The 129,540-nt window shown below is 35.9% G+C and overlaps 7 protein-coding genes across 17 annotated transcripts in view; 4 read left to right on the top strand and 3 right to left on the bottom strand.

Annotated features, from left to right (window-relative positions):
- Positions 1 to 1,942, bottom strand: part of LOC121418826 (twitchin-like) — a 130,214-nt gene extending 128,272 nt beyond the window's left edge. For all 4 annotated transcript variants that reach the window (XM_041613001.1, XM_041613016.1, XM_041613008.1 and 1 more), the window contains exon 1: positions 1,681 to 1,942. The gene's annotated coding sequence lies outside the window, so the exon portion shown is untranslated. The remainder of the gene's footprint in view (positions 1 to 1,680) is intronic.
- A 13,501-nt stretch (positions 1,943 to 15,443) lies between these two features.
- LOC121418817 (putative thiamine transporter SLC35F3) lies at positions 15,444 to 25,853 on the top strand. Its single transcript, XM_041612989.1, has 8 exons — positions 15,444 to 15,596; positions 19,287 to 19,817; positions 20,162 to 20,462; positions 21,074 to 21,299; positions 21,715 to 21,840; positions 23,267 to 23,456; positions 24,020 to 24,109; positions 24,868 to 25,853. Exons 2-8 carry the CDS (start codon positions 19,457 to 19,459, stop codon positions 25,077 to 25,079), a joined length of 1,506 nt encoding a protein of 501 aa, XP_041468923.1. The 5' UTR covers positions 15,444 to 15,596; positions 19,287 to 19,456; the 3' UTR covers positions 25,080 to 25,853.
- A 9,998-nt stretch (positions 25,854 to 35,851) lies between these two features.
- LOC121418787 lies at positions 35,852 to 66,544 on the bottom strand. 7 transcript variants are annotated; one of them, XR_005970512.1, is made up of 12 exons: positions 66,449 to 66,544; positions 66,063 to 66,267; positions 62,764 to 62,822; positions 61,243 to 61,352; positions 56,206 to 56,348; positions 55,593 to 55,767; positions 54,746 to 54,864; positions 53,437 to 53,445; positions 49,126 to 49,173; positions 45,068 to 45,118; positions 41,776 to 41,835; positions 36,258 to 36,311 (listed from the first exon to the last, which is right to left on the bottom strand). XR_005970512.1 is itself a non-coding variant. In XM_041612940.1 (11 exons), exons 2-10 carry the CDS (start codon positions 66,154 to 66,156, stop codon positions 45,105 to 45,107), a joined length of 771 nt encoding a protein of 256 aa, XP_041468874.1. In that variant the 5' UTR covers positions 66,157 to 66,267; positions 66,449 to 66,544; the 3' UTR covers positions 36,258 to 36,311; positions 45,060 to 45,104. The 7 variants fall into 7 exon arrangements, 5 of the variants coding, with proteins under 5 accessions (XP_041468839.1, XP_041468851.1, XP_041468874.1 ...); XR_005970514.1 differs by lacking the exon at positions 53,437 to 53,445; XM_041612940.1 differs by lacking the exon at positions 41,776 to 41,835 and having other exon boundaries at positions 45,060 to 45,118.
- Positions 66,545 to 66,723: 179 nt separating this feature from the next.
- Positions 66,724 to 74,814, top strand: LOC121418810 (enoyl-CoA hydratase domain-containing protein 3, mitochondrial-like). Of its 2 annotated transcripts, none has more exons than XM_041612977.1 (9): positions 66,724 to 66,851; positions 68,229 to 68,341; positions 69,164 to 69,299; positions 70,331 to 70,436; positions 70,996 to 71,080; positions 71,761 to 71,870; positions 72,899 to 72,957; positions 73,552 to 73,658; positions 74,455 to 74,814. In XM_041612977.1, exons 1-9 carry the CDS (start codon positions 66,738 to 66,740, stop codon positions 74,573 to 74,575), a joined length of 951 nt encoding a protein of 316 aa, XP_041468911.1. In that variant the 5' UTR covers positions 66,724 to 66,737; the 3' UTR covers positions 74,576 to 74,814. The 2 variants fall into 2 exon arrangements, with proteins under 2 accessions (XP_041468911.1, XP_041468901.1); XM_041612967.1 differs by having other exon boundaries at positions 66,725 to 66,851; positions 68,199 to 68,341.
- A 2,374-nt stretch (positions 74,815 to 77,188) lies between these two features.
- On the bottom strand, positions 77,189 to 89,107 carry LOC121418782 (leucine zipper putative tumor suppressor 2 homolog). The gene is made up of 12 exons (XM_041612891.1): positions 88,989 to 89,107; positions 88,151 to 88,283; positions 87,727 to 87,825; positions 87,371 to 87,449; positions 86,491 to 86,605; positions 85,682 to 85,866; positions 84,575 to 84,730; positions 83,817 to 83,894; positions 83,120 to 83,203; positions 82,288 to 82,446; positions 81,107 to 81,274; positions 77,189 to 80,427 (listed from the first exon to the last, which is right to left on the bottom strand). The coding sequence occupies exons 1-12, from the start codon at positions 89,041 to 89,043 to the stop codon at positions 80,224 to 80,226; spliced, it is 1,515 nt and encodes a 504-aa protein (XP_041468825.1). The 5' UTR covers positions 89,044 to 89,107; the 3' UTR covers positions 77,189 to 80,223.
- Positions 89,108 to 89,186: 79 nt separating this feature from the next.
- On the top strand, positions 89,187 to 116,874 carry LOC121418775 (vacuolar protein sorting-associated protein 11 homolog). Its single transcript, XM_041612878.1, has 26 exons — positions 89,187 to 89,250; positions 90,308 to 90,382; positions 91,538 to 91,711; positions 92,380 to 92,430; positions 93,724 to 93,893; positions 94,338 to 94,485; positions 95,087 to 95,176; positions 95,539 to 95,675; positions 96,628 to 96,689; positions 97,171 to 97,250; positions 97,789 to 97,868; positions 98,723 to 98,876; positions 99,405 to 99,551; positions 100,302 to 100,346; positions 100,927 to 101,073; positions 101,936 to 102,041; positions 104,056 to 104,189; positions 104,711 to 104,845; positions 105,998 to 106,086; positions 106,485 to 106,559; positions 107,529 to 107,706; positions 108,370 to 108,491; positions 109,111 to 109,206; positions 109,898 to 110,024; positions 111,212 to 111,277; positions 114,761 to 116,874. Exons 1-26 carry the CDS (start codon positions 89,236 to 89,238, stop codon positions 115,535 to 115,537), a joined length of 3,480 nt encoding a protein of 1,159 aa, XP_041468812.1. The 5' UTR covers positions 89,187 to 89,235; the 3' UTR covers positions 115,538 to 116,874.
- A 2,416-nt stretch (positions 116,875 to 119,290) lies between these two features.
- On the top strand, positions 119,291 to 127,484 carry LOC121418765 (cytochrome P450 2U1-like). The gene is made up of 8 exons (XM_041612867.1): positions 119,291 to 119,543; positions 120,304 to 120,477; positions 121,029 to 121,188; positions 121,818 to 121,951; positions 123,045 to 123,280; positions 123,819 to 123,935; positions 125,674 to 126,001; positions 127,141 to 127,484. The coding sequence occupies exons 1-8, from the start codon at positions 119,351 to 119,353 to the stop codon at positions 127,362 to 127,364; spliced, it is 1,566 nt and encodes a 521-aa protein (XP_041468801.1). The 5' UTR covers positions 119,291 to 119,350; the 3' UTR covers positions 127,365 to 127,484.
- Positions 127,485 to 129,540: the final 2,056 nt, after the last annotated feature.

Raw genomic sequence — 129,540 nt, 5'->3', positions numbered from 1 at the left:
AAATCATACCTATATTATTTTCAGTTATAGATAATAATTAAGTTTAGAAATATAGTATATTACATTGATTTTATAAAGTCTAAGGTGGAAATATATAAGTTGCAAGACGAGAGTCCCATAGCAAGAAAGCAATAATTTCTATCTCATGCTGTGACAGACAAAAGTCAAAAATAGTTGTGGAATGCATGCATGCATACATACGTCAAAGCGATTAGATTGACTGTAACGAGCTATGTTGCACCCGGGGGCACGGTTTCCTTCCCTAACAAATCGGTTTGTGATCATAACAGCTCCCTTGGGGAGTGAATGTCAGTCTTATATAGGAGTGATTGAAAATCGGTGGATCATCCTTACGATATTCTCATTATCTGTCTTCTTTCTCAAGCTACATATAGTTTAGTGATTTCTGTCGCCTGTCTTCGAATAAAAGTAGGCGCGGCGCCGCAAGTGAAGGGGGGGCAGTGGGCACCCCCTCATATAATTCAAGTATCAAAACAGAATAGTCAAATATTGGAAAGGGAGGAAAAATAGGACAAAGTGAAGGAAAGATTATTCTTGACCGCGTCTATACCCCTATTAATCAAATTAAAAGATGACGGCACTTTTAGATCGTCTCGATCCCTCCCTATGAACATTATTATAGGCCTTATTATTACGCCATTCATGTCGAGTACATAGGTATCTACTTTTCGATGCACATTGTCAAATCATAATTAAAAAGAATAATTGCACCTTTAAATGCCGTCAATGAGTACAGACTAAATGGGAAAAAACTAGTATCAATCATTCGTACATTTTGTATAGGATCTCGATATAACTTTATATCTTTTTATTAATAGATAATGTATATTTGCAAGTCTTATTTATTTTCCATATACACGGATAAATGATGTAAAAAGAAAATTGAACTTAAGAATGTTTTTTGTTTATGATAGCCCGAACTCAACAATCTATGATCATGAAACAAAACCATCCACAAACTGATGAAATTTATATTCCCCTTCAATAACGAGGAAATGGAAGTAAAAACTTTTCTCGACAGTTCATACAGTATTTTTTTTTTCGACAGGACAAGGTTTATTGTTATAGGCCTACTTACTCTTCCACCTATAATGTGGAAGTTAGATTGATGCATGCCTTCCGCCCCAATACTTTCCTGCACTTGTCGGGCCAATAATGATTCTAATTCTGTGCTAAATTGAATTTGTACTGTCAACTTTGGCGCTGAAGGACCGGTGAAACGCCTGTTAAGTCACGAAGAACAATCGAAAGTCACTTTTGGAGTTTTATCCGATCTCATGGCTTGACTTCTTCCGGGTACAGTAAATCATGGACTTTCTTTAGATGTATTTATTGTGCGAAACATGAATGAAATTGATAAAACAATAACTTCGTTTTGCGTCATGCACTTTCGCAGATGTGATTCCAAGAAGCATCGTTAAAAAATGTTATAGAATCAACATTATCCTTGTTTATTCGAAGGGTGACTCTTCAAGAAGTATCTGCTCCATCCATATTTCGCTGTCAGGAATAACTTTCCATTATTTTCCAGGGTAGCTAATTAACATTTATGATAATGAAGTTGGAAGAAAATGAAGTTTAAAACATGAATCAAAATGGGTTAAACATTGCATGAAAAGTGTGATAAATAAATTTCAAATTGAAAAGGCAAGTTCCTACCTTTTTTAAAAGCACTTGTCATGAAACTCCAGAGAAGAGAGATTAGAATGAGCTCAATTTTTGAATCGGCCCAGGGATGAGATAGAACGTAGAGAACACACGATCAAAAGTATCCGTGCTTCAGCGAGGATAGGTTATAGAAAACCGCCGTATTTCACTGGGAGGGTGGCAGCCAAGTTAGCTCGGGAGCTGCGGGCGCAGGCTGACGGGAAGGCACGGGCGACCCCGACCAGACGATACGGGGTGAAAATTCCTGCCACATTCCATCGCCCTGAACGGAGAGATGCTCCGGTCAGTGCTACTAGGCTGTGCTACCAAATATGGAAGACGGGGGTCTGCGAAAAGATGTATCATGTACGGAGAACCTTGTGTGTGATTACATTGTATGTATTGCTGCTACAAGCAGCTATGTATTGCCACGTTAGATTCTGATATGATGGGTGTGTAGCCATTTTGGCGGGCTTTTGTATACACATTTCTACTAGCTAACGTAGATGTAGACTTGGTGTACTTAACAAAAACTTTCTTGTACACTCCCTGCGGGTCTATTTCTCTGAATTTACCGACAGCCCGTTTTCTCTAGGTTCCTTTTGATGGCCTTTGGCAAGGTTTCTCTGATGAACAATTTCATTCACTGAAGGCGAAGCCAAACTTTGATGAATGGAGTGTTGGTCAGTTGTAGCTTTCATTTACACATTGGAATTAGTCACTTGGACTTTCATTTCTTCTCGCGTTTGGGAAACTGAGGGCAAAATAAAGTTCTCAATTAATATTTTCATTGAAAATCTCGCATAGTATGTCTACTCAAACGTTTGATAGAATTTGGTACTGAGCAACAGTGAAATAATTATCATCCATAAGAACATTCACAAATTACATTCACTATGTGTTCTTAAACTCAAACGGGGCCATGCCGGTGGCCGTGATAATGTTTGGGGGTTCATGGGTGCATGTTTAGGTGTTATATGAAAAGTGTTTATTTTTCATTAAACAATGTAGAAGAAAAATGTCTGCCGAAACAGTTAAGCCCAGCCCATAGAGATGTATACTAATTATCTCTATGGCCCAGCCCTTGTAGTCATATCAATGCACTACATTAATGTCAATGAAATTTCGCTCCGTGAAATCGAAGCTTCGTAATGGTGGATATAATTCAGGGCATATGTCAATTAATGCGTAAAGAAACATTCTGCCCAGGCCAGTCAAAGGAGTTGCTTATTGAAGAAAAGGTCAGAGGTTAATTAAGCATGGTTGTGTCGCCTCTTCGTCGAGTTCGTCCATGATAGGCCATTTAAGTAATGGCAAATCCACGTTTCGTTTCGTGTGATGTGTTTAAGCCCGTAACAAGTTGATCATCTTCCATAGATTTTTTGCTCATGCTTATCGAAAAGCGTCCAGAGAGCCTCCATGTAGGTCTATCCGATGTCAGACTCATTAAATCAGAACTCGTATACATGCAGGCGTAATAAATAGCAGGGTTTTAAATCAAATCCATACTAACGTCACGACACTTTAGGCCTATATTTCCATAAATTTAAAAATATATAAATTTACTAAATAGATTAATGAAATGCATACTACTTTATTATACATGTTGTTGATAAACGTAAACGTCCTAATTGTTATGTTTGCTAATAATCGTGAAGGGGCTAGCGGGGTGGTTAAAATTCATAGGATCGATTAGTAATAGGGTAATTATAGGATTCTAAAATGCCATTGAAATATTTTTGATTTGTTAATGATATTAATTTAAGAATTATTGCAAAGATTGCACAAGCAAGAACGATAGCGGGGTGAAACATGGTTACGGTATACTTAGATTTAGATTTATTTATTTCCGTTCAAACAAATAACAAAATCCAGTGTAAATACATGTTCAAAATAATACATACTCAAAATAATGCATCCAGTTCTATAACATTTTATAACAAATATTGAAGTTATCTGAACGGAGGGACTTGCCAAGAAAAGCAGAGCTTGTAAAAAAGGCAAGTCCCTAACTTAGTTCCAATACTAATTAACATAACCTATATACAAGAGACTGGCGGAAAATGAAATTAAAATACATAATCTACAAAATACCAAAATAGAGCGAATAAGCGACAACAAAAAGTGGAAAGTAATTTGGATAATAACTTTAATGATAACGATAATAATGATGAAATTTTAAATGGAAATTATAAGAGTGGAAAAGGGGAGGCAAAGGAAGAGAGAGGGAGAAAAGAGTGGTGGAAATAATAACTGAAAGTGAAAAGAGGAACATGGCAGGTACACAGGTCAAAGGGCACTGTAGTGACATTATTTAGAATATACAATATTAGACAAATATTTGTCATATAGACAAGCAATATTTAAGTAACTGTCATGTATTTTGGTATTTTTTCTTTTCGGTTATTTCTTTATTTTGTTCATAATAACTTTTTTATGATTTAAACTATTTTCTAACCGCATCTACACTACTCTCAATTCTTGATCAGGACGTGGGCAATTTCATTTACTTTCATTCCATTTATTTCCACAATAAAAGCAAAGTAAATACAGTTGGCTCATCTCGATATCATTGGAAAAATAAACAATTTGAATTACATTGAGATATAACAATACAATACATTCTTGAAATCAATTGAATAATATTGTTGATAGTCATGTAACTTAAAAGCTGCCATGTGGAGAAAACCTTGTGAAAGTAAAACTTGTGAAACAGGGTATGCATAATGGTATCAATTAAGATATTGGTTAATGTACATATCAATTAACCAATTAATCAATGGTATCAATTAACGAAGTAGAGTAAGCAAAATGGGGATCAGACGTACGAAGAGGTTGATTATTTATAAATTTACCGGAAAAGACCTACATATATAATTTCGCCTCGAAAATATAGAACTGCAATATTATTAGTCTTTCTATATATTGCGCTGAGTTGTGAAACGTCACCTTCTCTGTTCCAGAGATGGTGGCTACGTTACAGTGGAAAACACTGCGTCCCTCTGATAAGATGCTAAATGGTGAAGGGGAACCCCCTGTGTCTTAGTGGTCCACCAGTGGTCCCAATATCGGGAGGAGAGACCTTCGTGTCACGGTGATTAAGATCGCTTTTCGCCTCCCGGGCACAGGTTTCTGTTTGTTTCTGTTTGTGTTAACTCCCGTAGGAACTCGGCAGGACAGCATTTTGCTGGCAAACGCCAAGCTGCATATAAGCAGTTACATTGGAAACATTTTACGTCTAGGTTAATCAGTCACAGTGGCTGACGTAATAGACGACAGTTATAACTCTCGGGCCTTTTTATCAGAGTGGAGACAATGGCAGAGTTCACAACCTTGCGATTATGAGTCCGATGCTCTAACCACTGGACCACACGACCCACAGGTGACGACAAACAGATATGTTATTGTAAATAATGGTAAATATAATAACAATATAATCATCGCTTAACGCCTGGTAGACAAAATAATGCTAAGACCAAGTATGATAATTAGAGTGGAAGAAATCAACACAATATTCACCCTTATAGTTCAATTAATTTTATTGTTTTGAAGAAAAAAATGCTTGCTTTTCGCAGTTCTAAAGAAATAATTGTACCTAATCATCAAATAATTATTATTATCATCATCATTAGTAGTAGTATAGAAGTAGAAGTAGTAGTAGTAGTAGTAGTAGTAGTAGTAGTAGTAGTAGTAGTAGTAGTAGTAGTAGTAGTAGTAGTAGTAGTAGTAGTAGTAGTAGTAGTAGTAGTAGTAGTAGTAGTAGTAGTAGTATAGTAGTAGTAGTAGTAGTAGTAGTAGTAGTAGTAGTATACAGTGCGTCCCCCAAAACAAGTATACACCTTTGAAATGGCTGCCAAATAAAAAAATATGGCACTTAACACTTACATAATATGGAAGCCAACTAAGTCAACTTTCAAATGACACCAAAAAGTTGGAAAACTATTTATGCTTGAGCACTGCCCACTGAAACAAAGGGTATGAAAATTAGGGTGGGCTGGAATTACCCTTCCAATTTATTTCAGTTTTTGAGAGGCAAAACCTTTGGAACTTGCAAAGTTAAGGGCGTTGTGATAATTAAAATGATCGACCGTGACCAGTTTTTGTTGTTTAAGCATGCAGGTTAAATTTAACTTTAATGCATGAGTGAACACGAATGGGGCAGCATTTCAACTTTATCATTTGGATCTCTTTTTGGGCAGCATTTCAACTTTATCATGTGGATCTCAGCACTGTGTTCATGGGAGTCGGGAGAATAGGGGTGAGATATGACTTAAGTGGGAGAAGTAGGTTGACGGAATAAGGGTCAACAGAACATTCTGCCCCCGCCCCCCCCCCCATTTCCTGCCCTCCCCTCCTGTAGAGAGACCGATGGCTGTTGTCATATACGCGTGAAGTCCAGAGCATAACGTTGATTTAATGATAAATTCTGAATTGGGGCATTAAATTTTTCCTATCAATCATTCTAATCAACAATTTTTCAGTAAATCAACTCATTCAATGTGCAATGTGATCAATCAAACATTCAATGTTTTGTCATTAAATCATTTCATTAATCAGTAAATTTCTTGGTAATCATTCAATAAAAAAATCTGACCATCAGCCACCGGTCACTTGGCAGTTAAGTTGTGAATAGGCTACAATCCAGGAAGTGAGACTGTGAGAGAGAGGGGGGGCTGGGAAATTGAGGTGGAGGAGGGGTACATTTGATATTTAATTTGTAAAAGGACAAAAAGAAGAGGAATGCCCTTTTAACCAAGTCTTAGCATATCTCACCCTCTTGCTTGTAGCAGGTACCATCACATTACTCTGACTCTCACGAACACACTTCTGAGGTCCACAAGATTAATATGCTACACTAAAATTACAATTCCTGTTCACTCATGAATTAAATTTCAACTTAGTAACTCAAGAAATTTGCCTAAGAAACCAGAACTTATCTCACCCATTAATTTAGCTTGACACCCTTAGCTTTGCAAGTTCCAAAGGACTAACCACTAAAAAAAAAAACTGTAAGGCTAATTCCTGCCCAGCCTAGCTGAGCTTAGTCTCTCAGGAGGGGAGAAGGGGAGGGTAGAGATGGAGGGAGGGGCTGCTAAATGTTCTGTTGACCTTTATCCCATCAACGTACTTTCCTACCTACCTAAGTCATATTACCCCTATTCTCCTGACTGTCATGAACACATTACTGAGATCCACATGATAATCAGGGGCCGCGGAATGGTTTTCAAAGTTGGGGGGGGGGGGCTGACCATACAAAAAATCACAATCGTATGGTCATTTTTGCGTTTTTGTACATGGTTTTGGAAAAAAGTGGGGGGCTGAAGCCCCCCAGTCCCCCCCCCCCCCCCCCCCGGTTCCGCTTCCCCTGATAATGTCAAAATGCTGCACTAAAAATTGCAGTTCGTGATCACTCATGCATTAAATTTTAATTCAATAACGCATGAAATTTTCACAAACAACAAACTGACCACAACTGGGGGGGGGGGGCGTTTCATGAAAGGACTTGTCGGACGTTTTATCCGACAAGTCCCATTTTATCCGACAGTTACCATTGAACCGGTGCCTCTCAGCCAATCAAAATCATGGAAAGATGTCAGATCTGACAACTTGTCGGATGAAAATATTGATGAAACGCTCCCCTGATCATTAATTCACCAAATAACCCTCAACTTTGCAAGTACCAAAAAAAAATGAAAGAAATTGGAAGGCTAATTCCGGCCCCCCTAATTTTCATACCCTTTGTTTCAGTGGGCAGTGCTCGCTCAAGCATGAATAGTTTTCCAACTTTTTGGTGTCATTTGAAAGTTGACTATATTTGCTTTCCATATACATAAATCTTTTCTCCCTAAATGATGCATTTATTATTTGGCAGCCATTTCAAAAGTGTATAGTTTTTTGGGACACACTGTAGTAATTGAATATGATGGCGCTCTTCTGAAAGCAACTGGCGCATGAGAGCACAGAGATACTGGGACTTGGGCAATTAAAGGAAAACCCATGTGACGTCAGACCATTATTTGGCGACGGTTATGCGAATTAGGTCCTATACAAAATTCATATTTCATCATAATGGGGACACATCATTTACACATGTATGAAGAAATGAATATGATTTCATGTAATAACATAAGAAAAGGAAAATGGAGATGTGACATCATCAGCCCACTTAATGAATATTCATGACGATGTGCATATAACCTTTTCACAAAATATTGATAAACTTTTCAATAAAGTTCAATAACTTCGTTATTTGTTATCCGATTCTGATGAAATCTTTCTTTGTGAATTTTACTCTATTTATTTGGATATATAAATATTTTCAGCCCGGACCGTCCCTTTAACAATAATTTTTATAAACGTAATGCATCTCTCTTTTTCATATTTTGAACAAAAATAAAATTCAATGTTCAATAGCTTTAAAAAAATGTCCATATCTCACAGAGGCCTGATGATTGATGTTTATTTTGAAACTTATAGTTTAATCCTGGGGGCACTTTCATTGACGACTGGATACCATCCGCGACGATGCATGGGGTCTCGAAAAGCACTATAACAAGTATTTTCCATATTCTGAAAATGCACCCCTTAACAAGAATTGGTGTGTGGAACCTACCCTTAATTAGTATTGGAAGCAAAACGATACACTTGGCAAGTATTCCCTGAATTGAGCCCCTAAACGAGTACAGCGATATTTTTGTTATGTCACGGCCTTCAGACGTCGGTTTTTTACCTTTATCTACATCATTGGGTTTGCCCCACCTCCCATCACACCTCGCGAAAAACGTAATCTAATTAATACGTATAGTGTTGACTTTTGGGGCAAAAAGAACATCCTTAATAAAACATTCAGTCTTAACTTTTCATACCCTCGCAAATCTGACTTTGCTAGCGAAATTAATAGATACCCTTTTTTTCATTTTTTACACCCTTATAACGTTACGTACGTAACGTGCCCTATCCTGAAAAAGGCATCCTTTTTACGTATTTTTTTTGGGGTCGCTCATGGTATCCACTCGTCATTGCAAGTTCTCCCCCCCCCCCCTCCTCCGGAGTTTAATTTAAACATTGTTTTCAATTTCTGATGTAAGGACCCCATTGAAAATAAGCCATCTCGGCTTTCATGGGCAATCCTGTCAAGGTATACACTACTGTTCATATTTTTTTGTACTTGTTATTACCTGACAAATAAAATAAATCAATCAAACTTGTATAACCTACTCATAATTTGTAGCTTATGGCCGTCAAAAGATGGCGCTATAAAGCTGTCATTTGCGGTTCGATTCTTATAAAAATCAGTACATGGACGAGTAAGTACTTGGCAAGTCGGCTCAAGCCGAGAAATGGAGAGAGATAGGGATACAGATGGAGGGAGGGGGATAGAAAATAAAGAGGGCCTACGTCTTTCTGTCAAGCAAGGAAAGTGAGAGCCCGGCATTTACCTCTCGTCATCAGCCTCCTTTTCCGCCTGTCCAGTTATTTACAATGCACGTGGTGAAAGAAAATTAAGTTTGATGATGCAAAATAACCACCACCACCACAATAGTTAGATTTTGTGAAGGTTTCCAGATGTCAGTACAGTCAGTTACATCCAAGACAGAATTTATAAGTGGATTCCCATTACTCAAGAAGGGCCAAGGAACGGGAAGAGGCGGGACCCCCCCCCCCCCCCTCCCCCGGCACCTAGCTGAATACATTTTTCCCTTTTTTATTCTCATTTTTGCGTTTTATTGCCCCATATAGTCCGCATGTGATATTACACCTATTGTTTCCCTCCTGAAGGAAGTGATCTGAAAGAATTCTTGGCAAGTACTTCCGGCCTAAAAAGTGAAAGTCATTTTGGTCTAGGGCAGAATTCGTGGTCAAACTGTGTTACCAAGTGAGTGTATTCCAATATTTATCCAAATAATGATTTGCAGTTACATTATCCAGTTGAGAAAAATGGAAGAAGTACATACAACTGGAATCATTGTCAAGTATTCGAAACACTTTTTTGAAGGGTGGGTGATTGAAATATTGGAAGGGTTCATTATTTTAAGCGTATTCATGCCTACAGTTTAAGATATTTTTCATTACTTTCATCGAAATGAACATTTGTTTTCTTCAATTTTTCATCATATTCACAATCATTTACAATAAAAGAATATGAATAGGCCTATATAAAGGGAAGACGCAATTCCCCTATGAAGCAATAAAGCTTGTGGAGGAATATGCCCGTCAAAACATATACATTACATTATATACATTTTTCCTATATTTGAGGTTTTCCCCCACATTCTATCACCTCTGTCCCCTTCTTGGTGTGTGTGTGTAGGGGGGGGGGGGCGGGTGCCCATAACCAAATTGTCCTCCTTTTCCAACAATATATTTGTATAGTGCATTAGTGGAAGGAGAGATATTCTCGCACAGTATTTAGTAATCTCAAACGAAAGGTACACTTTAGAACCCTGAACCATGGAGAGGGGCGGTGTCACGAACCCTTGTCACCCACATATTGCTTTTCCTATTCAATTCGGTCTGCGCTCTCCACAGTCATTTCCACATTGCACCTGCAACATGTGCAAACGGGGTCATTTGAAGATAAAACACTCTGGTTTATGGAAGTATCGATGCATGGGTACTTGACTGAGAGCGTAAGAATATATCGTGAAAAGGATTTATCTATTGCTAACAATATTCTGTGAAGGATTCTGCTAGAACTACATGCGATGCAGAGTTATGTGAGTATTTAGTCATGATTTAAAAAAAAAACCTTTGTTGCCCGTTGAGGTTGGTTTGTTCCCGTGAATTTTGCATTAATTTTGTTTGCAGGCTTTATTGCCTGAATTCAATTGACTTTTTCGCTATGCAAATAGTTTGCTGCTCAAAGTCAATATCTTTACAGGATCTTCTTCATCAGCCAGTGGGGTTTGGAAACAAACCCCACACTGTCATCTCAGATTTAAAAAAAAAAGCCGCTGAACACAAAGTCGGTTTAGAAATGAGTCGGCAATCTGCTGGTTAAAAAAATCAATGCTCGATAGATCATAATAAAAAGCGAGACAACTCATATATACGTTAGATGTATGTATAGTATATATCATAAAGCTAATCACTTGATTAAAAATTATTGCAGTATATATACATTCCTTTCCAGGTACCACTTTCAAACTTTATTTGATATGTCAAATTGATTCAGTTTCCATTAAAGATATATACCATGAAATTTCTTGCCGGTAAAATGTCCCCCCACTCGCGCCGAGACCTATCCATAAAACAGCTAAACTGCACTCAATATCTGCATGCAGAATTAATTTGCATTTTTTGTAATCGTCGGTTGTAACAGACGCGTATATTCACTTTTATTTTTTTAACAAACTATAACCCCCCCCCCCCCGAAAAAGAAGAAGAAGAGATATAGGAAGACGATTTTGATGAGATTTTGGTCCATCTAGGGAGAACGAGACTGCCTTTCCTCAGGACTGATATTGTAAACAAAATATGAACATCGAAAGTTGACAAGTACCCCCCCCCCCGAACGCCACCAATGTCTACCCATGGACCTATATATACTACAACTGCAAAAAGGGTAGAATTGTATACAATGGTATCTAAACCACTTCATCACATCCTGGATTGGGGATAATCTGTAGTATCACCTTCCGGTTGCCCGCCCAATCATTGTATATTTTGCAAGCAATAGTCGGCGTATATAGGCGGGCGGTTGAAGGCAGGGGGGGGGGTCTCTCTGATATGTATTATTTTGTTTACTTATGGGGAAAATATCACATACAGTATACCTATCTCGATTTATATCAGTATATTGTTTGTACAAGCTTTATTTGCAATTGCCAATGTAATTACTGGGTATTTTATTTTCTTCTGTTGAAATAAGCATTTGAATTAAATTTGAAATAAAATTGTCGATGCCACACAGACACTTACAATGCTTGCTAATCTCACTCAGTTTCGTAGATTTATAGGCCCTTTACATTCAAGTCTAATGAAAATTCATCATTATGTCGATGCATGTACTGGTATGATTCAAGCATATATGCTGCGGGCTCGTGAAATTGAAATAAACGTAATAATGTTCGTTCATAAACCAAAAAAAAAAAGACATTCATGATATGCTGGTATTATGACAAATTCTGCCCCTACCCGTACAATGATCTTAAATAACATCTAATGTTTAATTTATTCATTCATTTATTCATCTATCTTTATTTTATTCGTCTTTTATTTATGTAGTTATATCTATTCATTTACGGGCCGTGTGCCAGGGGCCCATGCATGGTTAGAAGTACAAGCATGGAGGTAGTCTACCTCCATGGAATATAGACGATGGCTAATATAGCATTACCAATAGTCTTCAACCTATATGACCCAGCAACATTCTTAGCATTGTTGCCTTGTAATAAAGAGAAGTTACAATCCCAACTCCCTGATTGAACACACCTATTCCCTACAATAAATCTACCGCCAGAAGCGCCATAAGCCAAAGTTTCCGAGGGCCGGAAGTGGCGTATGGGGCAAAATCTATAAAATTAGTTAACCATTTTTATACACTGACACCCCTCCCTTTCTTTGATGGTTTTTACGTAATATCCAGAAAAATATATTGCATTCACCCCTTTTCCTTTCATGTCTATTTTCTTGGTCGTGAAACATTTTTTTTCCGGGAGGCATGGCCCCAATCGATCGCCTCCATTTGCACGCCATATACCGAGATGATTATGGCAAATCAAGTGCTTTTCCATTCAAACCATTTTAGCTTCTCTTAACAGATCAAAAAATATGGGCTAATTCATTTTCTGTATGATCACTTAATTTTCATCTCAAAGGATTAAGAATATTAGCTATAGAGTCAATGAGAGACACAGTTTTGATCACTTATAATACATGTATATTATTACAGCAATAGCTATGGCAGATTCAGGGAGGGGGCACATCCGGCCCATGCCTCCCGCTTGGGATCCACTCATATTCAAAATGTTTGATATAAGTATGCCGTTTTTACACAAGTGAGCCCCCCTCCCCTTGAAAATTACAGCATAGATTTTTTAATGGGAATATGTCGATCAAACACAAGTGAGGGCCTTTTTCTTCTTTTTTTCTTAAAAAATTTCCTCGGAAAAATGTGCTCCCCCTTTGGAAAATCCTGGATCCGCCCCCAAGTGGTAGGTGAGAGCATCAATAAGGTTAGCATGGCGATCTACATGTATATCTTCATGGTAAGTGTAGGCTGGCATAATGTCATATAAACCCAAAGTGCAACTGAGGGTATACAGGCTAACAATTCCCTATTGTATTCAGATTAGAACGCGCGTGATGGCCGCATGGAAAACGATGAGATTTCACAAATTATGAATACTCCCCCCCCCCCCGCCGCCCCTTATTTCGAATTAATCTATACCGAATTAGTGATTCAAGAAAAGTAGCTTAACTATACTCGAGGGGGCGGGGATATTTGGAAGCGGCATGGGGTTCTTCCCCCACTATGTCGCTGTCCGGGAAAGCCGGGGGGGGGGGAGTGGGTGGGCGAAGTTGGGAAAAAATACTGAAACATAATTTGCAACGAGTCTAATTAACTCCCTGTATGTCTAACCAAAAGACAATTAGTCCTACCCTCTGAAAATTAGTATTGATAAGACAACTACCCCCTGAACTATACCCCTTCCCGAGGACACCGTCATAAATCAATCAGACAAAGCTGTTGTAAAAACTTGTCAATCACTCTACCCATGGAGACTTCAAATCAATTGGACTCATTGGTGATATAAAGCACTGCTCCGTTACACGAATGTCTAAAATGTCATTTTTATTTACAAAAAAAAGTTTTGCTTGATATTAGAGTTTTCTTGCATGCGGACATAAAACAATATACTCATTGGTTTATTTTTATTATTGCCCCAGGGGAATTAGATGCGTTTTAGGAGAAACTATCCCCGGATAATTGGGACTTGTCTATGGGAAAATTGCCCATACACTTGTGATAATTCAATTATTCAGTTGCCAATTTGAAATTGACATAGGGATCTTAAATTCAGAACAACCATATCTTTCCTGTCTAGTTTCTCTCAAAATCTTACCATTCTCTTTTACTTATTTTAAATAAGTCTCAAAATTTTTGTTGGTGCATTAGAGATTGGTTTCTCCCAGGGGCGAATCCAGGATTTTCCAAATGGAGGGGGGGGGTCATATTTTCCCTAGGAAAATTTGACCCCCCCAAAAAAATCACTTAAAAATGAATGTCATTGAATGTGCATGCCCACTCCCTGCCCCCCCCCCTCTTCTGGTTTCACCGACACGAGTGATGCTGGTTTATTTCGCACAGGGGCAGGGCAATGGATCGAGTTAATATTATAATTTCCAGAAACCAGGGGCAGATATGATCTTAAGGCCTAATCTGCCCTTAACTTTCTGGAAATAATAAGAGGAGTACGGGCCCCGGGACTATATTGTGCGTCTCGCCGTTGGCTACTGGGGGTAATTGTCCAGGTACTTTACCTTATTGTCCTGGAGGGGGGGGGGTGATATTCCCGGTGTTCTCGGTGACATCATTGTGCATTCTTCTATCGAATGTAACACGATAAAGTCATATATGGTTTTATGAAATTTTTGAAGTCAGTTATTATTCACTGGAAAATGCAATAAAAGAATGCTGCAAAAACAGGGCCAGCGATCGGGGGTGGGCACAGTAATTGTTTTTGAAGCACTAAAAAGTGCCATTTTTATTAAGAAAAGTGTCTTTTTTACGCAAGAAAATGCCCCCACACGAACGTGTACTGCGCCAATTAATCTAACCTGAGAAGGACTCGTTTTAGGTGATACCAAGTGCCTTATATAGCTTTCTCGTATATTAGTGCCCATTTAAGCCCCCTCTCGAAAGTGGTCTGTGCCCGCTCTCGCCTAGGTCAGAGTGAGAATTATGTGTGAGCAAGTGCCCGGCCCCCTGCCTTCTTGTAAGTGCCTTTTCTCAACCAGTGCTCCCTTTCACGCACGAAATTAAGTGCCCCTTACGAACGTGTTCTGTGTCCCTTTCACCTGAGGATCCAGTGCCCCTATTTGAAACAAGAAACATGCATTTTCATATGTTACGACTTATGAAGGATAAAAAACTTGTAAGAATAATCTTATGTGCCTTGAGTTTCATGAGTCATTGTGAGTGGGGTAGATAAGCAGTGGCATCGGCCTACATTTTGAGGGGGGGGGGGGCCTTGGGAGCTAAATTGCATATGCCCCCCCCCCCGGCCCCCCAATAAAAAACATTTCAAGAACAAAAAAAAGGAGGAAAAGAAAAGGAAACAGAAAAGGGTGAAATGTGATATCATTTTCAGAATAAATCATGTCAAAATCTATCACAAAATTTTATTTTCTTTATGAAAATGCCAAAGTCGATCTGTGCTTGCTTGCAAGCTTCTTCTAAAATTAAATTAACTTAAGCTCACTCCTCGATTAACATTTTAGCTTATTTGTTCCCCTTTGTTTTAAGATTGTGCCCTTTTCGAAAGAAATTGTGCCCTATTTATCCCTATACACCCCCCCCCCCCCCAACTTCGCTCCGCCCCGGCCCCCGGGGCACCGCCGCCCCTGCGGCAAAAACAAAAACAGAGCTGTCGAGTAAAATGTAAATATTTTTTCTCTTTCGCTTCACGGCGCGGCGGCCGTACGTACGCCAGCGCCTCTGCCTCGCGCGCGGCGCGATCGCCGCTATCATTTTGCGTGCAGCAGCAGCTGATGAAATAATCTCATTCAAGTTGCGTTGCCAGAATAGAACCGGCCAGTCTTATCTTAGCAGGGCAATCGAAAGGGTACGTCGGGAAATTGGAGCCGTAAATGTTCCGCTTTGGGAATAGGAGAATCAAACGCTTGACTGTAATTCAAATGAAGTGGAATATCAGAAGTGATAGAGCATAGAATTGCCTGTTTTTAAGTACGGTATAGACATGGTAGGTCTACTGAAATAGATTTTTACATGACAAAGCCAAGGCCGATACATTGCACGTGCTGTATGCAAGAATCGGTACCCGGTACCGGTGCGTTGCGCAATATTACTGGTAATGCGCTAAAATTATCAGTGGACATGCAGGGGATATTCCTCTGCGCTGCACAGTGCAATGACACTAGAGTAGGCATGCCAGCGCCAGGTAACGTTTAGTATCAAGGACAATCAGCCAAGAGGCTCCTAGAGAATAAAAATTATTCACTAACGTTTGGCGGAGTACAGCAAGACTGCACATGCCGACTTAACCAAAGAAAGACCAAGACATGTGATGTGCTAATTGTGCTTACTAGTCAGACTACAGTTACACTTACACTTGTTCATTAAATCAAAATGAGTGTCTCCATGGAGCCTCGGCCAGGGATAGCCAGGACGAGGCTCTAGGTCTAGGCTTAGTCAGACTGTCTTTACTCCCCATGGAGCCAGGGTCAGGGATTGTGTCTCATTCATGATGTGCATGTAATGTTAGAACCTACCACGAGCCCGGGGGGGGCCACTTCCATTCACGAGTGGATACCATGCGCGACCACGGGGTCTCGAAAAGCACCCTAAACACGTAATTTCCATATTCTGAAAATGCACCCCTTAACAAGTATTGGCGTGTGAAACCCTACCCTTAACAAGCATTGGAAACAAAACGATACTCTTGGCAAATATTCCCTGAAATGAACCCCTAAACAAGTACAGGAATGTTTTCCTTCGGTCGTCGGCTTTACCTTATTTGGTTTAGTGGCGACCCCACATTCTACACCTCGCGCAAATCGGACTCTAAACACGAAGTTTTGGGGCAAAAAGGACATCCTTTATAAAACATATTAATTTTGTTTTATCATCCCCGCAAATTCGACCCTAAACACGTAATTTTCCTAGTGAAATAGATACCCTTTTTTCATTATTTTTGTGTTTTTGACACCCTTATCACGTTACGTACGTAACGTGCCCTATCGTGAAAAAGACATCCTTTTTACGTGTTTTTTTGGTCGCGCATGGTATCCACTCGCCAATGTAAGTGGCCCCCCCGGGACCACGAGAAAAAAAAACAAATTTTTAACCCTGGCTGAGATTTCAACTTTCTAAAAAGATTTAGCCCTAAATCCTGTGAATGGGAATATGGGATACAACTTAATTTCCGAAATTTATACGATATTGATTCAATTTAAAAAAAACGAAAAAAATCTTGAAAAGATGGGGAAGACTTGCAGTGTTTACGTCGCCATCTTCATGATCTTGTTCTCTTTTGTCTTTCAAGACGCACGTCTGTGTGCGTCTTGTAATTTGGCGAAAGACAAGAAGATGGCGACGTAAACATCGCATCAAATCTTCCATCTTTCCAAGATATTTTCTCGTGTTTTAAAATGAATTCCTTGTTTAAAAATGGAATTGATATCGTATAATTGTCAGAAATAAAGTTTCCCATTTTCATGATTTAGGGCTAAATCTTTTAAAAGGAAAGTAGAAATCTCGGCGGCAAAAATTTCAGGTTTTTTTGCGGTACATGCACATGAATGGGATGCAATCCCTGGAGAGTAAGCACACGTTAGTGAATGATTTTTGCTCTCTAGGAGCCTCCTGGGATTGCATCCCATTCATGTGCTTGTACCGTGAATAAAAAATGAAACTTTTGCCCCCGAGATTCCTACTTCTAAAAGATCTCGCCCTAGTTCATGATGTAAATAGGATGAAACTTCATTTCTGACATTTCTACAATATTGATTTCATTTTTAAACAATTCATTTTATAAAAATGAGAATAATATGAAAAGACGGGGGAAAATTGCTGTATCGTTTATGTCACCATCTTGTTCTTTGTTTTTTGCCAAGCTACAAGACGCATATTGAAAAATTTACCATGTATTGTGGGCCTGGGGCGGTATTCTGAAAGCTCAATTAGCGGTCAATTAGCGCTCAGTTAGCATTTTGGTATTCTGAAAAGTCACTTAAGTGCCCCTTTCCTTATTTGGCAGGGTTGCGTTGCGCGCAACTACGCGTTATGACCGCGCGAAGACTTAATTGAGTAGTTACGAGACTTTTGGTATTCTGAAAAGTCTCATAGCGCTCAATTAGCGGACTTTCCAGTGGGGAAAGATAATGGTGATAAGAGGTCCATTAAGTCTCACCATATCTTGCTAAATGTTGCTTTCATTTCGTATAAATATCATCAAATCGGTTTAATACTAGGAGGAAGGAAGAGAATAAAGGAGAGAGCTAAAAAGGGAATAAAATAAAGGGGGGAAAGGTGGTGTACAGAAACAAGTAAAATAAGGAATAGGGCCTAGGGACTATATTTGGTAATAAATAAATTAGAAAAGGGGAAAAGGGAGACAGAAATATTTGTGTACTTATAGGGAAAACATGACTATTATTTTTCTATATTTTCTTTTATTATTAGCATCATAAACTATTTTGTTTTTTTGACAATAATGAAATTGCCAAATCACGGCAGATGCAGCAATGTGCAGGAGTGAATTAAACCTTGTTTCTGACAATGAAGTGAAGTGATGCCATCGTTTTCGCCACCTATAAAAACCTATGTCATAACGTTTGTACATCAAATTTCAATAAAATTTCGGCTTTTTTAAAATCATGCTTGTTTGTTGAAGATTTCTCATATAAATGAAAAGTATGTAGTTTTTAGAATAAGTAGGAATTAAGTTAAAGAAGACCCCTCCCCCCTTTCATGGCCCCGAGACAGAGGCAAATAAAATATTGTAAAAAAAAGAAAAAGAAAGAAAGCTACAAATGGATTCAATGGATAGGGGGTTGTGAAAATCAGAACGCGTTCGAAAAAAAGAGAAAAGCACAAAGGTACAATAAATGAGAGAGAAAGGGAAAAGACAACAGTTAATTTCAACAACACAACGAACCTCTAATCTCCGATGCAAATGTGCTTAAGCATTATTTTCAGCAAAAATTCTTTTATCAAGATCGTGGTGCAGTGCACCTGCAGCAGCCGGGCGCTGCGCTGCAAGGCAGCAAAGTGAAGAGACACTGCGCGCTAGGAGAAAAAGTTACGTTGTAAGAGCGCATTTGATTGGTTAATTCGGCTCAGTAGGGGAGTGGCCTAAAGGGACTTAATTGAGCGCTAATAGAGTTTTCAGAATACGAATTTGGAGGTACATTAGCGCTCCATTAAATGGGTAACTTAAAAGGATATTTAAGTGGAAACTTACGAGACTTTTCAGAATACGGCCCCTGACTTGTATCAAATTGAGCTCATCTAGGAGAGTTTTTTTTTTGAGGAGCTCAATTGAAAAATTAAGGAGAGCGATTTATTGAGCTCCATGAAATAATAAATGTGAAGGATGGTAACATGAAAAATTATTTAATCCTAAATTTTATGCCCCCCCCCCCCTTAGTTAATATTTGTTGAAACTACGTGCATTGATATATTTTTTTGCCAAATGCATGTTTATGTACAGTTATGTACTGTGTAATGAAGTAAGGTCTACTCACTCGAGCGAGAATAATTTGTATTGTAATCGCTCACAAAATATTCTGTATCTTTTCCTTATCAGTCAATTCCCCAGCAGCAACTAGAGCCACCTCAACTCTGATCAGTGATTGAAGTAATGTTACTCGAGCGAGAATAATTTGCATTGTAATTGCTCACAAAATATTCTGTTTATTTTCATTACCAGTTGAATCCCCAGCATCAACTAAAGTTGCCTCAACTCTGATCTGGCCAGTGACTAGACCAGTCTTTTTTTTATGTTGAAGCAAGTTTGAGTGGAAGTGTTTTCCATTGGACATTGCATGAGTCACATTTTTTGGGTGGTAGCAGGGCATTGCTGACTTGCACTAGTGTACAATGGAATCGGATAAAGACAATAACCAGCAAAACAATGGCCAGCAAGACCCATCAGCCGCAGAGGCTCCGGTGAGTGAAATGGACAGTACTCCGGTAGAAGGTGCTCCAGCAGAAGGTGTTCCAGAAGGAGAGGCTCCTCCAGCAAAAGAGGCTCCAGCAGATGAGAAAGTAGAGATTGAGGATGAGGTAAAGCCAACAAAAGGGGAGGCAGAACAGCCAGGGATTGAGGAAGCAACAGAAAAGGAACCTATGCTTCTCCCGAACTCTGAGTCTGAAGGTCATCAAGGGGACGGTGATCAGGCTGCAGAAGTGCAGAAAAAAGTAATACCGGAGCAAAAGCAAAATGGAGCCCATCCTACAGGTAATTATTTTCATGAGAATGAAATGCTGATAGAAAGAGAAAATTTATATTGGTTTATTTTCATAGTTCTCTATTTTCATTACTTTTTATATTCATTTAGTAAAAATAAAGTAATTATTAGCTTTTGAGCTTTGTACATTGTTGAATCATACAGATATGCTGTTGAAAAGAGAAAAGAAAGAACTTTTATAATGATTCATTTTCTCCCTTGCTACCTTTATTTGGTAAATATAAATTAAATGTTTGGGTCGAAGCCTTCTCCATGTGAAACCATACATGTACATGGGAAGAAATAGTAGGAATGGAATTTTCATTCTTTTCAATGTCTGTGTTTCCTTTTTCAGCTGATCAAGTACCAGTTGAAGTGACAATCGAAAAATGCACCAAACCGCCCTCTTCCTCCTATAGCACTGTCCGCAAGATTCTTATAGGTCTGTCCATTGGCCTTGGTGTTGCAATTTCGTGGGTGGCGGCTACTCAGTTCATGAAGGCAATGTACGATGAGAACTTTGATGCTCCGTTCTTTATCATCTGGTTCTCAACAATTTGGATGTTGGTGTGCTATCCAATCTACATCATTGGCTCCTTGGTGATCTTTAAGGATCAGAGGAGTGCCGGCTGGGCTGGTATCAAAGAGTTATATAAGTAAGTCCATTTTAACGCCTCTACCAACCGAAGGTGGTAGCTGGCAGCAGTGTCTGTTTGGGGTCATCCGCCTGTCTTTCCATACTTTTAATGCTTTTCGCAACAGTTTAAAAAAACGTTTGATGGATCAACTTTAAACATGCTTGATGTTTATCCGAGGGATTATAATTGTATTAATCTTGGGCGGTTTTGAGGGCAAAGACAGGACCGATTAATTGATCGACTTCACACCTGGTTTATTTGTGGGAGGAAAGATGATCTGATTGGATATCGAAGTCACATACATGTAGAGCTTGTGGCATGGATCAAATTAGAATTTGATTAATGTGGCGGAACGGGAGTGACAATAAGATTAGATGAAGAAAATCCTTGACAATGATACATGTATCTAAGGGTATGATATATTCTGATCTGGAGGAGGGCTGATATCTTGACTGCACATAGTTGAAAATCCATCTACATGTAGCTTCTTTATTATAACTATGTAACCTGATTCACTAAGAACTGAAGAGAATGAATACCAACCCAGAGACTTTCTATAGACATCCCTCTAAAATTTCCTATGTCTTTGTTGGTTTGGTGGAATGATGTGGTATTTTTCTTCTCATCAGGGCTGATCAGCAGATATATGGAGAGAGAGGCATGACTCTCTGGAACTGCCTAAAACTGACAGGTCCATTCTGTGCCCTGTGGATAATCACAAACTACATGTACGCTGCGGCTCTCAAGTTCAAGTCGCCGACGGATGTCACAGCACTCTTTGTCACCAATACTGCATTTATCTATGTATTCTCTTGGATTTGGTTGGAGGAACTGCTCATCCTTCTTCCTGCCAGGGTGAGTTTCCTTTTCTCTTCCTCCTCATCCCTTCTCGCTCTGTTCTTTTTCTCTTTCAACTGCTCCCTTAAAAATAACTTGGAAAAAAAAAATTATTAAAAAAAATTGTGTGATAATGACTTAGTTGTTCATTATCTTTTCATACTCTAGTCAAATCTCTCTATTAGGGCCTTCCGAGGGAAATGGAAAAAACAGCCACAGGCGGCAGACCTGTGACTCTGTATAGACAGGTTCTTTAACACATTTTCCTTTCAAATGGGAGACAGTTTTGGTGGCCACTAAATACAAAATTTCATTATCTACTGGTGGCCAATGAGACAGGTTTCACCGTACTTGTTTGATGTATTTGGTATTTTGGGGATGATGTTTATTTGATCATATAATTTCTCCCTTATTTGTCCCACTTTGTCCTCAGTTATGCTCAGTGCTTCTGTCCATAGTGGGTACTGTCTTGATGATGGCAGCTGACGGCTTTGGAGGCGGGAGTGTCATAGGAGTACTCTTGGCTTTGGGTGCTGCAATAGGAGCTGCCCTTTACAAGGTAGGTCCAACCTCATTCAGAACCAACATAACCTCATCACAGAATCCATATCTTCTCTGGCCCATTTTCTGAGCTCCGGTTTAATTTAAACTTGGTATGTTTTATAAAGCTGTTCGTAAGTTAAGGGCAACCTAAGGGACAATTAATTAGTGATAATTTCTTAGGCACTTAATCAACATCAATGAAAATTTGGCATATATCATTTACTACGTGAAAGGATCACCAGAAGTTCGTAAAGTATCTCGTAACTTATGAACAGCTTAATCAAATCCCCACCTGGTTTAAAATTGCAGTTTAGTCGTTGATGGCCAGTTGCGATACACCACCAGCAATAACAACAAGGAGTTCAATTTATTAGCTCATTTGACACTCATTCATAATTGTCTTGGAATTATTAAAATAGTTTTTTCACCATTAAAGCACAAGGAAAGACAACATCAAACATAAGAAATATACAATGTGAATAAAAGTTTACATTTTCCATTTCTGAATACTTTAGCACAAAGTGAGGACTTTGCAGGTTAAAGAGAAATTCCAGTAGTTGCAGTAAACACTGATTTCATGAGAAAGTCTGTAAAACAAGGCTTAATTGTCAGTATATCATCGAGGATCTAGATCTGGTACAGTTACATTAACTGAACTTTGTGAAATCTTGAAATCTACGATGAAAAATGTTCTCACCGAAGATCACCAACACAGCTAAGCGCACGTGGGACAATGTATAATTATTACTTAGAGCGTCGGGCCCGACGCTCTACCCGAATCCTGTGCTTATTTGCTGATTTCTCAGCAATTACACAATTTCTTCCAGAATCCTTTGGCACATGCCTTTTATTCATACAAACAGACACTTTGGTGGTCATTTCATTGGATTCTGTACGAACTTATTTTGACATCGTTACCAAAACTAGCATTTACCGTTAAGTGACTTCAGATTACCATCCTTTGTTTTTTTCAGAGCCAAATTATATGGACGTGGTGATGCTAGTCAGAGTCTGTAGCAGTACTTCATAAGAAAGACACTTGATTTTTGTCCTCTTTCTGTCAGTTACTCTTTCAGTTGAGGCACGATCTTTGTGTTGCTCTCAATTCTGAATCGTCTCATGTCCCAGTTTATCTAACGATATATGATTTATCTCAATTCATGTTTAATTTCTTGTTATTGCAAATCAGGTGGTTGTGTTTCATCAAGCTGTTCGTAAGTGACGACCGACCTTTCACATAACTGGTAACCCTTTCTTTTGTTAAATGATATATCCAATGTAGCTGTACTAGCGGAATTTAGCACCTGAGAACATGTTCCAGTCATGTCTAAAGTCATGGATATTGGGTAACTTTATGAACAGCCTTGTGGTCATTCTATAAGTAAAAGCAAATACAGTATTGGTAATCAGTCAATCACCTTCCATACTATCACCCCCTCTAGGTTCTGTTCAAGCGCTTCTTGGGTGATGCCACCTACGGTCAGGTGTCTCTATTTCTCACCATGCTGGCCCTGCTCAACCTCGTCCTCCTCTGGCCCATCATGCTCGGCCTCTACTTTGGCAAGCGGGAGATTATGGACTGGAACAACCTGCCTTGGGCGTTCCTCTGCGGGACGTCAGCTCTTGGCATTGGTTAGTAAAATTTAGCCTTAAAGCTAAATCCCATTAGTTGCAGAAATCAATGATTTCATTTGAAGTCTTTAAAATCAATTTATGGTAGATCTAGTTCTGGTTTAGTTGCACAAACCTATCTCTATTAACATTAAGTCATGAAATATAGGCGGAAGAGTGGCCATGACTACATTTCAAGATCATTTATGTATATGTAGATAGGGACATGTGGGATAGCGACTATTATTGCTTGGAAAAGACTTGACATTTGCTTGTTTTCTTGGATTCTGTTCATGTCCTATTTGTTTGAAAATGTCTGTCTTAACTTCACATAATTTATTTTCATATGTTTGTAATATTGATATTTCTGTTTTAGGACCTCATGAATAACAGCATACCAATTACCGATAGAACCACCCTTCTAAAAGAAGATTTATAAATGAATGAGTAAATGAATAAATGCATATTTCATAATTTCTAAAAAAAAAATCACCACAGTCATTAGCTTGTGAAATTTGTACCAAATAATTATTTGGAGTGAACATGCTTTTGAAAGTATATTTTGATATTTCTCTCTACCACAGTATTCAACTTCCTGGTTAATTTTGGAATAGCTCTCACCTACCCCCTCCTCATCTCCCTGGCTAATATTGTAGGGATCCCAATCAATGCAGGTAAGATCAATTCATTTTCACATCACTTCAATTTCTAACAGTGCAATGATTTTTCACAAGGAATAAAATACAGGACTCTGTGTACAGTTTTACATTTTTCATATTCAATAAATTAATTTAAATCATTTTTTCAGCATAAAATATCAAAAACAACGATGGATAATATAATACATACAGCACAAATAAGACACATATCAATACAACAACAATAGCATTATATTGATATACTCAGAGGGTAACAGCCAAAAAGGAGATAAATCTTATCTACGGCCATCCTGATAAATATATGAGTAAAATGCGACTAAAATAAAGAATTATTTTGGTATGGGCATACATGTATGTACATATGTCATATTCAGAAAGAATAGTGTTTAAGACCTTTATATTTTAAATAAAATTGAATGAAAATGTGTGTTTCGGTAGTTATACTATTTAACTCTTTCTTCTGTTTAGTTTAAAATTTAGAGTTGCTGGATTATGTTTGAAAAAACTTGTGAAGTGATTGCAAATAAAATTTTAAATTGATTGAATTCGAATCTGTGTTATGAAAATGCATACGATAGAATTAGAGCCTTAACATGAACAATATAATAGGCACTACATCTATTGTCTATGTGGAGTGCCGACAAGAGTTGACAGAAGCCAGCCAGCGTTGGCGAAGATAGTCGATAATGATGAGGGATAATTAAAAAATCAAAAATCAAAACAGGCGTGAAATTGATATTTGATTGTGCTTTTTCCTTTTTTCATTTCTTCAGTGATTGATACAGCATTCCTAGATATGGAGTTGCCTCCTCTTAAGATCGTTGGCGCCCTCCTCATCATCGGCGGTTTCATCATCATGCTCCTCCCCGAGACGTGGCAGATGAAGGTGGCTTGCTGGAAGGAAGGCGACGCCCCCTGCAGGCGGAGAGGGGAAATGCAGCGTGTACCGAGCGAGGAACTTGAAGAAAGAACCGTGAGGTTGTAGCTGTTTGATGGATTGCGGTGTAGGGAAGTAGTCCTCTAAACAAAACACAGAAGGTCTAATTTAACAAAGTTTACCTTCTAACTTCACAAGCATTTCAACTGTTTGGTACATAGTTTGCCTTGGACTCACCTTGGATATCAGTTGTAGTTTGGAGATAATCTATGTAAAGGGGCTGTCATGTGCTTAAAAGCAAGGGAATGTATAAAATGCACACCAATGGAATACCATACATTCAAATGTTATTAGCTTTCATTATGATTTTCATGTGTTAAAATCATCAAAATAGGATGTCACTGACACAAAAATATGAGTTTTCACAGGTTTGTTTGTAGGATATGATCGACTTTTGCAGGAAAATAAAGATTTTTTGCTCTCTCTCTTTATGCATTGGCAGGTATACAACTCTGCTGTGCAAATGCTTGGCAACTTGCAATATTAGTAGGATAAATCCTTTGCTGTGCACTCCAGATTTAGTATTTATGTCATGATGTTGATAGGGATATTACGAGACAAAGAAATAGTGGAGTGTGTGTATTCTGTTCCTTAAGATGGATTTCTTCAGTATTTTACTTGAAGTCTGTGTGTCCATTTTTCTGTCTCAGGTGTGAAGTGGCTATTGGTGCTGGTCATTTGAATGTTCATGGGTGTATGTTTGATAGGACTCTTCATTGGTTTGTGTGCGTGTGTATGTTCCAGTGTGCACTGTGATGAGTGTGGATGAAGAGAAGACGTTAAATTAAAGAACCTGATGAATTTAAGGATAATGAGTCGTAATGTATTATTAGAAAATGAATACAATGATGGTCTGCAACTGGAAATTGAAAGTTGCAGATTTTAGTCGCTGGTGGCGACTGGCGATAATGATTTGTATAAAGTTAGTAGCTGTTTGAATCTTGCATGAAATAATTGTGGTGGATACTTGTGAGCAAGAAACCAGAGGACCAAATGCGGAAGGTCCCCTCCGAGGGACCTGGTAATGATAAATAACTCATCAAAGGGTATTGATTCACCAAAGCGGGAATCGAACCTGGGTCACTGGTATCTGAAATCCCTGCTCTACCGTTGGCATGAGCCCCAAGGTCGATGTTTTAAAAAGTTGATAGATGTTATTCATGATGGTTGATGCCTTTATTTCAAAAGTATCTTGCTGCCACTACATGGCTTTTAAAAAAAAATCCTATTTATCTTATGGCAGCTAACATTGCTAACCTCATATTGGAAGAGTTTTCCCCGTGTCTTGAGGTAAGAATTGGGACTTGAGCTGTTATTGTGCCTTTGGTGTTTTTTTGTTGCTTTGAGCCTTTTGACAACTTGAATTTGAAGTAAACCTCCAAAGTGAAATTATTCACATCTAGAGATTATCAATGGCATTTATAAATCATGCCTAAAGTAAATTAGATTCATCACATAAAGCTACCATGTCCCTGGCCTAACCCTTCTTTGAAAATGTGGACCATTATCACTACATTTGCCACTCTCCATTCAAGAGAATTACATATATATCTTTGGAAATATCCGACATCATGTCATTGCATTGTTAACCTGTTGACTACTGAATTGTGTAATTCCCATAGACTTTGTATAGGGACCATCCGGTTCTAGAAGTGAGCGGGGTCATTAGTGTTGAACATTGCCGTATCTTATGGATGCATGCAGATAAACATGCATGTGTGGCATAGAATCCTGTAATGCAAAGCTTATTGAATGATCATAAAATTGATTTTTGTGATTGAATATACATTATGTTCATCGCTATCAATTATAAGAATGTGTTCGACATCAATTTGTGAGTTTTATATCACAGGGCCCTTGTTGCTGGTACACATGTTTGAAAGCTGACATCCAAATGACCTATTGCTATTAATGAGTGAATTAGATTTTTGTTTAAAGTACTGTGTATTTATCTATAATATTTATAGATATTATTTTGACCAAATAACTCGGTACATTAAAATGAAGCACAAATATCTATCAGTCTTGTAATTAATCATATATAATTTATTTTGATTGATGTTGAAATAAAATACTCGATTTATATAATTTTAGTATAAAATTATGACTTTTTTTTCTTTACTTAATGTTTACCCTATTTTTATCCACATAGTATGATTAATATGTTTTTAAGCACTGTTTATCTGTTTCATATTCTGTTTGCACAGTCTATTTTAAAGTGAATAGATTGATCTATAATGTGTTTTCGTTTATAGTAACTACAAGTATTTTATATTCTTCCATCTTGAATTTTTCATTCGGAATTCTTATATTCATCTCAAACAAAATATATTTGTTGCATTCATACATGCCGTGAAATAATATCAAAAATGAAATTTGATAGAGATTTTCCCATATTACACTTCATGTTTTCACTACCGTATCCATAGTCTATTCACAGCCTTATTTTCATGAGCACCTTGTGTGTGTAATTTACAGAATATTCCTCATATTGTTTTAAGTTTATTTCAAATTGCAATTTTTGAAGACAATTTCTCTGGTGAATTGGTTTTATGCATGCATTTTATTTTTTTATTTTTAGCAGTAGAGTATACTGCAGGTTGCCTTCTCGTTAATGGCAAGGGGGGGGGGGGTTAAAGGCAAGGGCTGGATAACTGATTTTGACACATGCATGACATCTGTTTATATATGCTGGATGAATGAAACCAAATTCATATCTCCCTTGATGTGTATACCCCTTTCTTTTATTTATCCAGTACAACCAAAATGGTAGGCCAGAAGTGTTTTCCTTTTGTACCGAAAAATTTGCCTGCGTGTGCTGTTTTCATTCATAACCAAAACAATTCTGATGGACTCATTTTGAGTCTGAGGTTTTTTTTTTGGGGGGGGGGTGGGGGTTCACATCCCAACAAATTTAAAATATGAACTGTTGCTGCAAGGAAATATCATGTTATTGCATAAAAGCACGATTAAACATGTTTACTGTAGTTATTTTTGATGTAGACTTTCTTCCTGAAATGTACGCCTGGGCCCCGTCTTACAAAGAGTAACGATTGATCCAATCAACCACAATTATGGAAAGCCAGCAACGTCAACACCTTAAACACAACTTTGTTCAAAATGTTTTCTAGATACATATGAAGTATTTTCAATCATTCAGTTTTCTTCAAAATTCAGTGTGCTTCTCTTTATTTACGAAGGACATTGTGCAAATTTCCTGTGGAAAAAATTGACGTTAATTGATTTCCACGTACTTGAGGTTGATCAGATCGATCGTATCTCTTTGTAAGACGAGGCCCTTGCAAACGTTGTGAGCCTTGAAGCAGCTGTGGTTTATAATAAAGAGATGATTTTTTAAATAAATCTTTTAACAAACAAGAAGATATTGAGGTTTCAATGCTACGGTTTTTGTAGTGTTAGGTTCACTTAGTGAGGTTTCATTCATTCTCTTTTTGAAAAATGTCCTCCATGATTTATAAACCAACAAGAATTATCTGAGTAATATATTGTTCCAAGATCGACCGAGATCTAAAGGCTAATGTATTTGATAGTTCATCATCATTTGCAAACACAAGAGGTTTTGTCTTATTCAACCTTAAACTGCACATTTATTTTTAGTTTCTCACCTGCAGTTGTTTAATAAGACTGGTGTAAATATCACTTTATTTTCATACAGTGCATTATGTGTTGTTACAGCTGTACAACTAAATAAACTACATGTATACATACCACATATAAAATTTATTGCTTTAATTTTAGGATTTCCCTTCAGCAATGGCCAGATACACTAGGTTAAATTTGATGATTGACAAAAACATTGATGATTCTGTTCATTCTGCAAATTCTGTGTTGTTGCTGCTGTACTTGAATGTACATAATGCATATAAAAGTCATTGCTGTAGGCTAAGGTATGTTCTCTTCTGCAGCAACGACCAGGTACACTAGGTGAAATTTTGGTGATGAGCAGGTCAGCAGGGGTGTGAGAGTTCAGATTTTTATCTTATTTTAGATTTTTTTGTTTTGATTTTCAGCTGAATTTCAGCTTATATTTGGCTATCCTCTGTACAAAAAGTATGGAAGCTCTTTCTCTTTCAGACTTTTTCAACACATCAGCTTTTTTCAGATCTTTTTGTGACCACTCACACCCCTGTGATGAGTGACTCGCAAAATACACGTAAGCAAAAAAAAGACTACTGATAATTTTGGGCATTATCGTGATATTGGGAACCACCGTTCACTTCATACAGCAGCACTTTATTCAGTCACACGCACGGTTCCCTATTTCCACCTCCATTCACTTTGTACACAAGTGCGCGTATACAAATCAACGAGACGGTCAGTGGTTCCCGAAACCACGATTTGGCCTAATTTTGACTTCTTGCACTGCAGCCCCATTACCTGCTCAAAAGTTGGGGACTCGGCCAAAGCTATATGCCCTCTCTGGTGTCGACTGAAAATGTAGTTTTAAATCAAGTGGACGGAAGGGCTTTCATTTCCAATTTTCCATGTTATACAGGGTGTATGTTAAACTAGCCGGATAATCTGCCTTTTCAATATTATGTAAAACACAGAGGATAAGTTTTTTTTGTACATGAATGGTTTCGATGAAATTGTATGTTTGTTCAACTAGGTGTTTATATGTGAGACAGACATTGTGTGTAATGTTTTCTGAAATACTTGACAAGGATTTGAATGGATGTTTGTCATTTGATAATAAGGAAGGTTAATAAATTTTGTACTTTTTGTCACCGACGGGAATACTGGTCAGGTGTTGTCTCTTTCTGGTTCTGTACAGTCCATGACTCTGTAACGCATGATTAGCAATCAATCACTGAATGACCAATCAAGATCATCATTGCATGCACATTGGGCTCTATCCACTGAGCAGGATCCAATCGAAATCATTCTTTCATATCTGCAATTAATTGCAAGACTTTGTGTTACAGGGCCCTGGGTAGCATTTCACGAAGTGTCGTTAGTTTTACAGATTGCTTTACAGTAATCAACATCCTTGCATCTGATAGGCTTTATAGAGCAAATAAGTCACAATAATAAAAAAATGAGATGCTGTATGGAATACCTGTCAAACTGGTGACCCAGTGTATCATGAATCTGTTCGTATACGATATTTCTCCAAGAAACACATTCCAGTCGTCCATCAAGTTGGCGTAACAGCTTCATGAAACACCCACTGGGTCCATGGTTCATGAAACTTGGACAAGGTAGATTTGTGACGAGGGAGAAGTGAGCTCAAGAAATGGGAGGTCATTTGAAGAGAAATCTCAAATAGACTGTCAGGAGTGAGAGGGAGGGATAGAAAAGGGCCAACATTCCGAGAAGGGAAACGGACAAGAGAGAAGGTAGTAAGAACGAGCTCATGAAATAGGATAAAATGAGAGGGAAATAAAAATCACAGTGAGCTTTGAGACTATTGACATACATTCAACCGGCTTATTAATATTCATGAGGCACTCTCCCTGAAAACATGAATATTCTTGATTACAAGTTCAGGGTATAACTAATATAAAAACACACTTTTGAGTAGCGTTAGAGTCCTTGTGGGACAGTGGTAAAGAGACTCTTTATTTTGATGAAAATGTTAGAGGTTCAAATCAAAGGCGGGTGGTGTCAATTCTTTTTAATTATTAAACATGGGGTATCAATAGCATTTATTCCATTGATGCGAACCTGACAAAATAACGGAAGTTGCTCATGAATGAGCCTGCCAAATCTACACGAGAATACTATCATAGAGAAGAGGATTGAGGGAAAAAAATGAGAGGAAATGGTCCGTGGAGTGTATAATTTATGATCATTAGCACGTGAAGCAGTTTTGTCTGGAGACATCTGAATACTATGAGTATGAACTAATGGGAGAGCCTCTTTCAGTTTTGCCAGCATTATGCAATTCAATAAAAAATCCAATTTTTTTTTCTTTTCCATTTATAAAATGTAATATTCCAAGGCCACAAATTGGCTGTTCATGATGCCCTATTGACAGGTGTTACGATCTTATAAGCCTAGTAGGTTCGCGTAAAAGTGTTCTATTGCAAATATAATGTACGAGCACACAGTGAATGGGGAGTTTATGCGAGAAAATCACTTCAGTACAAAATATTCACACACAAACACTCTGTATGTTTTTCTTTTCGACTACTTAAGTTTTTCTTTTGGGGTCAGGGTTGTAGTCTGTTCTAAAAAACACATCTTTCTCGTCACAAAATAAAAGATTTAAGACATATAATAACCTGGTAAAAAACTGAAGAATATTTTTCATTTAGAGCAAATCATAGGCTATTGTGTACGTGTGCATGCAGTGGATCCTATGTGTGCATCCGGTGTACAAACAAATGGTACCAAACAACACAGAGGCAGTGCGCGCACACACTGGACACATTTTCAAGAAGCTAGAGAGCAAGTCACACTATAGCAGGAGTTTACAGTTTAAGACCGCAACAACAGGCCCCACTGTTCCTCTTTATTTTGGGGAAACATTTGGTGCCTTTTTGATTTTGCCCATTTGTTATGTAATAAAAAGATGTGCACTGTAGAAATAATGAAAATATTGATTAAACGCTCATGTGAAAATATGAACGTAGACGCTCTACATACTATTTGACAGACAAAAAGATTTGACTAGAATGAAAGAAAAGTCACACAGTCCAAATAAGTCTACTACTCTACCTTTAATGGTAAAAAGATGATAGAAAAATCATTGCAATATAAATACTGCCCATAAATAATGTAAAGTCATACATCTTGTATCCCATAGAAAGTTAAATACAATTTAAAAAACATAACAAAAAACCCCATGAATTTGAAGAGTTTTACAAATTAATGATTCTCTGGATGAGACTTTCTTGTACAGTACAATATTTCCATGTAACTGCAGTTTCTTTGAAAAATGAAATGATAGATATACACTGGACAAAAATTGAATACGGAGCACAATTTCTATCTGCCATTACTTTCTTTGAAAAATGAAATCATAAAGATATACATATATCTTGTTATAATATACACAGCAAAAACAATATTGGTCAAATGTCTAATTGCACAATGTGATAAGTACATGTATATACTTTTCTCCATAGGGCTAAAAATGAAAAGGCATCCCGAATCACACTTCAAAAATACAATAATTGTCTTTTTAAAATTTTCCTTATTGCATTAAGATTCATTTTGGTCCAGAATACAGGTTATTATTAAGGTAGTGATACTGCATTTATGATACTTCCATTACTTTAGCAAATATTGATAAGCCTTGTAAGAATACAAAACAAAATGAACTAATTAATGCAGCACATTCCATACTACAAACGAATGTGATGGGAATATATAAATGACATTTTAAGAGACTTTTTCAAATAGATAAATGTTATTTCAATGTATTAGCACAAACCTATACCCATGTTTCCATATTACATTTCGAAATATATACCCATTTTTTTTATATTTAAGATGTTTCCTCCATGATACTCTTGTTTTCTTCTCATATTTCAAATTTCAAACAAATAATAGCAATATTGGTAAGATGTTTATGGTATTCCGAGAGAACAAACAGATCCAATACCTTTATACTCAATCTAAGGTCACATCAAAAACTAATTTTTTCTAGAAGTGATCTTTTTAAATAGATATTAAAACAATGAAAGACATACTCTATTTCTAGTTACCTAAACACGTACATACTGCAAGTAATTGTAAAATCATGCTCAATTTAAATTTGGGTATCTGTTATATTCATGGTACATTAGTTTAACATGCACAAACATTTACTCATTAAATGCTACAATGATTCAACATGCATGCTATTGTGATCATTACATAATGTTTTCAACAAACCATTTATTGCTGGTAAATATAAATATAAAGATATTATACAAAGAGTTAAACTGTACAGTACATGTGCATGAATATCCACATGTACTGTAAATTGTGGATTTTCCAGAATCCAAAATCAGGGTTTAACCTGAAAGCTGACACACTTGTAGTAGTACTTGATATGATAACCTTTTCATTAGTTTCATGGAAAGAGGTTATTGAAGTACTTCAGAATAATTTGATAAGTGCTTGAGCTTCAAGTGAAGATATGAACATTCATGATGGCATAAGTGTAGTACTATTGATTTATATAATTACTTGAATATTAATACTATATCACTGTCTCATATTACTGTGAAGAGGAATCACAGGCACATATATTCATGATATCATGCAAGTTTCCAACTGTTATTAACAATATCCTTATGGACAGGTCAATATCATTCAAACTGCTCATTTTTCCTTCAAGAGTTTCTAATTACATGTATTTAAAAAAAAAATCTCAATTATTCCAAACACCAATTTGATAACAGTTTCTACACGTACCAACCACCACCATGTTTAGCAATCTTTTAATTTTAAAATTAAATTTAATTTAATTTTAAAGTAAGCACACCCAATATTTGGTATTGATGAGTTTAAACATAATCATGAATATTTTTTTCTGCTATGAAACAATGGACCAGACGACACTTTCAGCTAGATTCAGGTTTTAATACAGTAAGTGGTAAAGAATTGCTCAAGGTTCCAGGCCCAAAATCACCACTTTCACAGGTAACACAACATTTGCTCCAGCGGTCTATATATCAGAGGGCAGAGGGTTTGTGTTAGGATTGAAAGAGTTTTTTTTCAGAATAAAGTAAAGATAGGATTCTGGTTTATTTAGTTTTGAAGGTTAGATTATGTTTGGGTTTAACATGCAGATTTTCCATTGGAGCAATTGTCGCTGGAGCAAATGTCATGGAACCCTCCCACAAAGGTTTCATTTAGGCACATGTTATTGATCATAAGGCTGATTTTTAAGATTGATTTAATTGATCATTACATGCAATCAATTGTAAAAATCAACTCTACAATCAATCCCTACGCTTTGTGATACAGGCTTCTGTGGCAAAACAGGGCTCAAGTACATGTACCTGAAATAGAGCAACAAGGTTTGAACTTTGCCAGATGAGACATTAAGAATAGATTACCACTGAATTGGACACTGGACTTCATAACAGGATGATGCGAATTCAAAACACTGATCATTTTAATCTTAATATTGGGCAGTAGACACAAATAATATAAAATTCAGATTTTTAATAACTATATCCACCTACATGTATGTACATGATTCCCCATTAAGGTTTTCTTTGACCTTTCACAGAAAGGAGAACGAGAAGTTATTTTCATTTTTTTCTTTTAAAGTACAGTTTAACATACCCGTGCCTGTAGACATCACTAAACAACATAAAACAAGTTGACAGTTTTCTTGCTTTTTATAGCGCAAAGTACCTATTTAAAGCATCTTTTTATGGTCCATATTGGAAATTTTTGCATTTTTTTTAACTTGAATTTGCAATCCTTAAAACATTTAATTTACAAAAATAGGAATTAGTCTTGTCATTGACAACTTCCCAACAAACAATTCTGGACGGATATATAGATAAGAATAATGCATGTGAGAAGAAATGAACCTGAATTTTTCATCTTCTAGACTAGTGTATAAATGCATAACGTCAATGGGATGATAAGCCCAGTGTCTCGTAAAAGGTCAAATTTGTATAAAAGCCAGGAGTCAAGTTTGCCATATCTTTGGTACATATGATGGTGACATTGTCTACGAACAGGACCATATCATCGACTCCATTTTTGCAGCAAATTGAGACTGGGTTCTGGCGAGCAAACCAATTCTCACTATAACTTGAGATAGGAATCTTATAAACCCCATTGATGTTAAACAGAAAATCATTCAGCTTTTTGAAAGACAATACATTGATTGTTGTGTCTTCAGGCATTTCTTACCACATGAAATACAGCCTTCGACGCACTGTGGCTGTGGTTCATCATCGTAAGCTCATTGTCGCAAAATCATCACAGCAAACGTACACCACCCTTGAGGACAACTTGAAATATCTTTGGGCACAGATGTGCCCAGTAACATCAAGCTTGGCGATTGAGGATGGGGCGGCCTCGTCTTACAAAGAGTTAAAATTGATCCAATCAATATGGAAATTCTTTTTCTTCAGATAATAAGAACAATGTCCTTCGTAAACAAATAGAAGCACACTGAATTTTCAAGAAAAATATGAATATATGAATATACATCATAACGAGAAAATATTCTAAATAATCATGTATATCAGATGTTGACGTTGCTGGCTTTCCATAGTTGTGATTGACTGGATCAATCGTAACTCTTAGTAAGATGGGGCCCTGATCATACAGAATAATCTATGCATTCAATCATCCAAAAGCAGTTTCGAGATCAATCACTTAGTTAGTGACGGGCCCTGTAATCATCAGAAGATATGTCCTCAATACCGTTGTGAAAACTATTTTTAGAGAGATGTCACAAATTGCCCATCAAGTTGTCCACATTACAAGGATGGAATAACACAGGAAACAGGGCGAGCTTTCGGCAAAGGTGTTTTTGAGATAGCCTTACGCAGGAGAAACCCAACTACAAAATGGCGTTATCGGGACTGCTATTTGGCATCTATCAGCATCCTTTGATAGCTGTGAAACTTCTTTAAAACCAAACATGGCTATAAAAACATATTATCCAAAGATCTAAGCTCATCTTTAAGAATGATGCCAATGTTACATTATAAAAAATATCTTTAAATCTGGGTCTCCATTTTGACGAGAGCCTAGATTTCGCCAATGACAGCCAGAAATTCACAATATCTCCTTTATAGTTCTCTCTAAATCACCCTTTCAGCTATAACCTGGACGGTTTAAAAGTTCCAAAGCACAGTTAATAATACTGACCCCAATATTAAAAGAGGGTAGAGGGCAATTGAATGACCTACGACCCTTGATTATTTTCAGAGAGTGTTGCAAGTGATTTATCATCCCCCTGGTCATCATCCTTGTCGATAGCATCGACCAGGGCTTGCTTACTGAGCTTACGATGATGCTTCTTCTTCCTCTTATCTTTTTTCCTATCCTTGTCATCCGAATCGCTGCCATCGAGGGACATTGTCCTCGGTGTGCTTGATGTCACAAGCGGGGGCAACTCGATAGCATGTCTTGACCCTCTTTGCTGGAAGAGGTCATTGGAGTTGTTCGATGAGAAGTTGTCTAGCTGTTTCGCAGGCTTGACCTCAATGGGGGTTGTGGTACCGTTGGCGCTGGACTGGACTTCTGGTTGGACCTGGACTGGGGTATGGGCTCGAGCTTCTCGTCCTTCTTTGAGCTTCTTTTGTCGTCGGAATCTCTTGGTGGTTGTTGCAGTTGTGGCGGTGTCGGCTGAGGGGGGTTCAAAAGAATGGATAATGAAAAAAAAAAAGCTTGATAATTTATTTTGTCTCCATCAAATAGGCCTACCATCACTTCTATGTGTATGGAGTTCTTCAGTGGTTTTAAGAACATTATTATTGCAACTGACAATGCAAAACTCCAAAAGCTGTCCTGTGCAAAGCTCATTACATTTCATATATCTTAAAAAATGACAAAGCAAAACAAAGTCAAATTAAGTTTCCTGTGAATTATCGACAATTGTCAATCTTAATATAAACAACAAATTGAAGTTTAAATATGCATGTTAAAGGTTAAATATGCACGAAATTAAATACTGCATGTTATTCATGTAATACATGGATATATGGGTAGCAAAAATATGATGCTGTTAAACAAGTGACAAAAATGGAGACATACAGTAAATGAAATGGATAAAAATGTTAGAATGTTAAGATGTACAGTAATAATGCAGTCTAACAAGTGAAACCCTGATATCAAACCAACAAAAGATATTATAGGGCCCATAACACAAGCCTTGCAATCATCTTAGAACATATTTTTTACAATTGATTGCATTGACTATAGTGTACAATCAATCGCAAAAATCAAGTGTATGATTAATCACTAACCTTGTGTTACGGGACCCTGTTAATAAGATCATTGACATACCATTGGTTGGTTGGGAGTCAGTTTTCGAGTGTTATTAGGATGTAGTAGGGCAGTTTGCATTGTTAAGCACTTGTAATGAGTGATATTGTATAAGAAAGTTGCTAAATACACAATGGAGAATACATTCAAATTGTTTTTTATTTGAGTTTTTTAAACAATATTATGTCATGCACTTTTCAATTTGAATGCATTTAAAAATATTGAGAGCAGAAAAACTCACTCATGAAGGGCCGTTTCATAAAATCCAGATTTCGATGACAATTTCAAAGCGAGCATTAAAAGCAACTGAAACGGTGGCATTTGAATGGCCAAAAGCAACTTTGTCATTGTATTCCATCTAGCATTCATAATTAATTTCAGACAAATTTTACAATTCAGCACTGAGATCTTGGGCTTATTTAATGTCATAAAGAGTGAGAGAAAACTGTCTAATATTTTTGAAATTTACTTAATACGTTATATAATTCAAATGGAAATTGTACAGTATTTTTAGTTCTCTGATAACCAGCAATACAGCTTTAATACACACATGTAAACAAAGATATGATACGATATGAAATAGTACATGTAGCTGTTATTACAGGCTGATTCCAGAAGTAGAGCGAAAATGATTTAAAAAGAGGTCAAAGCAGAATGAAGGGACTTAAGCAGAAGACTGTAGAAAAAAGGATGAAGATTAAAAAGAAGGAAAGTTCTATATCCTGCCAATTTTACAAAAGTAAAGCTTTGCTTCATTTACCCTTTATAATCATACATGACTTCTAAATGAAAAAGAGAATCTCCAGTATCTTAAATAATCATCTATTGCAAAATGGTCAATATCCAAAGTGATAATCAAAGACCTATCCAATTTGATATTTTATGGAAATTATAGATCTGGGGCCCATTTCATAAAGAGCTACAACTGTTGTAACTTTGCTATTATGGCAACTACCATGGCAACAGGGCCCAGCAGCCAATCAAAATCAAGGTTACCATGGTAGTTGCCATAATGGGAAAGTTACAACAGTTGCAACTCTTTATGAAACTGGCCCCTGGGGGCATTTCACCAAGAGCTTGAGAGTGACATGCTTAAACCCCAATGCGCACATGTACATGTAATTTAACGCTTAATAGGCTGATCATTCACCATAGTGCACATCCCATGCGCATGATCTGAGCAACATACAACACGCAACTGAAATTTTAGTGAAATCTTTGCGAAACACCCCCCTCCCCTGCATTTCGACATGTTGCATTCACAGAACTCTGCAAAAAGTAGCACGGTTTATTTTCAATATCTCCGATGTGAAAATGATATTTCACTAGAAAAAAAAATTGAATCATGAAGGACATATTCCCTCAAACAAACAAACAAAGATTTATATGGTCCAGCCAAGAAAGGCTATTCCAAGAGAAACAAAATAGAGCATGTGAATACAAGATTTTGTTTGCAGATTGGTGGGCAAAAAGTCTCTTCCTGACCGCAGAGAAAAAATAGAAATATTCTACAGAAATGGAAGGCTGTTTGAACTCTAGCTCCTTGGTACAGCAAATGAAATACATTTTTACACATTGACAATGGTCTTGTTTTTTATAACAAAAATTGTAGCATTACAGGTATATTATTTTCATATGTTAAATCATATTTGCAGACATCTCCATAAGCTTTCAAAAGATTTTGGTTAGTATTACTAATGAGCCTGCAGAGATTTACCAGATCAGATAATCTTATCATTCCTGCAATTCAAATAAGGTATTCCCACCAGAAATGTAAAGGTAAGAGACAGTACGATAAAATAACCCTCCTTTATTCGTTCTATTGTGAATGCTGAGTTACATTTATTGGTAGCGGAATTCCATACAATTATTAAAGAAACTACATTTTGAATGCTTGCATTTTTGCTTAAAAAAAGAGTAGAGCAAATTTTGCTTTCAATTTTTCTTGTACAGCTGTGTATATGAATATATTATAGTAACGTTCCAAGTCCATATCTTTTTTTTTTCTTTTGTCCAAGTCCATGTTTTAGGTACAATAAATCAAATATGAGACACTATTGTTTAAACATTTACCAATCTTGTGTGTAATTTATATCCTGAAATTCAACCTTGAAATGCCTGAAAAATTCAACCTTGAAATGCCTGAAAAATCTGATTGAATTCCTCATTGGACTAACCAAAAATTGTAAAATTGTTTTATTCCTTTTTCTTTAATTTACTTGAACTGAAATATAGACTTGAGTCATTTAATATTCATATTCTCAATTGATAATGTAAGAACTGCTGCACTGTTCATGTATGTGCTATAATTAATGCTATTGGGTTCTAACATATGTTGTAATTTCAGTGCAAAGTCAAGAACGGGGGGGGGGGGGGAGGTGGGGCACCAATCCGTGGATAGTAGGAAGGGGAACATAGTATATCAATGTATGAAAATCCTCAGAATATATCTATATCTCTTTTGAAGGAAAAGATTCCGCCATCACTCAGCCATGGTTGTGATTATTGTACATGAAACAAAACTTTAACCCATTACCTATTTGAACAGGTGATCCCTGTGCACAGCATTTGGGAATCATAAAAATTCAGTGGTAAATGGGTTAACATCTTGCGAAAAAGGTTAGTGGTTTTTCATAGGAGGTTTATAATTGATGTCCCCATGTCATATAAAATGGACAGATTCTAGTGAAATGTTATTGGCTATTAAACTATATTATGTACACATTAAATAGAAAGTTGGGACATGGGCTTTGTTACTGTTATGTATGACATCTACATGTAGATAGGTCGTTTGATATCGATCATTCAGCCCATTTTACGACATCATAATCCATGAAATTTTGGATCCATAGATTTTGTCCATTGCTCGCTTGCCGAGACCACTGGTGCACTAGCGCTCAACGTAAAAACACTTGTGTTTGCAGTGCATAAGTTGTAAATGCGACAATCAACAGACAGCCCTCGCACTGAATGCGCGTTTGCATTTAAATTAATAAATTTCAAACGACAAGGATTTTTTTTCAGGTGTCATATAAAACAAATAATGGATGTTCTTTTCATTCGGGCAATGGACAGAATACTTCATTCAGTGAAAGATAAAATGAATGATCCATTCAACGACGCATAGCCAAGTTGAATGGATCTTTCACTTCATGAAGTAATCTGTCCATTGCACTCATTAACATTTATTATTTGTAATGAGGTATAGATAGATTGAACAGAACAAAAATTTAAGATCAGTACAACAGAAATGATTTTCCATACAGGTTGTGGGGGCTAGCCAGGGTTTCTTAATAGATTGCATTGTTTTTATAGCAATTTGTTGGATAAAGGGAGGTGACATCAGTTTATATTTTCTCCAGTGATTTTCTTTTTAATTACAGCCAAAGCTTGATGAATGCTGAATGCTCTATAATCTACATGCAATTTATGTGTGCCAATTAGAATGCATTTATTACTACACCAAACCACCCACATAAATGATGCATATTACTATGAATATAAGTAAGAACTGGTCACTTAGAAATAGAAATAATGATGAAAATTATTTTTCTGATATCATTTATTTAACCTGTTTTCATGACTTTATAAATTTAAGAACCTCAAGGAAAAAATAAGAATCAACCAATTTTACCATCATCATTACACTATTGGTGACCAGCCCTTATATCAAATGTACCCAACTATACTGTACTAATGATATATTGCATGTCGATCAATGCATTTCGGAGAAGAAAATATACCCAACTGTGGCAGATTTTTATTCAACTATAACTTGAACTGAAATGACATTTTCTTTTGAATATAATCAAACAATTGCACACACACTTTGATTTTCAATATTGACTCCCATCCGACCTAGATGTAACATACATCTATTTATTTTTGGGTGGAAACAAATACATATCTCTATAGATAGCTTCACTTCCAGGGGTATTCAAAATGAAATCTATAGGAGTATTTATTCATCTTCATTTCAAGGATGATAGAGTAACATGTTCCTCTTAAAATCTAGTAAAAAATACCCTTTACCAAGCTTCAGCTATGGATGTAATACACGAGAAATATTCTGTTGTATATTTCATGTGTAATCTGCTATGATGGAATGCCAATACCTGTAATTTGCAATACTAATTCTCAATTGAAGAATACCTAGGATGCTTGTTAAGTACTTTCATCCTGTTATGTTACTTCACATAGGAATGTAATGTACATCTATCCTGTAGTTATATCCCACTTATTTCTTCATGTACATCTTTAAGTGTTTATCGCTTTATGCTACCATCTCCTTGGCCTACTAAAGTGATTTAATTCATCTTAAGAATTTGTAAATAAACTTTACATCACATAACAACCTTAGATTTAATCATTTAAAACAACTTTATGCATAAAGATATCTCTCAATCTATTGAGATAAAACCATAAGCAAAGAAATGGATATATCAAACAAAATAAAAAAAAAATAACATAATGAGAAAATAACTTTCCAATCATGTCCTACTTTTTGTTTGAAAAGAAAATGTAACTCAAGACGCATTTATTTTCTTGTCTGGTAATAATATTGGACAATTGTAACATAGCGCATACTGCATGGAGCAGTTTCAATTGATTATGCAAATGTAAATGTCAGCATCTTTTATTTATTTTTTTATTATACCTTCCTCAAGTTTTCATCTTCAGAATTTACACATCTGCATGAAGCTGGGTATACATTTTTTCTTCAAAGATATGCACTGTCGACATGTAAGTAAATTTGTGTATTATCCCAAATAGATGTTATACATGTAGAATATAAAACTTTTGACTTGCATGAGGATCAACTGACCTGGTCATAAAATCCTATTTTAAGATGTCAACGCAACATTGACACCTGTAACATCTTCACCTGACAAGGAACATAGAAACAAAATCTCACACATGAAACTGTTCTATATATATATAACCATAAGCAAAAAAAATGGATATATATATATATCTAACAACAAAAAAGGAACAAAAATAACAATGAGAAAATAACATTACAACTGATGGAATGGTAAAAATGAATCTGCAGTTTCACCAAATATGGACCAAAATGTTATACTCATAAAATTATAAATACTACAATTTGGAAATTAAATTCAAGATAATAAAGAATTACAGGCAATACTGGTAATAAGAAATACCAAATTATAAATGAAATTTACTTTCAAAAACTTTTCATGACTCTTTCTTTCATTCTAATGGAAATCAAAGCTTTCCCAGATATACACCAAAAGGGAGAGTAGAGCAAGTGATGAAAAATAAAAACAAATTGAAAATAAACAAATAAGATATATTAAACAATCTTTCAATACAATAATGTAATTGTTCAAGCAGGTGATATTTTTTTCCTAATCATGTTGGAAACAAAGTCTTACTCCTTTGAAAGATGAATTTGGGTTTAAATGTTCTATGCTGACAAATAAAAAGGCTTACAAGTTACAAAAATATGAGGATGAAGCCAGTGGCGGACCATGACCCGGAGGAGACAAAGCATCGGAGGGGCACAGCATTGTTCACAAAGAATACAGTGCCCCTCCAATCATTTGTCTCCTTCGGGTCACGGTCCGCCACTGGATGAAGCATGTACAGTTGTTAAAATAATGAAAATATGACACCATATTACTGAAAATAATACAGTGAAAAAGCACTGCAGAAACTTAATAGGTGAGAGAGGGGCTATGTGTACACCACAAGCCAAGTGCTGTCAGAATTCATGGTCGAGTTAGAGTATTTCAGACCATGGAGATTTGTCATGAAAAAATATTTATTATGAAGTTGTTGGACAATTTTCCGTGAAACTGTCAATTGAATTTATTCATTGCCAAATCATAATTTGTTGTGTAGAAATGCCACCTTTTCACAAGATATCCCCAAGAGCATTGCTTTAGCAATGGTGTAGAACTTTAAAGAATAAAATTTTGAAATAGGAACAAGAATAATAATTGAGCTTTCAAATGATTCACCTTCACAAAAATGCTCCTCTCTAAAATAGGTGTACTGTTATTCTAATTCTCTCTAGATCACTAATTATTCTTTCTTTTAAACTGCAAAATATTCTACTCTTTTGATAATAAATAGCAATTCGTTAGTAAGAAAAGGTCTGGTTTTCCTTTAAAATATACATATAGAAAAAAAATTCCAAGATCTGTAACCCATGTCAGCAAAATTATTGACCTTCTTGGATAGAATAAAAGAACCTAATTTCAAGAGGGAAATGTATGAATTAATACATGCAATGAAGATAAAATCTTACAAAAAGTATAAAAAATAACACCTAAAAAACACCCAGAAACATCAGCATGCATCTAAATACATAATTTGAGAAAATAAGTGGAAAATATGTACATTCAACAAACAAATGCAGATTAACAGATCCTCAATCTCATACATGGAACACTCATTCCATGATATCTTGATTAATTTCCACAAAAATAAACCTCAAGCAACCACCTAATGTATGGTGGGCAGAGATGCAGAGTCAGTATAGGGAAACCATGTATACATGTACACTGCTGAATATCTATACTCCAATCGCCAATGTTCTTCGACCATTTATATAAAAACAAAATTCCCGCATTTCTTATGCATAATATAGCTTTAATATATCGGCCACCAATTGCTTCCCTTTTTAAAGCCAACAGAGTTTTTAGACAATAACATAGAGGCTGTTCTCACTATGCTCCTAATACTAGATTACTGGACACTAGTTTAGTGGAAAATAGTTTAACGTGTAGTGAGAACGGTCGATCTTCTAAACCAGTTTGGAAAACCACCTCGCGATGTAGTTTTCAAGATCGCTTTGCCTCATTAAACTGGTTTTAGCGTGAGGACACAACTGTTCTTCGGGAAGCGATCTTCGCACATTTTGAGCGCGCTACTCCACACGACAGGTGTAGAATGCCCATGCTGCGGTTTCGAATTTCGCGCGAAACGTGTCACCCCACTGAGAGCGTTTCCATAGCAACAAGAGTGCTTTACGTGAAGTGATTTTGAAAACCACCTTCGTGTGATCAAGTGGGTATGCTAGCAAAGCGATCTTCCAAACTGGTTTCCTGAATCGGCTTCCAGTAAACTAGTTTTAGAAAGCGTAATGAGAACAGCCTTAATAGATATGTATTATAAAACTACTTTTAAGGAAACCAACAATGAAAACCAATGCATGCAATGCTATACTATCTTAAGAGTAATTGTTGCAGGAAAGAATTATGTCAAGGCATCCATGATGAACCCTCTTAAATGTTTATCTCTGTACATGCTACAGTAATTTCATTCATCCCAACCAGGTTCAACATACAGTACAGTATTTATATAAACAGAAAAGGGGTACACAATCACACACAAAAATCAGGTTTTCAGTGTATCTCTTCAATGTTACATTTCATAACATCAAACAATAATTTAAGAATAGAGAAGACACGAAGCGTTTGTCCTATAAAGCAAGCTGCAAAACAAATTTGAATCATCTTGTCCATAATGGGGAGTAATTACTTCTTCTAAACCTTAGTGTTTGATCGTAAGACTGATTTCTACAATCGATTGCATTGAGTATCGTGTATGATCAATCTTAGAAATCAATTTTTCCTCTGGGAGTCCTGTTAAATACTTTACATATACATCGCATTTCAGTATCTTTTGTGTTTATCTGACTTTTCAAGAGACATTTCTAGTGTTCACTTACAATTTGTATCCACTCTTGAAATTGATAGTGGGTTGAACCCCCCTCCCACACACAAAGATTAAATAGCATACAATTGTAGCGTGAAAAAAAATAAAGATGCTCATGAATTATAATAGCCTACTCCCCACATACTAATCAATGCACAAGCCCAAATAAATCATAGCATGCTAAAGCTTGTTTTAACACATACATGTACATGTAATTTAAACCAAAGAATGAAATAAATGTTAGTAAAGCAAATGCATTTTCTTTAATGTATGAATTTCTTTCTTAAAACCAGGAATACAACAAGCAAGGAAATCATAAAGACAAATGAAACAGAAACAAGCAAGAAGTCATGGCATCAGGCAAGAGGAAAAACTGGAATTATTTCTAGGAAAAAAAAAAAAACACAAGGTGCGACGAACCTCTATACCTTTGTATGTGAGAACGGTGTCGAAGTATTGCCTATTTTATGCCTTCACCTCTGCCGATTTGTTACAAGTAAAGAAGTGAGGTGAAAGTGAAAAAAGAAAGAAAACAATTAGTACAACCATTTCAGGAATGAATGATAAGAATTAAGAAAATGGGGAGAGGGAGGGATATTAGAATATTTCAAGGTCAAAGACAGATAAATTTAGGACTTTGGACTGAGAACGACGGAGAGTAGAGTGGATACCTCTACATAATGATACAGATATGTTCCAGTGTAATAGGATTGATACAGGAGTTCTTTTTCCAACCTGTCCCCTGAGTCGTCAATCAAAGTTTACCATTCAATCTATCAAACTTTAAGCGGTCATTGGTAACTTTTAAATTTAGAGCTTAGAGCTAACTCAATGAAATTGAAACCCTTGAACAAACAATAAGAATTAATCAAGGTTATCATGAGCATTAGAATGTCAAGGTCAGTAATGCAATACACATCCTCCCATTGGCAATGCGACCCATATTTCTGATGTCACACATGAACTCTCCCCTTTGTACACTGAAAATATGCATGTACCCCAAAACAGCTATTTTTGCTCATGAATTCTCATTTGATACAAAGTATTTATCCATTAAATATGTTTGATGAAACCTGTATTATGTCCTCCAACGAAAAAAAATACCCGACTCTGTAAAAAGAGAGAATTCAAATTACATAGATAAACGTAGAATAGGAAATTATAAAAATGTGGCATCACACATCGTGGTCATATTGCGGATGACTCTAACATAAATAGTGATCAAAACATTCAAATGTTAATAACTTGTCCACACAAGCTAACTTGTTCCAATGGCTTCCATCTCCTTTAGACACTAGTAACATTAAATTAAACATTAAAAGTACTCATTAAATTTCAAAATGAAATGGCATAGCTTAAACTGAAATACATGTACACCCTCAATAATGAAAAAATATATATTAGCAATACTGGTGAAATTTTCAATGAAACCAGACAAAATGGGAAAATGATTTCATGATTTTTTTTTCTAAATGATACAAACAAATATAGTCGGATTTGCTTCTTGTAAACAAGCAATGATGTAAAAAAAAAAAAACACCCTCACCATCTGTTGCAAACATGATTGAATTCGCAAAGCATTTGAAACAGTGAAACTTGGGTAATTGATCACTTTTTCAGGGAAAGTTCAAACAATAGCTTCCTACCTTTAGTGAAAAGAGCTACATTTGACTTCTTCATAAAACTTTTTTTCAATAACTAATGCTGAAATACATAAATTGACTCTTAGACCCCTTTCATATTGGGCTTTTCACCGGCGAACTTCACCGGCGAAGTTCGCCAGCGAAGGGGAAAGTGTCCAGTATGAAAGGTACACAGGAGAACTTCACCGGTGAAGTTCGCTGGCGAACTTCTCCACCTCTAGAGGTGGAGAACTTCACCGGTGAAACAGCCAGTATGAAAGCAAACCGGAGAACTTCTCCTCTTTAATGACGTCAGAGGTCATTTTTTTTCTCTCCCAAAGACCCCTGTACCGAGATTCCGCGCACGATAAGTTGCAAGCTCAGCTGAATGCTATGGCCAAGTATATACCTTCGAAAATAATTTTTTTTACTAACAATATTTATTTAAAAGCACTTTTTACATGTATAAAATGCGCTAAAATATAAAAACAAGGTGATATTTTTTGTTTTTCTCGAAATACTTCCAAAATATGTTGTAATTAATTTTTTGATACCTTTTTGTAAAAGGTAAGAAGTAATGTTTACAATTTTCTTTCGTTTTGTTCTGCAATCGCCCGTTGACTTTCGCCGGGGAAGAAATGTCAGTGCGAAAGGGTACATTTTTTTCTTCGCCAGTGAAATGAGGAATGCGAGGCGGAGAAGTTCACCGGCGAAGTTCGCCAGTGAAAAATGTAAAGAGCAATATGAAAGGGGTATTAGCCGATCAAACACCATGATGTCAGTACAGTATACATTGTATCATTATTTTGTCATTGATACATTTGTAAGTTTTACGAACTAAGAAGTGCCCCAGGGACAGCTAAACTTGGAAGAATAACAAATACTGCAAAAAACAAACTACATGTACATGTAGTGTCATATATATTCTCACTAGTTGCAGTTCACTGGAAAGAAATGCCTAACTGAAATTTTCAGTGCAGTGGGGATCCCATCTTGCAAAGCATTCATGATTTCCACAATGTTCTTGTTATTCTGCCTTTTAAATGAACTTTGAAGAGCAATATGGTGGCAATAAGCCTATTCATGTGCATCATAAAATGATCATATACCATCTATATATCTAGACCTGTGCACAAATTGAGGGCTTCAATATCATACGGTAAAACGGGGAATTGGGTGACTATCCCCCTGAAATTGTAAAAAAAGAGACTTGTAAGATAAAAAAGAGCCTGGAAAATCCCCATTCCATGCAATGTTAAAGCTTATCCAGTCTTGCAGATTTATGCAGTAGGTTGTCTAATGTACCCACCAAAAAAAAAAAACATTGCCTGCGGTAAATAAAAAAAAAAAGTATTAAAAAGTAACTGTATATTCTCCCACAAGCGTAAATACACATACATTTGCATTATTCAAATTATGAAACTTCAGCAACATGCACAAATGCTTCCGGAATGCACATTTCTGATTAAATATACAGGTGTATTAAAGGTTGAGGCATTCTTGAATGTTCTTTTATATACTCAGGATAATTTAATTTTTTCCATGAACAGGCAAACTAGTTTTAATGAAGATGCCAGGTTTCTGATAAAGCTTTTTGGTGAATGTGAATGAGTATGAAATTTACGGAGAAATGATTGAAATCATTACCACACAGGCCCTTCAACCCACTTACAACACTTGAATTATGGTACATGTACCTCACATCCAACATACATGTATTTAACCCCAACGCTTTCCCCACTCTCATGTACTCATCATCACGCAGTCCTATTTTACTATTAATCTCTATTACGACAGATAACGATCCAAATTATGCATGTAGTCACTAAAAGTCACTAAAAGGGTTTCAGTTAGAAGATCACTAATATCACTGTCATACTTAAGTTAGCATCTGGAAATACACTAAACTCTTAAACATAATACCTTTTAATTTATGCTTGGCAACATGACTTTAAAAATATTAGATAACTTTCTGATAATAAGAACATGTTAAACATTTTAAATATTAAGGACAAGTGATTAAGAATATTATCAAAACACCCCCACCCCTTTAATCCATTTTTAAGTCCAAGATGCATTGTCTTTCAATCTGAGGGGCATGGGTTCACTTCCCAGCCATGGCGTGTCTCCCATTAGCAAGAAATTTACCCACATTGTGCTGCACTCAACCCAGGTGAGGTGAATGGGTACCCGGGCCGGTAGGATGAAATTCCTTGTATGCTGCAGTGCCTATATGCAGAGATATGGCAGCACGGCTAAAGCAGCGCTTTGTATCCTCAGGCAATAAGCAGTTTATAAATTGAGCTATAATTATCATTTTGAGTCCACATTCGGCAAAAAGCAAACATTTCACAAATGTTGATGGGTATGGTATGATCATGATACATTGATATCAAACTGTTGGCCCAGTTATTAATTCCAGATGGGCAAAAGAGAAGATTCTTAACCATTAATACATGAGGCATTATTTCTGGAGCCCATCAGCACAAAGATAGAATACTTCATTACAGGTTTAAAATAAATTGGGTTTTTGCCTTGCTGGAATGCTTACATTGCATCCAACAAGAATTGAATGTACTAGCAAAACAATATCAATAGAATATTTTTTGCATATGCAGTAAATTCAGTTCGTAACACACACCAATGCAGCAGAAAATAGTCAGTAGTTTCGCTTTGGCATAGATGGTTATATGCATGAGATATAACAATTCTTTTTGGCACTTTTCAAACAAATCCAGAACAACACACAAACATTGAAAAATACATGCCCTTTAATGGAAAATGTAAAGCTGTGTATAAATAGATCAGATCAAGGCATACACATGTAGCTGTACAGTTTAAAACCAAGCGATTGCTTAGGTTACCTTTTTCTTCTTCCAGTTTAGCAACATTATCACTGACTTGTACATCTTCTGTATGTACAAAGATACAGGAAATGTTGAGATTATGAACAATGTCAATCTGTAAGTACTACCATCAATTATCTCTAAAGAACGGCACAAACTATGCGATTTCTTGAGATCAGAATTTCAAAGAAATTGTAAATAACATTGATATATGGACATTCCAACCAATAAAATTTTGGCGATCAAGAGTTCAGAACAATGGTAGGACCAGTGAAATCGATATTCAGTCTAGATTGAGTCTCCCTGTAGGAATAAGAACAAATTCAATTCCAAACAGTAATGATGACATCATCGGCTGTGTCTTGAAGCCGATTTGGATTGTACTCCAACCACAGGGCTTGCGCAAAGCAAAATTATGATTTCATTCTTCCTAACATTATGCCGAACTTCAAATGTAATCATTTTACTTCTTTGAACTTTCACATTTAATGCAGAATGCGATTTATTACAAAAATTGTGTTGCATAGTGTTTGCTGGGCTTGAAGTTAATTTCTTCCTTTTTTTTTAACACACCGGTACACTGTACAGTACTCCAACAGTGTAGGGAATACATGAGCCTCAAGGCACAAGGTAATTTTACCCTTATGACAGTCAATATCAAACCTTAAATTTACAAAAAGGAGTGTTTTTGGGTAACCATCTTTTCTAAGATTGCCCTAATATCTACCACAAACAATATTTAAGAACATTTAGAAAATCAATATTCTAGTATTCCACATGTACACAGAGCAGAATAAAGGCTATGCCTTTACAACATAATTACTCATTGAACAATAAAACTAGCCCTTGAAATGAAAGATAAAGCCGAGCACGATCGGTTAAGGGTTCGCATTGAGGTGAAAATTTTTTTTTTAGGTACTTCTATCAAATTTGCTTTTAAAATAATCTTTGATATCTCAGGTTTAAAAAAACTTAGTTTCATGAAGATTGATGATTCCGAAAGTACCGGAATAGTCCATTTTATTCATGGGGGTGCTGCTACCTCTCATCACGGACGGACATTTCTACTCAAATTAAATTCACTCTAGTTTTATTATTTTTAAAGTTACTCTAATTTGGTTTGGATGTTCTTGCACTCTGAACATTACTCTATTATCAGACATAACATAGTAGAAAAAAAATATTGGGAAGTAATTTTTTTTGGTAGGTGTTAACATTTCCATTTTGAAATTTCCGTCCGTGATGGAAAAAAAGATGAAAAGTTTTTTTATTCTTTATCAGAATAGAAATAAAAAATAAAAAGGTGTAGAGGTATCTCTCTAAACACTGTACATCATTTTATTTGAACATAGCTGTAATCCATACATTTTGTCCATATCATAAACTCAATCAAAAATGATCACGGACGGACATTAATTTCATCACGGACGGACAAAGTTAATTCACTCAAATTCAATGCACTCTAGTTTTATTGTTTTCAAAGTTACTCCAATTTTTTTTTTATGGTCTTGCACTCTGAACATTAATCTATCATCAAACATAAATTAATAGGAAAAAATATCAAGTAAACTTTCCTTGTAGATGTTAACATTTCTGTCCGTCCGTGATGAAATTAATGTCCGTCCGGGATCATTTTTATGAGGATAATGTCTATGGATTCAGCTTTTTATTCTTTATCAGAATAGAAACAGAAATAAAATTGTGTAGAAGTATTTCACTGGACACTGTATATCATTTTATTTGAACATAGCTAAAATCCATACATTTTTATGCATACAATAAGTCAATAAAAAATGATCACGGACGGACATTAATTTCATCACAGACGGACGAGTGAAATACTTGTGGAAAGATTTATATATGCAAATGAGAAACTTTGCTTGGCAGATTATGAATTTAATTTTAGCTTCTAATTGCAGTGAGAAGTTGGCTCTGAGAATAATTCAGAACTCAAATGGAGTAACTACCTACAACTTGCACATTTTTTGGTGATATCTTTGTTTGGCCGTTATTGGGGCTATATTTCTGTCAGGAAAAATTGTTGGAACATTATTGGAATGCAGATAGGGTTGGAAAGCTACATGTACATCTACATGTATACGCCAAAAAAGCAGGAAATAAAATATGGCAAGAACAAGTTCAAATCTGTAGTTTTCATCAATTCAAGCTTGCAGAAATGATGGAGAAGAAGAAAGTAGAATGCAATGCATAATCTGATATTAGCAGAAAAATCAATTTTTCTATGTACAAACCTATGGATTCACAATGCTTCTAACAGAACATGACATCACAGTCTTGAGGCTTGTGAAAATTACATGAATACCTTTTTTTTGAAGTCCATTATGGAGCTAATTTTAAGCAAATGGCTTAATATCTGATAAACTGTGAAAATGCATAATATAAAGCTTGCACTGCAGTGTTTAAAAGTCATTAAAAGCTTTGGATTGGTATATCAATTTCAATTTTGGATTCGGTCAGGGCCTAAATATATGAGGGCTGTTGATATTATGGGGTGTCTCCACTTTGATATGTGCAAAAGATGGATTTAAAGAGAGCCCCCTACAAGTGTTGATCCAACAAACAAGCATAAGGATCAGCTACCTGTTGATCTTTTCGATTTAGATTTTTTACCTTAAAAAAACCCTCTTTGCTCTTGGAATATTAAAGCCTAAAAATCATCATGATCATAAAAATACTTGTATCAACATGATCATTGATCAAAGCTGTTGATTTGGAACCTAGTATTCTACAATTTAAAAAGACAATATCCTTAATTTGACAAGAACTGTGTTTAGAGCAATCATATGTCTAGATTATACTATGCGTCTAGCATAGAAAACCCGTCACTATACATCTTAAATCAAGTTGCAGCAACTTGATTGAAGTTGTAGCAACTTGATTGTGCAACTAATAATGTTTAATAATATTAAGATATGTACAAATCATCAATACAATAGCATTTGTTCCCCCAAGAAAGTATTAAGAACTTCTTACAGGGTACTTCCAATGTATTTTTATTGTGTCCGTCCGTGATGTCCGTCTGAGATGTCCGTCCGTGATGGAAAATATTTGCAATTCTCTCAGAAGTTTGATATTGGTTAAGAATTCAATATGCTGAACATAGAAGCTAACATACCCGAGTGTTAGTTGCATTAACAATTATTGGTCCATGTTAAGCTGTTTAGATAGAAACAATAAAAATGTACAAAAATTCTAAAAACCACATTTCTATCATGTCCGTCCGTGATATGGCACATTTAGTGGATACCTATGTTTGTAGGTAACCATGGCAACAAACTTTTTTCATCATTCAGCATACTTTGTCCTACCCTTCACTACAAAACACAAAGGAACCTTGTTCATCTTATTCCTAATTTGTTACAAGCCTTCAAAACTTTCAAAATCTATCAAATGTCCGTCCGTGATGAACCGATCACGCTCAGCCCCAGAAATTCGGCAATCACCCCCAATGTGACTGAAATAGCCCCTAAAAACAAACAAAGATTCTTACCCTGTGAAATTGTCTTTAAAAAAAAAGCAGGTTATGTGAAAAAAAGAGAGAGCAGGGCTGGAGTGTAAAAATGCATTAGGAAAATTTTCAATGAGATAAGAAAAGATAGAGATAGAGGTTGATTTTTGAGAATTTTTAGACAGAAAAGAAATAGGGATATGATACAAAACAGAGGAAAAACATAGAGAATCGATTTGCAAAAGAAACGATAAAACAAAACAAATACAAGAGAAGAAAATAACAGAACAGGGCATGGAGATAGAAGAGGAGAAAGGGAGGGAGAAATAGAACAAGAAAAAGGAAGAGAAAGAGCAAGAGAAGGATAAGGAGAAAGAAAAAGAAAAAATGGAGATAAAGAAAAAGAGGATGAGAAACAGAAAGAGAACTAAAGAAAAATACAGAAAGGAAGAGGAGAAATGGCCTGATGGGTGGAGTGAGTGGGGGGGGGGGGGGGTAAGAAAGAGGAGAAAGAGTTCAGAAAAAGGACCCCCCAAAAAATGTGAAGAATAATAAGGAGAAGGAAAAGATCTCCCTGAACCATCAACAGAGGACAGTACAACATGGATGAAAAAAAAAGATTACATACAGTGTAGAGGTACATAGATGAGGTACAGTGTGTACAATTCAACATGATATTTGAACAAACTAGTAATTGTATCAATTGAATGTTGAATGATACCAGCTACATGTAAAAGCCCATATAACATAGCTAGTATTACAGTTTGGCAGAAATGTCCCATTGGTATAGTATGCAAAGTGCAATGAATAGCACATCATAATATTGTTTACAATTCTTGAAAAGTTCAGAATCAAATTACCTTGTTTCGCTGGAAGTTATTAATGCAAAAGAGAGAAATAGTGGATTAAAAAAGCACACAATACTAATTTCTACAATGACACAAGATAAAGAGCATGGTGACTGAAATGATATCACACGGCAGATCTTCGGTCCTTCAATTACAAAAGACATTAATAGACTGAAATATTAATGATTAAAGGGTGTTTTATAAGATGGAAATTTGAAATTCAAATTTAAATCGTAACATATGCTCTCAGGCGGCCGTGAGCCGAGTCAAAATCAGCCGTTATGACATATTGACATGTAATAGCTACATATACATGGTTTAAATAAAATGGATAAAACGGCTGTTATCAACTCGCTGCACGGCCACCGTTGAGCAAATGTGTCTGAGGTATAAGATAATGTTTTAACTCAAAATACACCAGATAAGCCATAACTTGCTTGCCGGAACTGCCATGCAATTAATAACCTTGCACCAAGATTCTTGCGTTAGAAGAGTTTACACATGTCATGTACAGGAAATATATGTACAATGCCTGATCACTCATGCATGGAAAAAAAATTATGCTTGGCATTTTGCGAGGACAAACGTCCATTAACCCGGCACTTTAGTATAGGCCTGAAAAATGAACATTGCAACCCTGCAAATGCACAAAATTGGTTTGATAAGGATAGCACCAAGCCCTGATACATATTAATTGATTGGTTGATAGTGGTTTAAGACTAGAGCATTGGACTCATAATTGCAAGGTTTGAGTTTAAATCACAGCTCTGCCATTGTCTCCACTTTGATGAAAATACATGTACCCAAGAGTAATATCTGTCATCTAATAAGGTAAACCACTGCCCGATTAACTTAGACGGAAAACGTTTCCTATGCTATTGGTTATATACCAGCTTGATGTTTGCCAGCAAAAAGAGCTGTCCTGCTGGGTTCCTAGGGAGCTACCATGAACAGAAACAGAAACATTTTTACAATTGATTACATTGACTCTGGTTTATGAGGCGAGACAAAATTCACAAAATGTGAGCAATCTCCCCCCCTCCCACAAAAAAAAAAAAAAAATAGCGAAGTGGAGAGGCAGTTTTCCGGACTAACCATAGCAAGGTCTCATTTCTTCTCCAACCCATTCCAAGTTGTGTTGGCTTAATCACGGGAAGTCCTCAAACTCTGAGAGGTGGGCCCTTCTATGTGCTCACTGAGGGAAGAATGTTCAATCAACAGTGTAATTTAATAGTTTGGAAAACAAGAGATCAATTCCTGCCATGAGGCAAAGAGGTCAGCCATCAGTCAATGGGAAGCTACCCGTTTTATTCATACTCACCATTGTTATCTTCGCTGTTATATCCACCGCTCTTGACGGCTGTGAGAGTGATCCCTTCATCTCCCTTGGATCCAAACTGCTTTTGTCTCTGCTCTTGGATCTTCTTCTCCCCACGCGACCTGAAAACAAGGGTAGTGACATTTAACTGATCTCACACACAGTCTGCCACTGTAGAACAATTCACACAGAAGGACAGGTAGTGCTTCGATGGGAATTACAATAAACAGTACAACATTATTTGAGATTCAAAGTAATTTTCTTATCATTCAACACTGAAAATGCGTCAGGATCTCGTTTTGTAGATTTTGACATGGAGTTCAACATGTCATACATGTACATGCAGGTCAAACTTTGCATTTGTGAGTGAAAAGCGACACTTTGTTTGGATTTTACATAAAGTACATGTAGGCAATTATTAGTGTCTACAATCATCTCCTACAGATGTATGTCAAAAAAACACTCTCATTCAATACACAGTATATCTGAACCATGAAAGCAAAGAAGAATGCTGAAGTCGTTTTAGCTCAAACGTATAAACTCTGAGATTTTTGCAGAAATTTCAAGTGAAAGTTTGATTCTAGTATAAGTGGTGAAATTCTATGTTCCATTTTTTCGTGATATAAAAAGATTTTGTTCAATACAAAATTCAGATTCAGACTTTTACTATAAAATACACAAAAACAAGCATTCAGCAAACTCCCATCTTTGCACATATCACTGCCACCAATCCTTGCAGCATTCAAGAAATTCTTTCCAAATTTGTCCCCCGGGTGGAGAGCGGCAAATGTGGATTCGTGTTTCACGAGTTCACTACTTTGACCATGAGTATAGAGATCATAAAACTCACTGCATGCAGGTCAGGCAGACGGCCAGGAGCACAACAAGGACAAAGAGCACGCAGACGATCGGGATCATGATTTTGTCAAGGCCGGTGTCCAGCGCAATGATGCGCTTGTCACCGATGAACACAAGTGCCTGGCCAGTGGCATTGTTGATGTCTGCTGCATTCTCCTCCACAATGGCTACAAAGAGACAAGATATTGATTTTTCGAGAAGAGAAAATTTGATAGTTCAGTTAAATATTTCTGTCTACATTAAACTAACATCAAATAGATTTTAACTTTATACTTCATTTGAAGAAAAAAAAAATACAGCTCATACAGTGTAAACATGTATGTTGAATGGATATGGGCCTACAGTATCGTGACATTGTTGGGTAGGGGTAATTAAATATTTAAAACCAAATATAAATATGAAAAAATATATATTTATGCTATTTCAAATATCATATATAGAGTCTGCACAATCACATTTGCTATACTGTAAATTATAGTTTTGCGTTAAATATGTAACATAGTGAAGTCAAAATTTAGGCCAGAAATGTAATTTTTTTATGATAGCGGTCTTCAAAATTTACGAAAACAAAACCATCTCAATACTGCAGATAGTAGAGCTCTTACTTGCAACTGTGGCTTTAGGAACGACATACTCCATGGCGGCGTCAGAAGCCCTGTCGGCCTCAGGAATCCTTACGTAAAAGGTCATTTTGATGTCCCCATTGAAATACTCAGGAGAATTTGCAGAGAGTACAACGGTAAAGGGGCTGCAGAAAGATTGAAAAATATATAAGAAAATATGATTTACATATATCATCATTTTACAATGTATGTAACTATATTAAAATCCTGTTGGACTAGGTTGCTGATTAAAAGATAAATTTCATTATTATATTAAGTTCAAATTCAGCTTTGTGCAAGACAAATGCATTTTCATGGATTTCCTATCAAAGCTATACTCATGTTTAACAGACAACTATGCATGGCTGATCGCTATAAATTAGCTAGCTTGTAAAAGGTCTTCATTTATTAAAGCTATTTTTGAAGTAACACAACTTTGGTGATTCCTTCATCATTTTCTTTGATTAAGGTATCAAACTTTTGAGACATGCTATTTTCTTTTTGACGTCCAGATACTGTAAGCCAAATTATTTCAAAAAATATTCTTTCTTCAGATTGTTTCTACTCACTCATGAGTGAGAAAGTAATCACATAATCATAAAGAGGAGACTTAAAAGTTAAAGCATTACACTGATCATTTTATTTGTGACCAATACACTGTAAGTTGGGGTGTAGTGGTTAAGACTCTAGTCGGTCAATTTGAGGGATTCCCAGCCATGACATGTTTTCCTTTGATCAGCAAGAAATTTACCCACATTGTGCTGAAATCAACCCAGGTGAGGTAAACAGGTACCAGTGGAAAATGATTCCTAAAAAAGCTGTTAGAACTGGAATCGGTAGACTAGCTTTCTAATTACTTTAGGAAAAATACAATCTTCATAAAGTTTAAAGCTGTCCTTTCCATTTCAACCATAACAATTCTACATGTATGTCTACATTTAACAGTTATCTTCAAAACAAACAGAGAAAATATAATTAACAGTAGGCCTATACATGTAGTAGCATGCAATACATATTTACTTAATGATCAATGTGCAACATGTAGGTAAATAGCTTAATTGATGGACTAGCTTAAATGCTACAGCTAAATGTACACTGTATATGCACATACCTATAATATGGCAAGCTATTAAAAATAAACCTCAAAATCACCATTGAAAATGTTTCAAATGTGATGAAGACAAACAAGAAATAAATTGGAAAAAGAACAATAAACTAAAACTGAATGCTCAATGAATGAGTGCATGTATGAGTATGATTATTGACGAATATCAAGCATACACAAGCCTTGTAAAGGGCGTCTGTGTACATATATGCACTCTCGATGATTAATCTATCAATAATTAAACACCCCCACACATGCTCACCCAACAGAGTTCTTTCAGCAAAGCATACAATGAATAGAACCATGCTTTTACTGTATCACAATCCAACATTTCATTAATCATGATCAGTGATCAGTATTTTCAATGTTTTACGTGCATCTTCATGAACAGTTCACTTGAAGCATGGGTCCGTGATTGAAGAGAAAAGATTTATGTATGTCCTACGTACAGAAGTTTGTGTAAAAAAAAATGAATATATGAGCACAAGACAAACTGCATGCAAATTTCCAACACAATTATGAGCAACTGAGGATTATCATTTTATTACACATCTTACATGTAGCTCCATATATCCCTGCACCATGGAACTCCATTCCTGTACATTGCAAATTTTATTGTATTTTATGTATCATCCAATTTTATGCATTTTATGCAATATAATCCATTTGGGTTTATACTTTACATGTAGAATAAACTTTTAGAAGTATCCTTTTGGCTCCGAAGGGGGGGGGGTGGTACTTCACTTGACAAGTGGATACCAAGTGCGACCATGAGTTTCAAAAAGCACCCTAAACGAGTATTATCCATATTCTGAATATGCATCCCTTAACAAATTTTGGCCCTTTGAAACCCTACCCTTGACAAGTATTCAAAACTGGTACCCTTGATAAGTATTTCCTGAACAAGTACATGACCAGCGATATTTAAATTGTTACGTCACATGTACATGTACCTGATCACGGACTTCGGCTTTACCTTCTGTACATTGGCTTTTGTACCACCCCACCTCCCAAATCGGATTATAAACATGTAATGTTGGGGCAAAAAGTACATCCTTTAAGGCATTTCATTCTGTTTTACCCTCGCAAATTTGACCATAACCTCGTATGTAGCTTTTCTAGCAAAAAATACCCTTTTTTCATTTTTTTTTGACACCCTTAATAACGTTACATACTTGATGTGCCCAATCTTGAAAAAAAATATCATGTTATATGCCCCCCCCCCCCCAGCTTTTGGCCTACAAATGAATACTGTTTCATTATTTATTTCAACCTCTGAGGTGATGCCTGGGTAATTTGATAGGGGGTGGTGTTGAACTAAAGGTGTTGTCTGCCATTTTCAACACCCAGCCCTCTCTATTCAATTTTTTTCATATTCCCCCCTCTTCTTTTTTTTCCTTCATGTTTATTGCACCGAGGGCTTTAACTTCCCACCTTCTGCCTCTCTCTTTCAGCAGCACCTCCTTGCTCATCCTGCTTTACAACAAGTAGAAAATGTAAATAGTAGTCTATTGTCTATCATTACAATAGACAGTAGCCTACTCACTTACATGCAACTCTGCATGCATGCACTTCATGTAATAATGGAGTGTACAATATACTACCACTTATAACGCAAACACAGGGAGATACTATGCTTTGACAAATTATACCATGCTTGAGTGATTCTGGTCCACTGGATGTACAGTATTTCATACATCCCTGAGGCTGTTTAATGATCCAATGCACTATAAAAAGCGTCATCTTCAGATGGCAAATACAGGGTGAATAGTTAATCCCTCTTCCTCTTTTACTACTGAACTACATGTACATACACATGCAATAAATAGAAGTAGACACACATGTAGGAAATGATATATATATAAAAACATTATTGTTTATCTATCAGGGTAATCCCTTTTTTTTGTAAATATAAACATTTAGGTATCAAAAGTGCAAGTGGTACAACATTCTCCTTTTGAGAATTAGGGGAAGGGGGGATACAGCATGAATGAGTGATCTACGTGTAGTACTTGTATGAAGAATACTACTTTTATAAATTTATGAAGATCATACCTGAGATATCAGAAAAAAATTAAAAAGAAGTAAATTAAGTACCTGTGGTCTAGGAAAGCCCTCACCTATTTCACTTATGTGGGCATACCAGCATTTTACCAGATTGGAATTATTACATCATAGTACATATCTAATACCCTTTTCATAAACCTATCCTCCAATTAGCCGCCTAAGAGTAATGCGGATAATTCAATAAAAATTGCGTTCATAAACTCCGAAAATAAGCCGCATTATTTTTACGAGCGCCCGTCCTGAAAAAAGGCGGATAATCGCCATGACAACTGGACACGCCCCCTCCGATGCGGTTGTGTTGGAAAAGGGTGACCTTGTGACCGCACCATGGCAATTATCCGCATTATTTGGAAATGCGTTCATAAACTCAAAATCTTATCCCGATGCCGCTATTATGCGGATAATAGCAGCATCAGAGTAATGCGGATAACTCTTGTCCTCCTCCAATTTTACGACCAAATTATGCTGCTATTAGCCGCCTAATTCATTTTAATTGGGTTTATGAAAGGGGTATAATAAGTAAACATTACTTTAGACAGTTGTCTCACATACAGTGTAGGAGACATTTATTATTTAATTATTTAGTTACTTGTCAGTAGAACTTTGGGCAGGGCATTACACCTTTAAATAAACTTTAAGCAAAGGCCTTCATGTAACTCTGATGCCCTTGTGATTTGCATCAATGTCCCTCTTAATGACATTGCATTTCATGAAGTCCTTTTGTAATGTTCCCCATTCTATACTCTAATATAAAAGTACATGAACCCTTAAAAAAGAGTTCTTGTCCTGCTAGAATATCAACTATGAAAGGTAATTTTTTATTTGTATCTCAGATGCCTTGCCATAAAAATAAACAATTCATCAACATAACAAGAACATACAATGTATATATACCGCTCAATTATTATGGAATTACGGTAGTAAACGATCTGAATGACCTAATTGCAGATCCCATATGACCAAATGTATGTATCTACAGTTGTCAAGACTACATGTACATGTAGTTCTAAAATGGATACAATATGGATCAGTCCACTAATTCTTAAAGCTGTAAATATAATTGTCATCCAAGTATGTCTGAGTTACCCATTATTCCATTCACATACTATGAGTGAACAAGTCCTCTTCAAGCAAATATCCATACTGCGGAACTTATTCATCTTTTATTCAAAGCAGCACTCATACAGAAACTATTTTGAGAATATTTGCCCTATCAAATATTCCTCCCACTTCCTGAATTGGTAGACTGTGACCTTCAACTAAACCAAACTATTAAAACACAGCAGAAAAATACCAGTCTTAATTTGGATATACATGTATAAACAGAAATACAATTCTCAAATCAAAATGCACTGTCTTAAAACTTTTTTGTAATAATTGAGGCATATTTTTTTAAATAATATTTAGGTCACATCTTTATATCAAAATTTCAAGTCACTTTCAATTATCTTTTAGTTAACACATACAATTTCTAATTTTCTATGATAATCTAGACATAAAGAACAACATATTGGCTTGTAACAAATCCAATCTTTATGTGCATTTAAAGGCAAGATTCACACAAAGCAAACTTTAGATTTGATAATCAATAACAGAATAAAGAGAAAAGGAAAACAGTACAGTGAAATTGATTCAAACTTGCAAGCAAAATGCCCTTTTTTTTTTCTTTTTTTTATCTGGAAACAGTAATAAGCATGATATTGATAGAATACAATGAAGTGTAGCTGATGACATTACACACTCACTTTTCCTGATCTATTTGATGGATGAAATCTCATCTTTCCTTTTCCTAATTTCTGGGATTAAATTAATTTTTCATTTCATTCTTCATCAAGACAATACATCTGAACAAGGCTTTTACAACTTACTCATTGTATGCAGATATCTGACAGGAGGCAAAGTTACTTGAATCCATACAATAGTTGTTCACACTTGCAGTTACTGATGATGTGAATCCAACAGTCATGTCCTGGTCCCACTAAAGATTATAAACAACAAAGAATGATTCATATTAAAATGTATGCAAAGCGGAGGGAGGAGGGATAATTGCTGCGAGTGTGAGGTGAATCTGGCGGCCCCGATCATAACGGCAGATTTATTACTTCTGACTTTGTATTGAATAATAATTTCAAGTTCCCTCTGAAATAAAATAATTTGATACAATTGTATCAAGCAACTTATAAGAAAACAATAGCAGCAACATTCCCAGAAAGTTTGAGTATGCCTTGCCTAACCAGTCATCAAGTATGTACTCACACTGCCAATTAAAGAATCATGGAATATGTGAACCCTAATAACATAACATGTCATGAACAACACACTGGTAAATACAAAGCTAATTTTTTTGTAATCCCAAAACTTTTCATTTTGAATTTTACTTCTCTTTTATGTCACTGAATCAAGTCACTTGTGTGCCTTCCATTATAAAATTGGGTATCTCTTCAAAGATCAAAGCATCATCCCTTTTTCTACTATTTTCCTTCATATGCATTTCTTAGAAACTAGAAACTGAATCCATAACTGCCAACTCTGGCAAACAAGAAATAGGTACAGATTTCTACGAACTTTCCCCAAATAGGAATAATTCCTCTCCAAGACTACATAAACATTTTCAAAAAATATGAATGTGCAGGTTCCATTCTTTTTCCAAAAATAAGAATATTCATTCTAAATGTGAAGTTTATCCTGACAATATTGGTTTTAATAGAATCAGAAAAATTACAAAATATATTAGAAATGGTCTGATAAAAATCCAAAGAATAAGAAAGTTATGATTTTTTTTTACATTTTTTAATTTGTGATGTTATATTTGAGCAGCTCTCTAATATATAATGTCATTTCCATATTCATGATTGATAAAAATGGTTCTATTATGGATGGGGATATGAATTGACGTGCTTGATATGCGCACTGCACTATCACTTTGATTTTTCTTTTTTAGAAAATGGCATTTCTGAGGGTTTATATCACATAATGTATATTATGGAGGAGCTGTCCATCTGTGACGTCATGAAAGCTCAACTTTAGACACTCATATTAAAATCCCTTATTCTATTAGGGATTTTCATAAAACTTTCATAAATAATTTTCGTTTAATTTTTTCCACTTTAATTGAAACCAAAGCTGTCAGGATGAATTTCCATTTTAATATGAACAGTTTGCAGGTACATATATGTGAATGATGAAGAAAAAAAAAAGTTCAGACCCACTCAGCAATCTTTCACAATACATTACATTCAACTTTGCACTCGTAGCCAGAACGAAAAAAAAATGACAGTAAATCAATTCTTCTGCCTCGGCCACTCGGCCAATTGTCCTGGTCCTGAGTATAGAGTCAAGTGTAATTACACTCAAAAGATTGCTGACGGCCATTGTATACCATTACTTACATTATCAATGTCATAGATTTCATCAAATCTGACTTCAAGGGAGTCACTACTAATTTCATCTGATAAATAGAAATTAAAAAAAGTAAAGGAAATCTTTTTAAATTCACACATAAAATCATAATTGAAAACAAATGAGTTTCAAATGTACTTGTTGTTCATTAAGAAGATGAAAAGTTCAAAAAAACAAACCCAAAACATAGATCCATATCTGACTATATATCATTCACCATTTCAATCATTTTGGGGGTTTCCTTCACACAAGCATTTATTTTACCATCTCTTTAATAACCTCTGCAAACATAAGCAATCATACAAAAAACAACTTAGAATCAAGTACTGTACCAAAATTTACCGAGGATAGGACGAACCCGGGGCAAATCCTTTTCCTCTCTAAAATATGCCAAGTCTGTCAGGGGTATAATTCAAACACATGTAAGAACTTGGTTCATACTTTATTCTAAAATACAGTATATAGTTTAAGACGGAAATGACAATTTTTAACTTTGTGTCACATCTTTCACGTGTATTCCCTTTAAATCATTTAAACAGATTGAAAATGTTACAATGAGTAACCCTGTATCACATTCAAAACTGTAATCCATTTATACAATAATCCCTCAGCCAGGGATTCATACATGTAACACTGTATCAGCCCAAAGATTGTGCAATTGTTTCACCATGACAAACACCAAGATAGCAGCGCGGCGTCACCATCAGCAAATTTTTCTTGTAGGGACAATAGGTGGTTTCAGACCGCCTCGAAGTTCGCCAGTTCCAGGTATTCTCTGATCGGGAAATTTACCCCGATCAGAAAATACCAGGTATTTTGGTAATGTGAAAGCAAACTACGCGTAATATCCCCGAAAGAAAATACCCGCTAAATAGCAGGTACTTGGCGAAATTACGAGAACTTTCGTGGGGATTTTTCCAAGGTCGCAGGTATTTTGGCGATGTGAAAGCAAATTACGGGAACTTTTATCCCAGCGTGTCGTTGGGCGCGGCGGCGTGGGTGGCTGCTGGGCTAGTGATTTTGAATCTCGCGCCTTGTCTGCTTATCAGACCATACTACGCATGCTCGTAACTTCGGGAACTTATTCCGAAGGATGTGTTTCGGGGCGGTGTGAATGCAGGAATAATTAACGGGTATTTTTTAGCCTTAAAAAGTTCTCGTAATTTAACGGGGATTCTTGTGATCGAGGCGGTTTGAAACCGCCTAGTGATTTTCCGCAATTGCGGAAAACCGACGGAATTCACAGAAATGGCCTTTTGAAACGGAAAGTGGCATTTCAAACTGAAAATCAAGGAAAACATATTTTTCTTCAGAATACACACAACAGTATCAGAAATAACTACAAAATCTCAACAAAATATGAATATTAAATGGCCAAAACATGATCTCACTTCACTACAATCACGACAATCCACACATCGTGACAGCTCTTCACTCCATCACAGTCGATCGTACCCCTCACCCTGGCTCTTCCCAGCCGCACCGGTGGGGTACGGTTGATCTGCCGTATTGAAAACATTTTGAGCCGTGTCGTATTTGAATAATATTTGATTTTCTTCCTCTTTCAAATCAATAAGTTTACTATCGCAATTGATATAAATAAAGATTCTTTGCATGTATACAATAAATAAACAATCAAACAAATAAATATATCAATATCAATGAGATTACAAATATTTTTAAAATGATTACAAATGAAGTATAAACTGCCAAATTTTTCTTCTATAACGATGTGAAAGCAGAGGGGAAAACCCATATCAATTAAAAGATTTTTAAAAATACTTTTTTTCCCTGAATAGAATAGAAATAATCTCTTTTGAACATATCAATTGTACAAGAATAAAAAAAAGGGTAAAATACTATTTCAAAGGTTGATTAGAGGAAGGTAATTATCCTAAACGTCCCTACACACTCACCTTACCCCAATACCTCCTCCCCCCACTCATCTCTCTCTCCCCAGACACCCACATAAGCTCACTTCAAACTCAACACCACCCATAGCTCCCCCCCCCTCTTCCCCGTCACAAAACTCACACATCCATCTACACACGTACATTGATTTGTTTCCATTTCCTTAAGTGCACCCCCAGCTTCCCTTATTCAAATGCTATTTGATATTCCGTGTCTCTATACTTTCTGTACTTTCTTGAACTAAAAATAATATACTTAATTAAGAATATAATATAGTTTATTTATTTAAGTTACTCTTGTAGTATTTCCAGATATCCCCATGAAAATTGTTTTCCAACTGTCACTGCCAAGTTCATTCAGTTGAAATATTTTACTCATATCTTCCCATAATCGCCTAACCTCAGGACAATACAAAATAAATGTTGGTAAGACTCAACTTCTTTTTTACAAAAGGAACACAAATTATCTGTCTCAAACCCAAATTTAAAAGGTTCCCTTTTCGTGTACACAGCCCATTGTAATTGTTTGTATTGAAATTCTGTATTTATTGCATAGCATTGCACATTTCAGTTTCAGATATTTTTTTTTAACAAGTGCACACCTATTTACCAATAATGCACATATAGCATTTCCATTTATTTGAAAGCAGGATAAAAGAGCATTGTAGATTAAATGCCTTGCTCACGGGCATAGGTGCCGCGGCCTGGGATCGAACCCAGGACTTTCCATGTATAGTCAGGCGCCTTAGACCACTCGGCCACGGCACCTCCATAACATGTACATGCAGATCGTGTGTTGCTGCCCTCTACATTAGTGTAACAGCACGATCTCGAGATCCAAAATGGCAGATAGAACAAAATCGTTGACTGCTCAAAACGATGTCCAAAAACACCCCAAAAATATCTTAAAATTTCATTCAACCGTAAAATAATGCTTAAAATGTGAAAGGTGAGGATTTATTCATGTTAAATGTGTTTGTCAAAATATTTTGTGTACCCGCATAGATCCAATTAGAGCGGATTCTACTGCGTTGTTGGTACAGTGGCAGTACAAATTTTGACCAGCGCGAGTGTTGCGTTTATTAGCGCTACTGAATGGGGAAACGGAATCGTTAATTTTCACACGGCCATGGGACTTATGTACACAAAGTCCATGGGGAAACAGAATTTCCGTTTTCTGACATGCTAAAATTGAATTCAAGATTTTCTGAAACGGAAAAGGCAATTTTTTTAAACAAAAAATCACTGTCCCTATTCTTGCGATTCTAAAAAACAAACAAACAATTATTAAGGCACAGAGTCAAACCCCATGTGTCTCCAAATTAACCATATTTCTGTTTTCTGACATTTCTGTCATTTCGTAGAAATAACACACCAACCTTGCAATGTACACAAAGCTACATTAAAAAATGCTCCAAGGATTAGAAAGAGCTGCACAAGCAGCTTTTCACTCAAGTATCCACGCCCTTCCATCGCTTGCTAATGCCGCTCCGCTCTGCTGACCCGAGCTGATTGAGGTACACTGCCGCACTGTTGCTGTATAGGCTCCCGGCTGGCGGCTTCCCTGACCCTGTGTAATGTGTACTGTTGTAAAAAGAGATGAAGGCAAGTCCGGGATAAGAACATTCATAAAGCTGAAAAATAATCACTAATATGATTGACATTATAGCTAGAAGTGTGACTTGACATCTATGATTTCATTAAAAGCTAAATGATTAGAAAATTACAGTTACATTTCAACAAAATAACTGAAAATAAGACTTACTTTGATATGTCTATGACTTGCGAGGGATAGGATCTCTGTTATGTTGCCAAGCCTTTTATCATTTAGACAAATCCATTTTATGTAGAGGGAAATATTTTATTATTGAGAGGAATAATTCTATAAAAAAAGGTTCATGTTGAATTTATGCAAGAAGTATTACAAAATTGCACTAAAATTGCGCTATAATCATGTAATTAATGGAAATTTTCTTTAAAAGATACAAATTTGGTAAATTTACTATGGTGATAGAAGGAGATATACCCCCACGTAGATTTATAGTGTGCTTGGCATGTGGGCGTGTCTTCGTGTTAAAATCAAAATGGCTGCGCCCATGGCCTCGTATTCTGCGGTAAAACTGGCTCTAAATCCAGTAAAAACATGCCACTTGTGGAACTCTGTATCGGTAATATCTCCCTTTCATATCTCAGTAAAATGAATTCGTATCATTGCCCATGTTTTTTCTACAGGATGCACTGCAGCTGCCGGATCTAGGTTCGCATGAGTCATGACTGATGATCGCATCCGTTTCTACCCGACGAGTCGCAATGCACTCCGTTACCACACACGAGACAGCTGGCAGCCGTCTGTTTCGAGGAGTTTTTTAACATTTTTTAATTTCTCTATGTATTTGGAGAGTGAAGCCAACGGAGTTCAGCTGAACAACCAACATAACAGAGACCGAAGCTTTTGGTCTATCCGTACACTAACTTAACTACAGTACAGGGGCCGATTGCACGAAAGCGGAAAGGGTCTTTCCAAGGACTGTCTTTCGTGTCGCCCTTCTTTTTATGATACTCTATGAAGCGGGTGTTTTTTAAATTTATGATAAAGAATAAGATTCGTTAGCTTGCTTTTCAATCAAATATTATACAATTTCATGATATATCACATCATTTTATAAACAAATATTTTGTATTATTTAACGGACGAATGAAATATGTTTGCAGATGATTTATTTAAAATGTTTTTCACAATCACATGGCGCATCATAAAAGATGGGCGACACGAAAGACGGTCCTTGCAAAGATGCTTTCGTGCAATCAGCCCCATACCATAGCCGTACGACCGTCATGACCGTAGGCGTAGCCAACGGCCAGCTAGTCGGTCGGTGTGTTTGCGAAATCGCTCTGACTTAGCGGCTCACAATTTGTGGCAAGATTTGAAGTCAAGACAACACTAGTAATGCACCACGGCCACCCCACTGTTATAAACATTTGTTAAACACTTGCTTGTGCAGTTAATGAGCAATGGAATTTAATTTGTCGAGTCCAGAAAAAGTGCCCAAAACAAGTGACAAAAGACTGAAAAGTCAAAACAATAATGTATTGTTACTGACACTGTTACTGTTAGTGTTAGACCTTTATTCATTATTGTTAGACGTAATCTAATGATAGACTGAAGTTTTAACTTTTAAGTTTAATTTCTAGTGAGTTTTGAAGATGATTGTTACCTCAATTCACTCAATATTTTATTTTTTTATTTTGCTTGACAATACATGTGTTTCTATGGAAATTGTTTGTATTTGACTGATGTTGCTACACATATTACAATATTATGTACAAAAATAGCCTCATATTTTTATTATTAAATTTGAACAAAAAAAGTCAGCATTTGTCTCTGAGAATTTGACAAGCAAAGGGGACTAGGGCCTACAGACTGAGAAATAGAATCCTCTAAAGAGCAAGCAAATACTGCAATATTATGGTACTGTGACTATGTTGTTGTTTTTTTTATCAATAAATCCAAACAGGCAAGAAATGTTCTTCCATCTTTCAACCAGGCAATCTTTCACCATGAGAAGAGAAGATTCTGTGCAGAGAGTAGTCAACCTCTCACCCAGGTCACTCAGGTAGACGGCATCAGGAAGATTACTCTTAGCAATCCTAAAAAGAGGTAAGTGGCAGGTCTTTGGTACTGGTACTAAGTGGTAGTCGGATTTGGTTTGAGGGGCAGGGGGGTCCCCCCCCCCCTGGGAAAAAACACCTAAAAACACTAATGATGAATAATAATCTTACAACTCATAGATTATGAGTTGTATTATTATTAATTATGATTGTAACAATGGTGCCTATGATGATGATGATGATGATGATGATGATGATGGTGGTGGTGGTGGTGGTGGTGGTGGTGATGATTGTGATGATGAGAATGATGATGAAATGATGATTTTGCTGCTTCTACTAGTTCTTCTGCTGATGGTGTTGATGAAGTATGGTGATGATGATAAAGATGATAATGCTACAATGAGAATTGAATAAAAATAAAACTTCCAAGTTCTAACACCATTTTTCCAATTCCAATTTTCTAATGCATCAGATCAAAAATTCATTGTTTGACCAGTCTATGCAGATCAAAGCAAATATTTGCTTCTCTTCTTTTACTTAACATCACCTTTTGAATATTACAATTCTTTTTAAAATCTGGTCAAACATTGAATTATATAAACAAAATATCCCTCCATGATGATACACTATATTGTGTATCTTTGTATTGTGTATCACAGAGGAGCTATGTTTACCAGATCAAAATAAATCAATTTTATTTCTTCACTTCTTTCACTTTACGGCACTTCTTGAAATTACAATTATATCCTTCAAAAATCTGGTCAAACAATGAATTATGATATTAAAAAATCTCTCATTGGTGATACACTGAATTCTGTATCTTTGTGCCTAACTCTCCTTTGAATTACTTTTGTTGTTCTTCTTACAACAGGAATGCTCTTTCACTTGCCATGCTTAGCAGAGTCACAGAGGAGCTAACTCAAGATGTTGATGATGGCAACCTAAGGGCAATCATCATTGCTTCCCAGGGACCAGTCTATTCAGCAGGTCATGACCTCAGGGAATTGGTGAGTTCAGGGCCGAGAGGAGTTTGATCGATCCAGTCCATCTAAAGTATAGAATTCTTGGCCCGAATTCACAAAGGTGACTTTGAAAACCATCAGTTAAAAACCCATAGTTAATGCAGATTTCATGTATAAGTTATGCTTATTTACCATGTGTATTAAAAAATGTCCAATACTGATGCACGCTTTTGTCATAGTACGCGAAATGTTGCCATGGTTGAGTAACGCGATTTTATTCGTGAGTCCACTGTTTTGAAGAGTGGACTCATTATTTCAAAACAGTGGACTCGGGAATAAATTAGTATGAATAATCATGGTAACAGGCATCAATTTTGTGCACTGTGACAAAAGCATGCATTGGTATTGGTCATATTTTAGATACATGGTAAATTAAGCGTAAATTACACTGGTAATCTACATGAACCATGGTTTTCAAAACCACCTTTGTGAATTAGGGGTCTAATGGCTGAACAAGATGCAATGGCAACTACATTTATGTATGACTTGAATGTCATACATCAAATTATTGATCCATTGCTGGAGTCAGGCCTAAAAGGCGATTCGTAAGTCCTTAAGATTTACATCATATAATTAACCCATTGCCAAAGCTATATTTAGCTGGTTTTTTTCAGAAGACCTTACAAAAGTTCCATACCATATTATTGACTGTGTACTTGAGTTTTATCCAAGCTTTGAAGGCGATTCCCAAATAATTACTCAACTTCACATTATTGAACCTTTGCCAAATCCTTAGCCGGGATATTAAGACAATTCCCAATCACCAAGTCCTTCAGAGAGGACTCAAAACCAATGGTCCTCTTCTTACTTGTATTCATAGACTCTGATACATCCAACCAATTATTTTTGCCGGGCAATAATATCCAAATCCGTTAGAAGCTACTGGATATGTTAAATGGTATACGATATTTGATGTACAAGAACTAAATATTACTATCATTATTTTCACCTAGGAGAATATTAAAAGTAATCAGTATATTGTGTATTTCTCAAAATCAATGTCTTTCTGTCTACAGACCACCAGGACAGGTCGTGCCTACCATACAGAGGTGTTTAAGAAGTGCTCTGAAATGATGATGCTCATTGAAGATCTTCCTGTGCCGGTCATTGCTCAAGTCAAAGGTATACCACACGAATAGGCCTTTTTACTATAAAAGAGATTCAAGTTTATGCACATTTCTCTCCTGGTAACCTACATGTAGTAAAAAAAATGGTATTTTATCACCGAAAGTAAGAAAAGAATACAACATTAATTGTTGCAATGTCTGGCAAACTTTCAGGATGTCACGATCAACCTTTCTTTAAAGAGCATCCCTGAAATTAAATTGTTATAGTGAATATTATAGTTACATGTTTATTAGTATTATTTTTTTTTCTTGGGGGGGGGGCTTATTGGGCCATCATGCCTGAAGACTTCATGTACCTTCTCTATCCTTTTTGGAGAGGGGAGGGGAGCATTATACTTGATTGAAGCTTTAATAGGTGCTTATTATTCTAGTAGAAAGTGTTAGCACAATGACCAATAGTTTACAATCACAGAAATCCCACTTTAAGATGCCATAATAAACAATACTTTATACTGCACAATATAGTCTAATGAACCCCTATAAGCAACAACTCTGCTTTATTCTGCTTTATTCATATCCAATATATCATTATGTCTTGATTATATTTTTTTTAGGTCTTGCCACTGCAGCTGGATGTCAACTGGTAGCCAGTTGTGACATTGCCATAGCTGCAGACACAGCTAGATTTGCTACCCCAGGGTGAGCATCATAACTATACTGCTATAGGAGACATGCCAGCCCCCCAACTAACTATAGGTCGTCCATTAATGATAATAATAATAGATTATTATTGTGCTTGAAAAAGCACATTCCAAGCTTAAAAATGATAAAATACTTTTCAAAATTGATCAGCAACCACCCACACAAGTACTGTTTTGAATATAGAAGAAATTCTGTGTGAGGAAGCAGGATCTTGAAATAGATGAACTTTATGAAAATAATGGCAATATACCTCTGGTCTAGTCTGCAGACATAGACTTATATTTGATGCTTCAACCAATAACAGGTCTAGAGTAAAGACTAGACTCCAAAGACTCTATCTGTGTCAAATAGAGCCAGCCACAGAACATAGTGAATCTAGTCTCACTGATTCAGACTCTGCATTATGCACTATGCGATTGCGAAAACCAAAGGTATGTGCCCGCAGACTACCTCTGGTCTGCATCATCCCTCATCCTCCCCCCCCCCCCCCAAAAAAAAGGCTGTTCTATAAATTGATTGAACTCATGGCTACATAGCCAGATAAAACATTCACCGGGTCCTTCCATGATAGCTCCTCCAAAGAAAAGTAGAACAAATAATCTGAATCACCTCCATAAAATAATCACTTTATTCCTCAAAGATTTTTAATAGATCTCTAATTTCATTTCATTATTCAGTATATCAGTAGGTCTGTTTTGTTCCACACCTGCTGTTGCTATGGGCCGAGCAGTCCCTAAGAAGATTGCGATGCAGATGCTCCTTACAGCCGAACCCATCACTGCTGAAGGTGAGTGGAGCATTACTTCAGTTTTGAGAGTAATGATAATACCATGTGAGGAAAAGATTGTCTCCCCAAAAATTCCCAATTTAAGAAACAAATATATGAATGCATAACTATTACATATGGCCAGAAAGAGTATATTCTCAAATAATTTGATACCATATTTATGTGGTATGTGTTAACACGTGGATGACCAGGAGGTATTCTTTGCAGTATGTAAATTTTGATTTGCCCCAAATTAAGACATGACTGCAATAAATGAATCCGGATGTCAGTGATGTCATAATCCTACAAGGGTTCCATTAAAATCCATTTCAAAACAATATTTCAGTAATTTACATTATGATTTTTTGATAAATACATTTTAGTATCCATTTTAAAGTTAAAATCATTGAAAATGGATGAGCAATTATGTTTCCTAACCCATGTAGGATTATGACATTGCCATCTGGATTCATTCATTGCAGTCATGCCTTAATTTGGCTCAAGTCAAAATTCACATCACTGCAAATAATACCCCTGAATATCGAAGCGTGAAGACATACAACGTAAATGTGGTATCAAATTATTTGGACGAAGATACTCTTTTCAGCTATTTCTAATGATTATGCATTCATGATACATTTATTCCTTAATTTAGGAATTTGTGAGGTGTGAATTATTTTTTACTCACATGGTAGTTTAATTCTTTGTGTATATCAATTTTTTTTATGAAATGGTGATTAGGATCCTAATCGATTGATTGGCTGAATTATGTCACATGACCAGTTTGCTAATGACCAACTTTGCTAATGACTGGAACTAGTGGCTAGTACTATTGACCAGTCATGGTTTTGAGATGCGAATGGATAATCAAATAACCGGTTTCCACATCACTATATTATAAAACAAATAATACACATCATTTTGCTCAACAATCCAAATGGTTTTAAAGTAGGTACAGTACTTGTGTGTGTTATTCTTACTGGTCCTCCTGATGATATGTAATATCTTTATATTGATATATTCTATGCTCTTATTTTTTTCATTTACAGAGGCTCTGAGACATGGCCTGATCAGCAAGGTGGTACCTGAAGAAGCAGTGGAAGAAGAAGTAAGAATGAATTTCCTCCTCAAGAACTTTTTCAATGAAAAGATTATTCCAAACCTTGAAAATAAATTAGATATTTGCAGGGAAGTTTTGATATTTTTCTAACAGGAAATGCAAACTTTACAAAGAGTCAATGATAAAATTGTATAAATCTCCATTGGAAAGCTTATTATAATCATTTCTTATATGAAAATAAAATATAATGTATTTTTATTTATGATATACATTCCTAGCAGACTACTATATGTGGGATGACAATTTTACTTTGTTAAAGAAGAGTGCTTGGGTCCTACTATTCTGTATAGGTGCTGTGGCTGAGTGGATTAGTCTCCAGACTTTGAACCGCAAGGTCCAGGATTCAAATCCCACCATAGACCTTGTATTTTTAGGCAAGGCCTCTATCTACATTTGCCACTCTCCACCAAGGTGGAGTAAATGGGTTCCAAGTAGGAAGTTTATGTATTTCTTTGAATGTTCGAGTGCCTAATCAGTGTATCCATGCCAAAGCTGGCGTAGACTTATGCACCCATTAAAAATGTGTTAAGCACTATATAATGTTCGATATTATTATTATCATCATTATCATATATTAAACAGACTATGAGGATAGCCCAAAAGATATGCGAGTACAGCAGTTCTGTTATCTCTCTTGGAAAAGCCTGCTTCAACACACAAATGAAGATGGACAGAAACTCAGCTTATGAGTAAGATACAGTTTAAATTTCATAATCACAGTTTAATAAAAAAGAGATTCACATATTTGTTTTTCACTCAAATTTGTTACAAATATAATTTTTCTACTCTCTTCTTTAGAAAGAAAATAATTCAGTTCAATTCTGTATTCCATTTCTATTCAAAACATAATACAAAGTAATATAAAGTTATATAAATCAATTACAATTTTACAGATGAGCATTCTTGCTTCGTAAGACAATAAATATGAGTAAAACATATCAAAGTTGAAATGAATAATGATGTAAACATTTCCTATTCAAAATGTTGGCACTTGGCATTTTTGGCATTTTTATATGGAAAGTAAAATTTTTTCCAATACATTGCCAATACAGTGTAGTGATTGATAAGCTACTACTTTTTATTTGGAATGGCACTGCACTGTCTGTTGTATCAATTTACTTCCAACACTTTTTTTCCCGTCAAATTCTGTTTATATCTTATTCCATTTGGAATATCTAGTATTGTCTCTTGAAGGAGACGTGGTATCTCTATGGGTAACCATTGTACATGCAAATGATTCGCAATATATTGACTGACTTAATGCGTAATGTGAAACTGGTATATAAAAGACCACAATGTTGGATATAAGACTGGATTTTCAGCCAGTCAGATGTAGGCCTACAATTATAATAAACATTTAAATTGATAGTGCGAAATATCTCAGTAGTCTCACTTCATTGCTTCTCGTGGTTTAACTTGAAGTTTTCACATTCCCTTTTTTGATGATTATGATTATGATTGTTTTATGGTTTTTTTTACCTGCAGCCATGCAAGTGATGTAATGGTGAACAATTTATCTCTGGTGGAAGGGCAGGAGGGAATTGATGCATTCGTCAATAAAAGGTCACCAGTCTGGAAGCATGGCTTTGATAAGGCGCATGATTGAGACATTTCTCCCCTTCTACTTACTAGCTGTCTTTCTCTCTTCTCTCTTTTTTTTCTCTTCTCCCTCCCCCTTTCTCTATTTCTCTCTCTCTTTCTATTTCATTGCCCCTTTCTTTCTCCTTGTATTTCATTCTCTTTCTATGAAAGGTGATTACAAGATAACAGTACCAAGTCTTCCATGAGCACGAATTGTAATATTGTATTTGCACCTCCAACTCATAACTTACCCATTTTAACAAAGATTATTGTTTGTATGCATAGATTTAATTAATCATTAAGACACAATAAGCAATTGAATAGTTACATTTGTCTCAGTCGAATCTCTTGACACCACACAAATTTCTTCAATTCACCAAGATCTTTCTTTTGAAGATGCAAATAAATCATTTTGAATATTATGGTCTGAAAATTGCTTAAGCTTGGGCGTTTATTTGACTTATGAAAGGCTGAGCTGTGCAGACTGTCACTGCATTTTTTTAAAGAAACTCATGCTCGATGTAATTTTTTCTTATTAATACATGTGTTGCTGATTTTAACTCATATCTTGTCAGGAATTATGAGAAGAAACTTTCCCCCCCCCCCCCCCCCCGGTGACTGATAACTATGATCACCTTCTGGACAGTGATGAATTTATTTGCTTTTATTCTTCGGTTTTACTTTTCTCTACAGTGTTTTGATGAAGGTGTTAGGTTTTTATATTTGTTGAAAGTCGGTGATATGCTTTGTCAGTTTTTAACAGTCAAGAAAATTTGGATTTTAAAGTTTTATCACTAGTTTGTACATGTATGTGAGGAGTAAAGTGTGCTACAAATTTTATCAACCTACTTGTGTTTTGAACAGCAGAGAAAAATAAACGTCCAAATAAGTGTATTCCAATTAAATTGATTAATTTGTATTACAATTAACACTATGCAATTTAAATTTGCATAATTTATAATGCTTGATAAATCATGGGTATCCAAGGATTTCTCTTTAATTTATGTGTGGAACATATATTTGAAGCAAATTCTGACATCCCAATGAATTCATTGCATGGATTGATGACTTATTTCTGAAGTTGCGATGTACTTGTTATCCAGACTTGCTAGGTCTCACACCCTAGGCGTGAGACTCCAGCACTTCCAAACTCTTGCTCATCCCCCAAAATCTCTTGCTCATGCCTCCATCACAGCCTATCCCCAAAAACATAAAAATAATACCTGATGATCTCACATTGAGTCAGGGTTCCTTCCCTAAAATGTTTGTGTCGCTGGTCTTTGTCTATGGCATCTCTGGTGATCAAGTAGCTAGGATTTTGAGAATAACTTGTCTGTAGATTCATAGGCCCGTATTCTGAAGTCGGGTTTAACTTAAACTCAGGTTTAAAGTTGTGGTTTAAGTATGGATAGCCAATAGGTACATAAATCACCAACAGTAGAGATATCATAATTCAGCTCATTTGACTCTCAAATCAGTCATAATTGTCTTGGAAGTACAAATAGATGATCGTCTTCACCATTGAAGAATCGGGAGAGAGCACAGTAAATATAAGAAACACACAACTTAATAAAAAATTTTGACACTTTTGGCTTCCCATAATTTTAGTACAGAGTTAGACTATGGTCTAAGTTAAACCTGACTTCAGAATACGGGCCATAGTCTAGTTCATACCACTGCCAAACAAATCAGTGCTCATGACTGAATGACTCTACTGTTGTGTATATTTTTAATTTGAAAAGAAATCATGTAAAAATTGTATATTTTCAGAGAATAAATATAATTTATCAAATCTATAACTGTTTTCTTTATTTAGAGTTCTTGTGTGCTACATCATGTGGTAAAAATGCTTTATATGAAACTACCATGGGTCAAAATTCAACAACGGGAAATTCATGTCATCATGAAATTGAGAAAAATTCAAATTTTTCATATATCAATGTTGCCGCATGTAACACACATGCGAGCAAGTACTTTTTTAATGATTTATTACCCATGAAGATTGAATATATTTTGGTTATAAAGCATGTATGAAATCATCGTGTCGATGCAAGAACGCCATTAACACCACACTTTCGCGCATCACATGTGCACAAAAACACCTTTAGCAGCACGCATAAGGGCATTGCATAAATGGGATGCGCGAAAAATGTTTTGCTGAAGGCGTTCTTGCTCGACACGACGATAATTGTCTGACAACAGGAGCAGCGTGTCTGGGGCCCCTCTTACAAAGAGTTGCGATTGATCAGCTCCATCTTATTTTGTATAAAAAACAAAGAGCTTGTCATGCTCTTTCATGCAGAGGCTTTTCTCCTAAAACCTAATATTTGGTGAATATTTATGTTGATATAAATTTTCTAAACGAAAGGCAACTAATCACATTTTCATTTTTGCTGCAAATTGAGGTGAATGGAACTAAACAAAATACATGTATACACTTTCAATTTTCATTTCATTTTTATGTTTCACTATAAAAAAATACTTGAAATCAGAATTTTCTTTTATTTAAAAACAACTTACTCAATGTAATGTTTGTGAAGATTTATGTAGATTTTATGGTTTGGGCAAATTTACAATGTTTGTAATATGTAAATCAACAAATGTATGAATGAAAAAAAACAAAGTAGACTAATACTGACTGATTGGAAAATTTTATTTTGAAATATATGTTTAGAATATATATTTACATTTACAAATTACAATGTAATACATTTGACAATTTCAAATAACATCTAATAGCTTTTCTTCAGTAAATGAATACAGCAGAAGCTGGAATGCTTTACACACTGAAAATAATATAAATATATATGTGACACTGCAAACATGGGAAATAAACAAATCAGGAATGAATTATACTCGCACCAATGGATTTGGTGTGTACATTAATTTCCATTGAATAAAGGAATGTAAATGGTCTTTGAAATCAACAATCTTTGGAGTAAAATTTCTTTCTAAATACGACATCCACTATCACTGTTGAGTATTATGACCTTGTATCTCAAATTTTAATGAAAATTACTTGATTTATTTGGATCCTCAAAGTAACATAAGCAAGTTACATTCTCTCCAAATGCAGCACTCTATCATCCAAAATGAAGCAACTGGCATGTTAAAGATGGGATTTGTATTCCTTAACTTTTTGCACTTGTATTTCTTTATGCTCTCCTTCATAATGACCTGTAATAGATAATATTTAGTAATGTTGCCAAGCAATTATATTTTACTGTTATATGAATTTATTGTTCACAGGTAACATCAAAATAAATCAGTTATCTACATGCAAAAAAATCAAAGGTTGAGTCCATAAAAGAACACAATTGGAATTCATGTTTGGTGTTTTCTTCCAATAATGCACAACAAATTAAATCATATTTTTCACACTTGCAAAAGGTAAAGAGACAGCCTCAATATACTTGTTATACATGTAATGGCAATAGGATTAAAATGACCCAAATAAAAGGAAATTGCAAAAAGAATCACACATAATATAGATATTAATTTTTTACAGAGCATGGTGACATTGTTCTAATACAATATCTATAGAACTGGAAAATGAGTGGAATGATCAACTATTTTGTTGAAAAAGATTAGAAAAATGGATGAGGTACTTGTCTATGATAAGAGGCTACAAAACACACTGCAACATATAAACTTTTATTCTCTCTGTCTCTCTATTCATGAGTGAGAAGATTCAATAAAAATAATACACACATATCGTTCTGAAACATTCTATTTCCAAGAGATCTGTTGTGGGCATTTCATAAAGCTGATTGTGAAGTTATGCACAACTTTAAGAACTACTGGAACATATTTCTTCAGTGGAAAGTCAATTACAGGTGTACATAGTGATTATCATGAAGCACAAGAAAGGGTCACTTGTCATTAATAAAGTCACTTGTAACTTTCAAACAGCTTTATGAAACACAAACCCACCTGGTGTTAATGTCCTAATACGAGATACACTAAATTTTGCCCTATGGAAAAAGAAACTGTGGTGTTGAATTTTCTTTAAACCTAATGAAAGTTTTAAAATAATCTTAATGTTAAAACAGTGTATGCTTCTTAATACAAAGATTGGATTTCAACGAAAAAAAGGGTTACCAGTTGTGTGTAAATGTGGGTACCGTAACTTACAAACACCTTTATAAAAAGACCGAGCATAATGTTAAGAGTCGCCACATACGGCTTAGTTTTGCTGACAATAAAGTTCTAATCCTATTCTAATCACACACTTTGATTCTAACTTTCTTTCATTTTGCAAAACATTTACAGAATGCACAAACACAGATTCTAAACAACTTTGCATGTATGCACCGCAAACCCCTAATACTACATGTATATACTCGTAGGTAACAAAAACAAATCTGAACTTTCTTGCAGCTAGAAATCACAAGTACGTGGACCATCAACTTTGAGCCATTCGATGGCTAGTATTGTACAAAAAACGATGATGTAGGCACAAGTAAACAGACTTATGAACTTGATGCACTTGTAATTACATGTGGTTCCTTGGATGCTTGTTCATGCATTCAACTTGATATTCCTAAGTTGTCTTCCATGTTCTGGGGCCGGTTGCTATCAAACCCAACTCCAAAAATTAAACGTAACTTCATTTTCATTTTTCAACCAATGAAATGCGCTTATTAGGGACTTGCGCTTGATTTCTTTAGTCGCATTTCAAACCAGCACTTTTGGTAACGGGCTCCAGAACAGAGTCATGCTGTAGGCATCTTGTCAAAAAAATCCCCCAGAGGAATTATTTCCTCTTTTGCATGAATTCATGATACACCGTAAGTCCAAGATGAAAACACCACAAGATCAAGTATGATCACATGCGCAGCGATGTAACTAAGATACACAGTCATGTGTGTAATAGACATTTTTGCAGCGTTTGGATGGGTTTGCCACTGCACAATGTATTAATAAGTGTGTATTAAATGTGTACATACATAATATAGCGCTAAAAAGCATGACGATTAAGGTAGTAAGTGTAATAGCGTGATTAGGAATGAAAATCGTAGTAATTACAACCTTTTCTGAACAGCTCTGGGAATACTTTGAAAATTAAGGCACACAAGCTTCAGGTAGATATGTCCTGTCCACACAATACAATCATTTAAACAATGAAAACAGCATGAACTAATAACAGCATCATTAATTACATTGACAATCACCAACATTCACTCAAGTTGGGTGAGTTATCTAAGCACTGATGAAAAACCTCTTTTCCTTCTTGGATTCACAGAAAATATTGTTTTAATAGCACCACTCATGGATACTTTTATGAAGTGAAATCTTCCAAACAAAATTCTTCTTTGTTTTTACAATATTACTTGAGGTTGATCAAATCATTATATCATCTGGATACACAATTCATCTAGAACTATATCTGTGAGTACAGATTTCATGGATATGTAACACATCTTGACAGAATAAATTCTTCTTTTGAAACTTACCAAACCTTGTGTTTGAGATCACTTTCTTTTATTACTGTATTTTGGATATTTCATTGATATCTGTTTCAGACATTTTCCACACCAGAAAAACTGCCTCTCTGCTACTTTTGGTGTGTGGTCACAATATTCATGCAAAGCCGACATCAGTGACTACAGAATTTTCTACTCCCACCCCTTTCCCTTTCCAAAAACTCCAATGTTGTCAGGTACCCATGTTTCATGAATATTCTGGGGTAATGGACCTGGCCGTCATGCTCTGGGAGAGCTTCTTCATGCTTTCAGCCATCTTCTCAAACTCTGACCATTTCTGAGTCTGGATGGTGCTTTCTGCAGCAGACTGCCTAGAGGTCTCGTCCAGCCTGATCTCCAAGGTGTGGATATGACTGTGAAGCCTCATCACCTCGTGCTCCTTCTCTGCAAGCTGATCCAAAATAAATTTTGGGGTAAATGTAAGGATTCGATTGTGTTTGAACAGGATATGAATAAGGTTATGATCAAAAGTTGGTTTACAACTTATTTGTCGCTGGTTTGGGTAAACTTACATCACAGGACACACACCCACACAGACATGTATTAAATTTATTAACTATTTAATTCAATATGAATAAAGCAGTATGCTCTTGTAGAGTACACCACCAGTAAAAGCAAAGAGTCTGTAACATGTGTGATATTACACAGAAAAAATATACAAATCTATCATGATGCACAAGGATCTGAGAAACATATTCACATCAAAGGAACAAAGAGAGGGAGAATGGTACTATCAATGTTTCCGAGTGTGCAGAGTTATAGCTTGCTCTGAGAATTAGTCATCATATATTGTTTTAACCCTTCTACCTGCACCATTCCTCATCAAAAGAAAAATTATAAAGATAAAAATGAAGAAAATTTCATCTAACATTTTAGATATGCTGCTTGGCAGGAAGCAACATTAGGAGCACCAATTGAGCACGGGATGCGCACCGTGCCTGGAGCTGCCAGGTGCAGTGCACATTCAATGGAAATGGCTTTTGTTTTTTCAATATGCATTACAAATTGAAGAAAAAGCCCTGAAAATTAGTCCTAGCTTAAATTTTAAGAGTAATCAAAAGCAATTTTACCTGCTTTTGAAGGTCAGAGACATGATCAACAAGCAGCATCTTATCCCGCCTGAGCTGGGCGTTCTCCTGTTCTACCCCGCCCTGTCTGCCCTCAAGCTCGGCAAGTCGACTCTTAGTGGTGTTATGGGTGAGGGTGTTGTGGGTGTGTCTCTCGTCCTGCTTCGACAGCTGATTGGAAAAATGTCAAAATGAATGAACTCACATGATTCAATTAGTCAAAAACTTTCAAACTATTCTTTCAAGCATATATACATCATTGATTAAATGTTAGCATATTTACAATGATTTAAGCTAAGATACCTTCTGTATGAAAGAAATCATAAGAAATACTGTGATAAGTTAAGTTGGGTGAAATACAAGCTTTGACAAGCATGTTACATACTTTCAGACTGTAGATTTCACCTTCCTGGATTGATAGATACAGGATCTTGACCCTCTTCTGTTTTCTAAATCTGTAATATGTATATGACCTTTTACTACCCCTTGCCTGTCACCTTTCACACTTTATAGTCTTAGATATGTTTTGTTTCATTCTTGTTCTGTTTTCATTTTGTTTTGCCAGTTTTTTTTTACTACTTTATATGATAAGCTTGTCATGGGGTAATAAGAGGGACAGACCTTGATAGGTCAATGGTCTCCTCCCTACCCCTCACATCTACCTCATGACAGTTTTGCCAGTAAATTGCCAATTCGTCCACTGCTAACTCGTCCATTCGCCACATGGTCTACCTTCATATAGTCTAATGCCATTCCATCCATCAACATTTCGTCTAACAACCATTTGGTCCAATCATCACTTCGTCTAATCACCAGTTCGTCTATTACCATTTCTTCTAATAACCAGTTGGTCTAATACCCATTTTCTTTTCATTCATTTTGCCTTGCTTTGTTGTTTTTGTTTGTTTTCTGCTTATCGTCTTGTATATAAGTTATAATATTTTGATAAGTTATTTGTAATTTTTAAGAGATGTGAAATAAATTGAATTGAATTGATACTTATGAGAAAATGCACAACATAATTTACTACCATTCTGTCAAATTGATATTATCTCTATTTCCCATATTACATTATCAAATTTTATATTGTAATTAAGCCCTTCTTTACCAGGCAAATGACTTTGCTTCGGGCACGAAAGTCTGGAACAAGGTGATAATAATTCAAAGATCAATCATTGACAAACCTGTTTCATAAGATGTGCAACTCTTTCTCTCTCCTGCTTGAGGGCTTCTCTGGCTTGATCAAGATCAAACTTGAGCTGTTTCTCTTTATCCTTGACGGTGACAAGCTCGGTGATGTGCGTGGAGTGACGCGTGTCGCGAGACTCTCTCAACGTCTTTTCCTGTATACGGTAATGACAGCTGGATTTAATACAGCGCTTTTTGCAAGACGATACAAAGTACAACTATAACTACCCAGCCTTTAACTTGAGCTACCACTTTATCAGCAGAGCTCAGTGCATTTAACAAATTAATTCTCCAAGTTCACAGCACAGTGCAAAAATACATACCACATGAATGAATATTGTCAACAAATCATTGCCATCATAATTGGTTGTTGATGTTGTTAATGGTATCATCATTATCATTATTATTATTATTATAAGATCATCATCATCACTGTCATTAGTATCATTTTTTTACAAAATACCATTTTAAGGTAAATAAGTAAAAATATTGCAACAATAAAAGAGATTAAAATCCCTTTTTAATATAACATGCACCATGTGTATAACCTACACCTTTCACACAATTTTCTCATTTCCCTCTTTTTCAAGAGTATGAAACAAATTCTTTTCATAAGAAAAGTTCAGTTTTCATCATGATGATCGCATTGATCCTAATAAACATGGTGATTGTATTCATGATCATGAAAATCAGAGACAGATCACCCAATTCGTCCTCATGATGAATTAAAATTCTAGTTATTATTATTATCCTTATAAGATTATTACCATCATCATTATCATTTTTTGTGTGTGTGCAAAATACACTATATTTTGTTATTATACTCACCCTGTCCAGTTGTTTTTGTAGTTCTAATACCTGAGCTCCCATCATAGCATTCTCTTTTACTAGATTGTTTACATCCTCAGACATCTAACATTAACAGTGAAAAATCAAGGTGGAAAAAAACAGTAACATTTTGTTTTCTATGTCATAAGTTTTATTTAATCGCAGTCTCCATTGTTCCACATGATTATGTTACTAGTACCCCCCCCCCAGTATTGTGATGGGATAGTGAAGAGGGCATTTATCAAATTAAACATTTTGAATATTGTCAACAAAGATAATGGACAAAAAAATACAAGATATAACTGATTCATCTCTCACAAGTCAATATACAACAATGAGAAATGCATAAAACCACAAACAAATTAATAAGTGTTTGGTTCTGCAAAGTCAAAAAATAGCCTTAAAACGAACATACTGAAGCTTTACAACATGCACCCATCGGAGTAAAATCACATGAATGACTTTAACACAAGAGAAAATAATATATAATAGAATCGAAAGAGACAATGGACACTAAACGACGGGCTGTGATTGGCTGTCAAATTATTTGAATTATAAAACTGCAACAGAAACTGGTGTTGCCAAATGTAGCTGTTGATTGTTATTCCACAGTATTTTATGAAGAGAGAGGTGTTCTGATTTGCTTGCATTAACAAAAAGAAATGCTAACTCATAAAAGTAAAGAGCAATGACTTACTTTGCTTTTTAGAAATCGATCTTGCTCTGCTTTCATCTCAGTCTCTTTCAGTTTCCGCTGCAATTGTCTGATCTCCTCCTGTATTAAGGAAATAACAAAATGAAAAGATATTGGTCATATTGGGGGTGTCATACGTAAAATCATGCATTAACAAATAGCTTTATGAAATGTCCCCCCGATATGATAAGACAAATTTGTCTTCACAAGTACAGCAAGGGAACAGTACAGTAAACAAGGTGAAAAGTTTTGGTATCTTCTGCTTCCTATCATTAAAGCAGACACTTAAACCATCGTTTATTTACGTAAACCTGGTGGGTGTTTCATTAAGCTGTTCGTAAGTTAAGAGTGACTTTAAGAACGACTGGTGAACCTTTCTTACTCGCTAAATAATCACCAGAGCACATTTAATGGTGAATATTATTTACCATAAGAAAGGATCACCAATTGTTCTAAATGTTACTCTTAACTTTAATACGAACAGCATTATTTAACAACCCCCAGGGGGTGTTACACGAAGAGTTAAATGTGACTCAGATTTGCAATTGAATGCTGACACGGACATGATATGCAACGCGTAATCTTATTGATCAATACAGAGTAGCGCACGTCTTCTTATACCGAACGCAACTAGACATTTAAGAATTTAAGACTTAAGAATATGGGTCTCGATATTCAGAGTTTGGGTAATGGATGAAAGGGGAGGCAGGGGGGGAAGAGGAATCATTGAGAATACATTAAAAATCGCCAAGCATTTTTACCCTAAATTCATCAACAGCTTGATCTTGTATGGATGCTGTGCTAGAGTAATATTTGTCCTCCATTTCCTGTAGTTGGGTTTGGGTTTTCAGCAGGTCAGTCCTCTTTTCTTCCAATGCAAGCTGGGTTGCTCTCAAAGTATCAGACTTCTGCTGAACCTGAAAATAAAAATACCCTTGCATAAATTAGACAATCATTTCCATTCACAAAAGGAGAGAACAAGAAGATATCTCTGTATTAAAGTGTAATGACTTGAATTTTCCAAACTTGTATTCATTTTCTGATTGTTCACATACACTTATCAGCACTTGACTGAGGGGCATGTTTTTAAAGAACACAGTGTCAGCTTTCAAATTTTTGTATTGCATCATCAATCCTAATTAATTCATTCTTTTCATATCTCTGTATAATCCAACCCCAAAACAACACAATTTTACTGAAAAACCAAACAAAAGTAATAAAAAAATATTGTAAACTGTTTACATCTGCCATTATGACAGTCAGGGGTTAGGGGGCACTTAAAGAGTTTTGACTTTAATACAAGTAGTAATTTAATTCCACTATTATATGAAAATAAAGTAACAAAGGAAACACATGCTATTTCAACCAATGAGACTGCAAATCAAATTTTTAATGCTCAATAGGAACTCAAGCATGACTTTCAGCCAAACCCAACCCTCTGTACACAACTATTTTCATCCAACTCCAGTTCCATAGGCATGGGGGTACAGGCTTTTGCACACACTGGCTTATTTCTATGGATTGATCATCCTATGGTTATCTGAAAATAAATTTCTGTTGACCTTATAAACATTACCTGAAGACACGTCTATTCACTGCTTCTTATTCTTAATTGTCATAACTCCTTTTTTTTATTTTTTATCGCAAAGAGTATATATTTTTGTTCAGTCTTCTTTCTTTCATTATGGCTTGGGCATTTCGCAGAGCGGATTTGGTGCATCATTAGTCATAACTATTATTATGAATATTACTTCATTATTCCTCTGGTTTAACCATAATCATTAGCACTCCGTTAACACAACTTTCAATATGACCAACATGTTTCATTCTTAATTCAAGAAATTAATAATAATTCATTTATTCCTCACCTCTGACTCAAGCATCTGAATACGATGTTCTGCGGTAGACAGCGACGAGGAACCCTTCTCTAGCTCCCCCCTTGCCATGGATATCTGCTGTTCTCTATCATGTATCTCTCGTTGGATCATCTCGTTCTGTTTCTTCAGCTGTACAACCTCCTCCACCAAGAGTTTCTTTTCACGCTGGTGACTGTCTGTAAAAATTTAATTTCAAGAAAAGACAAAAAAATGCTTAGAATCTCAATTTTAAACTCTCTCCCAAAATTATATCCATATGAAATCTCTTGATATAATTCATGTATGACATCATTGCAAATCTATACATCTATCTATATGGGGACTTTCTTGAGATAATTTGTCTCTGATTCAAGCATCATATGAAAAGGTTTTTTTTTTTTGCTCTTATTAAAACAAACTTATCATCAGGGTGAACTTCCCCTTTCAAGGAGTGAACTACCCATCACTGTTTGGTCTCTCAATGACTGTGTGTTATCAATAGATATATCATTTGAGAAAACTATATGTAATACAGAGAATAGAGTAGCCAATAATTTCTTTATATGTAGAGAAACTAAAATGATTTCGAAAGGAAAAATATGTGTTTTTACTGGGTAACATAATTTTTGTGCTAGGAATGTATCGAGTCGTGAAGTTGTGTGTTATCATTCAAGTGGTCATATATTACAAGACTACATTGCTGAGAATGTTGTATTATGGGTAATAAACCTGGCCAGATACGAGGAGTTAAGGACTTGAGGTGGGGCTATGAAGGCTGCCAGTTCGTAGGCCCTTCCCGACTAAGGGACCACGCTATTTACCTGATAACATCCTGACCTTGCCATCCAGTCTCTCTTTCTCCGTACTGACCATGTCCAAGTTTGATTCTTTCCTTCTCACTTCCAGATGTAGACTGTCAACATCGGACTGAAGCTCCTATGGAAGCAGAAAGTAATAAGAGACGGATTCTTACTTTGCCATTTATTATGCCAATTTATTATAGTAAGAAAATCTATATAGAACTGTAAAACAAACAATTCCTCTTTGCAGTATCATTAAATCTTCAATAATCCATTACTACCAAAATGAGAATTACATTGCCCAACTGAATTTCAACAACACAGATTTAACAAAAGATGGTTTAGATTGAAAAATTTCTTTATTGTTTGATTGTTGCATGTCAGATCATTTTCTTATACCGTACTTGTCAGTTCATGGGGGTCTTTTTTTATCAATGGTTGTATTATCACTTCTTATATTCTGTATCTGTTGCTTTTTGATTGTCAATAAAATCCCTATGAAGGGGAAAAAAGTGTTGAAAAATAAAAAAATGTATATATTATGCCAAGGCCAGGGTTCCAACATGATCCTTAAATTAATAAATTGCAAAAAATGAAATCGATAAAACACTCTCCTGCAATGAACATTCTACTAAATACGGAAAGTTTAGGAAATATACATCATTGGCATACATTCCAAGGAACCAAATCCAACTTTTGGGATTAGAACATTATTGCAGATATGTTATGCTGGATGTTTGTCATGGGCTGGACAATCTCAGACATTAATATAATGGCCTTTCTTTGGACAGGTTCTTCATTCACCTCAGGAAGTCAGAGGACAACAAGCAAAAAAAATCATAACAATGAGTTGTTAGTTCCAGTATTCCTTTATTACAAGTTTTTAAACTGAATGACATACCTTGAGTCTATGCAACATCTTGCTAGCTTCTTCTGTCATCCTTGGTTGTAGTTCAGTTGCTTTCTTGGCTTGGTCTCGAGTGCAGAATAGTCAAGGTCAAAGAAGATAGGGTTCACATTTCTTTTCAATTTTCCTCACTGACATAACGAAAAACGTCATGTCTTACTTACGACACAAAAAGCTCCACATAACATTTTGTGTTGAAATATGGCATGGGAACCAACCTCAATTGATGAATGTCCATTCATTTCTCAATAATGTTTCCAATAATAGCCTATAGATATTTTTGCAAAGTGGTGTGAAAACCTTATATTTTTTTACATTTACATAATTTATCATTTTTTCACAAAGGATATAGAAAATTGGCTTCCAGCTCCAGAAAGTAGATCTGCTGCTGTAGATTTTTGATATATTCAGCTTCCAGGTTGTCATAGTCTGATCCTTTGGTAGATTTCCTGAGAATGTATTAAAAGATAATTTTAATGATGTTCTCACAAATACTTCTTTTAACACCCAAAAAATTTTTTAGCTGTATTTATTAAACATAGAAAACATCATTACAACATATACTATCGAGAAAATAAAAATCCTTATTGAAGTTGTAATCTTTCATACATAGATAACTTGAAATTCTTCTAATTCTTAGTCTTGAAATATTTGAAATATTATCAACTTAGAAGTAATATAGATTTAAATTCATTTGAACACAGAAAAGAACAGAATTTGAAAGATATAGAAAAAAAAACACTATAATTCAAGAAAGAGAACTTGAGGACATACATCGTTCCGGAACCAGTTCCAAAATTGGCAGCAATGTTGGCCGAAGATCGCTTTGTCAGACTTCCCATGCTTCCACTCCGTCGAAGTGAAGATCGTCCCGTTCCAATTGTTCCTGTACCGGAAAAACTGGGTCCTGTATTTTGAAAAAAAAGATAGTGTTAAAGTGTTTTGTTGATTAAACATGGAGTAACTGGTAGTGCTTTTAGATAAGTCAGAGCCAATTTAATTTGGCCTTGTCAATGTCAATAATGAGGCGATGATCAAAACATGCACAGTTCTAGAATTCTAACTGAAAATAATCTAATGCTTTCCTCATCTTTTAATATTTTTATTGATCAATTTCCTATAACAAATAATGGGAGTTTGATATTTTGCATAAAAGGAAACTCCCATCATTTGTTATTTTAGAGATCATACACAAAATGAAAAATGTATAAAATTGTGCCATGTAACATCCAAATGATGTAACTAAGCCAGGAACATGATTAATTATCCATTGGCATAATTTTTGTTGGCTTCCTTTTTTGTGAAGGAATTCATATTACATCTTAACAAAACAGCTCAGGTGGACGTGGGTGGTTATGTTTGCAGCTGCAAGTGTAACGCCAGACCGTCTTTGGTAGATTGGAAAATTGGCGGTTAACTTGAGCTAGCTAATATTCAATGTCTTTTTAATGATCCGCTGCTGACTCAACCTAGGTCTAGCCCGCCGGCCCGGCTCAGCTTAGGGATCGGGAGGCTCTGAGCTCAGCAGTCATGGCAGTTGCTGCAATAAACAATCTGGCACAAAATCATATTCGATGCCGCATAAATACGCTTACAAATTGCAGAATAATACCTTTTGAAGACCTTGTCGGACTTTTGAATCTTGCCATACTTGAAATGGACGTCATCTTTGTGGAAATTCGTAGATATTTTAGGTCTGAAAAAATGTATCTTTGCTCTCCTCTGAGCTCTGCCTCTACTCTGGCTGAATTGGAAAGCGTTACTGGCAACGGGAATCCGCGGAGGTCAAAGGTTAATGGGGAGGGGCCATCGCGCAGCCAGCCAGACTGACGACAATTAGTTTTTTTTCTGTTAACAAAATGGCCTTTTTACAGGTAATTTCACTGGCTAATTAATTCTTATCGTTTGGTATAACTGATATAGTTCTTTTTTCTCATGGAAGATTTATTCTGTATTGTGTACTTAATCTATCGTCCTCTTCCCGACAGGATTTATCATGTTTTTATTGTACAGTCCCATTCGTATGATTTTTACGCTGGTATCGCACTCGTAGACTGTATTTTTTGTTCTTTCAACATTTTGTTTCATTTTCATCCTATCTCCAATTTCTGTTTACCTGTCGTTCTTCTTTTCCTCCTAGGCCCTACTAGTTTGCCATTACATTTTGTCAATTTTTTTAAGTATTCATCTTTGCGTAATATAGATCTACATGATCTGACGTTAGATTTAAAATGTAAATTGTAATTGTATTCGTCTGCTGCTGTTGCTGAATATGAATTGATTGATCAATGTAAAAGATGAAACTGATAATGAAGATAATGGTGATGATAAAGATTGTATTGATGATGATGGTGATGATGGTGATGGTGATGATGATGATGGTGATGATGGTGATGATGATGATTAAATGATGAGGATGATGTGATGATGATGATGACGATGAGATGATGATGATGATGATGATGATGATGATGATGATGATGATGATGATGATGATGATGGTGATGATGATGATGATGTGATGATGATAAAAATGATAATGGTTGCGATTGTGATGATGGATGATTGCGATGGTGAAGAAGATGATGATGAAATTTCAAAACTTCTCTGAAGTAATTATTAATTCTTCCCCTTTTTAGTTGGTTTCCATTTTCTTTTCTTTTTGCACAGGTTGAGAATCTCTTTATGATGAATACCGGTGCATTACAAATGTTTGCATTATTATTATTATTATTGCTATTATTATTATTATTATTATTGTTATTGATAATGATAATGTTATTATTATCTATTATTATTATGGTTACTATGCTGGTGATGATGATGAATTATAAATTGCTGCTGTCAATTTTTTTCACAATATGCAAAGTACCTATAATTGACTTGATTATTTTTATCTTTAAATAATTTGGAAAAAAAAAATCATTTCAGTGGAGGAGGTTTAATTTCTTTGACAAGGATGTTGTGAAGTACCCTGACAGCACAGAGATCTTTGCAAAGCTGAAGGTAAGAATGTGACTGATTCATCATCATAAGGTCTCTTCTTAATCTTAAGGGCAATTCTATGGGTGTCGAACAGGACATTTTGACAACAATTTCAATCTCTTAGCTGAATGCTTCGGCAATAAAAATTTTATTTTTTGTCCATGATGAAATTATAGGTAGTCGTGCGAAAAACTAATAAAAAAAAAAAATGTTTGATCATGGGTGAATTAAAGGTGAAAATTTTGTGTTGTATGGGACTCAGAGATATCTCGTAAAACATGCAACATTTTCACACCTCTAATTCATTCATGGACACCATGGGTACTACTAATGAGGAGAAAACCACAAATCCCTGATAATTAAGTACATGGCCTAGGTGAAAGTTGTCCTTTCTCTTTGTCATAATTTACTTACACAGTTACCAATTTGAAATTTTACATCATCTTAAGGATATCAATTTTAAAGCAGCCATAAATTTCTTATCGCTTGTCTGATTTCTTTCAAATTTTCACCATTCCGTTTTCTTTATTTTTCTCCTTTCCAACACAACATTTTTGACCAAGGCTGGGTTCCCCTTTAACTTATACATGGCATCAGTAATCTTATCAGTGAAATTGCTCTATTTGTTGTTATTAGCTTTACATTGTTTGTTCAACTTGGTAACTGTATCATTTTCATGTGAATAAAAAAAATAGTTTTGAACAATAAAATGATTTCTCTGTACTGAAATATCCCCCAAAATTACAAATTGTGATGATCAGTTCACCTTTTAAAGGAAGCATAATATTTTGCAATGTTCAATTTTTATGGGGTATACATGGTGTATCCGTCTTAAATTTGACAAGTAAATGCCGTTTCATAAATAGCTATGATATGATATTACAGTTTGAAAAATTTGTTAATAGCATATAGTATTTAATTTGATAACATATTGACTGTAATCTTTGGAGATTTATCTTTAAATTAAGTGTATAATATATGCAGATGTATTTTGAAAGTTTACTGAAAATATATTTTCTTTATAGAACAAGTACTAGTCTAGTAACCAAGTAATAATTCTTTTTAACATGCCAAAATGTTATTCTTATTCTTGCACATTTATGCTATTTTGTTTCACTTATGAACATTGTTTCCATGCATGTCACTTTTTTTATTCCTCACTGACTATGTTCATAGGACATTGACATCACGGCATGTGCAAGTGGGCGTGGCCAGGTTACCCTGGGTGACTCGGAAGGCAACCTGCTGTTCTTGGACCGGAACTTGGATCTGGATGGTTTTAAGGCTTATGAACTGAGAGTGACCCATATCCACCAACTCAAGCAACATAATATCATCTTCACTATAGGGGTAATTGTATACAGTAAAGCCTGTTTTCACAACCACCTGAATAGGTCCAATTTTTATGAAGACTACAACATTTGTGTCCCCCTTGAAAAGCTATACCCAACCAAACATGTATGATAGGAGCATGTCCATACATAGAAAACCATTTTATTTATGAGTCCACTGTTTTTATTCATGAGTCCACTCTTCAGACAGTGGATGAAATAAATAGTGTATGTAACCATGGAAACAGGCATCAATTTGGCACACTGTGACAAAAGCGCGCATCAGCAGTGGAAGTTTTTATACACTTGCCCGATACGTACTAAATTAAGCATACGGTAATTTATACAGGAAATCTGCATAAACCATGGATTCAACCGTGGGTTTTCAAAACCAACTTTGTGAATTCAGGCCATAAAAGAGACAGAGAAAAACAATGATTGGGGAAGGAGTTGGCAGGTGAATTTAAGTTGTACATAATTTGACAGAGAGTCGGAGGGGGATACTGACTAGGTGATATTTATTGATATTTGTTCAAATGTAAAGAGTTATATGGTGCAAAATTTTTACATTATCAAATCTGCTCATGTTGATGCTTTCATAAGAAAAATATTATTTAGTTAATCTTATTTTCTTTTTGTTTTTAATTTTCACTATAGTTGTTTCTTTTGTTTTATTGACATTTATAGCAAGATGAAGCTGGGATCAACCCTGTCATTAAAGTCTGGAATCTAGACAAGGTATAGTAATGATTATTTCTATATTGTAAAGTATTCTAAGGAGCTACAATATTTTGATGTTTTTACCATTCTTGTTCTATGGTGTTTATTCAATTTATGTTGCCCTGTATTACGTTCATGTAGAACTGATAACCTGGGCCCGTTATTGTAATTGACTTCCTTTTTTATGAATAAAAAAAGGTGATTTATAAAAAAAAATATATATATACCTAACATGTCTTTAAATCATTCATTCTGCCTCTCATCTGGCTTTTAAATTTTCTTGTAATTTGAAATTATGTATCATTATAATTTTTCTTGTTATTCAAGTCAATGTAAGAAAACCTTTATATCCCCTCTGTAGATAATATATTTATCAGTTTGATTGCCTCCCCTATTAACTGCAAAACTATGCAAATTGAAGTGTTCTTTTATATCTTTCCTTTTATATGAACAGGTAGATTGTGTTATATTATGAATTGTTTGGAGTTTGACATTATTTCTTCTTTCTGTCTGCATTAACAAATAAAAGTTTCAAAGTTTGTATGAAATGTAGCATTTAAAGCCTCAGCTTGTCATTCATAAATCTTGGTAGGCCGACCACTTTCCTTATAGTGGAAGACTGTCTTGCTTGTACAATACATTCCATTGCATATGTACATACATAGTCATGTGAGGTATAGCTGAAATAAATTCCTTCTAAAATACATCATTAAAGATAAATTCCAGTTTTGGTAACGATCTCAAAATGACTTTTTACAGAATATAATATAATGACCACCCAAGTTTCTGTTTTTATGAATAAAAAATATGTGCCAAAGGATTCTGGGAGAAATTGTGTAATTGCTGAGAAATAAGCAAAGTAAGCGCGGATTTGGTCACATCCATCGGGTCTTTATTCCAGCAATAATAATACACTGTCCCACGTGTGCCTATCTGTGTTGGTGATCTTCAGTGTGAACGTTTTCAGAGTAGATTTCAAGATTTCACAAAGTTCAGTTTATGTAACTGTACCAGATCTAGATTCTCGATGATATTCTGACAATTAAGCCTGGTTTTACAGACTCTCTCATGAAATCAGTGTTTACTGCAACTACTGGCATTTCTCTTTAATGAACCTGGTAAAGTGTATTTACCGGTATACAGAATTAATTGCCTTCTTTGTATTCAATAGATAACTGAAGTAGAAAAGGGTTTTTATGTACATGATGTATGATTTTTAAATGGAGGGATATTTTATTATTGTTAATGAAACTTAGGTTTATAAAGTGAATAACAACTAACATATTACATTTTTATGTATCTTTTTTGAAGCGTGATAAGTCCAACAACCCATCATGTAGCAGGATAACTCGAGCTTTGCCTGGCAGTAATGCAACGGCCAACGTGACGGCAATAGCAGTCAGCGAGAATCTGAACATGATGGCCATTGGCTTTCAAGATGGGACTGTGACACTCTTCAAGGGTGATGTGACCAGGGATAGGTAAGAATAGATGATGGCGATGATGATGATGATAGCTGTAAAAAAATAAGTGGTGGTGGTGGTGGCGATAGTGATGATTATGATGGTCATGTTAATGATGTTGATGATTATGATGTTAGTTGCAATGATGCTAATATTTATAAGTATCCCTTTGATTTGAATGGTGACAGTGGTTTTGATGATGATTCTTATGACAGTTTTGTGACTTTTGTCCTTACAACATTCCTAACTAAGATTGTTAGTGTTAGATATTTGAGGAAAGTTAAATTCCAATCTTTATGTAATCTTTATGTAGGAAAATGGTGTACATACATGTATCATGCCAAATTACTCTTATGAATCATATGAATGGTGCTTATGATTGATAAATGTTTATCGTATAACTTTCCAGGGAGTCTTAAAAATTTCCCATAAGACTGTTTTAATATTTCATTATGTATACAGACACAGCAAGTCGCCAAAGGTTGTTCATAAGGGTCGTACACAGGTGACCGGTTTGGCTTTCAGGCACACTCAACGCAGTAACGTTCTCTTCGTCTCAACGGAAGATGCCGTCATTGCGTGTCACATTGGCACCAAAGATGTTCGTACAGTGAGTATAAATATAATTCATGATGATAGCATTGGTTATAATGATAATTAGGATGATGATGAGGGGGGAGCAGGAGCTGGATGAGGATGATAGCAATAATCTGAACTATTATAGATATAATGATGAGGGATGAGGAGGAGGCGAATGAAGAGGATAGTAGTAATGTTAGTGATCATTTTGATGATATGATTTGGTGATGGTGGTGGTGGTGGTGATGATGATGATGATGGTAATGATGATGATGATGATGATGATGGTGATGGTGGTGATGATGATGATGATGATGATGATGGTAATGATGATGAAGGTGATGATGATGATGATGACGACAATGATGATGTCAATGATGATGGTGATGACAGGATGGGAATGCGAATGATGATGAAATTATGATTGTGCTGCTTCTACTAGTTCTGCTAATGACTTTGATCATGATGATCATGATGTTCTTTACAATTATGGTGATGATGGCATTGTTGTTGGTGATAGTAATAGAAGTGATGTTACTATAGTTGATGATGATGATGATGGTGATGCTTATTCTGATGATTATTACAAAAAATATGTTAAAATCTTTTAATTTTCTTTTTGTGTTTTATAGGAAACTTTGGATCACCATGGTTGTTCATCTCACTGTGCTGTCATGAGCGATGCAACTCAAGACCATCAGTTTGTTATTGGCAGAAATGATGTAAGTGATCCTCTCTCTCACTTAATATTCAAAATTTGATGTGTATTTTTCAATGATATGTGATTCATGGTACCACAATATGAATTAACGTCTTCCCAGGTCTTATCTTTCTTTGAATGGTTGAGAGATATTTTCAAATTTTGAAATTCTTTCAATTCTTCTTACGATTCAAATAAACCATGTCATACTTCATGTTTGTTTTAAAGAGAACAAATTATTTTTTTATTGGATGTAGATTAAATCTGTAGAAGCATTATCAATACTGAGCTATTCTTCATATATATGCATAACAAAAGTTTCACAAAGTAATTTTTTCATTTCTAAAATTTAAAGTCACAAAATCTGATATCTTTCATACTTAGGCCGTGTACTTCTATCAGCCCGATGGGCGTGGCCCATGCCTTGCCTTTGAGGGGCGTAAAACCATACTCCATTGGTTCAGGGGATATCTGGTGGTGGTAACAAAGGATAGTAAGACAATACCAAGACAGATTGCTGGGTGAGTTTTGAGAGATAGGTGGAAAGATGGATGAATGATTGATGGAATGGATGGATGGATAGATGGATGAATGGATGGATTGGATGGATAGATGGATGGATGGATAAATGGATGGATGGAAAGATGGATGGATTGGATGGATGGATGGATGGATGGATGGATAAATGGATGGAAAGATGGATGGATTGGATGGATGGATGGAAAGATGGATGGATTGGATGGATGGATGGATGAATGATGAATGGATTGGATGGATGGATGGATGGATGGATGGAAGGATGGAAAGGCAGATCGATTATTTAATGGATGAATGTTTTAAAAAGATAGAAGGGTGGCTATAATGATTATGATATAGATACTTAGATGAAAAGATCTCCAAATTGCATGGATATATCAATAGATAATTAGCTGTGAATTTATTGATGCTAAAATTTTATGGATAGATGGATTCATAGATGTAAAATAGATTGTTGGAATGATGTACAGATTGAAAATATGGATGGGTTGCATTATTAGGCAGAAAGATAAATTGGTAAATATGTTTTCAAATGAATGGTCTTATGTAGATGTTCCATTTTAATAGGTGATTTCCTGTTTTGAATGGTGTCAGACATCTCTTTTGGGTAGATATCAACTATATATGGCAAATTTGATTAAAGAGAGATACATCATGATACAGTTTGATCCCCTATTACATCTTGTCAGAACACTGGAAAGCATAAAGCCAGCCTCTCCTGTTTCTTCAAACTATCATTAATTTTTTCCCCCTTGTTCTCCTTGGTATTGGGTCAAAATTCATTGTGTATATATATATATACAGCATATTGATAGAGTTTCACAAGTAAATAGAGAAATTAATGGATAGATGCATTGTTTTAGACTTTATTGTTAGATGATGATTAAATTGTTTATGTCAGCATTATCTATCCTGGTACATCTTTCTTTCCTTTAGAGAGGGCCTTGCAAGGATGATGGACACGGTGACTGTCTATGACATCCAGAATAAGTTCATAGGTAGGTTTACCTTGGAACAAAATCTACTTGGAGTTATCCTGTAGTTGATGTAGTAGATTAGTAGTAGAGCCCATTTTAAGTCCTGAGTATAAATGAATAAATGATAATAATATAGGATTTGCATAGCGCATGTATCCACCTTGCTAGGTGCTCAAGGCGCTCCTATATTACCCCGGCTATGCTAGTCTACCGATTCTGGTACAGCTTTATATATTCATGGAGCAGCCATGATTTTTTTTAATCTGTGTACCTCTGTAACAATAAAATAGAATTCTATCATATGGAGTTCTTCAAACTTTTTTCTCAAACAATGTAGCTACTCAAAAGCTTCATTTTACGTTGCAAATCTTGCAGTTACCTCTCAACTACCAACCTCTACAGGGGCCAACCAGGTCCAGTAGACAATGTGCTATATGATGGGAAGAATAATTTTGTGATTACTATTCTTTTAGCTTCATACGTATTATTTATTTGTCTTCAGCATATTCTGCTCCAGTCCCGGAAGTACTGGACATTATCCAAGAGTGGGGCTCCCTCTATGTCCTTGGAGGAGACAGGAAAGTAAGTAGATATCTAAGATGTAATTGAATATGAGCAATCAGACCCAATAGTCCTTTGATAAAGCATGTTTATGTTCAGTTACAAAGCAGTGCACTCACACTACTCCTTTTTGGGGTCACTAAAACAATAATTCGGTGCCTGAGAATGTTTTTCCCTTTAGCAGTTTACACTAGTTTTTACCAAATTAGGATTTAGACTTTGACAATAGTCAACAGATATATACTTGCCAACTGTCCATATTTTGGGGAAGAAAATCACCAATAACAACTTCATGTCCGTACTTTTGTGAAAGTTTGTCCATATGGTTGTCTAGAAAATTTTGCAATGTCCCTTATTTTGGACTTGCAGGGTTGGCAGGGTTGCGGATATTTATAACATTCCATTAATTTCGGTACATACGCGTACCATGGCTTTTGATAGATAAATCAATGCTCTTATTTCATACTAATATGTAATAACATTTTTCTATCATGGATCTTGATTGCAGCTTAGCATTGCAGTGGTTGCTCAAATTATGATTTTCTTCTTCCTGTTACAGCTGTATCAACTCCAAGAGAAAGACACTCAAACTAAACTGGAGATGCTGTTTAAGAAGAACCTGTATGTCATGGCCATCAAGTAAGTATTAGAATGACACTTTTTGTATTGCTTTTACAATGGTCAGATGGTGATGGAAGTGATGCAGAAGGTTGGGATGATGGTGGTTTGGGTTGTTGAGATTGTAGTGGTTATGGTGGTGTAAGTAGGGGGAGGTGGATGGGTGGAGCGTTGTGGCTCAGTGACTTTGAACCAGACTTTGGATTAGTCTCCGGACTTTGAAACAGAGGGTCGTGTGTTCAAATCCCAGCCAAGGCTTAGTTATTTAATCCACATTGTGCTGCACTAAACCCAGGTTAGGTGAATGGGTACCTGGGGCCCGTTGCATAAAACTTTTTACCTGAGAAAACTCAGGTTGTTTTTACCAGAGTTTTTGTCCTGTGTTTAAGTCAATGGCAGAAATCAGACTAACCTTAGTTTTCAGTTTTTACCAGAGTTTTCTCAGGTAAAAAGTTTTATGCAACAGGCCCCTGGTAGGAATTTATTCCTTGAAATGCCGATCGCGTGAAAGCTGCTTGAGCTACAGCCGGGGTAATAATATCCATGTCCTTTGGAAGTGCATAGAGACGTTATTCATAATGTGTCATGCGCTATACAAGAACTGACTATTATTATTATTATTTAACTGAGATGACATTTGAAGATTCTCAGATCAAACTTTAAGTTTAAACTTGGAATATCAATTTGATGTACACTTTTTTAAAGAACAATTGATACCCAGATTGGTTATTTTCAAGCATCCAAGCTTATGTAAACAGTTCAAATGTAGCAAACATTAATTTTGCTGAGAATTTGTCACTGAGTTTATGCGTAATTTAGACATTTCATTGCCATTATAGCTACAAATAATACATTACACTTACTTGAATTTGCAGTCTTGCCAGGAGTCAGCATTATGACTATGATGGATTGATCGATATATTTACCCAATATGGAGATCATTTGTACAGCAAGGGAGACCATGATGGGGCCATAGCACAGTACAAGAAGACCATCGGTAGATTGGAACCTTCGTATGTCATTAGGAAGGTAAGAAGATTGATCGGGGTAATGGTGTTGGCTAGAAGGAAGAGGGAGCAGGGAAAGGGAATGGATGTAGGAAGAGGGGAATAAAATAGAGGGGGAGAGGAGGAAGAGAGGAAAGAGGAAATGAGAATAAGAATGACTTTATTAGATTGGAACCTTTGTATGTTGTCATGATGGTATGGAGATTGGTCAGGGTAGTAATGATGGTTGGAAGGAATGTGCAGAAATGGGAGGAAGAGGGGATGGCGAGAAGGAGGAAACGGTGGGCAGAGGAGAAGGAAGCTTGAAAAACAATACATTCATTTTACAGATATATGAATAAGCAAACAAGTTTACACAAACCTGACGTGTACTTTGATCTAATGATAAAGCAAACTTATGATTTTACTGAAAACTTGCTCAATATGATTTTCTCATCAGTAATATTATCAAGTATGTCCATTTATAGATTCTCATTAATGAAGAAATTTTAATCTTGAAGATATTCCATCAATATGCTACCTCATTTTACCCCCGTCCCTCCTTCTGTAGTTCCTTGATGCCCAGCGGATACACAACCTGACGGCCTATCTTCAAGAGCTCCACAAGCAATCCATAGCGAATGAAGATCACACAACTCTCCTGCTCAATTGCTATACCAAACTCAAAGATACCAATAAGCTTGATGAATTCATCATGGTAAGTCAGCAAGGGCTTTGGGGAATATGATGCAACATATTCTCACAATATTTTTCATTTGCAAACTCATTGCATCATATTTCTTGCTAAGTTTGTAAGGATTTCGATTGGTTGACAGTATTTTTGCACTCTTATATCCCACTGACATATATGCTTTGAAAATTTTGCATTGGTTTGTTGTGTTGTGTTGAGGCATAATACCTCAGCAGATAGAGCAGTGTTCTATAATGCTTCTATGTGGTTTCAAAACCACAGTATGTCAGCGACCCGTATATTGGCGGAAAAGTTTGATACTACAGTATGTGAGTTTTTCATAGAGCTGTTTGTGAGTCTCGAATGACTTAACACAAGACTGGTGACCCTTTCTTGTGTTAAATGATCCCTGTGTAGCTGACTTAGCACTCGAGAACATGTTCCAGTCATGCGTAAAATCATGCATAACTTTACAGTCAGCTTTCTGAAACACCCATCAAGTGCTTCATAGAGGACACTCTCTCTTACTCGTAGGTGCAAATCCAACCACCATTGTAGTGCAAGTTGCATCAAAAATTTAAAGGTAAATGCAATTCATAAAAAATTATTGAATTGCTCTTGTTCTGAATTACAAATGTGATCATTGTTTTTTTTTTCTCTCTCTCTTTTTTTAAACTCATACATTTCTACATTAAAAAAGAAAAAGCATATCATTTTGTTGATTTGTACATTTAGGCTTTCATCACATTCAAGAATTTCTTTTTTTTTCCTTACTAGACAAAGGACAAAGATGTTGACTTTGATGTGGAAACAGCTATGAAGGTACGTTTTGAATTTGTGTGTGTATGCATAAGTTGTGTCTTTATTGCGACTCCACCCCTTTATGTTGATTGGTTAACTCTAATGTAATAAACACAATCCATCAATCACAGTGTGTCTCTTTTAAAGTGATCTCAAATGATTTCAAAGTGATTTCAAACCTCTTGTAAAATACAGTATTTCCTGATATCTTGCCCTTAGATCCACTGATTAATCCATATCCTTTGTTGTTGTGATTGATCCGATGAATCCCAACTTTGGGAATCCATCAGTGTAATGAATTTTTTTTATGTAGGAAATGTACACAATTTCCCTTTGGAAACAAAGAGGTGCCCACTGATATTGATGCATGCATGAGCATAAATGGTTCATACATACACATTTTGAACGGACATACGCACTTTAGTTGTTGTCTGCTGGCATTCTATAGTTAAGATCAATCAGATTGATCGCAGCACATTTTAAGATGGGGCCCTAAACTTAGACCTGAGTTATCTTCAAGGAACACAGCCCATTGATTATGTGTTGATTTGTAAAATTGAAGAATAATGTAACACTTATATTTGATCATGTTATTTCCTAGGTATGCAGGCAGGCCGGGTACTTCAAGCACGCCCTTTTCTTGGCCGAGAAGCACAAGCAGCATGACTGGTATCTCAAGGTACAACTAGAAGACATCAAGGATTACCAGAAGGCACTGAACTACATCAGCACATTAGAGTTCTATGAGGTAAGATCAGATAAATCACTGCATTAGGGTGAAAGAGGGGACGGGGAGGGATAAGGATTGTAGTATTGATTGGTATGCAGGCAAGTTGGGTACTTCAAGCAAACCTTTTTCTTGGCCGAGAAGCACAAGCAGCATGACTGGTATCTCAAGGTACAACTAGAAGACATCAAGAATTACCAGAAGGCACTGAATTACATCAGCATACTAGAATTCTATGAGGTATGACCACTCTCTGCAGTTGAGAGGGGGAGGAGGTACTTGGTATTTGATAAGTGTGCAGGCAAGGCGGATACTTCAAACTACAATCCCACTTGCCTGCATTGGTTCTGATCTATTAAATGAAATACAGAAAGCTTCAACTTAAATTCTACTGAATATGTTAATTGAATAAATATGTTGAAGAGAAATATTTGAATGCCTTAGTCTTATCAAGCAAACATTTAATAGCGAGATGTTGTGTTGAAGGTTCATTGTATGATTTAAAATCCCACACCTTCCAACCTCATGACATTTATGTGACAAGGGCAGTTGATAACCATGTATCTTTTCTTTTCTTTTTTTTAGCAAAAGCAACAATTGTCTAGAGGGGCTGTAGTGATTTTGTAACTTGTTATATGTGTTCTACTGTTGATTTCATTGCCATTTCTTATTTAATAGGACTAGTTGGTATGAAATTTCCATGATGGAATATTTCTCCTTTGTTGCCCCCTATCAGGAGGGATAGGACAGCGATTCTTTACTAAATCAAAAGGAGTATTCGGTTAGGCATTTTCAAAACGATTTCCCCTCTCATAGAATATTCAAACTAAGATATGAAATTGGAAGGTGCTCACTTTTTTTCTTTTCATCTCATCCCATTTAGGCAATGGATAACATTAAGAAGTATGGTAAGATCCTGATGACTGAGGTACCCAAAGAAGCCACTGATTTCCTTAAGGTCTTGTGCACAGACTACAAACCAGCAGACAGTGAGTAGTTCATCACTATATATCTTCATATATCAGGGCCAATATTCAGTTAAAAAGCAAAGATTGATTAAGTAAATTTCTAAACATTTTAAGCAAAATGCTTATATATTCATATGCAGATCACTTCAAATTATTTTATTTTATTAAGTCAAATTTATGCAAAATACTTACTAACAACCATTGTGACGTGACGTCAAAGCCAAAATAATGCGCGATGTATGTATCCATTGTGCACAGGATGTATGACTGTGCATACCTGGTAAACTGTATGCAAGCCAGAATTTAGCCAGGTGGGTGTTTCATGAAGCTGTTTGTAAAGTTAAGCAAGACTTAACGCACGACTGGTGACCTTTCTTGTGCCACACTATCCCTATGCAGCTGACTGACCACCTAAGATCATGTTCCAGTTGTGCGTAAAGTTGTGCGTAATTTTACAAACAGCTTTATGAAACCACCACCTGTTGGGTGTTTCATAAAGCTGTTCATAAGTTAAGAACGATTTCAAGAATGACTTGTGATCCTTTCTTGTAGTAAATGGTACGTTCATTAGAGATGGTTTAGCGCGTACAAAAGGTTCACCAGTCGTTCTTAAGTCGCTCCTATCTCACGAACAGCTTTATGAAATGGCCCCCAGGTAGGGAGCTGACCTAGATGTTTAAGCACAATCCATAACCAAATGAGACGATTGAACAGCAAACATATATACATGCAAGTATTTTACTTAAGCAGAATACTGAGTAAAATACTTCAAATTCTTGCTTCGGTATCAAATTGAAATCAAAGGACCATCCCCAGCAATTTGCTGTTTGTTTTGGGGTTGGCTGTTCACATGACGCATTTGACACACTGCGAAATGCAGAGTTACATTCGTTTTTAAGAGTGATTGCATGTCTTATGGAGTGTTGCAAGAAACTGCAATCAATTGCAAGTCAATTTCAGGTCCCAAAATTAATCGTAAGTCTTGCAAATAATTGCAAAATATGCAATTGATTGATGGTCTCAGTGGTCTGTTTTTTGTATCAACTGGTATAAATTGATTTGCTTTAGTTGTTCTATTGCTTTTAAATTTGGAATTGATTGCAAGTTTCATGCCAAACCCCCCTCATCAGCCTGACAGGGTTCTGTGTGATTTTGTACATGTTTATTTCACAGCCCAAGATTCCATGCAATCAACTGATACAGAACAATCCAATGGTAATTGATTCTGAATAGCAGCATGCCACAAATGATTGCATGGTGTTTGAATTCTGAACATGATCAGGATATGGTTGTTATTCACGTTCTGGAGCCACTTTCAGACAACATGTTATAGTATAAGCTTTTCAATTACAGTGAAAAGCTACTGAAATTCTTCTAACTGATTGGTTGATATTGCATTTGTTATATATTTTTGTTATTTAACAAGTCTTTGTGAAATGGTTACCTGTTCTATGTGTGCACTTATTTTTTGTCTTCAGTAAATTATTTTTGTTGATGCCTGTAAAATCGAGAGGGGAGAAGCGATATTCTCCTCCTGTTTTATGAAGAATGTCAGATTTTTTTCAAAAGAAACTGCACATTTGTACTAAATTATAGCATGATAAACCGTACATGCGAAGCTGCCTTCCATGTATCTGTGCAAAATTTTATAATTTCATTGTTGAGATAAACAGTTTAATTTATTGCTTGGAATAGATTATATGGTGAATCATAGATTTTGGTGAAAAAAATATTTGTTGCATGTTGCATGCAAACAAGTTCAGTTTTTCAACAGAATGGCTTTGTAGATTTGGGGGAGCATAGTTCTTGAACTTTTAATCCTCAGAAAAAAAAAAAATGATACATTGTTTAAAATGGCTAGTTGGATGTAGAAAGTAATGGAATTTGACCTATATTTCTTCATCAGTAAATAACTAAGGGACAATAAAATACTTAGGAAAATGTTTATTTGATGCTTTTCCTTGGAGAATTATTAAATTTATTAAAGGTTGTTGTATGCCGAGGTAATTGTATCTGTTTTCTTCCTCCTTTTTAGGGCCCCTAGTGGACCCCTCCACTCTGTCAGGGGGGATGCCGCCTCCTATCCAGAGGGCCTCTGTTGAGGAGTTCATCCATATCTTTGTCAACAACTCAGCGCAGCTCATGGAATTTCTAGAGCATATGATCAAGGTATTCATTTTTCAAATGCAACTGTCTAAACTTAATTCTTTTTGTACACTTTTAAAGATAAATGCTAATTGTGGTAACAATTTCAAACTGAGTTTGAACCCCAAAAGATGAATAAAATGACTATCAAAGTGTTTATATGTTTGAATAAGAATATGTGTGAAGTGATTCTGGTTGAAAGTCTATATTTGCTGAGTTATTAATAAATTAAGCATGGAATTTCAATCAAGTGTTGGGTCTCTTTCCATGCATTAATACTACACTTTCCCTTATGTACATATTTGTGTTGATGATCTTCAGTGCAATTTTTTATTTCAGCTTAGATTTCTTGAATTTACAAAGTTAGGTTTATACTTATGTACCAGATGTAGATTCATGATGATATGGTGACAATTTTGATTTAAAGACTTTTTCTTAGAATCCTTATTTGCTGTAACTGCATTTCTGTTGCTATAAACTGTCTTTTTTTAATTTGACGTCTTTCATAAAAAAAATTATGTTTAATTTCTTGTCCTTTTCATCAGGTCCAGACAGAGTCTTCCAGTCAGATCTACAACACTCTCCTTGAGCTCTATCTCCACGACATGGCCCACGAAACAGAAAAGCGCCCTCGGTTGGAGCTCGAGAAGAAGGCCATGGCATTGCTGCAGACAGGAGAAGTAAGAACTCCATTTGATTTTTGCATTGGTAGTAGGCTGTGTTTACACTTTCATTGCAAAGACAGAATCAGCATTTTGAACGCTGTTTTAGAACACCAATCGCAAACACGGTTCTTGGAGTGCTGTTTATGCTTAATTTTTCAGAGGTGAAATCACGATCTGCAGCTGGCTTCGCATCACATGTTTTGTTGTCCCAGAAAGAGAGGTCATAGACATCATCAGTTATGGTTTTCATTTGCACTACTGTCTCAGCGAGATCTGCTCATCATAACTTGCGTTCCATTATATTTCTCGCTGAACATTCATTGTGATAACAAATAAGAATATTAACAACTTTAGTACTTTTAATAATTTCACACGTATGTAATTTAGTGGCCATTATTAAAAACATTAAATGCTGTTTAAAATGAAAGTAAGAAAGGACGCAACCATGTTTTGAACTAGACATGTAGGAATTCGCTGATTCTTGCTTGAAAAGTGTAAGTATAAACACACCCTTGCCAAACTAATTCAACAAGTAAGCATACAGGCCCAAACTTGCAAATGTGGTGTTTAAAACCATCAGTTGAATCTATAGTTTATGCAGATTTCCTGTATCAATGAATTATGTTAATTTACCGCGAATATTAAAAAAAATGTCCAATGCTGATGCACACATTTGTCACAGTGTACCAAATTGATGCCTGCTCCCATGGTAAAGCTATTTTATTCATGAGTCCACTGTGAAGAGTGAACTCATTAATTCAAAACAGTGGACTCATGAATAAAATTGCGTGGATAACCACTGCAACAGGTGCCAATTTTGCACACTGTGACAAAAGCGCGCATCAGCATTGGAATAATTTATATACGTGGTAAATAAGTGTTCTTTATACAGGAAATCTGCATAAACCATAGGTTCAAATGTGGTGATAAAAACCACTTTGTGAATTTGGGCCCCAGTTTATAGGATTTGATTTCTGTACATGTGTACTTGTTAGTTTTTCAGTGATTTATTTCGCCAATGAAAAAGTGCATGCAGTCCTTAAAAATGTTTCAACTTTGATTTGTATAAGTAATATTTAATTAGAAATTCCGAAGTAAAATAAAATATTGCACAGTTCTCCCCTTCTGTTGTACCCAATGAAGTTATTTCTTTCTTCCTAAAAACAGACCAGATACGACATAGACCAGGCTCTTGTACTTTGTCAGATGCACAGTTTCCAGAAGGGAATTCTTTATCTCTATGAAAAGGCTCAACTGTAAGTAGTCATTTCTCTGAGAAATATACTTTTTTTTCTTTCTCTCTCTCTCTCTTACCTTATCTCTTTGTTCTCCCCTCTCTTTTACACCCCCGCCCCCAGAAACACACTCTCACTGTTTTCTCCATCTTTTACCATCTTTTTTCTTATGGCCCCTTTTCCCATTTCTTTCTTACATACTTTTTATGATCTGTTTTCATTTACAGTATCTTGCTTTCATGTTGCATTTCTAGAACAATAAAAACAACATCTCTTCCAAGTTCTATGTATTACAGTGAAGTTGATTTATTCCACTTTATTTTGATGTTATTATTATCATTTCATTATTATTTTCATTTCTTACTAAATGTGTATTGATTCGGTTCGCAGCTAAAAGTCTGTCTCTATCTACTTTACAGCTATCAACAGATACTCCATTTCTACATGGAACATGACAGCTATGATAAGATTATTCAGACGTGCAAATCCTATGGGTAAGTAATAAAAGAATACTAAACATACTCTATTTTGTATTTCCATTGAAAAGCTTGTGATTTATGATTCAGTTGTAATAATAATGCATGCTTTACTTCTTCCAAAACTTCTGAGAATACCATGTCATATTGCATAGAACCTGTTATTCTTGTGAGGATGTGATCATGATAGTTTCCATGGAATCCTTGATTCGATTGTATGTTAGCACTGTTACCATGGTAATAAACCTATGATGACAAGGATCCAATAATAGTAAAAATTCACTGTCAAAATCGTCTTGAAAAATTAAGTTCTGTTTTTAAGCAGAGTTTTGAAAAAAAATTCAGATTGAAATGTTATTGTCATGAACAAATACTGTATTTATCATTGCATTGGATAAGTTTTTACATATTGATTGCGTGTTATTCATGTATTTATGTGCATGTTGAAAACACTCGAATAAAGTCAAGTATTTCAGAATGGGTAGGGTGAATGCTTATCTTTGATTAAAAAAATATTCCTTTTGATGATGGTATAGTGAAAATGGCATGAAAAGAAATAACTTTAATCTCTTATGCATGTCTTGTATTCTAGTCACATTTTCTTGACTCATATAGTAGATAATGAATTAAGTATAGATTACAGATTCACCCTGACAACTTCTTTTCTGCACCACTCATTGTATCAATATGCTCCTTTTTTTCAGAATGTGCCATTGACGTTTGATGCATTATCATCAATACGATGACATGTTGCTTTATATCATCTTTCACTTGAATTGTATAGTATAGGCATTTTATTGTATGAGCAAACAATTGTGTGTATTCCAATTTCTTAAATTTTGATTTTAGTCAACAGATTTAAAAGTACTTTCAAATGCATACCACAAAAAGATTTTATTTTCTATGACGCCCTTTGCATATTCCTTTAATCTGACTGTTCCCATTACTCCGAATTTCCCCAACCCTTTGCTTTTTTTACTCTGCCAGGAACAAAGATCCCAACCTGTGGGTACAGGCCCTCTCTTATTTTGCCGCCAAGGAAGAGAACTGCAAGCCGTTCATTGTTGAAGTCCTCTCCCAAATTGACCGAAGGAATCTGCTGCCCCCTCTCTTGGTCATCCAGACGCTTGCCCACAATTCCACGGCTACGCTGTCGGTCATCAAAGTGCGTAAAGGAAGTCTTGATTAACAAATCCAACCTCTTGCAAAACTGCTCACAGGATTATTTAGTGACCAATGATAATTGTGTAGGCAAGACAAAATAATATATATTATGATATCTAATATAGGTATATATCCAATATTTTAGATGAAACTGCACAATAGTTTTTGTGTGATCTCCTATTAACATACACGTTCTTGTATAAAATAAGGGGTCGTTTCACAAAGAGCAAAGTGTAACTTAAGTCGTAAATCCCAAATTACTCATGATATTTAATGCACAATCTCATTTATTAATACAGAAAAGCATGATCTGACCAATGCAGTGACGTGTACCCCCTATTAATCCAATATTTTTGTTGCTTTCTGATATCAGTTCAATGGACGTCTAAAGTATTGTTGAATTCTACCACTACATCAAAATGATAACATCATATTACAATTTTTAAAGATGCTTTTGATGATGATTATTTGTTGTTTTTTTGGCTGCCATTTTATCTCTCTTTATTAGGGAACTGTTTATAGCAATCTTTTAACTTTCATTTTAGTATCTGACTTCATCAATATGATTTATTGTTCCATGTTACTTTTGTGTATACTTCATGATTCTATGATTCAAATGGAAAGATCAACCTTAGAAAAAAAAATGTATCCCTGAATTCTGCAGGATTATATTGTGAGAAGACTGCAGCAGGAGAACGATCAGATTGCCGATGACGAGAGATTGATCAAACAATACAGAGAAGAGACCAAGAAGATGAAGAGCCAGATTGAAGAAATGAAAACAAGGTAAGATTCAGATTCCTTGAAACCATATGGTTTGTCGAATTAAGGCCATCGCATATCTTGCGATTGATATGCAGCGTGATTTTAAAACTTTGATGCAAATATTTAGAAGAAGACATCTGCAGGGATTCAAAATTCCAATTTAGTCTGACTCTTTATTTTCAAATTCTAGTGATTTTCCAAATTGACAGTCAACATAAAATGATCTTTATATTTCATTTGTAGACTCGGAATGAACAGTAAAGGGCAAGAGGAGGGAAGGAGTCTGGAAATGTACATGAATCAACAATATGAATTTTATTAATTTAGATGAGATAATCATCCACAGGTCACCTCAATAGAAGTATCTAACAATTTCTGATCATATTTTTCTCTGTATCACTTGTCTGAACATCTTCCTACTTGCTTTCTTGTCTCTTTTTCTTCTTTTCCTTCTTTGATTTCTTATGTTTCTCTGTACCTCTTCTCTATATTTTCCTTTATCTCTCTTTTCTTTGTTTCTTTCTCATGCCTTTTGTCTGTTTACGTATCTCTGTCTATCTCTGTTTCTCTCTCTCTCTTTCTGCCTGTCTTTCTCTCACCCTCTATCTTTATTTATTTTTCTCATTCCCTTTATCTAAAGTGCTAAGATGTTTCAGGTATCTAAGTGTAGTGTGTGCAATCATCCGTTGGAGTTGCCCTCGGTTCATTTCCTCTGTCAACATTCCTACCATCAACAGTAAGTTTAATCACTTTTGGCAAAACATTCAGTGGGAACCAAATTTATTTAAATTATTTCCATTTTTTTATTCATTGGGTTGAAAATCTAAATACAGGTACATAATACAAAGGTCCAAGGCCCAAAATGAACATGTTTACAAAAAAAAAACTTTATCCGATAGATTATAAAATACGATAACGTAAATAGGCGGCTAAAATGATAATAAAAAAAATGCTGCACTTTTTTATTCACCACATGTCCGACAGATTTTTATTTCCTATCTGTAAGGGTAGGAGGCATTCTCTTGATGTTGAGACTTCCAAATTGCTTATATTATTACAACGTTCTGTAGATCAGGAAGAAATTATTTTCAAATAAAATAACATGGAAACTATAAATACATCTTTTTTGGACCTAACAACCTCTGATTCGACCTTACCTGTCATTCTCAATAAGATATAGAGATTAATAAGTTTGATTTTATTTCGCAAAAATGACATGACTTGTAGTTGTTACAGAGATCTGAAATCAAAGCTTGTGTAATAACTATTCTGTACTTAAGGAAAACTAAAATATCCAATACATAAAATAATTTTGTTGGTGTTGTTGATATTATTATTTTTTATTGTTATTTTTATTTTCATCATTATCATTATTGTTATTATTATCATTATTATTAGTATTGTTATTATCATTAATTTCATTACAGTTGTTTTGAGAGTTATGCAGAGAATGAGCAGGAGTGTCCTGCTTGTCTGCCTGAGAATCGCAAAGTACTAGACATTATTAAGGCTCAAGAACAGAGTAAAGACCTTCATGAACAATTCCATCGACAGGTAAGACATCTTCTGCTTGGATCGAATAACCCATTTTAGAGGGTTCACACAAGCCGCCAGGCTGGAGGACAGGCATTAAAATCTCATCATCAAACCATGATCAATCATTGTTTGTATGGTTTAATGCAGAGTTTTCCCATTGTTATGTCCTCCAACGTGGCTGCTTGTGACGTCATCACCCCTCAATATAAGGATTGTCCTAAAGTTAAAAATACTGAAAGAACATGTCAAAGATAACAAATAATTTGCATGACTTTATCCTGACATCTCAATAGTCAATGGCAAAGCATCTAAATAAAGACCTTTTTTATTTAACATAACACACAGTGAAATGATGTAATTATTAGTTTTGATATTGACCTTGTTATACATTTGTTTTCATCTTTTATACACAAACTCTTTTTTGCTCCTTTTTCATCTCTCTTTTCTACATTCCCACTCCTTTTTCTCCCCTGCTCTTTCCTCATAATCACTCTCTCCTCTCTTTCCTATTTTCCTCCCACTATATCTTTCTCTCCCCCCCCTCCCTCCCCTCATCATTCCCGTTCTTCCATTCCTATCTTCCTCATTCCTTCTCCCTTTCTCTTTCATAACCCTCTCCCTTCGTGACACCTGTCACTCAATTATTCTTGTGCAAAAATTCTCCTTTTCCATTTCTTTGTCTCTTTCCATCCTCCTTTTCTCCCCTCCCCCCCCTTCCCCCCCCACCCCCTCTCCCCTCATCACTCCCTCCCTTCCATTTCTATCTCCTCATTCTTTCTTCCTCTCTCTATCATAATCCCCTCCCTTCATGATTCCTGTCACTCAATTACTCTTGTACATGAATTCTACTCCTTTTCCATTTCTTTGTCTCTTTCCATCCTCCTTTTCTCCCCTCCCCAATCTCCCCTTTCCTCCCCTCCCTCTCCCCTCCCCTCATCACTCCCTCCCTTCCATTTCTATCTCCTCATTCTTTCTTCCTCTCTCTATCATAACCCCCACCCTTCATGATACCTGTCACTCAATTATTCTCCCCTCCCCTTCCATCCCTTCCCCTCCCATCTCCTCCCCTCCCCTGTCCTTTCCTCCCCTCCTTACTCCCTCTCCCCCTCTCCTTGTCTTTGCTCTTGACCCCTCTCCCAATCACTTCCCTCTCTCCACCACACTCACCCCTCGTCCTACCTGCCATTCAATCATTATGATTGTAGCTGGAAAAGTCCCAAGATGGATTCTCAGTTGTAGCAGATTATTTCGGCAGAGGAGTTTTCAATAAGGTATTTAGACAATTTCATCTTTATTTCGATCACACTACAATGCCATTTTCCTGTCGATTAACCTTCCTTGCATCTTGTAGAATTTGTTTGCATGTGTAGTGTGGTAATTCTTAGAGTATGATCACAGGTTTATATAGTGTGTTTTCTTGTCTAGTAATTGTGCTGGTACTGGGTATGTGTTTAGGTAATGGTTTGTGTTAGTTGTGGTGGTGTGCAGTGCATTTTGATATATTTGTGTTGATTATTACCCTTCGTTGTTTGTGTGATTTCATTTGATTTCTTATAAAAGGTAATATTCTAATTTATATAGCAGAGTTACTGAGTACTTTAATGTGGTACGCAGCAGTTGTGCTGTGCAAATTGTTGTTGGTCATTTATATGTGTATAATACAGCTACTCAATTTGATATTTATGTACATCATTGTGCATTAAATAAGTAGTAAAAAACCATTGTGACATCAATTACATTCTCTGCCTGAATCACCTGGCACAGTAATAACAGTAATAATTCTCACAAGAAATTAATTTTGTCATGTGATAAAGCCAAAATTAGTACGTAAACCCAAAGCCAACACTAACCCTAAAAGTTACCATTATTATAAACACAAATCCCTATCACAACTCTAGCCATAAGATTTTTGAGAATTTAAAACAGGAGCAATTGTTACTGGAGCAAATGGCATTAGCCAGTCAGAGTCAATGTTGCATACACATTTTGGCCAAAACACTGATCGGGAACCAATCAGAATTGTTCTGTCACATTTGCAATTCATTTCAAAACTCTGTCTTAATACTTAGCACTGGTTTTAACATAACAACATTTCTTGTTTTCCTCCTTATTTAACACCCCTCCTTAACTGTGCTTTACTGTATTGATGGTGGGTTCCTATTCAAAGCTCATTTGAGCAATCTTCTTCAAAATTCTTTGATTTTGTAGTTTGTAATATGTATGTTATGCAGAGAAATTTGTGTCAAAATCACTTTTCATGAAAAACACCTACGATTAGAGAATTTTTGGCAGGGCATTTTTCCTGAAGACAATGATTTATGATTACTTTGATGAAAAAAGTTACTTTTATAGTAATTGCAGTGGCAGAAGTTGCATCTTTTACAGTTTGAAAGTTTTTTGGCCATGCTGTTTTTGCTTCAAGTTTCTCCGCATGATCTTTGAATATTTTAATGTGAAAAACTAAAATTAATTTCTTCTTGGAGTTTGGTTTTAACATTCGAGGGCCTGTAACACAAAGAATAGGGATTGATTATAAGGTGATCAGTGTATTAGGTACATGTAATATAAAAATTAGCTGTACCGTGTGATCAGGTGCTTAAAGTTTGTGTTATGGGTCCTCTGGCCTGGATTCACAAAGGAGGTTGACCATTTGTGAGGTTTAACTTCTCTATGCATACTGAAATAAAGATTAATTTAAAAAAAAAATTGATAACAACTGGACCTGGGCCCAGAACATAAAGCTGACGATTGATCATTGGGATGATTTTTATGATTGATTATACACAATTTATGATGCAATCAATCATAAAAATCAGTCTTGCAATCAATTGCTAAGCTTTATGTTACAGGGTCCTGGTTGTATATGCTTAGGGGCACATTGCACAAAGAATTGCAATCAAATGCAACTCTACACATCTAAACATAACTGAATTTTCAGTCATGAAAATCATGCATTCTGGACCTGTGATTGATTTTTTTAAACTTGACTTTGAAAGCAACTCTCCCTGCAAAAGCCCCCGGAAGACCATACCGGTGAAGTGGGAGGGGTCAAACCTATCTCTGGTTCTATCTTTTGTGAATCCATCCTTCTGGCCCATATTATGAAGTCTGGTTTAACTAAAACTGTGGTCTAACTCTGTGTTAAAATAATGGGGAGCTAAAATTTCAAATTTGCATTTAACCTTATTTGTCTCATGCCTTTACTTGGCTCTTTACTCAAGTCTAATGAATGAAGATAGCTATTTTAGTGATTATTCAGAGTCAGTTTTGAATGGCTGAAGTGTCAAATGAGCTGTCAAATTGAACTTTTTCCTTAGTTTTTCCATAGATAAACCACTTTAGACCAGAGTGTGAATTAAACCCAACTTCAGAATACGGGCACTTCTGTGTCTAACTTCTTTATTGTACACCTGTCTTTCAATCTATGTCATTGTCAGTTGATTGTGTCGTCTGCCTCAATTGCTGACCACTCTCTGAACGATTCTCAGACACCCTCCTCTCACCTCGACAACCTTTCCTTCTAAAAGCATGAAACCAAACGGTTGCCTGCTGTTCGCATTTTGTCTTTAGTTTGCATTTTTGTAAGTGTTTGATAAGATATGTCTAATGGTAAAGCACAGTTTTGGTGAGGGTTGTTGTACCCAGGGGAAAAATTTACAAGGAGGCTCAAGACAATTTCACCCCTGGAATACTCAGACGAGCCCCGAAAAATAAAGAAGAGCACTTATTCAATGTTGCAGATTTATAAAATATAGCCCCCCAACAAAAAATAAATGAATAAATAAGATAATTAAATTTTAAAGAATGTAAAAAAATAGTAATAAAAAATGAATAAACAAATAAATAAATGAATAACTGAAACCAAAAACAATATGAAAAAAAAATTCATTCGTACCAGTCATTTTCCTTTTTACATAAAGATTGAAATGTGATCTGTTTCTGTAGGAGAAAGTAAAATGCTGACAGCATTTGGTCTCTTGATGGATTGCAAATTTACTGTTCATAATATTGACATACCTTCAATTTATTATACTTTCATGCAGTGCATTTTTCATACACAGTTACATAAATTCATAGCTTGCCTTCAATTTATAGCTAGCATTCGTCTTATTGAAATTAACATGCATATGCACATATGTAATCTGCAAGTTTATTCAATTTGTGCTCATGATTATGTCTGCTACACATTTGACCTAAACTAAAATTGTGTTTCACCATTGCATTGTTCTGTTCACATTGGTTTTTATTCATTATTTATTTGTGGTAAACTACCTTAACCAATTTTTAAATCTAAAAGGGATATTGAAATTCAAGAATAACAAAGAATAGGTGAAAAAGTTTGAAAGCTTTAACAAGGTTACGGTGTATATTCAGTTTCATTTATTTTTTTATTCATGTAAATTATAGAACACTTAAAGCGCATTATGTAGCATTTAATTTGTTCTTTTTGTACAACCATTTTGTCTTGATATTGTGAACAGTGATCTTCACAGTGAATGAGTGTTCTGTTGCATTTATTATTTGTTTATGTACTGATTTAATTTAACATGTTTTATTACTGCCTTGTAATTTGTGACTTCATAACTATGAACTTAAATGATTAATGGACAAATGATATAAATTTGCTGTATTAGATAAATGCTTCAAAGACATAGCATTTTTGATGATTGTATATTTTAGGTATTATTAATTTTCTTGTAGTGTTTATTCTAACAAATGATTCAATATTCTAACTTAATCATTGTCTTGTAAAGGTCACCCTCCTCACAGACTCCTTTAGTCCTGCTAAGACGACAACCTCAAATCAAAGGTCACAACCGAGCCAGCCAGCAAGACCACCAGCCCAGCAAGCCCAGCCAATCAGGTCTGCAGCCACGCAAGCCCGACCAACCCCTAGTGCAATTTCCAGTGCCCCTAGACCACAGGGAGGTATACCTACCCAACAACCAGCCAAGACCCAGGTTTCCAGGCCCCCGACCTCATCCACGCCAAGCTCCCGCCAACAGGCTCCCCCGCAGAGACCCGCCACGCCCCCAACAAAAAGAACCCCGCCCGCTTTCCAACAGGCTCCACCAACGAGGTCCACGCCACCTCCAACACAAGCAATGGCAAGCAAGCCCATCAGACCTGCCGATCCCCCGAAGAGGGTACAAACCCCTCCCCAGCAGAGCCAAACCCGCAGCACCCCGCCCGCCAAAGAATACAACCCGTTTGACGAACCCGATGAACCGTCGATATCTACATCCCAGCAAGGGCGGAGTACAGCTCTCCCCGCTGCCATGATGAGGCGGGGCCAGGCCAGCGGTAAAGGTTCGGGCCAGTCATCCCCTGCAGAGTACAATCCATTTACCAATCCAGATGGCCAACTGAGCAGGGGTTCGCCATCATCCACCGGAGGACAGCAAGCTGCTCCCCGCAGGGCGCCTACTCCTCCTAATCCATTTGAGGAGGAACCTAGCTCGACTGGAAAGAATCCATTTGAAGACGATATGATAGATGACGAGGATAAGAATAATCCTTTTTTTAACTGAAATTCTTCAAATCGCACCGGTACAAAACGGAAATGAACTCATAGACATTGCCAGTTGCTCAATGTTGTATTTATCATTGATATTATGCTTGATCTTGTTATATTTTACTGCAATTTTGGTGAAATGTGATATACAATGCCTAATCAGTGTTTTTTTTTGGTTTTGACAATGCTATTTTTTACCTTACTTGAGATGAGAATAAACTCAGAATGTATGGTATTGGGTTAATTATAAGCCATAATAATGATTATAATTATGTTCAGGTACTAAGTACTTGTTAATTCATTTTGTTGATATTATCAATATTTCAACAATTGGTCTCTGGCAATGTAGCATTTATTAAATATAACATTCCTTTATGTGCTTGGAAATACTTGTTTCTTTATCAATTCTCGCGTTACATGTATTTATTTTTTGTTTTGTTTATTGCTTCAAGAGGTAATGATTGCTATATTCTATCATAAAGTTGAAAAATATTGTATTCTAATCCTCACCAGTGTGTTTGCAGTAAGTTCCAAATAGGAGATTGGTCTGTTTCTGCGCATATCGTAGATTATCATATTGAATGCACTTACTATTTCTTTAACAGATACATTGTATCTGTAAATAGTCCAAAATGCAAATTCTTATTCAGATTGTCAACTACCAGTTCTGTCGAATTTTAGTTTTGGATAAGACATTCCTCAGCTTTGTTTGCAGGTATTTTATATGCCCGTCCTAGACGGTACGTATTATGGTATCACGCTTGGTGTCCATCTGTCTGTCTGTTTCCTCCATCTGTACGTCCGTCTTTCTGTCTGTCCGTCCGTTAACTTCCTTGTAAATGCAATAACTTCATTTTGACTCAACCTAGGCTCATATAATTTGGTGTGTATGATACTAGCATGGATCCCAAGCAGCCTATCGATTTTGAAGGTCAAAAGGTCACAGTGACATGCTTTCATTTTACCCTTCTGAAGTCCTTGTAAACTTGATAACTTCAGTTATAACTTGATAATTTAAGCTAGGCTCAAATAATTTTCCAGTTTCTCCTATAATGGTTCTTTTCCGTATCAAATAGAATGCCAGTAGCTCCTTTAAAGGCTTGACTCTACAACTGAAGAAGCATTATACACCATCAATTGTGCAATGAAATGTATGTATATTTGAAGATACAATCTTTGGGAAAGTGTCAGTGTACAACATTGCACTTTTGCAGCTGTAAAGTATTCTGTACTATTCAGGTGCAATTCTGGGGGCAAACAAGTATAAAAGGCTTCCTAATGATCAAATCATAATTGTGTTTTATTTACCCTGGCTAACAACTTCAGTTATAAAAACTGCTCTACTAGCAGGCCCTAATACTAAATACTTAGTTCCAAGAAAGATGGCATCATGTTCTCCTTTGCTAAGTTCTTGGAAGGACTCTCTGTGGATTGAACCCATGACCTCCTGTTCATGAGGCAGATGTTCTACCACTGAGCCACCATGCTAGGGGTGCATAATTCATAAGATTTTTTTTTTTAATTTCATTCATGCATAATCGCGCATTAATTTCAAAATGATTTTATGTCATGAATCCAACTAAGTTAAATCCAACAACATGTTCTTGTATTTTGTATGATGGGCTACATGCATACTATGTTTAGATGAATGGAGGAAATAAGTGACCAAAATTGTAGACACCCCCCCCCTCCCCCACCATATTTTGGGGACTGAAATTTCCCATTCTGTTTAGCACTAAAAGCAGTGTTATATAATGGACTATAAACTAATTATCTAGTAAGGCGAAGAAATTTCATTAAATTCTATTTTTCCTCAAACTTCCTTAAAATTCTTAATTCATTTTTTGCATTCTAATGTAATCATTGATGCACGTATAGCATATGTGGCACTTTTATATTTTTTTCCAAATTGTTTTCTAACAACGATAAGAATATGTAACCTTTCATCTGTTTTTCATTGACCATAATGTTGTTTACATTGTTATATAATGTTTGCTAGTTTTAGTACATGTATTTCATTATTCATTTTGTAACACAAACAATCTTTATCAAGAAACACTGTTGTGTTTTTCCAGTTAAAGATATATTAATATTGCATCTTGCCTTTATTATTAGATTAGAACCAGAGATATTTCTCTTAAGTTTGGGTCAGTGTTTTTTTTTTAATAAAACCTATACTTATCTTAATTTCCAATTATGGAAGTAAATAGCAGAGTTGGAAAGTTATCGTCGATGTTTATATGTTTAAAAAGAATATTGATACTCATTTATTTGGCATTTGTTGATATTGTCACAGAGGAGAATATAATGTACAAAGTACAATAATGTACAAAAGGTGAATGCATGTAAAAATGTAAAGAAATTGATCATGAATATAGTTGAATTAAATGTAATTGGAGACTTTATATCTAAAGATTTATCCATGTATCAATGCCTAATTAAGAAAATGTAGACTTTGCAGGGTAAAGTGAAAGTCAAATAAATAAGATAAGCATATATAGAGAAAGAAAGAAATAAGGAATGAAAGAAAGAAAGAAAGAGAGAGAGAGAGAGAGAAGGAAGGAAGAAAGAAAGAAAGAAAGAAGGAAAGAAAGAAAGAAGGAAGGAAGGAAGGAAAGAAAGAAAGAAAGAAAAAGAAAGAAACTAGTCAGAGAGATGGAGCTAGGGTGTATGAGAGAGAAAGAGATGTGTGAAGGTGTTTGTGTGTGGGGGTTTGAGAGAAAGAGAAGGGTGAAAGAGAGGGGAGATAGTGTGGGGAAAGGGGGGATGTGAGGGAACATGAGAAAGAGAGGGAAAGGTAGGAAGAGAGATTTCCAAGGAATGCAGTTAATTACAAAGCACTATTTTAAAAGCTCCAAAGCAAAATGACAATAGATATGGGGAGTGATTAATAAAAGGGGGCATATTGATTTAACATTAGAGAAAAAAAACACGTTCATACACAGAGGACTGGGTGGGGGTAAGGTGATATGGAAGAGATAGAAAAGGGGACAGATATATGGATGATGTAGATTTGATGAATAGAAGTTATAGAGGTAACATTAGAATAAAAGCATTAGAAAAAGAATAATTTCTGTTTTTCTCCTACTTTTTCTTCTTTTACATGTTTCATGATTTTGGAGGTTTAATCATATAAATCATTAAAATTCTTGATGACTTGTTAAAAAAAGTTGATAAAAAAGACAACAGGTCTAGCAAAAAAATTGAGGTAACAAACATATAGCGGTATTAATTATAAAGGGATCCAGTTTTCTCAGATTATTTTATTTAAAAGTAACTGATATATAAATATGTTAAAGAGTAGGAATCGCATTCAGATAGCAAATTTACCATATTTTGTTCATGTTAGTTTGTGAGTACTATGGTCCATCAATCAATTATCATTTCTTTTTGTGGACGGAAAGAGGTTACGCACGACGCGGTTCAAATCCTTCGCCACAAAGGGAACAATATCCATAATCGCAATCGGAAAGGGGTATTCTTCCGAAACCACTGGCGCTTGTTGTCCAAATCCTGACACTATTCACATTGGCTTATCAAGCGTGCACTAACCGTATTTAGGTAAATCCATATTATAAATAGCTGTATGACAGACAGAATTATTATGGAACCAACTCGTCGCGTCAAAATTATCGGACAAACAGCAAAGATCAAAAGCGACGATATTTATCTCGGTGCAACACAAATCGACTTGAAAGTTCAAGTACTCTTCCATCTTTGAATATAACAATTTGATAAATCAACACTCTCAGTGGACGCCGACGACCGATAGTCTGGAGAAAAGAGATAAATAACCATTATTCACGAGACGTAATAAGCGAATGATATTATGTCACTTGGTTGTGTAATCGGAACGTTTGCTGGCCTTGGGTTGCAGACGATATTAGTTGGGTTGCTTGGCGCCCTTTTGGTTATCTGGTGTTTTGGATCGAGAAAACAGACGACATCCAACCTTCCACCGGGACCCACGGGTCTACCGCTTTTGGGATACCTGCCTTTTCTCAAACTGCCGCCGTTCAAAGGTCGGAATATTAGAACTTTGCAATCAATGTTTGTTTTGAAAGATTATATTGTATATCTCTTCGATCCTCTATAAATGATGTAAATTTGTATTCCCTCGATAATTTTACCGCCCTCCATCAGTTGTATGACTGCCTTTCTATATACCCTACCCCCTAATTAATCTTGCATATACCTACAGTAGTCATCAGCATAGTGAAATTGATAATATTGGATAAAGAAAGATTATAAACCTATAACCCTGCGAATAAATATCTGCGGTTTATAACGGCGGTCGCATAATGAGTGTATATCACAAAACTTTATTGTCGCGAATGTTATCAACTAGAATAATTTTCATTAATCGATTATACATTTCCTCATCATTAAGCAAGATAGTTTTTTCATGCAAAAAGCGGTTTTCGTTATTACTATATTGTCTTTTTAAAAAGCTGCATCATAGATAACGAACTTTCCCTCACGTACAACCAAAGCTATGCTTTTGAGTGACTCTCCCATTTCCACAGATACCCTTTTTTCTATTTAAATCATGTTATATCATTTGTCAACAAAATGTACCATATTTTGTGCATATCTTTATATGTTTATTATCATTGATGTTGTTGAATATAATTATAATGACAATGATTCGTATCGTAAATATTTGTTTTAAATGTATGAAAATGATTTGTAACAATATTTATGTCATTTCTGTTGGAAATAAAATCTGAATCTGAATAGAAACTATAAACATTGATTCTCTTTGCAACACATTACATAAAGGTTTCACACATTTGACAAAGCAATATGGCGGACTGATCAGCCTCCGACTCGGCACCAAACTCTGCGTGGTCCTCAACGATGTCGACTCTGTCAGGCAATCCCTGATCAAGGAAGCCGATGTCTTCACCGACCGCAACGTCCCCATCGAATACTCGCTTGCTCTTCCATTAGAAGGTGATCGACACAATCATAGAAAATATTTTTTTCAAGGTGCATTTCAAAAAGTCCATCCTTCAGAGAAGGAAATATTTATTTACTTATCATTTATTATTTATTTACTCATGTTGATCTTTACGTTTTTCACAACGAAAATGTGCGGCTATAATGCTCTTATATTCAGCGAAAAAACACAAACACCCTTGCCCGACATTGATGAATGGGTGACGTAGTTGATAAAATCACTTTTTTCTTTCAAAGTATTCCTCAAGTTTATATGTTTAGTTGGGTATATACCGAATGTATGAGCAATTTAAGGCGGCATACATTTTCTATATAGAGGTATGCATTAACAGATGAAGGAAGATTTGGGAATATACCAACAAACCTATATCATGTATAAAGTTGTGGTCCTCCAAGATACAGAGGACAGAGCAGAAAGTAGCTTTCTGATGATGGATTTTAAGTATCTTTCCAAGCGGTATGCAATACATGTATTAGCACTTGAGATAGGATCATATAAATATGATAAAGTATCATCAATGATGTTCCGCTTAATGTCTTTTCAGGAAGTCTCGCGTTTGCCAGTGGAGACAAATGGAGAGAACTGCGGACGTTCGTCGCCAAGTCGTTCAGATTGTTTGAAGTTGAAAAGGAGAAGTTGGAGTCTGTGATCGTGAGAGAGTCGGAGCGACTTTGCAAGGCTTTTCATGAGGAAGCAGTTGAAAGGTTCTAAATCAAAGCTAGAATAATTCCATATACATTCATGATGAATAACGTGCTTAACAATTGAAGATATCATTATCACAAGGGAAACTAATGAAATCTATTATTGAAATCTGGAATCTCTCAAAATAGAATGTCACAAAATGATATCGAGGACAATGACTTTTTTGAAAAAGTAATAAACGTAATATAAGAAATCGATTCACGAGAAAAAGGAGCAATTCTTTTACAATAGTTCTTAATGCGCTCATCTCACTCCAACTTTAATAGCATCACCACACCCCCCCCCCCCCCCTCTCTCTATCTCTCTTTCTCTTTCATTATCAACCTGTCCCTCTGATCTCCATCTATCTATTTCGGGCCCACCATAATGGTGACTGCACTAACCTTGGCACCAATGGGCCTGCGGTCTATTCTAAACTTGGTGCTCCTTAATTACTATTGCATAAGTAGGCCTATGCGTTATCTGGTATCTTTTTTTTAATTCATCATTTTCTTTATAAATACGTTTCTTTATAAGTTTTATATAATGTATAATTATCAGACTGATTAATGTTAGTATCCGATTGTTAGACAATAGAAGACAAACAGAACATTAGCGCTTATCATTATCTCATTATCACACCTTCAAGCTCCTCAGGTGGGGATGCCTTTGACCCACATCACATCATCAAGAACGCTGTCTCCAACATCATCTGCAGTCTCTGTTTTGGTCAAACTTACGAGTACTCGGATCCAGAGTTCAAGCATATCCTCACCGTTGTAGGTTCGTACTGAATGTTAATTTTAACAGAATATTTTTTAATCCCGAAAGGCGATTTATCAATTTATGAATATTCACAGAGAGAAAGAGAGGGGGGTCACTAACGTCTATGAATAATAGATGATATATAGTTACTTTTTACAATTCGATATACAGGACATCGTAATAATTTCTATACTAAAAGAACTCTAATTTGTTTAACAAATTTTCGGCATTACTCCTTTTCGTTTAAGATCAGTATGCTCGATCTGTAATGAAAATCATAAGATCAGTATGCTCGATCTGTATGAAAATCATAAATCATAAGTCAGAAAAAATTGGAACCAGTGGGATTCGAACCTGCCATCTACTGCTTTCCGGGCAGCGACTCAACCACCAGGCTATTCTGGTTCACGGCTAAGCCGCGATGAACTGGAATTCAAATACCCTCGATCCTCTTCTTTCTGACTCATTACTATTCAAATGCCGTCCGCCGTGGACAATAGATAGTAAATTAAGAGGCTTTTTATAGGAGGAAATTATAATTTGTTTAACAAATTTTCGGCATTACTCCTATTCGTTTAAGATCATACAGATCGAGCATACTGATCTTATGATTTTCATTACAGATCGAGCATACTGATCTTAAACGAATAGGAGTAATGCCGAAAATTTGTTAAACAAATCATAATTTACTCCTATAAAAAGCCTCTTAATTTACTAAAGGAACTCTGTTCTGATAGCAATACGTCAGTTTCATCCATTTGAAACATAAGAAATAGAAAAAATACTATTAACGACATAACACACTGTTTATTTGATATGAGTATATTTATGAAAATAATTTGATTAATTCTTCCGACAGAGGAAAAGAGATAAGAGAAAGAGATAAAACAATCCCCATCGGTCGTATTTCAAACTTGTGACTTACCAAGTTTTTAAAGTTGAAAACTTCAAGTTATACAAAATGAAAATTAGAATAAAGGATGTTAATTCCTTAATAAGGGATTAAATGTATTATTTTTGCCCCGAATCATTACATGATTTTAGGGTGGAGTGAGAGTTAGTATACTGCAAACTCGTGAGAACCTTTATACCTTTCTTTATTCAATTCTAGGAAATTCTTTCCGGAGCTTATCACCGTCTGGGCTCCTCTTGGTCAGTAGATATTTCTACTATACCCCGCTCTACCGCGAAGTCCGCCACGACCTCGCGGTCCTCCAGGACTTCATCCGTGGGATCGTCCAGCGCCACCAGGAAACATTTGACCCGGACAACACCCGTGATATCATCGATATGTACCTGGCAGAGGTCAGACAGCTGAAGGAGGATGGAAAGGAAACATATCTTAAGGTAGAAGTTCAAGTTAGAACGGGCGGGTGTTTCATAAAGCAGTTCGTAGATTACGAATGACTTTAAGCGCGACGGATGACTGTTTATTACGTTTAATGATATATTCCTATTCCAATCCCTTGTAAAGTCCTACGTATATTTACGAACAGTTTTACGAGTCACCCACCAGAAATGTACATATAATTATTTTATTTAGTAGTCTGGCACTTAAATTAGTCTCAATCTTTTACCTGGTCTCAAGGGTCTAGGCGTACAGCAAGGTTTTATTATCGACCCTCTCGTTTTTCGGATGTATGATTACTATCTTCATCTTATCTGATTTATTATTTGTTTATGATAGATATATACCTATCAACCATTGTTTAATTGTCATCATTGATATCTGGTGAGGATGAACACTGACTATCTGTTCTGTTTGGTTTCTTAGAAGGTATTAAATTTGTACCTACGATTACAGAAAAAATGTATATATATCATGTTAGGAAACGAATACCGATTTTCAACTTTATAGTTCGATCTATTTTGATGTCTCACATAGGAAGAAAATATCTGGAGGGGTGTGTTCGATATCTTCCTCGCTGCTTCTGAATCGATGACGTCAGCATTGCGTTGGATCTTACTCTACCTTATTGCATACCCGGAGCTACAGAGAAAGGTATTACTAAACAATTAACACAATTCGTGGGTTTCGTCTTTTTGGAATATTAATAATAAGTGATAAAATGCAACATTTATATAGTTTTTAGTGCAATGCTTCTAAGCGCTGCTACTGTGACCCCGGTTTCACAAAGGCTACCCTGACCAGGTGCTCGAGCATCCAAGGATTCCTTCGTAGTGGGTACCCACATATTTACCAGGGTGAAGAGTGGCAAATGTAGATAAACGCCTTGCCAAAGGATGCGAGTGTCATTGTGGGATTCAAACCTGGACCTTGTGGTTTGGAGACTTATCTATTGAACCACAACATTGCAATCAATTCATGCGAAGTACTTATTGACATGTGTCCCATCTATTTATACAGACTACATAAACATATGTGTTTCTATAAAAACAGTTAAAGTTGAGGTCAATTGACACCGGTCTAGTGCAAGGGTTGGTTGACGAGAATTGACACTGGTTTGGTGCAAGGGTTGGTTGACGAGAATCGACACTGGTTTGGTGCAAGGGTTGGTTGACGAGAATTGACACTGGTCTAGTGCAAGGGTAGGTTGACGAAAATTGACACATGTTTAGGGCAAGGGTTGGTTGACGAACGAGAATTGACACTGGTTTGGTGCAAGGGTTGGTTGACGAGAATTCAACTGGTTTGGTGCAAGGATTGGTTGACGAGAATTGACACCGGTCTCGCGCAAGGGTAGGTTGACGAAAAATTGGCACATGTTTAGGGCAAGGGTTGGTTGACGAGAATTGACACTGGTTTGGTGCAAGGGTTGGTTGACGAGAATTGACACCGGTTTGGTGCAAGGGTTGGTTGACGAGAATTAACACCGGTTTAGTGCATGAGTTGGTTGACGAGAATTGACACTGGTTTGGTGCAAGGGTTGGTTGACGAGAATTGACACTAATTTGGTGCATGAGCTGGTTGACGAGAATTGACACCGGTTTGGTGCAAGGGTGGTTGACGAGAATTGACACTGGTTTGGTGCAAGGGTTGGTTGACGAGAATTGTCACTGGTTTGGTGCAAGGGTAGGTTGACGAGAATTGACACTGGTTTGGTGCATGAGCTGGTTGACGAGAATGACACTGGTTTTAGTACAAGGGTTGGTCAATGAAACACACACCGGCTTGGTACAAGGGTTGGTTGACGAGAAACGGCATTAATCGCTGCTTGAAAAAGGCTCCATAAAACATTCTGAAGCTGGATGTAGACCAGGTGGGGATGTATATAATGGGTTAAATAGTTCGATGTACAGTGACGCTGGAATATTCTGGCCAAATGTGCTATGTGATGGCAAGGTTTTTTTTTTCTTTAGACAATGGTTCGACCCGAAAGGTTTGTCTGCTTAGAACGTTAATTTCCGGTGTCTCTAAGATCTAGTGATGCATGTTTGGAGTTCTTGGACCAGGATATAATAACTGGGTAGAGACGTTGTGTGATACCTCTGTGTTCTAGTTTTGACTCTGGTAAATGCAGTTCAAAATTTTCGAGGTTCATCCTAGCTACATCCCTTGATGCATGGCCAACGTGAGGTCTCACGATTAATGATCCACATTTTATGACCATATTTGGCAATAATTGCGTTTCAATAACAATTTACAAAACTTTTATTGCCCTTCGATATACAATGCTACGACATTTTTATTTTTGCGCTCGTTGCGCTGCCAAACGAGGCAACAACTGACAGCTGTATTCGAAATTATTGATATGATGTGATTCTTTCTATTTATTTAGATACGAGCTGACATTTTGCGAGTCATTGGGCCGTCTCGTAACCCAACCATCAAAGACCGCGACGAACTCCCGCTCGTCGAAGCTACGTGCATGGAAGTCCTTCGACTTCGACCACCGGCTCCTATGGGCGGTCCTCGACAGGTCAAGAGGGATGTTAAGGTCAAAGGTTATGTCATCCCGGAAGGGACGCTGGTCCTGACTAACCTCTGGCACATTCATCAGAACGCTGAAAATTGGCAGGATCCTGAGCGGTTTAACCCGAGTCGTTTTTTGAATGAAGATGGAAAGGAGTTGGTGAAGAATCCGGCTTTCTTGCCATACGGAGCAGGTAATCAGGCCACTTTAGAGAGTTCTCAGATGACGGCACACAGTGGACGGCATAAGAAACCTGAGCATCAGATCATAAACCGTGATTAGTCACGGTTTGATCCACAAATATCTGTGTGCCTTCTAACATGTCTGCCTCTGGGAAAGTTATATTCCTGAACTATTATTTCGCTCCCCACACGCAGCCCCAGCTGTATTATAAAGTTTTGTAGCTCTTGCTAAAATCTAGTCTTGGAATGTTCCTCGGAGAGAGGAGAAATTATGTAGCGAGAATTCGATAACTCAAGTATTAAATCATGTATGTTTGGACCTGGATGATGTATTAAGCGCTAAATATAGGGAAATATTTTTATTCAATATTATCATTAATACTATTATGCCTATTATTCTATGTGAAATGTATAAAACGGGGGATTGAGTGAATGGGAAAGCGCAAGAGTTGGTCAAAGAAAAATGAAACGGTGATGAGAAAAGCTTGCACTCCATTCACATAAGCACATCGCTCTTTAGTTTATTGTAATTAATTGTTTCAATCCATTCCATAAAACTTAAGTGTGTCATATGCTTTAATTCCCTAAAACTATAGCAGCAGTGAAGGCATATATGCATCAGTATACAAATTTCCGTATTTTTTTTTCTTTAAACTCAAATCTCGTAAATTTTTTATCGTCAAAGAAAATCGAAATGATCCCTATGGTTAATGGATGGGAAGTATTATGATATCCCCATGAAGCCAATCGGTAATGACAGATTACATTTAAGACAATTTCAAATACGTCATAAGCTAAGAGGTCTTTCATGAACATAATTTTTCTTTTGGCAATTTGTCAGATCTGACAACTTTTCTTGATTTCGATTGGCCGATGAACACATGCAGTTCTTGTAGTAATGATGGATAGAACATACTTTGGCGGATGTTTTTATCGGATAGAGCATCCGACGGGTCGCTTTAATTTGTAATGCTTCCTCCAATGAGTTGTGAAATTGAGAGGATTATGCAGCTTTTGCAACAGTTTTATTGATAATATTGGATAACTGACAAGAGAAAACACCTTATTGAGCTAAAATATGACTCATGTAGCTATTGTTTTGAAATAACCATTCGTGGTTTTCTTCCATTTTTTATTTTCAATTTATCAGGTAGGCGTCTATGCATTGGAGACCGAATCGCTAGGATGCAGATGTTTTTATTCCTAACCACCTTAATCCGAAGGTTCGAATTTTCCTTGCCGGATGGCGATGTTCCCGATTTCAACGTCGATGGTGGCAACTTCACTCTTTCCGCAGTGCCCTTCAAAATCATTGCCAGAGAAGTGGAGAGCAATATGGCCCCTACCGCCGTGCACACACAAATAGAAGATTGACCTCTTTTCCTTTTTATTTTTTTTTTCGTTACAAAAAATTAAGAAAAAGGGAGATGTTAATATAAAACCATTCTTCCTTTCTCGTATTGTGTTTATGTACTTGTGTTACATGTGTATCCCACCAAGGAGATATCATATCTCCTTGATCCCACAACAAGCTTTTACCTTTAGGGAATTACGTCTTCTTTTAACAAATCTGTTCTATATTATACTATATTATGACAAATTATTTTGTATAATTCATGCTGAATTTTTTTTTTGAAATTTAGAAAAAAAATAAATGATTTATTTTAATGAATTAATTTAGTGTCGCAAATATATCTTAGTTCTGTAACCAAGAGCTATTCTTGATCAAATTTTATTGTGAAAAGTATGCCTTATTATGTTATGATTATTTTGATGATGAATTTAGACATAATGTAAGGGGCACTGGGTCACTCCCCTGCGCCCCCCCCCCCCCACCCTTCCACCGAGAGTTGTACAAGTTATTAGGTATCCTGTGGTGACAAGTGCTCCCTCCCCTTTGAACTTCAGGTGAAGATTGATCAACATTCTTGTAATAAAACCAGGTGGATCAATGACCCTTGTCAGATTTTTGGACAATAAATTGTTGTTTTTTCCGATGAAGAAGCCCCTTTCTCACGAAACTAAATATGTTCCCTATTTTCTGTGCCCCCACCCCCCCCCCCTCATGCCCCGTTATGAAATGATACGAAGTTGCAAAACGGATTTAGCTGCAGACACCTCACTGATCACAATTCTAATATTTCGTACTTTTCATGTTTTCATAATGATAAAGTGGTGTAATCATGATGGCAATTAAAAATACTTGTAGTGAATAGGTGTTTGAACGCGCACACGTTGGTACCACTACTAGCAATACCTTCAGCATCATCTATTCAATACATGATTCAATTAAATGATAATCGAGAGAAATATGCTTTGCTCGAGGGCGTAAGGGTCGTGCTGACTCATGTAGGCGATCGAACACTGGACCTTCACATGCGCCTTAGTCGACCACTGGGTCATAATAGTTGTTGGTTCGGAATTTCGTAGTGTAATTATAATTCTTAACAATGAAAATAAATGTAGATATATCGTTAGAATATTTGAATGGTGATTGCGGTTAACATTTTTCAGTACTTAGAGCGTGAGTAGAGTGAGAGAGATCTAGAGAAAGGGGTGAAAGTCACGGTGAGAGAAAGATTTGGGGTTGATATTGGACTATATAATTCCATCATGTGTGTCAATCCGTGTTCATTGTTGGAGGTTAACTGATACATTTTCCCCTTTTCTGTCGTTTTTTATTTAATTTTGTTTATTTTTTTATTATTTATTTATTTTTGTGTGGGGGTCAATGGCGTGGTGAGTCTAAATAATATCAGGGGACGTAAAGGGCACAATTTATATTATGCTGCAGGCGAAGCGATCAAGTATAAAAAAAATCTATTGGGGATAAATTTTAAATTTTGACATGATTTTTTTTATGTATCATATAGTTTTTCTATCATTTTTTGTTTTCTTTTTCCCTTTTTTTGGGGGGGTGTACATGGCCCCAATCCACACATCTATATGCCATCAAAGGGGGTAGTCCTTATATTAAGTCTTTAGTTTTTAGTATGTGTTAGCTTTGTTCATCAACAAGACTAGGTACATGTATATTCATATACACAAAAGCAAAGCGCCGAGCTGAAATTTGAAAAATTTATCTGAAAATAAGCCATTTTCAGGGCTCTGGCTGGTTTTCATGGTTATTTCCCTTGGATACAATTTCAAATTTAAATTCCCATTTCAATCTTTGTTCTCCACTTATTTTACATCTTACACCGGGATAATTAAAGCAGGCCTGAAATAAAGAATACTAACAACAAGCTTAAGTGTGTAAGCTTTATTCATCAGAAAATATTCATATCAAGAAAAAAAAGTGACATTCAATAGGGTTGTAAAATTAACGGTTACACCGTTCCGAAGGTTCATAATTCCAAAAGTTCTTTATGCCGAAGGTTCGTAATTCCGAAACACACAAATTGCCTATACCTCGATGTTCGTTAATCCGAAAACGTAAAAGGGTTGGTTAATCCGAACATTTGTGGCGTTATTCCGAAGGTTCGTTATTCTGAAGGTTCGATAATCCGAAAACGAAATAAGGTTCGACATTCCGAAGGTTCGTTAATCC

Source organism: Lytechinus variegatus, chromosome 1 (assembly GCF_018143015.1).
Source record: "Lytechinus variegatus isolate NC3 chromosome 1, Lvar_3.0, whole genome shotgun sequence".
NCBI lineage: Eukaryota > Metazoa > Echinodermata > Echinoidea > Temnopleuroida > Toxopneustidae > Lytechinus > Lytechinus variegatus.
Note: the sequence above shows the minus strand (reverse complement) of the source record. Positions and strands in the feature narration are given on the sequence as shown.

Coding starts and splice junctions, on each gene's coding strand:
- LOC121418817 (XM_041612989.1), top strand. CDS start 19,457: ATGGAATCGGATAAAGACAATAACCAGCAAAACAATGGCCAGCAAGAC. Junction 19,818..20,161: donor AAATGGAGCCCATCCTACAG/GTAATTATTTTC, acceptor TTCCTTTTTCAG/CTGATCAAGTACCAGTTGAA. Junction 21,841..23,266: donor TAGGAGCTGCCCTTTACAAG/GTAGGTCCAACC, acceptor CACCCCCTCTAG/GTTCTGTTCAAGCGCTTCTT.
- LOC121418787 (XM_041612905.1), bottom strand. CDS start 66,156: ATGGAAGGGCGTGGATACTTGAGTGAAAAGCTGCTTGTGCAGCTCTTT. Junction 61,353..62,763: donor AAATCTATGACATTGATAAT/GTAAGTAATGGT, acceptor TATAATCTTTAG/TGGGACCAGGACATGACTGT. Junction 55,768..56,205: donor TCCTAAAGCCACAGTTGCAA/GTAAGAGCTCTA, acceptor GTCTCTTTGTAG/CCATTGTGGAGGAGAATGCA.
- LOC121418810 (XM_041612967.1), top strand. CDS start 66,738: ATGTGGGCGTGTCTTCGTGTTAAAATCAAAATGGCTGCGCCCATGGCC. Junction 70,437..70,995: donor GGTCATTGCTCAAGTCAAAG/GTATACCACACG, acceptor TATTTTTTTTAG/GTCTTGCCACTGCAGCTGGA. Junction 73,659..74,454: donor GACAGAAACTCAGCTTATGA/GTAAGATACAGT, acceptor TTTTACCTGCAG/CCATGCAAGTGATGTAATGG.
- LOC121418782 (XM_041612891.1), bottom strand. CDS start 89,043: ATGACGTCCATTTCAAGTATGGCAAGATTCAAAAGTCCGACAAGGTCT. Junction 87,450..87,726: donor GAGCTGGAAGCCAATTTTCT/ATATCCTTTGTG, acceptor ACTATTCTGCAC/TCGAGACCAAGCCAAGAAAG. Junction 85,867..86,490: donor CAAGGTCAGGATGTTATCAG/GTAAATAGCGTG, acceptor AAATTTTTACAG/ACAGTCACCAGCGTGAAAAG.
- LOC121418775 (XM_041612878.1), top strand. Junction 95,676..96,627: donor ATACCAAGACAGATTGCTGG/GTGAGTTTTGAG, acceptor TCTTTCCTTTAG/AGAGGGCCTTGCAAGGATGA. Junction 111,278..114,760: donor GCAGAGGAGTTTTCAATAAG/GTATTTAGACAA, acceptor TGTCTTGTAAAG/GTCACCCTCCTCACAGACTC.
- LOC121418765 (XM_041612867.1), top strand. CDS start 119,351: ATGTCACTTGGTTGTGTAATCGGAACGTTTGCTGGCCTTGGGTTGCAG. Junction 119,544..120,303: donor CAAACTGCCGCCGTTCAAAG/GTCGGAATATTA, acceptor CATTACATAAAG/GTTTCACACATTTGACAAAG. Junction 121,189..121,817: donor CATGAGGAAGCAGTTGAAAG/GTTCTAAATCAA, acceptor CACACCTTCAAG/CTCCTCAGGTGGGGATGCCT.